We start from the raw sequence: 144,179 nt of genomic DNA on the forward strand, positions 1-144,179 counted from the left end.
CGGAAATGAACCAAACTCAGGTCTCAAGCTTGGAAGGCAGCTATTTAACCACTGAACTACCATCACTATTGGAGACGGAGTCTATCTCAACATGAATCTCGAGTGACGGTGCAAAAATCAGGATATCCAAGATGAAAAAAAAGATGTTCAGCATGTCTCTCAGAACATCATTAACTAATGCCTGAAAAACAGCTGGCGCACAGCCCACTGCAGAACCACCGTACTCAAAATGCCCTGTCCTGGGGTTCCCTTTTCCACCCCCCTTTTTCTGATGCTCATCTTCTTCTATGGTATGTGCTTTTTACCTTCTAGTGTGTGTTCTTTCTACCACTATCCAATTACTGATAGTTATATTCTACAGCATATTCTCACAATCTAGGTGTATATATTTCTTTTATCTATGTATTGTTGTTTACCGTTACCTAGTTATACTATGGTATGCATTTCTAGTAAATAATCCTCTGGAAACTTTATCTATAGCGTATGACTGTCGAGGACATCATATCACTTGCACAACTATAAGCTAGGAGGAAGGGGCCATACATCCCTAGTTAACCTCGGGGTGGTTTTAGACCGTGCGCAGTATCCTGATATTCCTCCGGCACTCCTGTCAAATCGCCAGGTTCCTCCTTTATTGAATAGGGATGCAGTTATCCTGTTCACATGAGAATTACCTTTCCTTCTCACCAAGACCAAGTTTTATATCCTCACCTGACATTACTACTTAGGGATGACTTTAAACAGGTATGTGAATGAAAAATAATGGCTAGTCCACTTGTACAAAACGAGTTAAAGTCTCAAATTTGATACTAACAACGATGACTATATCCCACCCTTAAAACATGGGCCTGTCTGTCTGATATTTTATTTATGAAATGGTCATTTCCTGACCCATGAAACACCCTCAAACCCAGAGTCATATTGGTCATCCCTCCAGCGTAATAAATTCTAAACATTTTTAGAACATCAAATCAATGATAACTTAAATCATTCCTCAATGAATAGGGCTCACTGACCAAAATGGTCCATCAAGACTGGGAAAGAGCAATGTTTGTGAGATTCCGTCACCTCTCTGTCGACCTTAGCTATATGGGCCTGTTCTTTGAAACCAGAGGAGGAGAGATGGTTGCGTGGGCCAGGTCTTTAATTTACCGGGATCAAGCTCTCTTCCCACGCACGGTTTTCGAAGATCTACCTAAGGCGACAGGGACAGATTTGGAAATCCGCAATCAAAAAGAAGGAAGGAAATTGTTGGATGAATTTAGACCTTATGTGTTCATTAACCAATTCAATTTAAATCAATCTAATAACCTATAATCGTAATGGTTAAGTTTATGGGTAGAATTATTTAATCATTTATGGATCGAAACCTTGATATAAATAGACAAAAGACACAAAAACTGAAGGTCAAAAATAAATCTTTTTTAAAGTTCTGGTAATTGTTAGAACAATGTAATCCTCCCAGATAGCTGTGCCCCAGTTATGTCAGTAAAGGACTGGTGAAATGTTACAGTATGTGTCACCCGCTCTTGGTCTTAGTATTTTGTGTTTTCTTTATTTATTGGTCAGGCCAGGGTGTGACATGGGTTTGCCCGGAGTAGGTGTGTTTTTGTATTGGGAGTTTAGTAGGTATCGGGATTGTGGTTGAGTAGGGTTGTCTAGCATAGACTCTGGAACTTCTCAATCAGAGTCAGGTCGATGGTTCTGATCGGGAACCAGGTTCTCCAATGGCGAGCAGCAGACAATTCCTGCTCGTGTCTGCCGGCATGCCTGGGTTTCACTGTGTGTTTGTGGGTGATTGTTCCTGTCTGTCATGCAGTGAATGTCACACGATAGGCTGTAAAACAAGTATTTAATCGTGTTTAAACTTTGTTGTTTTGTTTATTAGTTATTTAGACTGGAGACTTTTTCATTAAAGAACTGCAGGTTGCCACCACGCCGCATTTTCAGACTGACACTCTTTCACAGACGAACGCCGTTACAGAATCACCCAAAACCCTGACCAGCGGTGTGTCATCAGGCAGCGCAGGTAAAGCAGCGAAAGGAGGAATGGGACTCTGGGAAGACGAACAGGTGTGGGAAGACTAAATGATTAAGGGAATTGGAACACTTGGGAGGAGATACTGGCTAGGAAGAGATCGCCCCCATGGGAACAGGTGGAGAGCGCTGGAGAGGGAGGCAGCCGGAGAGAGGGATGAACGAGGGAACAGAACCTAATAAGACCAGCAGAGGGAAACGAATAGAATGGGAAGCACAGGGACAAGACAAGATAATAAATGACAAAACATGACAGGTTAACCTTAAAATCAGTCTCATCAATAATTTAATATATGTTGCATAGTGTGGGATACCTTATCTACAGTAATTTACAATCCCTAAGAACTGCAACTTATTTCTTTTCATAAATCATTTTAATGCTTATAAAATCTATATTTTTCTATCTCAATGTATTTTCCTGCACTATTGGCTTCAAATATTTCCTGTCTAAACCTCAATGTACCATATCTTCCCCTATTTATTATAGGGGAAGATATTATCGATGATAAATAGGATTTTTGTTCCTGTTGTAATACCAAATCAATAATAGCCAATTTGAAACCTTCAGTATTCACAACAGAATCCCTAAACCTCTTCCTCTTCCTCACTAGAGTTTATTCCCCCGCTCCCCATAATTTGTCCTGCCTCAATTCCACTTTCTCCTCTGCGGTTCAAACTATAATTATGTCCAAGAGCTACAAACTCCATCATAATTAATTTACCTTAAAACCAGTATCTCAAATGACCACAAATTCATTATCCAAATGGCCCTCCCCTGAGGCTGATCAGACCACAAGGGAAAGCCATGATAGAGGTCAAAGGTTATACCACCCTTTTACAGTCATGTTCCATACTATATTAGACATATTAAAGAACCCTTTATCTAAAGAATCCACGTGTTTAATTAGAACTCAGAAAATAAAACTTCTAATATTTCATATGCTGAGTGTACCCCTTTAAGATATCATGTCTCTGGGGAAATGGAAAGCTACTCCCTCTAATCATTAATTATAAATGTCCTCAATGTTTCATGTAACTCATTCAGTCTTTCTCCAAATAGTCTCCCCAAAATGCTTGATAGGAATACCCTGCCATTAGACACACACAACTGTGATAAACCTGCACTGTCCCCTTAAAATTAAAATAAACTCTGCCTGCAATCCCCTTGTTGGACCTGTATAATTCTATTGTTAGTATACTTTAACTTCCTGTTAAATTTCACTGGTGTTACCTAAACAATCAAACCAAAATCAATAACCGGGAACTATTACAAAACTTGTACGATACAACTATTCAGACCTCCCTCTCTTATAGCCAAATATACCCCAGTGAACGCCACCAATCAGTGATGGCCACCTAGCAATTTTGTTGCTAGGTTTAGCGTCTTTTCAGACTACCCTGACAATATTCAGCTACTTTTAAAAATATATTTGGAACTTTTAGCAACTTTTGAAAAGTGACTCAAAGCTATAATGCACGCATTTTCCCTCTAAATGACACAAACAAATTTCTCTGTCACCCTCAGTCACAACCTCATTACCTGGCTGCAAAAGTGCCCAGGCCGCAGCAACTTCAACGAATTGCAAATCATTGTTGGCTGACTGCAGCAGCAGTAGTACGGGTTCGATAAGCCAAACCCAATTAATCACAAATGTTTGATCTTGAATAGAACTTACCACATCAATCAATACATCAAAATTGTACTGCCAGAAGTACAGAAAAGAGTGTACCTGAACAACGGTCAAATCAATTTGAGTAACGTTATTGTGTATTCAACATAATGACGCAGTTTTACGTTATCACACAACAAATCAACCTGCCTCTAGCAACTTACCCTGAAAATTAGTAGCCAACACAGCAACTAACTCTCTTACTCCTGCCTCTAGGCAAAAATATACCCCCTACTCCAACTGAGTTCTGCTTTAATCCTATCGTAAGAGTAAAACCAAACTTTTCAACCTTCTCTACTCCAAAGTTTAAAAGTACCATGTACTTCGCTAAGTTTAGAACGTATGTTAAAATAACATTTCGATGGGCACAACTCTATAGTAGTTATCTCTTCGTTATTATCTAGAATTCATTAGATTTAGGTAGCTGTCTCATATGTGATTCAGCATTTTGAATACGACTCCATTCCCAATACGTTATTCCAGCGGGATATTTAGGCAAGACAGCGTATTCCAACGACATCGCCCCGCTATTATTTAGAATGGATTGGTCTTTCAATTTAACTTAAACAATCTATTAAGAAAGTTCTAATTATATCTTATACCAACACTAACAACCGTATCTTTCCAGGCAAAACATACAAATGGTTTAATTACAATGAAAGACTCAGATTCCAGTCAGAGCATTTACCGTGAACCAAACTCAGGTCTCAAGCTTGGAAGGCAGCTATTTAACCACTGAACTACCATCACTATTGGAATGACGGAGTCTCCCCACCACCAACCCTATTATTATAATTGTCTGTAGTTGCAAATTCCGGCACCGAGACAATTCCCAAAAAATAGCCCTAACTTAAAGTTCAAGGCATCTCTCCGGCGATGATTCTCCTTACTCTCTCTCTCTCTCTCGTTTTCTATCTACAGCCCACTGTAAAACCACCGCTGCCCCCTGTCCTGGGGTTCCCCTTTTCCTTTTACCGCCGCCCAATCCTTTTTCTGTCTCATCTTCTTCTATGTGTATGTGCTTTTTACCTTCTATGTGTGTGTTCTTTTCTACCACTATCCAATTACTATAGTTATATTCTACAGCATATTCTCACAATCTAGGTGTATATATTTCTATTATCTATGTATGTGTTGTTTACCGTTACCTAGTTACAATCTATGTGTATGAATTTCTATGTGTTTCTCCTTTCTGGAAACTTTATCTATAGCGTTGACTGTCGATCGGACATCATATCTCACTTGCACAACTATAAGCTATTACCCAGGGGCCATACATCCCTAGTTAACCTCGGGTGGTTTTAGAAAGTACCCCAGTATCCTCGTATCTCACTCCGCTACATTAGGTTTCCCTCTCCTCCTTTTTTGGATATTATTTCTTTCAGTATTGAATAGGTGCAGTTATCCTGTTCGCATAGAATTACCTTTCCTTCTCACCAAGCCTAGTTTTATATCCTCACCTGTTTTACTACTTAGGCTAGGACTTTATTTAGGTATGTCTTTTGAATTAATGGCTGTCCTATTTGTACAAAACGACCGTCCTATCTAACAACGCCTACTATATCCCACCCTTAATAACCCTCATGGCTTGCAAGGCCCGGATCTATTAAGATATTTTATTTATGGTAGCGCACCTTACCTCAGGTCATTTCGGACCTGCCACACACAAACCCTTGTATATTGGTCATACAGGTAACCCACAAAACCAGTTTGGAATAGCGAAGCTTCTATTATTGATAAATTCTAAACATTTTTAGAACATCAAATCAAAGATAACTTAAATCATTCCCCCCAAATTCGAGAATAGAGGCTAACTGACCTGGTCTTGAAGACTGGGAAAAGCAATGTTTGTGAGATTCCGTCACCGTCTCTGTCGACCTTAGCTATATACGGGCCTGTTCTTTGAACCCCAATTCGGGGCCAGGTCTTTAATTTACGGGTCAACGACCCGCTCGTGCACGGTTTTCGGCGTGCTACCTAAGGCCGACAGGGACAGATTTGGAAATCCGCTCGAAGGACCAAATTGTTGGATGAATTTAGTTCTTATGTGTTCATTAACCAATTCAATTTAAATCAATCTAATAACCTATAATCGTAATGGTTAAGTTTATGGGTAGAATTATTTAATCATTTATCTTAAACCTTGATAAAATATCTTAACAAAAGACACAACATATATTATAGTTGAACTCAAATTGATTTTTTTTTTAAATGTACGGTGTAATCTTGGTAAGTTATGTCATATAAAGGACTGGTGGAGTTACAGTATGTGTCACGCCTTGGTCTTAGTATTTTGTGTTTTCTTTATTTATTTGGTCAGGCCAGGGTGTGACATGGGTTTATTTTGGTGTGTTTTTGTATTGGGGTTTAGTAGGTATCGGGATTGTGGTTGAGTAGGGTTGTCTAGCATAGTCTATGGCTGCCTGAGGCGGTTCTCAATCAGAGTCAGGTGATTCTCGTTGTCTCTGATCGGGAACCATATTTAGGTAGCCTGGGTTTCACTGTGTGTTTGTGGGTGATTGTTCCTGTCTCTGTGTTTGTTGTCACACGATAGGCTGTATAGGTTTTCGTGTTTCGTTTGTTGTTTTGTTTATTAGTTATTTCATGTATCATTAATTTTTTCATTAAAGAACATGAGTAACCACCACGCCGCATTTTCGTCTGACTCTCTTTCAACAGACGAACGCCATTACAGAATCACCCACCACACCCTGACCAAGCGGCGTGTCAACAGGCAGCGACAGCAGAAGCAGCGAAAGGAGGAATGGACATGGGAAGACGTTTTGGAAGGCAAGGGTTGTTACACTTGGGAGGAGATACTGGCTGGAAGAGATCGCCTCCCATGGGAACAGGTGGAGGCGCTTAGGAGAGCAGAGGCAGCCGGAGAGACGAGCCGATGATACGAGGGAACACGGTTGGCAAGGAATCCCGAAAGTCAGCCCCAAAAATGTATTGGGGGGCTCAGGGAGAGTGTGGCAGAGTCAGGGTTCAGACCTGAGCCAACTCCCCCTGTTTATCGTGAGGAGCAGCGATCACAGGACTTCTGGACTTGGGAGGAGATATTGGACGGAAAAGGACCCTGGGCACAGCCTGGTGAATATCGACGCCCCAAAGAAGAACTGGAGGTGGTAAAAGCGGAGAGGCGCTGGTATGAAGAGGCGGCACGGTGACGCGGATGCAAGCCTGAGAGTCATCCCCAAAAATGTATTGGGAAGGGGGCTCACAGGGAGTATGGCTACGCCAGGTAGGAGACCTGCGCAAACTTCCTGTGCTTACCGGGGGGCTAAAGAGACCGGGCAGGCACCGTGTTCTGCTATGGAGCGCACAGTGTCTCCAGTGCGGGTGCATAGCCCGGTGCGGTACATACCAGCTCTTCGTATTGGCCGGGCTAGAGTGGGCATCGAGCCATGCAAGGTTGGGCAGGCTCGGGAAGAGCTCCAGTGCGCCTGCACGGTCCGGTCTATCCAGTGCCACCTCCACACACCAGTCCTCCGGTGGCAGCTCCCCGCACCAGGCTTCCTGTGCGTGTCCTCGGTCCAGTACCACCAGTTCCAGCACCACGCACCAGGCCTTCAGTGCGCCTCGCCTGTTCAGCGCAGCCAGAGCCTTTCTCCTCTCCAGTGCTGTCGGAGTCTCCCACCTGTTTAGCGCTGTCGGAGCCTCCCGCCTCTTCAGCGCAGCCAGCGCTTTCCTCCTCTCCTGCGCTGCCGGAGTCTCCCACCTGTTTAGCGCAGCCAGAGCTTTCCTCTTCTCCTGCACTGCCGGAGTCTCCCGCATGTTCAGCGCTGCCAGAGCTGCCAGCCTGCATGGAGCAGCCTGAGCTGCCAGCCTGCATGGAGCAGCCAGAGCTGCCAGCCTGCATGGAGCAGCCAGAGCTGCCAGCCTGCGTGGAGCAGCCAGAGCTGCCAGCCTGCGTGGAGCAGCCAGAGCTGCCAGCCTGCATGGAGCAGCCAGAGCTGCCAGCCTGCATGGAGCAGCCAGAGCTGTCAGTCTGCATGGAGCAGCCAGGGCTGCCAGTCTGCATGGAGCAGCCAGAGCTGTCAGTCTGCATGGAGCAGCCAGAGCTGTCAGTCTGCATGGAGCAGCCAGGGCTGCCAGTCTGCATGGAGCAGCCTGAGCTGCCAGTCTGCATGGAGCAGCCTGAGCTGCCAGCCTGCATGGAGCAGCCAGAGCTGCCAGCCTGCATGGAGCAGCCAGAGCTGCCAGCCTGCATGGAGCAGCCAGAGCTGCCAGCCTGCGTGGAGCAGCCAGATCTGCCAGCCTGCGTGGAGCAGCCAGAGCTGTCAGTCTGCGTGGAGCAGCCTGAGCTGCCAGCCTGCATGGAGCAGCCAGAGCTGTCAGTCTGCATGGAGCAGCCAGGGATGCCAGTCTGCATGGAGCAGCCAGAGCTGCCAGCCTGCATGGAGCAGCCAGAGCTGCCAGCCTGCATGGAGCAGCCAGAGCTGCCAGCCTGCATGGAGCAGCCAGAGCTGCCAGCCTGCATGGAGCAGCCAGAGCTGCCAGCCTGCATGGAGCAGCCAGAGCTGCCAGCCTGCGTGGAGCAGCCAGAGCTGTCAGTCTGCGGAGCAGCCTGAGCTGCCAGCCTGCATGGAGCAGCCAGAGCTGCCAGCCTGCGTGGAGCAGCCAGAGCTGCCAGCCTGCGTGGAGCAGCCAGAGCTGCCAGTCTGCATGGAGCAGCCAGGGCTGCCAGTCTGCATGGAGCAGCCAGAGCTGTCAGTCTACATGGAACAGCCAGATCTGCCAGTCAGCCAGACTCTTCCAGATCTGCCAGTCAGCCAGACTCTTCCAGATCTGCCAGTCAGCCATGATCTTCCAGATCTGCCAGTCAGCCATGATCTTCCAGATCTGCCAGTCAGCCAGACTCTTCCAGATCTGCCAGTCCGCCAGACTCTTCCAGATCTGCCAGTCAGCCAGACTCTTCCAGATCTGCCAGTCAGCCAGACTCTTCCAGATCTGCCAGTCAGCCATGATCTTCCAGATCTGCCAGTCAGCCATGATCTTCCAGATCTGCCAGTCAGCCATGATCTTCCAGATCTGCCAGTCAGCCAGACTCTTCCAGATCTGCCAGTCAGCCAGACTCTTCCAGATCTGCCAGTCAACCAGACTCTTCCAGATCTGCCAGTCAGCCAGACTCTTCTAGATCCGCCAGTCAGCCAGGATCTGCCGGATCCAACTACCTGCCTGAGCTTCCTCTCAGTACTGGGCTTCCTCTCAGTACTGGGCTTCCTCTCAGTACCGGGCTTCCCCTCAGTGCCGAGCTTCCCCTCAGTGCCGAGCTTCCCCTCAGTGCCGAGCTTCCCCTCAGTGCCGAGCTTCCCCTCAGTGCCGAGCTTCCCCTCAGTCCCGAGCTTCCCCTCAGTGCCGAGCTTCCCCTCAGTGCCGAGCTTCCCCTCAGTGCCGAGCTTCCCCTCAGTGCCGAGCTTCCCCTCAGTGCCGAACTTCCCCTCAGTCCCGAGATTCCCCTCAGTCCCGAGATTCCCCTCAGTCCCGAGCTTCCCCTCAGTCCCGAGCTTCCCCTCAGTCCCGAGCTTCCACCTCAGTCCCGAGCTGCCCCTCAGTCCAGTGGGGTCCTTGGTGAGGGGTATTAGGCCAAGGTCGGTGGCGAGGGTCGCCAATCAAAGGACGCGTTACAGGGGGACTAAGACTTGGTTGGAGTGGGGTCCACGTCCCGAGCCGGAGCCGCCACCGTGGACAGACGCCCAACCGGACCCTCCCCTATGGGTTTAGGTGTGCGGCCGGGAGTCCGCACCTTGGGGGAGGGGGGGTTCTGTCACACCTTGGTCTTAGTATTTTGTGTTTTCATTATTTATTTGGTCAGGCCAGGGTGTGACATGGGTTTATTTTGGTGTGTTTTTGTATTGGGGTTTAGTAGGTATTGGGATTGTGGTTGAGTAGGGTTGTCTAGCATAGTCTATGGCTGCCTGAGGCGGTTCTCAATCAGAGTCAGGTGATTCTCGTTGTCTCTGATCAGGAACCATATTTAGGTAGCCTGGGTTTCACTGTGTGTTTGTGGGTGATTGTTCCTGTCTCTGTGTTTGTTGTCACACGATAGGCTGTATAGGTTTTCACGTTTCGTTTGTTGTTTTGTTTATTAGTTATTTCATGTATCGTTCATTTTTTCATTAAAGAACATGAGTAACCACCACGCCGCATTTTGGTCCGACTCTCTTTCAACAGACGAACGATGTTACAGTATGTCACACATGCAAGCTAACAAAATATATGGAAATGTCTGCTCTATCCAAAATTACAACCAACTAATTGCAGTATTACCGCAAAAAAATGGAAAAAGCAAGTATAATGGGGAGAAAGTAAGAAACGTGTCTGTCGGCCCTGCATTAAATATCAACATTTTAAATATATATATTTAATATAATATATTTATTTTAAAAAATATGTGGGATTGGAAATTATTCAGAATATTACATTCATAGAAGAAGCAATATATTTGCAATGTTGAAGCTGATCCACCCCGTTAAAAAATATTTATTATTATTAAAAAATATTCAGTTGAATTCATTATAATTGCTTGCACGACAACCAGTGTAGTCTATTGTCTGTGATTGAACTCCCTCTCTCCCATCATCCAGCAAAGGGCTGAAGTGCCCTGTGTGTGTGTCTGGATTTTGAGGAGCAGGAGACAGTGCGGGAGATGCCCGGCAAACACCTCTTTCACTCTGGTTGTATCCTGCCCTGGTTAAGGAAGGTGAGGGCCACTGAATCGACACACACACACGGATCAATTCTGTCGGTTATGATGTGAATTTACTATTTACCTGAACAATATATAACCCTTGGAGAATCCTAACCTTTGCTGTGTATCTTTACAGGCCAATTCTTGTCTGCTATCCCGACTCTAGCTACCAACCGACAATCCAGAGTATGAGGAGTTTAAGAATGACAAGGTGTGTGTGGAACTCTGGCAATGGAAATCATAATCAAAGTGCTTGTCTCATTTAGAGTTGAGACTTTGTATGTGTCCCAAACGACACCCTCTTTTTTTATGGGCCCTGGTCACAACTGTACAGGGAATAGGGTGCCATTTGGCTGATTTGGGACACAGAAATGGTCAGCGTCAGCCTGTTACTAATCCGTGTATTTGTGTGTTAAAGGATAAGAGAAAACAGAGGGAACATAGACTGGAGTATCTACATGTTGCCATGTACACATAGCGGCTCAGAGCACACTTATTGCTTATTTCACATGTATTGCATTGGGTCGCAATAGAATTGAGAATTGACAAAAGCTGCAAAAAATATTGTTTAGCTATTATGTTTTATCCTGAACTCTCTCTACATTCCCTGCGTTAACATGTCATACCATGTCTCTTCCTTTTCTTTTCCCCCCAAGATGCAATATAATGACCAAAGCAGATTTTTAAATGGCATATGTTTTGATGGCCTCACATTTTTCAGATTTTAAAAACAATCTGTTTATAGTGTTGATTGCTTTGGCACCAGCAGTAACTCCCTACCCTGGTATAGGATATTGAAGAAAGTTCAATGAACACCACTCAGTGCACAGAAAAAAACCCAGTGAACATACAGTGTATTCATATCCCTTGACTTATTCCACATTTTGTTCTGTTACAGCTTGAATTCAAAATAGATTAAATATATAAATACATATACACACAATACCCCAGAATTTCAAAGTGCAAACATGTTTTTAGAAAATGTAGCAAATGTATTAAAAATGAAATACAGAAATATCTAATTTACATAAGCAAACAGCCCTGAGTCAATTCTTTGTAGTTGCACCTTTGGTTGTGATTACAGCTGTAAGTATTTTAGGGTCTCAAAGAGTCTCAAAAAGTCTCAAAGAACTTTAAATACTTGGATTGTACAATATTTTCCCATTATTCTTTTAGAAATTCTTCAAGATCTGTCAAGTTGATTTGTTGATCATTGCTAGACAGCCATTTTCAAGTCTTGCCATAGATTTTCAAACTGAATTATGTCCAAATTGTAACCATGCCACTCAAGAACATTGAATGTCATCTTGTTAAGCAACTCCAGTGTAGTTGTGGCCTTGTGTAATAGGTTATTTTCCTGCTTTAAAGATGAATTCATCTCCCAGTGTATGTTGGAAAGAAGAATGAAACAGGGTTTCCTCTAGAATTTGGCCTGTGCTTATAGCTGTATTCCGTTTCTTTTTATATAAAAAAACTCCCTAGTCCTTCCCAATGACAAGCATACCCATAACATGATGCAGCCACCACTATACTTGAAAATATGAAGAGTGGCACTCAGTGATGTGTTGGATTTGCCCTAAACATAACGCTTTGTATTTAGGACAAAAAGGTTTTAAAAATCCCACATTTTTTGCAGTATTATTTAAGTGCCTTGTAGCAATCAGGATACATGTTTTGGAATATTTTTATTCTGTACAGGCATCTTTTCACTTTATCCAATAGGGCAGCACACAATTGGCCCAGTGTCGTCCGGGATAGGGGAGGGTTTGGCCGGGGTAGGTCGTCATTGTAAAATTAAGAATTTGTTCTTAATGTTCTTAACTGACTTGCCTAGTAAAATTAAATATATATATAATTTAGTATTCTGGAGTAACTACAATGTTGTTGATCCATCCTCAGTTTTCTCATATCACAACCATTAAACTCTGTAACTGTTTTAAAATCACCATTGGCCTCATGGTAAAATCCCTGAGCATTTTCCTTCCTCCCCCCGGCAACTGTGTTAGGAAGGATGCCGGTATCTTTGTAGTGACTCTGTATTGATACACCATCCAAAGACTAATTAATAACGTCATCATGCTCTAAGGGATATTTTTTTACACCTATCAATAGGTGCCCTTCTTTGTGAGGCATTGAAAAACCTCCCTGGCCTTTGTGGTTTAATCTGTGCTTGAAATTCACTAGTTGATTGAGGGGCCTTATGTGTGAGGTACAGAGATGGTGTAATCATAAAAAATGTGTGTTAACCACTATTATTGAACACGAGTCCATGCGAAATATTATGTGATTTGTTTGGCACATTTTACTCCTGAACTTATATAGGCTTGCCATAACAAAGGGGTCCAATACTTATTCACTCAAGACATTTCAGCTTTACATTTTGTATTAATTTTTTATTTTTATTCTACAAACAAATTCCACTTTGACATTATGGGGTATTGTGTGTAGATCAGTGACATACAATCTTATTTTAAACTATTTTTAATTCAACAAAATTAGGAAAAAGTAAAGGGGTGTTAATAATTTCTAAAGGCATTGTAGATTAAGGACCAATCTCACAACTGTAGTTTTTCTCAGGTCCACTCAATCGCATTTCCTCAAATACTAAATAGTTTGTTGAATGACCCAGCATTGTTAACACACAGACCAAGTCCAATGGGTGGTTATAAAGCATGTATAGCATTCAGTTGTTGGACTGGCTGGCATAACTGGTTTGTGCTTCATGTCAATGAGTGTATCTCAGTAGGCATATGACATAATAACAAAGTCCTGTGAGTGAGTCCTTAAAATTAACAGTTGCTGTGAAATGCGGACAGTACTGAACAGACACTATTTCAAGGCAGTGATAATTGTTCTGCCATATTTCTCTCGGTCTACAACAAAGGGCTGTCTTGTATAGAGCACATGCTACGTTTAATTATAGTAAAGGCCTCATGAAACCTGAATAATCTTGCAATATCTCACATTGCAGTTAGTGTGGTTTCACAAGGCTAGAGCAGAGGAACGGAAGAGAGAGGTTGATGTTCTGGGCTCAAAGGTATGCCAAATGTTGATTTATGCAATATTGAGGAAATATCATTTTAGTGGGTAGGCTAATGTCTGCCAAGTCAATGTCTGCCAAGCCAGCCTACTCCCTTCTCTGAGGGGATACAGCTGAGACTCGTCCCAGATCAGTCATGTCGTAACAAACCTTCAGCTTGTGTAATCTAACATGATTTACCCATCTTCTGCCCACAAATAAACAATACGAAGAGCAAAGAATTTGCTTATAATTCATCAATTTTATTTCATATTTGAATATAAATCTCTGACAAAAGAAAAATAGCTAAATGATAGATACATCGCACATTTACAGAAGGGGGTAATCGACTTCCCTCCCATACCACCCGTTTTACATAGTTTTCAAAAATTATAAAATGACTATTACATCTTTGATGTGCATTGCTGTTATTTAGAATTCAAGACATCATTTTACATACAGGCTGTCTTCTGCTACTGGAATTGTTATTCTCTCACGTCTTGAAAGAGTGCATGAATCCATTTATTTATTTATTAACAAAAACAATCATGTATAGAAATTCCATTTTGTCATGTTTTGGCCATGTCCACTGTAAGAGAACACCAATGTTTACACAGAATAGTTCCAATCCCACGTAGGTACATTTTCATCACAGCTGCCTGTTGAAGTCTAACCTTGATACTAAATTACAGTGTGCTGAAATACATCAGAAAATAAGGTCATTTGAAATCAAATATTTGAAAAAACTTTTTGGCTGGTACGGGATAAGGGGGAAAATTCCAAAAGATCGAACATAGTGAACATACATACACAGGAGCTACAGAATTTTTGCATCAGAAACCACCAGTGTGCTTTCATTTTCTTGTCTTTTCTGTGTGGCCTGTTTTATAGCAACAGAGCCAACCCATCACATTCCAGTGTAGATTCTCATCTTTTCCAGCTATAGGAATAGGAAATACAATCTATGCATCTTCTCTGGAATAACATCAAGTCCACTCTCAATCACAGAGGTAGCTGACATGAAGAAAACTATAAAACACGGTTGAAAATAGTTTTGTTGGCTGAAAAACCATCCAGTGGCTGTACTGTACAGTTTAATATATACTCTTACCAGGAACACAATGACCCAATAGAGAATACCGTGGTAGTGATATCATAGATCACTAATGTTAAAAGTGCCAACCAGGGGCGGACTTAAATTGGCATTTTTTCCATGGAAAATGACCGTATATGATTATTATCCCACAATTGAAAATATTTATTTCACAGAATATATACGCCATATAAAGTTGTTAAATAACAGTCAGTGGGGTTCCCATGGGCAGCTGGGGACAGTTTCAATTAATTGAAACCCCTTCAACGTAGCAAAGTCCACCCCTGGGGCCTACTAAAGAAGTGCCAGAGAGAGAGGGAGAAAGCATAGCATACAAACTGCTGACTTGCATTTGATTTCTCCATGTGGAGACAATCATTGGCCTCAAGGTGGCGCTGGTTGGTTACAGAAACACATTTGTTTCCTGGTGACTCTCACCTGGGGTATATTTGGTTGGTTTTCAGTCACAACGTTGAGAGGTTTATTCTGTACCATTTCAGTTATAGATGTTTGGCAATGAGAAAGACAATTTAATAAGTCATTCATAAGTCACGGTCTACATATCATACACATCTATTTCAGTATAACAATTTTGCACACCATCGCCCACACAGTACATGCATGCAGCCTCTCAACTCTAAAATGACAAATGTCCTCATGTATTTCCACATCAGAGGCATGACAGAGAGGATCTCAACAATACAACCTGTTGACACACATCAGACACTCGTCATTATCAGGTCAATGGCACAAGGTCAATATAGGCATCCTCCTCTTTATTCCCTAATGTCAACACAACTGGGCCTATATTTATAAAGCATCTCAGAGTAGGAGTGCTGATCGAAGATCACTTCTATCATAATGAACAAGGTTACATGGACAGTGGGTGGACTAAAGGGGACTCCGACTCTGAGGCTTTATAAATACGAGCACTGTTCTCGACACAGTATCTGACTCAGAACATTAATGACAGGCTTTGACGAGACGTTTCTTACAGAGATTGTGTTGCCCACAGTCTCCAAATAAGGCTTCCAAGGAACCAGTCTGGAATCCAACCAGTAGATACCCCTGTATTTTTTTTCCAGATAAGACAGCTGTTGTTCAATTAGTCATATTTACATGGATCATAGCCTAGAGGGTTGACATATTTATGACCCTATATTTAATTACATGTACTTTGACATATAACAAAGAGCAATGTGTTCAAAACTCTCCAAAGCAAGGCTTTCAAAACATACTCTGTAGTGTACTTTACTTTGGCAGATGAAATGGCTATTAATTCACCAACAAAGATGGAAAACAATAAAGGTGACCTCATAAAAGCAACACAATAAGCCATGTTACCAGTGTGAGGGAAATTCAGTGGCAACATGGGAAATATAAAACAAATCAAGCAAGAGTGATTGAGACGCAGAGTTTTCCCCAGTAACAGAGGGGCAGAACAGACCAGCAGGTATGTGCGAGCATTCGATGCTCAGATCATGTCATCTAGATGTATAGCATGTCATACATCTATAAAATGTTTTCTAGGGAATAACTAAACATACAGAGATATCATTTTAAACCATATTTAAAAAATAAAGTTGTTCATATCACTTGCCCTCTTGAGACAGCTATTTGAGATATTGGGAAGATATTGTGCACAGAATGTGCAAATTGTCTTGTCAAATTATGTTTCTGAGTTCACAAATCGTTTTACAGTTCATTCATACTTGATTTGATAAATACAAAGACGTGTGCATACAACCTGTCATGCACATAACAGTATACTATCCATTGTTCCACTTCTCAAACATTCAATAGTTTTTACTATGACGCTCAAACATTGGCAGAGTATACACAAAATCAAAACTCAAACCAAGTCTGATCAATCCAACAACGTACTCTACTCTCACATTCACCAGGTAGAGGAAGTCTGTAAAATGTGCCACAAAAAACATCATTGTGTTGGCATATAAAAGAAACTGTTTGTGTCTGCCATCCCGACATGACAGGGATGAACACTGGCAAAGGCCTCAGTGACCGGTCAAACAACACTGATCTTTAAGAAAGAAAAAAGGTATCATTGGGTCAGTGTGCTGGGAGGCCCATGTGCCAGCTGTCATCTTGGAAACACTCAGAACATCATCATCCCTCATCATCCCATATATTTGTCCTTCCTGTAAGTCTTCCTTCCTGCATATGAAGCAAAGAAAATTAGACCGTAGTGGAGAAACGGACAGATTATTACAACACGAAAACCCAATACAGCAATACCGACCCGGTGTGTCAATCATATCTTGTGATTTTCAATGTCTTGTCTTTCCTCCTTCCCCTGGCGGCCAGTACTATCATTGAGCCCTAACTTCCGCTGCCTGTGTGGTGATTCCTCTCTGCAGCAGCATGGTGACCTCCAGTGATCCCCACTAAGCTACAACATGGCTATACTCTCAGGGGTGCAGTTGAGATGGGTGGATGTGCTACTTCCTCCAGGGGACTTGAGGCCCTTGGCTCCCATGCCCAGCGTCATGGCCCCGGCCGCGCCGCCCATCATGACCCCCGAGTGGTGGTGGGTCTGCTGCAGGCCGACCATCATGGTGTCATTGGTGACTGTGCCAAACTCATAGGTGAAGGTGCCATAAAAAATCAGGATGTCCACGGTGAAGACCCACTCACAGATGGCCGCCGCATGCTGGAGGACAAAGCTCTCGTGAATGAAGAAAATACCACCTGAGGAAAGACGGTTAAGGAGAAGCAACAGCCACATCGATGGAGGAGGAAGGGCAACATTAAGAAATCTAAGCTTACTTCCCAAATGACACTCTATTCCCTATATAGTGCACTACTTTAAATGGAATAGGATGGCCGCCATTTGGGACGCACAGTATGCTATGGTCAATAATGAGTGCACGGTTCACAGAGTGCAGTACTGTTGCTGTGGAAATATTTAGGCAGGGATATATCAATATGCTTCTTCATCCATCAATATGTTAATGAGAGCTTCAGAGTATGGCTGAGCCTGCCAGGCAGTCTTCACCCCTACTTAGTTCCAGCAGGAGGAAGATCAGCCTTGTCCCTGAGAACTCACAATTCTGAGGAGTCATCATGTTTTAAGAACCCTAGTTTGTGGTAATGGCTAGAAGGGATCCAGCTTTCAGATTTTACTTTTTGTAGAAGGTTAGGAGAATTAACATAAAATCAAACATTATTTGCCACATGCACTGAATACAACAAGTGTAGACTTTACCGTGAAATGCTTACTTACAAGCCCTTAATCAACAGTGCAGTTCAAGAAGAAGAAAATATTTATAAGGGCCTCCCGAGTGGCGCAGTGGTCTAGGGCACTGCATCGGCCACCAGAGACTCTGGGTTCGCACCCAGGGTCTGTCACAGCCGGCCGCGACCGGGAGGTCCCAGAGGGGCGACGCACAATTGGCCTAGCGTCGTCCGGGTTAGAGAGGGTTTGGCCAGTAGGGATATCCTTGTCTCATCACGCACCAGCGACTCCTGTGGTGGGCTAACCAAGGTCGCCAGGTGCACGGTGTTTCCTCCGGCACATTGGTGTGGCTGGCTTCTGGGTTGGATGCGCGCTGTGTTAAGAAGCAGTGCGGCTTGGTTGGGTTGTGTTTCGGAGGACGCATGGCTTTCGACCTTCGTCTCTCCTGAGCCCGTATGGGAGTTGTAGCGATGAGACATGATAGTAATTACTAACAATTGAGGCTATACAAGGCTATAGAAAGGGGACACCGGTACAGAGTCAATGTGCAGGCGTTGAGGTAGTCTGTACAGTTGAAGTCAGAGGTTTACATACAATTATGTGTCATTAAAACTCATTTTTCAACCACTAAACAAATTTCTTGTTAACAAACTATAGTTTTGGCAAGTCGGTTAGGACTAGAGGTCCCAACCGGGGCGGATTTCAAGTTTTCTTAACAAATCGGAAATCAGTATTTTTGGGTGCCGATTTTAAAAATGTGTAAATATATATATATGTGTGTGTGTGTGTGTGTGTGTGTGTGTGTGTGTGTGTATATATATATATATATATATATATATATATATACACACACCTTTAATTAATCTTTATTTAACTAGGCAAGTCCGTTAAGATCACATTCTTATTTTCAATGACGGCCTAGGAGGCCTAGGAGGTAGAACGTCAGACTTTTTACCTTGTCAGCTCGGGGGATCCAATCTTGCAACCTTACAGTTAACTAGTCCAATGCTCTAACACCTGATTACATTGCACTCCACGAAGAGCCTGCCTGTTAGCGAATGCAGTAAGCTAAGGTAAGTTGCTAGCTAGCATTAAAAAACAATCAATCAATGACTGTCATTGCTCCAATGTGTACTTAACCATAAACATCAATGCCTTTCTTAAAATCAATACACAAGTATATATTTTTATATTTTTAAAGAAATCCAGGTTAGCAGGCAATATTAACCAGGTGAAATTGTGTCATTTCTCTTGCGTTCATTGCCAGACCTAATTTGCCAGAATTTTACGTAATTATGACAACATTGAAGGTTGTGCAATGTAACAGGAATATTTAGACTCATGGATGCCACCAGTTAGATAAAATACGGAACGGAATAAACGTTTTGTTTGAGGTGATAGTTTCCGGATTAGTCAAAGGTATATATATGGTTTAGAGAGAAATAGTCGACACGTTATTAATTCCTGTAATAACTTGCAGCTGAACTTGAAAGGGGTTCCTTCGTTGTTTTACCGTTCATGTTTTCCATAGAGAATGTCTTGATCTACTTCAAATAAGGTCTGTGTTTCGTGCAGGCTTAAACCGCCTCGGTGTTTTGATACCCCTGTAAATCCCACTAGGATAAGGTAACGTTTGTCAACATATTTTCATAAATCCACTCTACAAAAGAAATGATCTTCGCTTATATTTGGCCAATATTGATCAGAGTTACCTTGTCCTATGGATATCTACAGTTATAAAATTGGCATGGTGGTGTAAGCCTACACGAAACACAGACGTTATTTTAAGAGATTCTAAAAATATCCTATGGAATAAATGAAGGAACCGCTATTCAGATTTTGCTAGGTGTCATGGGAATTATGACTCGCACTTTGGTTGTCAATTCTTACCATGCCCATTATTAAAATATGATTTCCTGCATATAGAAATTAAAGTTTTTGTTTTCAACATTCATCACAGGTAACTTAAACTCTATTTTTATTCAAACAGTTGAGGGTATTTGTCTCCTAAGCAGACTCTTCAGTATCATTGTCACTTCAGAGCTGTGTGTGTGTGTGTGTGTTTTTATGTATTATATTAAGTTAAAATAAGTGTTCATTGTTCATTCAGTATTGTTGCAATTGTCATTATTACAAAAATGTGTGTGAGTGTATGATATATATATATAAAACAATTTTTTCCTCTGATAAATCGGCCGATTAATCGGCATCGGCCTTTTTTTTGGTCCTCCAATAATCGGTATCGGCGTTGAAAAATCATAATCGGACGACCTCTAGTTAGGACATCTACTTTGTGCATGACACAAGTCATTTTTCCAACAATTATTTCCAACAACTGTATCACAATTCCAGTGGGTCAGAAGTGTATATACACACTATGTTGACTGTGCCTTTAAACAGTTTGGAAAATTCCAGAAAAATGTCACGGTTTTAGAAGCTTCTGATAGGCTAATTGACATAATTTGAGTCCATTGGAAGTGTACCTGTGCATGTATTTCAAGGCCTACCTTCCAAAAAAAATCTAAAGAAATCAGCAAAGACCTCAGAAAAGAAAATTGTAGACCTCCACAAGTCTTGTTCATCCTTGGGAGCAATTTCCAAATGCCTGAAGGTGCCACGTTCATCAGTACAGACAATAGTATGCAAGTATAAACACCATGGGACCACGCAGCCATCATACCGCTCAGGAAGGAGACGCGTTCTGTCTCCTAGAGATGAATGTACTTTGGTAAGAAAAGTGAAAATCAATCCCAGAACAACAGCAAAGGACCATGTGAAGGTGCTGGAGGCAACCGGTAAAACAAGTCCTATATTGACATAACCTGAAAGGTCGCTCAGCAAGGAAGAAGCCACTGCTCCAAAACTGCCATTAAAAGCCAGACTACGGTTTGCAACTGCACATGGGGACAAATATCATACTTTTTGGAGAAATGTCCTCTGGTATGATGAAACAAAAATAGAACTGTTTGGCCATAATGACCATTGTATGTTTGGAGGAAAAAGGGAGAGGCAAGCCGAAGAACACCATCCCAACCTTGAAGCACGGGGGTGGCAGCATCATGTTGTGGGGGGTGCTTTGCTTCAGGAGGGAATGGTGCACTTTGCAAAATAGATGGCATCATGAGGACAGAAAATTATGTGGATATATTGACGCAACATCTCAAGACATCAGTCAGGAAGTTAAAGATTGGTTGCAAATGGGTCTTCCAAATGGACAATGACCTCAAGCATACTCCCAAAGTTGTGGCAAAATGGCTTAAGAACAACAAAGTCAAGGTATTGGAGTGGCCATCATAAAAGCCCTGACCTCAACCCTATGTGGAAGGACCACCAGAGGGCAGGCTGGGCTCATGGATAGTAGCCCAACAAGGCATGGGAGACAAGGTAACCAGAGGCAATTAAGCACAGCTGACGGTACTAATGACATACTCTCCTTCCCCTATAAGAGAGAGAATGGAACCAGCAGAGAGAGAAGGGGAAAACTATCTCTGGAAGATGGCCACCGAGAGAGAGGAGCTATCCAGGAAGAACCACTAAGACGGTGACAATCCCGTGACTTTTTGTTGTAGTTTAAAGATAATCCTATTGTGTTCCTGTTTCATCTGGAGAAGATGTATGTTTTTCCTTGGAAGATTTTCATTGATTATGTTGGAGTGTTTGTGTTGACCAAATGCCCTCAATAGAGAACTGTGTTCAATCAAGAGAACCTAGTCCTGACTCGTTTATTCCACCTTCCCGCTTTAGAGTGACGCCCAATTACTTGGTCGGCTCACACCTATAAAACATTTGTGGGCAGAACTGAAAAAGCGTGTGCGTGCAAGGAGGCCTACAAACCTGACTCAGTTACACCAGCTCTGTCAGGAGGAATGGGCCAAAATTCACCCAACTTATTGTGGGAAGCTTGTGGAGGGCTACCCAAAATGTTTGACTTAAGTTAAACAATTTAAAGGCAATGCTACCAAATACTAATTGAGTGCATGTAAACTTCTGACCCACTGGGAATGTGATGAAAGAAATAAAAGCTGAAAGAAATAACTCTATTCTGACATTTCACATTTTTTAAATAAACTGACCTAAGACAGGGAATTATTACAAGGATTAAATGTCAGGAGTTGTGAAATACTAAGTTTAAGTGTATTTGGCTAAGGTGTATGTAAACTTCCGACTTCAACTGTAGGTTGTTCAGCAGTCTAATGTCTTTGGGGTAGAAGCTGTTGAGGAGCCTTTTGGTCCTAGACTTGGTGCTCCGGTACCGCTTGCCGTGCGGTAACAGAGAATACAGTCTATAACTTGGGTGACTGGAGTCTGACAATTTTATGGGCTTTCCTCTGACACCGCCTTTTATATAGGTCCTGGATGGCAAGAAGCTTGGCCGCAGTGATGTACTAGGCAGTTCGCACTCCCCTCTGTAGCACCTTACGGTCGATGCAACCGGTCAGGATGCTCTCGAGGGTGCAGCTGTAGAACCGTTTGAGGATCTGGGGAGCCATGCCAAATCTTTTCAGTATTCTGAGGGGGAAAAGGTTTTGTTGTGCCCTCTTCACGACTGTCTTGGTATGTTTGGACCATGATAGTTCGTTGGTGATGTAGACACCAAGGAACTTAACTCTTGACCCGCTCCACTACAGCCCTGTCGATATTAATGGGGCCCTGTTTGGCCCGCCTTTTCCTGTAGTCCACAAACAGCTCCTTTGTCTTGCTCACTTGAGGGAGAGGTTGATGTCCTGGCACTACACTGCCAGTTCTCTGACCTCCTCCCTATAGGCCGTCTCATCGTTGTCAGTGATCCGGCCTACCACCGTTGTGTCATCAGCAAACTTTATGAATGTGTCGTGTTTGGCCACAAAGTCCTGGGCAAACAGGGAATACAGGAGGGGACTATGTACACACCCCTGAGGGGCCCCAGTGTTAAGGATCAGCATGGCAGATGTATTGTTGCCTACTCTTACAACCCCTTACCAAAAAAGACACAGCCCCCTACCCCTCGTCTTACCAGAGGTAGCGTCTCTGTTCTGCCGGTGCATGGAAAATCCCACCTATATTGTCCGTTTCTTCGTTCAGCCACGTCTCAGTGAAACATAAGATGTTACAGTTTTTATGTCCCGTTGGTAGGATAATCTTAATAGTAGGTCATCAATTTTATTTTCTAACAATTGCACGTTAGCAAGATGAATGGAAGGCATTGGGAGTTTACTCGCTTGCCTACGGATTCTCAGAAGGATCCCCAATCTGTGTCCCCTTTTCCAGCGTCTTTTCTTCATGCAAAAGGTGTGGATCTGGGCCTGTTACAGTGAAAGTAGGATATCCTTCTCGTCGGACTCGTTAAAGGAAAATGTTTCTTCCAGTCCGTGTGAGTAATCGCTTTTCTGATGTCCAGAAGTTATTTTCAGTCATAAGAGACGGTGGAGCAACATGGTGTACACAATAACTAAAAAAAGAAGTTACACAAAATACAAAAAAATAATAATTCACAATTGGTTGAGAGAATGTAAAACGTCAGCCATGTTCTTCGGCGCCATCTCTTGCAGGTTAGGAGAATCTAGCCATGACCGTAGCTACCCATCTAGCCCAATAACTGGTCACACTCACAACCCTCCCCCAACAGCCTACCTGTACAGACACATATGTATTAGCTAGCCAACCACAGAACCCTAGCTACCTATCCAAACAACCGTCCCCCAACATCCTCCCTGGCCTCTACAGACACACACCCACATCCTCTTCAGACCCCCAGACCCTACTTTCCTACAGCCACTATAAATCTGCCTATTTATCACAGACCACTGAAAGGAATTAGACTTACTAAATATATATGAAGCACATGGGGCCCACTAGTTGTTTGGTGGTATCACAGACTAGCCATTGCAAGGTTTCATTACAGAAGAGAAATGACAATACTACATTCCACATTAACGCTGGAATCCTTCATGTTAATGTTGTCCGTTTGTGATACAACAACAAAGTTACTGCAAACAACAAACACTGTTAATTCCCCTCAGACAGCGTTGCGCGATGGAAGAGCACAATATATACTGCAATTTTACGCTCCTCTGCTCGTGGCACAGTTTCCCCCTACTGCGGCTTCCATCTTTAACTGTGACTGATTGAAATTAAATAACGCTAAGGATAAATTATCAGTCACCTTTTACTAACTGGTGGAGTCCATCAGGACCAATAACACGACCAGTCTAATGCCCGGCCCCCACCCCTTTCCCTCATCCCAGCCCCTTAACCAATCGCAGTGAGTCAAAAAGGATACTGAGGACCAGTGAGACGAGGGCTCCTGCGGCCAGCGCCACACGTACGTGTGCCATCCAGTAGTCAAGGGCAGTGACGGCCACCCGGTAGGTGAGCACACACTGCAGGCACACAAAGAGCAGACCGGCGGGGAACGTCACACCCGCGCCAACGTAGTGGAGAGACTTGGCATTGTCAACCTGCCCAAGGAGGGAACAATCTTATTTATCTATTAATGTATTTTTTTTTACTGTGATTGAAAACATACATTTAATGCACAAGTGAACCCACTCCGAATACCCAAATCCCATTGACGTCCCCCTGAACCCTCCCACTCCTATGCACATGGCCACCCACATCCGCCCATACCCCTTGTTTTTAACATATGGAGACATGTTAGAAAACACAGGCAATCGCCAAGTTGAGATAACAAATGAGGAAAATATAGACTATATAACCCACCACCACTTAGTAATTGTCGCTCGAGCCAAGAGTGAGAGATATGGAACCATTTTGGACACACCCATGGAATCAGCCTTTACGTAGAGTAATGAAGTGAGAAGAATCACCTGGAAGTTGCCCACCATGACCAGTCCTAGAGCGTTGGTGCAGCCAGACACCAGAGCGCTGGTGTTAATCCAGCAACGGTGGCTGTGCTCAATCACCTGGGCATAGCGCAGAAGGCACACCATCACCACTGGAGAGACAGAGAGAGCGAAAGAGAGATAGGAGCAGGAAGGAGTAGAGAAATAAGGGATGGTGAGAGAGGGAGAGGTAGGTGAAGAGGACCACAGGGAAAAGGGGTTAGAGTGAGTGGTGATAAATAAGACAGAAAAGGAAGTAATGGAGGAAGGTGATGGATGATGAGGGGGAGGAGTGGAGGAAAGGCCACATCCATTATTGATCGCAGAGCCTATTTGAAGCCCTTCTGCACGTGCTGCTAACTAATGGCTAACATACACATTAGTATATATGTGTGCCGTGCAAAAGTATTCACCCCCCTTGGCATTTTTCCTATATTGTTGCATTACAACCTGAAATTTAAATAGATTTTTATTTGGATTTCATGTAATGGACATACACAAAATAGTCAAAATTGGTGAAGTGAAATGGGAAAGAATTTCTAAATTATAAAAATCGGAAAAGTGGTGCATGCATATGTATTCGCCCCCTTTGCTATGAAGCCCCTAAATAAGATCCGGTGCCACCAATTATCTCTAGAAGTTACATAATTAGTTAAATAAAGTGCACCTGTGTGCAATCTAAGTGCCACATGATCTGTCACATGATCTCAGTATATTACACATCTGAAACGCCCCAGAGTCTGCAACACCACTAAGCAATGGGCACCACCAAGCAAGCGGTACCATGGAGACCAAGCTCTCCAACCAGGTCAGGGACAAAGTTGTGGAGAAGTACAGATCAGGGTTGGATTATAAAAAATATCAGAAACTTTGAACATCTCACTGAGCACCATTAAATCCATTATTTTAAAAATGGAAAGAATATGGCACCACAACAAACCTGCCAAGAGAGGGCCACCCACCAAAACTCACAGACCAGGCAAGGAGGGCATTAATCTGAGGCAACAAAGAGACCAAAGATAACCCTGAAGGGGCTGCAAAGCTCCACAGCGGAGATCGGAGTATCTGTCCATAGGACCACTTTAAGCCATAAAATCCACAGAGCTGGCTTTACAGAAGAGTGTCTAGAAAAAAGCCATTGGTTAAAGATCAAAATAAGCAAACACGGTTGGTGTTCGCCAAAAGGCATGTGGGAGACTCCCCAAACATATGGAAGAAGGGAACCTGGTTAGATGTGACTAAAATTGAGCTTTTTGGCCATCAAGGAAAACGCTATGTCTGACACAAACCCAACACCTCTCATCACCCTGAAAACATCATCCACACAGTGAAGCAGGGTGGTAGCAGCATCATGCTGTGGGTATGTTTTTCATCGGCAGGGACTGGGAAACTAGTCCGAATTGAAGGAATTATGGATGGTGCTAAATACAGGGAAATTCTTGAGGGAAACCTGTTTCAGTCTTCAAGAGATTTGAGACAGGGACGGAGGTTCACCTTCCAGCAGAACAATGACCCTAAGCATAACGCTAAAGCAACACTCGAGTGATTTAAGGGGAAACATTTAAATGTCTTGGAATGGCTTTGTCAAATCCCAGACCTCAATCCAATTGAGAATTGGTGGTATGATTAAAAAGATCATCTAACTTGAAGGAGCTGGAGGAGTTTTGCCTTAGAGAATGGGCAAAAATCCCAGTGGCTAGATGTGCCAAGCTTATAGAGACATACCCCAAGAGACTTGCAACTGTAATTGCTGCAAAAGGTGGCTCTACAAAGTATTAACTTTGGGGGGGGGTAGTTATACACGCTCAAGTTTTCTTGTTTGTTTCACAATAAAAAATATTTTGCATCTTCAAAGGGGTAGGCATGTTGTGTAAATCAAATGATTGCATACCCCCCAAAAAATATATTTTAATTCCAGGTTGTAAGGCAACAAAATAGGAAAAATGCCAGGGGGGGTAAATACTAGTGGTCGACCGATTATGATTTTTCAACGCCGATACCGATTATAGGAGTACCCCCCAAAAAAAGCCGATACCGATTAATCAGACAATTTTTATATATTATATTATATTTATATATATATTATATATATATATATAATAATAATGACAATTACAACAATACTGAATGAACACTTATTTTAACTCAATAAAATCAATTTAGTCTCAAATAAATAATGAAACATGTTCAATGTGGTTTAAATAATGCAAAAAAAGTGTTGGAGAAGAAAGTAAAAGTGCAATATGTGCCATGTAAAAAAGCTCAGAACATGAGAACATATGAAAGCTGGTGGTTCCTTTTAACATGAGTCTTCAATATTCCCAGGTAAGAAGTTTTAAGTTGTAGTTATTATAGGATTATTTATTATACCTTTAACCATTGTATGTTGTAATAGGTACTTTAGTATTGCCAGCCTAATCTCGAGAGTTGATAGGCTTGAAGCATTGCGAAGAGCTGCTGGCAAACACAGGAAAGTGCTGTTTGACTGAATTCTTACGAGCCTGCTGCTGCCTACCACCGCTCAGTCAGACTGGGCTATCAAATCATAGACTTAATTATAATATAATAACACATAGAAATACGGTTACGTATTTTATCTAACGGGTGGCATCCATAAGTCTAAATATTGCTGTTACATTGCACAAAACTTCAATGTTATGTCATAATTATGTAAAATTCTGGCAAATTAGCTCGCAACGAGCCGGGCGGCCCGAACTGCTGCATATATCCTGACTCTGCGTGCAATGAACGCAAGAGAAGTAACACAATTTTCCTAGTTAATATTGCCTGCTAACATTAATTTATTTTAACTAAATATACAGGTTTTAAAAAAATATACTTCTGTGTATTGATTCTAAGAAAGGCATTGATGTTTATGGTTAGATACAGTCGCCCAATGGTTGTGCTTTTTTCGCAAATGCACTTTTGTTAAATCATCCCCCGTTTGGCGAAGTTGGCTGTCTTTGTTAGGACACCGTTTGCAACGAGCCAGGCAGCCCAAACTGCTGCATGTACCCTGACTCTGTTGCACAGACCGCAAGAGAAGTGACACAATTTCTCTAGCTAAAAGAAATCCATGTTAGCAGGCAATATGAACTAAATATGCAGGTTTAAAAATATATACTTGCGTATTGATTTTAAGAAAGGCGTTGATGTTTATGGTTAAGTACCCATTGGAGCAATGACAGTCATTGATTGTGAATGCGCTTGTTAAATCACCCGTTTGGTGAAGTAGGCTGTGATTCAATGATAAATTAACAGCACCACTGTCCACCAAACGGATGTTGTTATTGTTTTAGTTTATGAAGCGGATGGGAGGAGCATCGGCCAATGTGGTAAGAAAATTCACTATCTGCTGCTCTATCGTGCATGCAATAATGTCAGATGGAGAGACATATTTTGTTATTGTTTACAGTAACTTCATTGTTGTTATAATATCGCAAGTGGACATGGCAGTTCCAACATTAAGGATTTCAGCTTTAAACACTAATGCAAAAAACACTTCACAAAATAAAAAAGGTGAGTAAACTGAGTTTGCTCTTCACTACATCAGTGATGAGTGAGACAAAGGACACAGCTTATTGTCAGTGTGAGTGAGTGGGCTGTGGCATGATGAGAGGAGAGGTCTGCGTTCCAAATGGCACCCTATTGTTCCCTACATAGTGCACTACTTTTAACCAGAGCCCTATGGATGCCATTTGGAATGGAGAAGAGGCCTTACTTACCCATGAAGGCTCCAACATTCCCGATCAGACTGAACAGGCAGCTCTCAGGGGGGAAGGAGCCACATTTACTGTACAAGGCACAAGATGGGGGAGGAAACAACATGTCACCCAAAACTAATTAGAAATCCACTCACTAGACTTAATTCATTGAAAGACATTGACTAGGCCTATATATGCCCATGATTCAAATGTTAGGAAAAGGCCTTCCTGTCACTGGTTTATTACAAGGTTGTTACTATTTCCCTTCTGGTCTGTAAATACCATTGTAAATACAACCCATATTTATGTTTATTTATTTAGCATTTCGTACTTTAACTATTTTCACAAAATATGACATTTGAAATGTCTTTATTCTTTTGGAACTTTTGTGCGTGTAATGTTTACTGTTAATTTTTTTTTTTTTAACTTTTACCCCACTTTTCTCTCCAATTTCATGGTATCCAATTGTTTTAGTAGCTACTTTCTTGTCTCATCGCTACAACTCCCGTACGGGCTCGGGAGAGACGAAGGTTGAAAGTCATGCGTCCTCTGATACACAACCCAACCAAGCCGCACTGCTTCCTAACACAGCGCGCATCCAACCCGGAAGCCAGCCGCACCAATGTGTCAGAGGAAACACCGTGCACCTGGCAACCTTGGTTAGCGAGCACTGCGCCCGGCCCACCACAGGAGTCGCTGGTGCGCGATGGGACAAGGATATCCCTACCGGCCAACCCCTCCCTAACCCGGACGACGCTAGGCCAATTGTGCATCTCCCCACGGACCTCCCGGTCTGTTTATTACATATTTCACTTTAGCAATGTAAACATATGTTCCCCATGCAAAAATAAACTGTAAATTGAAAGACAGAAGGCGCAGAGAGAGAGAGAGAGAGAGAGAGAGAGAGAGAGAGAGAGAGAGAGAGAGAGAGAGAGAGAGAGAGAGAGAGAATAAATTAATGTAACACCTGATGAGGGGGATGTCCTGTATGGTGCAGCATGTCTTTGGGAAGCCTGGCCTGGCTATCTCCTCTGTACATGTAACATTGTAGGACCTGCAGGTAAGACAGAAAAACAATTAAATGAGCTATTATTATTTTCAAGCAGGTGATATAATGCAGTATATCAAGTTAATGTAGGCTATAAATCCAAAGACAAAACTCGGTCTTCTTTACTACCACTGCTTTTAATGAAACTCTCAGTGAAGCACTCACCAGTTCTCCACCGGACAAACGTGATGGTTCATCACAGCCATGGCGTAGCTGTGGGGAAAAACGAACACAAATCAACAATGATTCAAACCCACAATCATGAATGTCTTATGAATATTTCTCTTTCAATCACTTTGTGATACATGCTTGGGCGCCAGGACTCACACTATCCATATCCCTGTGATGGAGAAGGCAGAGAGGCTGACAGGCAGGACGATCCAGGCAGTCATTGGGCTGGCAGTATGCCGGCTTTGTCCAAAGCATGAGGGAAAGGAGGGCGTTAGGCTGGAGAAGGTAGCGAGACAATGAGGGGACCAGATGGGGACACTAACAGGCAGGGAGGACATACATGGAGGGGGCCATGAGAGTAGGACAGGGGGACGGCACACTGCTTCTGTTGCACCGCTCGGTGCCTGCAACCAGCAGCTGTCTTTACCACGGAGCAGGAAGAAAGAGAGTTGAACAAAAAGGTCAAATGTGAGGTGGAGGGGAGCAGAGAGAGAGGGAGGAAAGAAAGAGACAAAGATTACCATTTAGTTTTATTTTTCAGTAGGGTGACTTGACTTTTTGAGATTCCTTCATTAAAATAAATAAAAATCAGGCACCTCAGGAATTCTAAAATAAGCATTTTTCACAAAGGTTGGCCTACCTACAGAAGACAAACGACCTGACAACAGGTAATTGGTCATATGAGTGTGTTGAATGAGGATAATTCAATGGCCAAAAGCAGAGGCCATCATAAAGTGGTGATTTTGCACAGTGTGCAGTTTAGAACTCGGACCTTTGCTCAGACTAGAATGAACTAAAAATGACCTTTTCAGAGGAAATCCCACTGTAATGCTCCAAATAAAACAAGCTCTTGTTTTCCACTACCACACTGAGAAATAACAACAGGTGAAGATGTATGCAATAGGTTTTCCTACCATGTTGGGGGCTGGGCAGTAAACACATCTCAAATGAGAGACAATTGTTTCCTTATACAATTACACAGGGAACAGATACAGGTTGATGATACTAAGCCAGTTTAGGCCTATTTCCTGTCTAGGCTTGATCAATTTCCCCATTTAACTGGATATCTCTTCTCAAGTCTCACAATGATCAGCCCCTCCACTGCAGCGTCTGACTTTGTAAGGCTAGGGCGGGGGTCTCTATCAAGCAAACTAGTGGTAGTTTATTTGAGGTCCACCTGCAGCAAGCAAAAAGGTTTGGGGTACCTACAATTGATGTATGTATGATGCATTGTTGAACAGTTGCTGGCATGGATTATCAACTCACCATCAGCAGATTGTCAGAACACCGGCTGTGTTAGCTAGCTAATTCCAGTTATATTCTAAAATTGTTTACATTTTAGTACACACTGCAAATGTGACAGGTAAACTGGCTAGCAAGCTCATGCATTTTATCCCAGTGCGTCTTTCCTCCTAGCTAACGACATCTCAAACTGATTGTGTATGGACTAACACACGCTAGCTAAGCTAACCAACGGCTAACTAGTTGTTAGCTAGCCAACATTCAGTGCTGCTAACAAGACACCGGTACACTTTAGAGCGGTAGTACATGTAAAATGTGTTCAGACAGCCAGATTGTTTCAGATGGCACAACGGTTAGGTGGCCATTTTTCTCAAATTTCCACACAGCAATTAGCTAGTTAGACCGCTAGCTGGCTACCGGCTGACAATCGAACAAAAGAGGGGCTATATTGCCTGGCTGGCTAGTTTTGACCCACCAAGCTATTTTATGCTAGTTAGCTTTTGAAAAGAACAGTACGTTTTTACACATGCTCGTTAAACGTGCACAACATTGTATCCGTAAAAAAAAAAAGATATCATGAAAATCACTATTTACATACCCCAGATCCTGCTACTCCCACCACGAACCTCAACAACCTTGGTTTCCCTTTAAAACTACAATATTTCAGGCCCCACGCCACCGTGCGTACCACTCAAGCATCGACACTGTAACTGTAGTTTTTTTTGCGAGACAATGGATGAAGGACAAAGCGTAATGGACTACATTAACCATCAACATCACTATCAATGGCCGGGCCTTGACCATAGATAGTGATGAGGAGTCACCATTCATTGGATGTATTCAGAGTCACTCAAATATCGTTTAAAACTTTATTTTACTATCGACGGTTACAGCTGACTTCAGGATTGTATGTCGATCTGCTGTCCTTAAACATACGTCATCTGATTTATTTGTTTCAGTCTATGAATTCTTTAATCAAACTTTTCGCCACCAGCTCCCAATATCAGGGCATTATAACTGTATCGTGAGCTCGTTTTCTCCGGTTTTCTATGGCTAAACCTAAAGTAGTTGGGTTGTCCTCAATTGCCAAATACTACACCCTCAACCTCAAAACTAATTTGCTAGTTATACAATCATTCGCTGGAATTAAGTTTAAAGTATGTATTGTTTTGTTGAATACTCATAGTTCGTCATGTCTGACATAAAACCACCGTGGCGAAGGATATAATTTGCCGCGTTCAAAACAACGGGGAACTCGAAAATATCCGACTTCCGTGCGTTCAATCCATTTGGGAACTCGAAAAAACGACATCCGACTGGGAAAATTGATTTTAACGGCCATCCAACTCTTGCCACTTTTACTGACGTCGTGATTTGATCTCGTATTTTCCGACTTTCCAGTTTTTTTGAACGCGGCATCAGCTCCACCGGCGTCATTGGCGTAGGGGTATATCGCGTTCATGTGCTAGTCGGAACTAAAGAAACTCGGACATTGTAGACTTGCTAACTGGTTGTGGTTATTCACGTGTCGCGTGAAACCAGTTAGCTGTTAGCAAATATCGTAGGTCCGACTAGCACATGAACGCTGCATTTACTGGACGTTTCTGACTGGTTTTGGAACTGTGACAACAGAAAATCTCCACGCTTGGTTCAATAGGATATGTAGGGATTTTGCCAACACAGGCTGATATGTACATTGTAATCACAGGAGGCTGCGGAGGGGAGAACTGCTCATAATAATGCCCGGAATGGAGCACATGGAATAGCATCAAACACCTGGAAAACATGTATTTGATGTCATTCCACTAATTCCACTCCAGTGATTAACACAAGCCAGTTCTCACCAATTAAGGTGCCACCAACCTCCTGTGACACTGTTGTACCATTAAAACATTTTCAACTGCCTATCATATGTTGATTAAATCAGGGTTTATTAATATAATGAGTAATCCAGGAATATTACGAGTTAATTGACACTATAACTCTATAAAATAACAATCTACAGATCGCAATGGCAACAATGAATGGCTAAATAACTTCAGGTCTGTGAAGCTCCTCCTCGCCACTCACTATTGTCCAGGACGACTGTGCATACACCTGACCAATGAAACATTTATTTCCCTAGAGATCACATGCTAAAAGAGAAAAATTGATATATGATAATACCCCAAATAAAATGTAATACCTTTAACACACACACACACACACAATATTTTACCTCATATACTGAACCCTGCATTGTTGAGGAAGAGCGTGTAAGTATAAATATAAAATATTCACTGTATGGTTTATACCTGTTGTATTATGTCATGTGACAAATAAACTTACATTTGATTTTGATTTGACTTGACACACCCATGCTTGGCTGCCGTTTGACAAATAAAAATAAACTCGCTTTTTTGTCCATAATGATCTCATCATATGCCATCTGCACTGTATCTGCAAGCTGTCGCCTAGAGCGCACGTGCCAATAAGAGAGTGGGCGCTCACTATATAATGCACCTTTTTTTGTGAGAACCATCAGAAGAGTTGAAAATGGGATGGAAAACCATTTGAGTTTTAAAAAATTGGTACATGGGAATTTTACCGCAAAAGGTCATTACACTTCTCTGGTGGGAAAATGCTCAAATCGTTTGTATGCGGATTTTAGAATATTATCATGACAATCTGTCGCCAATTGGATCGAAACCTAGCTACAGTCAGGGAAAATATATACATATGCTAAGCATTGTGTTAAAACTGAATACTTTATTTTAAAGTCTATGAATATATTGGGCCAATTAATCAACTCAAATGTTGCATGGAACTAACAGATATAACCATGTACAACTAGTTCTCAATCGCCTCCTATATAGAAGGTATGTTTTAGTGGCAGATTCAAGGGACAAACAATGACACTAGTATGATATGATTTCTATTTTCAGATATCATATGTACAGCTTTAAAGACTGAACAATTAGACATTCTACAAGTATGTGCTTGTGTTTCTCATGGAGATGAAATTGTCTGTCTCCATGATGTTCCCTTGCCCTCAGATATATTGATTATACCCATTATGCCCATTGAGTCCAATTGCATGACATCCCTTTTGTAGGTGTTGTACGAGAGCTTCAGTTTCATCGCAATTTCTCTCATGGAATAACCTTGATTTATCAGAACAAGAATAGACTGACGAGTTTCAGAAGAATGTCTTTGTTTATGGCCATTTTGAGCCTGTCATCGAACACACAAATGCTGATGCTCCAGATACTCAACTAGTCTAACGAATGCCAGTTTTATTGCTTCTTTCATCAGAACAACAGTTTTCAGCTGTGCTAACATAATTGCAAAAGGGTTTTCTAATGATCAATATTGGCCTTTTAAAATGATGAACTTGGATTAACTAACACAACGTGCCATTGGAACACAGGAGTGATGGTTGCTGATACTGGCCCTCTGTACGCCTATGTAGATATTCCATTAAAAAAATCTGCCGTTTCCAGCTACAATAGTCATTTCCAACATTAGCAAAGTCTACACTGTATTTCTGATCAATTGTATGTTATTTTAATGGACAGAAATGTGCTTTCAGTTGTTTATAATGTTTTATGCAAGTGTGGATGAATCTCGTTGACTTCCATTTTCTTCCACATGGGCCCATGTCTCTCTGTATGGCCACAGATGCTATTAGAACCATTGAGAACTTGCAGTTGTATCAGGCGACCAGACAGACTTGCAGGCCAATCACACAATGATGCAGAAAAGCCTCCAGGAGCTACAGAGCTGATTGACGATTCTGGGCAAGTGCGACAGTTCGAAAACATGAGGAGATTACATGTGCACATGTCTAGTAGTGACGCAGTATTGAAACAAGATGTCAATAGTGATTTTGAATAGGCAAACAGTTGTAAATGTTTCAGTTTCCAATAGTAATTCAAAGGGGTTTATGTATGAAATGGAAAAAGTGTCATGCAGGTGAAAGAGGACTCAAAAGCGACTTAACAGAAACAGAGTTTATTTAAGTCCAAACAGGGAATAACAGAAATCCTCTAGTCTGTAGAGGGGAATAACTGGAGAAGCGGCCACAGACTGCAGGTCGCTTCGGGTAGGCGCAGGCCGTAGTGGACCGAGACACCTGCTCACACGCAGCATCTGATGAAGGCAAAAAACACGACAGGACAGGGCGAAACACAATCACAGCATGGTGAATACAAAACAAGGAACCGACGGGACAGGAACGGAACACAAAGGAATAAATAGGGACTCTAATCAGGGGAAAGGATCGGGAACAGGTGTGGGAAGACTAAATGATGATTAGGGGAATAGGAACAGCTGGGAGCAGGAACGGAACGATAGAGAGAGGAGAGAGAGGGAGGGGAGAGAGAGGGATAGAAAAAGGGAACGAACCTAATAAGACCAGCAGGGGGAAACAACAGAAGGAAAAGCAAAATGACAAGATGATATAAGACAAAACATGACAGTACCCCCACTCACCGTCCTGGCGCTCTAGGAAACTGAACACTGGCGGCTATGAACGGAGGAAATCATAGATCAAACGGTCCAGCACGTCCCGAGAAAGAACCCAACTCCTCTCCTCAGGACCGTAACGAAAAACGTTAAAAAGGGAAACTAGGGTACTACTCTAAAAAAAAATGAGAACTAGGGACAGACTGAGACACAGCAAGGGCAGGAACAAGAACAGGAGAGATGCGATGGCAGGGAACAGACTGAGACCCAGCAAGACCAGGAGCAGAAGCAGAAAAAAATTACCAGACTTCTTCTGCGCGCAGTCTGAACACGCAGCCACGAAACGGCGCGTGTCACGCTCCTGAGTCGGCCACCAAAAGCGCTGGCGAATAGACGCAAGAGTGCCTCGAACACCGGGATGACCAGCTAACTTGGCAGATAGCCCACTGAAGAACAGCCAGACGAGTGGAAACAGGAACGAAAAGGAGGTTACTAGGACAAGCGCGCGGCACGCAGTGTGCGTGAGTGCTTGCTTAACCTGTCTTTCAATTCCCCAGACTGTCAACCCGACAACACGCCCATAAGGAAGAATCCCTCGAGATCAGTAGAAGCCACAGAAGAACTAAACAGACGGGATAAGGCATCAGGCTTGGTGTTCTTGCTACCCGGACGGTAAGAAATCACAAACTCGTGAAAAACAACGCCCAACGAGCTTGACGGGCATTAAGTCGTTTGGCAGAACGGATGTACTCAAGGTTCTTATGGTCTGTCCAAACGACAAAAGATCAACCACTGTCGCCATTCTAGGGCTAAGCGGATGGCCATGATGTTACCCACATCATAGTTGCGCTCAGATATCGACATAAGCGCAAGGATGAACCTTATAGACTGGAAGCGCTGGGATAGAATGGCTCCCATACCTCTGAGTCGACAATGAATTGTCTAGTGACGTCAGGAGTAACCGGACGTAAAACGTTCTTTTAGAAGATCAAAAGCTCCCTGGGCGGAACCGGACCACTTAAAACACGTCTTGACAGAAGTAAGAGCTGTGAGAGGGGCAGCAACTTGACCGAAATTACGAATGAAACGCCGATAGAAATTAGCGAAACCTAAAAAGCGCTGCAACTCGACACGTGACCTTGAACGGGCCAATCACTGACAGCTTGGACAGAATCCATCTGAATGCCTTCAGAAATAACGGAACCGAGAAAAGTAACGGAGGAGACATGAAAAGAGCACTTCTCAGCCTTTACGTAGAGACAATTCTCTAAAAGGCGCTGTAGAACACGTCTTTGTTTCTGAACATGAATCTCGAGCGGAGAAAAAATCAGGATATCGTCAAGATAGACAAAAACAAAAATGTTCAGCATGTCTCTCAGAACATCATTAACTAATGCCTGAAAAACAGCTGGCGCATTGGCGAGACCGAACGGCAGAACCCGGTACTCAAAATGCCCTAACGGAGTGTTAAACGCCGTTTTCCACTCGTCCCCCTCTCTGATGCGCACGAGATGGTAAGCGTTACGAAGGTCCAACTTAGTAAAGCACCTGGCTCCCTGCAGAATCTCGAAGGCTGATGACATAAGGGAAGCGGATAACGATTCTTAACCGTTATGTCATTCAGCCCTCGATAATCCACGCAGGGGCGCAGAGTACCGTCCTTCTTCTTAACAAAAAGAACCCCGCCCCGGCCGGAGAAGAAGAAGGCACTATGGTCATCAAGAACACAGACAAATAATCCTTCGCTGTTCGGGAGCCGACAGAGAGTGCTACCAGGAGGAGTAAGGAGATCAATACAAATCATACGTGAGGAGGAAGGGAGTTGGCTTCTGAAGACCGTGCGCAGATCATGATATTCCTCCGGCACTCCTGTCAAATTTCCTCCTGGGAAGTAGGGACAGAAGAAACGGGAGGGATGGCAGACATTAAACACTTCACATGACAAGAAACGTTCCAGGATAGGATAGAATTACTAGACCAATTAATAGAAGGATTATGACATACTAGCCAGGGATGACCCAAAACAACAGGTGTAAACGGTGAACGGAAAATCAAAAAAGAAATAGTCTCACTGTGGTTACCAGATACTGTGAGGGTTAAAGGTAGTGTCTCAAATCTGATACTGGGAAGATGACTACCATCTAAGGCAAACATGGGCGTAGGCTTGTTCTGAAAGGAATGTTATGTTTCATTAAACAACCCTCAGCCCCAGAGTCAATCAAGGCACTGCATGTTCCAGCGTAGATGGACCGACATAGTAGTCCAGAGTAGTAGCGCTCACCATTAGCCCTCCGCTTACTGATGGGCTCTGGCCTCTTACTGGACATGAATTAACAAAATGTCCAGCAACTCCGCAATAGAGGCACAGGCGGTTGGTGATCCTCCGTTCCCTCTCCTTAGTCGAGATGCGAATCCCTCCCAGCTGCATGGGCTCAGTCTCAAAGCCAGAGGAGGGAGATGGTTGCGATGCAGCAGGGAAACACCGTTGATGCGAGCTCTCTTCCACGAGCCCGGTGACGAAGATCTACCCGTCGTTCTATGCGGATGGCGAGAGCAATCAAAGAGTCCACATCTGAAGGAACCTCCCGGGAGAGAATCTCATCCTTAACCACTGCGTGGAGTCCCTCCAGAAAACGAGCGAGCAGCGCCGGCTTTCCACTCACTGAGGCAGCAAGAGTTTATAATGTTTGGACCGTTCATGGCATAAGGAAGATGAAGCCTCCCTACCAAAAACTGAACTTCAAAAACCCGATTTTCTTTAAAGTTCTGGAACTTGTTAGAGCAATGGGCCTCCCAGATAGCTGTGCCCCATTCTCGAGCCCGGCCAGTAAGGAGTAAATGACGAACCATTGAGAACCCGAGCTCTCTCTCTAGAGTATGTGTTGGGTTGGAGAGAGAACACAATCTCACACTGCGTGAGAAAGGAGCAACTCAGTGGGCTGCCCAATGGGTTATGCTGGAGAAGGAAGTAACAGGTGGCCAGGAGCTCTGGAACTGTCCAGAGCCTGATTCTCCACGATTCTGTGTCTGCAATGTCCTTGATCTCGAGTTCTGAAGTCGCTGGGTCCAAAACATGAGGTGAAAGAGGACCCAAAAGCACTTAACAGAAACAGAGTTTATTTAAGTCAAACATGAAATCCTCTAGTCTGTAGTAACTGGAGAAGCGGCCACAGACTGCAGGTCGCTGGCGCAGGCCGTAGTGGACCGAGACACCTGCTCACACGCAGCATCTGATGAAGGCAAAAACACGACAGGACAGGGCGAAACACAATCACAGCATGGTGAATACAAAACAAGGAACCGTAAATTCTAATCAGGGGAAAGGATCGGGAACAGGTGTGGGAAGAAAATGATGATTAGGGAATAGGAACAGCTGGGAGCAGGAGTAATTCAGAGAGGAGAGAGAGGGAGGGGGAGAGAGAGGGATAGAAAAAGGGAACGAACCTAATAAGACCAGCAGGGGGAAACGAACAGAAGGAAAAGCAAAATGACAAGATGATATAAGACAAAACATGACAAAAAGGATCAGGAGCAATTCAGTCGCGACAGAACACCACAGTAGTAATTCAATAGGGATTGAGTAGGCATACAGCAGTAATGGGTAAGCATTGTGTAGTTATTCAATCGTGAACATGTAAGAATTGTCTAGGTATGTAGGTTTTATGTGGTGTATATACCCAAAAGCTCAGTAGTTACACAGTAGTCATTTAAGGGAGAATTATGTAGGAATTTGAATCGTGAAACCTCCCAATTTATCACTTATTACTACTTAAATTACTACATAAATCACTACTGGTTTACTACACATCTCAATAGCAATCAAGTAGTAAAACCAACAGGTTTTGTGTTGTAGTGATGAGTAGCCTAGTAATTCAGTAGCACTTTTTCAAGAGTGTCACTTAAACAAACAAATACAATTATGATAGATGTATACAGAAGTCTGTGGGTAAACACGGTCTCCCTTGTCTTTCCCTATAGTGGCACACACATTCTTCCATCACTTATAAAATAATGACGTTGACATACATTTTGCGACATATCAACGATGTGGATTGACGTCTGTGTGCTCTCTGGCGTGCTCTGCAGGTGGGCAGTGGTGGTGACACAGCATGGTTATGCTGGTCATGGTGCTTCTGATGGTGGCTACTCACTCTCTGGGAATGCGATCTTCTACACTACCATTTACTCCACGTGCCCAGATGCTCAACTGGAACACACAGCAATTGGCCTGTTCAAAGCATAAGCGAAGTATAACTGATTTTAGAAAATCAGGGCGCGTATTTGTAAGTCGCTCTGGATAAGAGCGTCTGCTAAATGACTTAAATGTAATGTAAATGTATTCATAAAGCGCCAAAAAGCAGGAGAGCTGATCTTGGATTAAGTCCCACGTCCATGTAATCATATTCATTGTGATGTAAAATGAAAAACTGATCCTAGGTCAGCATTCCTAATATGAGATGCTTTAGGAATACGGGCCCTGTTCTGCATCTTCCCACAGGTTACATATCCTGTCCTCTTCTGACATGGCCCTGTATTTCATTACATCTCCTGACAGTATTGACGGATGCTGTTTTCTGACATAATTCCACAGTGCTGTGGTGGGGAACTTCGTGTTCTGCTGGCCCTTCATCAGCCTGGTTGTTTTATGGGGGGGAAGGCCCATACCCTGGGCTACCAGAGCTGGACCCATGTACAGATCTTTTGAGGTGAGTGATGGCGACTGGGAAATATCTGTGCATAGGGAATCTTTAGGTACTTGGCTATTGTAAAAACCTATTTACCCATAGGTAAAATAATAAATACACATCCCAACTAATTCATATGATTCTGTCCCCTGCTGTTGTTTCTATCACAGAAGAAGGATATTTTCAGCAGCCTCAACATCAGTCAAAACTTCAACAGCAGTTGAAGAGACCAGCTTTAATACCCACTAAATTCAGCCCAGCACCTCAACAATATACCAGTGACCTCTCCATTGCTGCTCTAAGAGCATCGGTACTTTTCTGTTTTACTGCCCCCACATTCCACAATGATGTTCCGTCACAATCACAAGGAGTCTCAGCCCTTTAAACTGGATTACAGCTTTTGTACACTGTTTCTGGGCTTACTCATGCATACCTCCCTGTCTGTGCTCTTTGTTTCAGTGGTTGTACGAGAAGAGTCATTGTTCCCTAGCATGCGCATGGAGCAGCAATTTGATCTGGAGGACTTCCTCAATGCTAGCAAAGGGTTGCTCAATTTGACATTGTCATATTTCATTTTGTTTCCTGTTAAAACAAATAAAATCCCCCTAATGCACTGTTACTACTGTAGCCTATCTTTGATTACAGTATATTGGCATTGAATGAACTATACTGCCTGTGACAGTTATTTATGTGCCTGTGTGCTTCTCTCATTTATTGTAGTCTTTGGATGGATTCAATCAGAGTGCTTGGAATTGGTCAGTTAAACTAAATGGCTTGAAATAATACCTGGCAATGGCAGGCGGGGCTTGCTGAACTTCAGCTACGATGGGCAATTACTGCTGGTATATAATGTATAGGAGCAGCAAATCTGTGTGTGTTATTTTGTATTTGTTTACCTTAATTTAACCAGGAAAATACCATTTGTGGTTAGAAACCTCTTTTGCGAGAGGGACCTGGCCAAGAGGTCTGCAGGAAGTAGTCAGCGTGTACAGTGTATATACAAAGAGCAAAATACAATTCAAAAACGTTTCTCTATCAGAGCTTTAAACTCAACAATTGATACCCTCTCCTCCAGTTTTAGTCTTTTGCAGCTCGTTCCCAGACCAAGGAGCGTTATAGGAAAATTATATTTTTCCTATTTCAGTTTTGGCCTTAGGAACCGTGAAAGCTAGTAGCAGCTTGAAAGGGTGACTATACAGTTGAAGTCGGAAGTTTACATACACTTAATTTGGAGTCACTAAAACTTGTTTTTCGACCACTCCACAAATGTCTTGTAAACAAACTATAGTTTTGGCAAGTCAGTTAGGACATCTACTTTGTGCATGACACAAGTAATTTTTCCAACAATTGTTAACAGATTATTTCACTTATAATTCACTGTCTCACAATTCCAGTGGGTTAGGTGTTTACATACACTAAGTTGACTGTACCTTTAAACAGCTTGGTGTCAACAGCCTGGCCTTAGTTATCTTTGTTTTCTTTATTATTTTGGTTAGGTCATTTTGGTTAGGTCAGGGTGCGACATGGGGGTTGTAATGTGTTTTTCTTGTCTAGGGTTTTTTTGTAAGTTTATGGGGCTGTGTCCTTTCTAGGTGTTTATGTAAGTTTATGGTTGCCTAGATTGGTTCTCAATTAGAGGCAGGTGTTTATCGTTGTCTCTGATTGGGAACCATTTTTAGGCAGACATATTCTTTGGGTATTTTGTGGGTGATTGTTTCCTGTGTCTGTGCCACATGGGACTGTTTCGTTGCCAGTTCACGGTGTTATTTTGTATACATGTTCAGTTTTTCACATTAAAAACCATGGACACTTACCACGCTGCGTATTGGTCCGATCCTTGTTACACCTCTTCAGAGCAAGAGGAGGAACTCTGCCGTGACACTTGGAACCAAAGCACAAGGAACAATATCCTGTGAGTTTCTATTGAAGAACCATAGCACAATAAACAATATAAAGTGTGTTTTTTTTTATTGAAGAACCGTAGGACAATGAACAATATACTGTACTTTTAAACGTTTTACATTTTTTATTTAACCTTTATTTTATCAGCGAGTTATTTATCTATTTGTTTTGTCACTTATTAAGCACCCTAAGTTTTAAATATTTTTATTGGTTCACTTAAAGGATTGCTGTAGATCCGTAAGGTATTTTTTTCTATTATTATTCACGCTAATTTTACTTCCTGACTTTTTTGAGTATTCAGCAAATATTTTTTGCAAAAGGGGCATTGAGTTTTCAATATTGGTCAGGTACAGTGCCTTCAGAAAGTATTCACACCCCTTAACTTTTTCCATATTTTGTTGTTACAGCCTGAATTTAAAATCGACTAAATTTTGATTTTGTGTCACTGATCTACACACAATACCCAGCATATTTCTCTCACACTATGTTAATGTAGACAAAACCCTGAAAAGTTTGAGCCAGACAAATCACACTCCACAACCAAATCCCTTACATTGTGGGAAACGTAAGACTAACCAATATTACATTATTTTCCTTTGTACTCTCACTGTTCTCTACTATGCACTTGATGGGGAACTACCTTACAATTAGGATGCATCCTGAATGGCACCCTATTTCCTTTACAGTCACAAATGTTGATAGGGCTTTAAAAGTAGTGCACGATATAGAATCTAAAATATATTTTGATTTGTTTAACACTTTTATTTGGTTACTACATGATTCCATATGTGTTATGTCATAGTTTTGATGTCTTCACTATTCTACAATGTAGGAAATAAAGGAAAAACCCTGGAATAGGTGCATCCAAACTTTTGACTGGTACTGTATTTCAGACCCGTTTATTGTTAATTACCCATATTGGATAAATAACTCTCCGACCATGTGATGGCAGGTGATGTAAAGCCATTATAAGTGAGTGTTTTCAATAACTAATGATGATCAATAACAGCAAGGCTACACTGAAACAGTACAGCTCCAGCTATCATCTTATTATCCATTATCTTAGCCAATCATTCGTTATCTGAGTCAGTGCAGTACAAGTTGAGTGCCCTTCCATATGCATGCTGAAAGTCAGTAGTTAACTCGTTCTTTAAAAAATAGCATTGCATTTGTTCAAACTTTATTATTTTACTAAGAGCAAACTGATTTGGCGTCTGTAAGAGCCAGCAAAGAGTGCTTTACTATTTTTAGGCAGTGGAATTACTTTAGCTTCCTTCCACGCCTGTGGACACACACACTCCTTTAGGCTTTGGTTAAAGACATGGTAAATAGGGGTGGCAATACAGTCCGCTACTATTCTCAATAGTTTCCCATCTAGGTTATCTAAACTTGGTGGCTTATCATTATGGATGGATAACAACCATATTTCCTCTTCCACACAAACTTTACGAACTTGTGATGGTGTTAACGTACAGGGCCTCAATATGATTATAAACACAACAAAAGTCGTACACAGGAAGTATTTCAGACACCATGTTGCTGCCTCTGAGTATTACATTCTGACACCATATACAATACAATATGAATATTGGTTAGTTGCTTCTGCATGCTCTTCCCTTTCTCTAATCTCAGCACCCAGAACCAAATCACTTAAGGCAGTCATAAGAGACAACTTTTATCTAAAGATAACCCCCTCCCAAAGCTTATCCAATAGTAAGGTGTAATGGACAGTTGTTCCAATGCCATGATTCTTAAGACAGAGGAATGTTCTTGATAATGTCATGCTGGTAGGGTGTCAATAGATGTGAGGATATCCCATTTGTTTGGTTTTAAAGAGGGTACATTGAGCAGGAAACATACTGCTCTGATGGATTGGTTAATTATCATCTCCATACAATAGCTGTCAATGTACATGTACAGTAGCCTACATACAGGACACAAAACATAAGCCTATATTATGTCACTTTTCTATGCACAGTACTTTCTATGGTGAACAATATAATTAAACTAGACCAACTTGATATTTGACGCTGACTGTACTTATAAGATTTATAGATCTTATACGAGGTCCTGGATTGCCATTGAATTGCTGTGTCTCTGGACAATGTGTATACAGCAGTCTATATCAATGTGATTGATCCACGAGTGAGAGATTTCCCTACTACTATATCCCAAACATACCACATGTCATCTGATCTCCCTCTCTCTCCCTGTCCCTTTTTCAATCTCTTGTCTAATCAATCTCAGCATGTAACTCACCTCTTTCACTCTCTCTCTCTCTCTGTCTGTACTTGTCTTAATCTCTAGGTTTTTGTCTCTCTCTGCATGAAGAATGCATTCTGTGTAAGGGGTGTGTAACTGATGGCAGGGAGGTCAAACACAGGAGAGCAGAACTTGGTAAATAGCCGGAGTCGTTTAACATGCATAACTACCAGCATACAAAAACAACAAACACAGGGGCACAAAACCTGTAGCGCACCAGTCACACATAGCACACGTACTTACAATAAACAATTCCTGACAAGGACATGGGTGAAACACAGGGAACATATACAATATGTAATTAGGGAATTGAAACCAGGTGTGTGTGAAAACGAGACAAAACAAATGGAACATGAAAAATGGATTGGCGATGGCTAGAAGATTGGTGATGTTGACGAACACCGGCCAAAGAAGAAGAGGAACCGACTTCGAGAGAAGTCGTGACAGTACCCCCCCCCCCCCTCTTCGATGCACGGCTCCAGCAGCGCGCGAACACCGGGGCCTCACTGCGATGCCGGGCTGTGCTAACTTTCTGGCGCAGCACGGCACGCTGGAACCAGTCATCCACCGCAGGATCTTCGGTCTAATGCCAAGGAGCCAGAACCGGCTGATACCCCAACACACACTGGAAAGGAGAGAGGTTAGTGGAGTGGCAGAGCGAGTTCTGGGCCATCTCTGCCCAGGGCACGAACGCTGCCCACTCTCCCGGCCGGTCCTGGCAATAAGACCTCAGAAACCTACCCACATCCTGGTTAACTCTCTCCACCTGCCCGTTACTCTTGGGGTGAAAACCTGAGGTAAGGCTGACCGAGAACCCCAGATGTTCCATGAACGCCCTCCAGACCCTCGACGTGAACTGGGGACCCCGATCAGACACTATATCCTCAGGCACCCCATAGTGCCGGAAGACGTGAGTAAACAGGGCCTCCGCAGTCTGTAGGGAGACCGGGCAAAGGGAGGAGACGACAGAAAAACGATCCACAATGACCAGGATCGTTGTGGGCGCAAACCGAGCAGGAGGAAACAAATCCTCACATCCTTAGCCAATGTGGGCCACCAGTACTTCCCACTAAGACAGCGCACTGTCCGACCGATCCCAGGATGACCAGAGGAGGGTGACTGGTGGGCCCAATAGATCAGCCGGTCGCGGACAGCAGACGGAACGTACATACGCTCAGCTGGACACCGAGGGGGAGGGGGCTCTGCACTTAACCCCCGCTCAATGTCCACTTCCAGCTCCCACACTACCGGCGCCACCAAGCAAGAGGCGTGGGAGTGGGATCCATTGACAACTCCTCTGTGTCATACATGCTGAGACAGTGCATCTGCCTTAACGTTCTGGTAACCTGGTCTGTACGAAAGGGTGAAAACAAAACAGGTGAAAAACAATGGCCACCTTGCCTGGCGAGGGTTCAGTCTCCTCGCTTCCCAGATGTACTCCAGATTGCGGTGGTCAGTCCAGATGAGAAAAGGGTGTTTAGCCCCCTCAAGCCAATGTTTCCACGCCTTCAAGGCCTTGACTACAGTCAACAGCTCCCGGTCCCCCACGTCATAGTTTTGCTCCGCCGGGCTGAGCTTCTTCGAGAAGAAGGTACAAGGGCGCAGCTTCGGTGGCGTACCCGAGCGCTGAGAGAGCACGGCTCCTATCCCAGCCTCGGACGTGTCCACCTCCACTACGAACGCCAAAGAGGGATCCGGATGGGCCAGCACGGGTGCCGAGGTAAACAGAGCCCTTAGTTGTCCAAAAGCCCTGTCCGCCTCAACTGACCAGTGCAGACGTACAGGACCCCCCCTTCAGCAGTGAGGTAATGGGAGCAGCCACCTGACCAAAACCCTGGATAATTCTCCGGTAGTAGTTGGCAAACCCTAAAAATCGCTGCACCTCCTTTATCGTGGTGGGAGTTGGCCAATTACGCACGGCTGCAATGCGGTCACTCTCCATCTCCACTCCTGACGTGGAAATCCGATGCCCTAGGAAGGAAACGGACTGTTGGAAGAACAAGCGTTTCTCAGCCTTAACGTACAGGTCATGTGCCAACAAGCGACCAAGCACTTTGTGCTCGGCGCCTGTAGCGGAGTACATCAGAATGTCATCGATATACACCCTGCCAGTGCATGTCTCAGAAAATTTTGTCTACAAATGATTGGAAGACCGATGGAGCATTCATCAACCCATACGGCATGACGAGGTACTCATAATGCCCTGAGGTGGTACTAAATGCCGTCTTCCACTCGTCTTCCTTCTGAATACGCACCAGATTGTACGCACTCCTGAGATCCAGTTTAGGGAAAAAGCACGCCCCATGCATTGACTCAATCGCTGTAGCGATAAGAGATAAGCGGGTAAATATACCTCACCGTGATTTTATTGAGACCTCGATAATCAATGCACGGGCACAAACCTCCATCAGTCTTCACAAAAAAGAAACTCGAGGAGATGGGTGAAATGGAGGGCTGAATGTACCCCTGATGCAGGGACTCTGAGACATTTGTCTCCATAGCCACCGTTTGCGACAGGGAATACACGTGACTCCTGGGAAGTGCAGCGTCTACCAGGATATCTATCGTACAATCCCCCCGTCGATGGGGTGGTAATTGAGTCGTCTTCTTTTTACAGAAGGCGAGGGCCAAATCGGCATATTCTGGGGGAATGAACACGGAAGAGACCTGGTCTGGACTTTCCACTGTAGTAGCACCAATTGAAACCCCTAAACACCTACCTGAGCACTCTCGCGACCACCCCGTGAGAGCCCTATGTGGCTAAGAAACAGTGGGGTTATGGTAAGCTAACCAGTGTAGGCCCAGCACCATGGAATGAGAATACGCAGGAGAATCAATAAGAAAAAGACTGATCTTTTCCCTGTGACCCCCCCGCGTTACCATATTCAAAGGAGCAGTGGCCTCCCTGATAAACCCTGACCCTAATGGTTGACTATCTAAGGCATGAACAGGGAAAGGCATATCCACAGGAACAATGGGGATCCCTAAACTATGAGCTAAATTCATTAATGAAATTCCCAGCCGCGCCTGAATCTACTAGCGCCTTATGCTGGGAATGCAGGGAAAATTCAGGAAAAGTAACAGACAAACATATGTTCAACAGAGGGCTCTGAATGAGAATGTTGCCTACTCACCTGGGGTGACGCCAGAGTGCCCTGCCTGCTACCTCGATTCCCAGAGGAACCAAACCGGCACCGACCAGCAGTGTGACCTCTGCGGCTACATATGGTGCACGAGCGGGAACCCCCTCCGGTCTCCCTGCGCACCGCACCTCCCAGCTCCATGGGTATCGGAGAGGGTATGCGTGAGGATGGAACAACCAGACCCCGAACTGGACATCCGCGAGTAGGCAGCAGGTTGTCCAGCCGAATGGACAGGTCCACCAGCTGGTCGAAAGTGAGGGTGGTGTCTTTGCAGGCCAGCTCCCAACGGACGTCCTCATGTAGACTACAGTGGCAATGGTCTATCAGGGCCCTGTTGCTCCATCCAGTGCCGGCAACCAGGGTCCTAAACTCCAGCGCAAACTCCTGGGCGCTCCTCGTCTCCTGCCTCAGATGGTAGAGGCACTCACCCGCCAATCTGCCCTCGGGTGGGTGGTCGAATACTGTCCGGAAACGGCAGGTGAACTCCTCAAAATCGTCCAACGGCCGCATCTCCCCCTTCACACACAGCGCTGGCCCACTCCAGGGCGAAACTCTTCTCACGGTCTGATGGAGCTGGGTGGACCGTGTCCAGGTACAGGCTTAGTTTGAGGAGGAAACCCTGGCAGCCGGAAGCATCACCGTCGTATCCCTGTGGTATGGATATATTGATCCTGCTAGGTTCAGGTGGAAAAGGGGCGTTCAGGGGAGACCCCAGTTGTGCTGGTAGAGACACTGGAAAAACTCAGTGTCTCCCAGCGGTCCATATTGTGGACAATGAGATCCATGGCGATGCTCAGTTTGGAAATCATCGCCGTATGTTCCGTGATGTGCTCCTCTACCTCCATAGCCGGGGTACCTTCCCCTGCTGACTTCATGTTGGGTCAGAGTTTCTGTCACAGTCGTGTGTGTGTATAGGTGGCAGAGAAGTCAAGCGCAGGAGAATCAAAACTTGGTGGAATGGAGTAGTTTAATAATTTAAAACCCATAACTCCAAAACCATAAAAATACAATGAAACAAAAGTGGGTACGAGGACTCATCGCGCACCAGATACAAAACACGAATACTGAACATAAAACAATCCCTGACAAAGACATGAGGGGAAACAGAGGGTTAAATACACAACAGGTAATGAATGGGATTGAAACCAGGTGTAGGAAGATGAGACAAAACCAATTAGAAAATGGATCAATGATGGCTAGAAGACCGGTGACGTCGAGCACCGCCCGAACAAGGAGAGGCTTAGACTTCGGCAGAAGTCATGACAGATCTCCCCATATGCATCAGTCACATCATTCTCTGGTATTTTACAGATTGTTTCTAGCATTGAGGGGGGACCAAAAACACTATTATAAATCACTTTATATAATCGGATGAGTTTTATTTTCTTCAACATCCTAAGCTAAGGCCTGTGCTTTTTGCCATTTTCTTTTAATAAAAGTTAGGCCTAAGGCATACCCTCTCATACACCCTCAATTAGAGTTTTGGTTTTAACTTAAGAGCCCTTCACTGACACGGAGATGGCCTGTAAAGAGTGCATGGTGCGTGGAGGAATTGACAGACAAATTTATAGATATACAGTACACTAGCACCCTATAGACTAATTGTATCTGTCAAACAGGTAGGTCTACCTCTTATTTCTTAAATAAGAAGAAATAGGCTCCAAAAACAAAGCCATATTATTGTTAATAAAGTCTCATTTAAAATGAATACATTCAAATGAATTATGCCTACTCCAATTTGCCTACTGTCAGCACCATGAGCTGTCCATTTCTGATTGATTGTGCCGAGGCTTCTGCTTTTCAGCACCACTGTGTAAATTACTAAAAGTCTTATTGTCAATCACAAATAGCAAGTATTGCAAAATTATGTTCGGAAGAAGGCCCTGACTCTCCTCTTGAAACAGCCACAGTAGGCCAACACAGCACAGCCATTGGTTCGGCATCACAAAAAAAAGTTTTGGAATTGCAAGAGCAGAGCATGCCCGGAGTTGGAATATCCATTGTAGTGTGTAATGCAGCCTAGTTTAATTTACAACATCCCAACAGCTATCTTACAAATATAACTTTGCTCTGTGCTTCTCCAAGCATGCACTTCATAGCCTATTGCCTAAAGTTGAATATTGGTTTCATCAGACCAGAGAATCTTTCTCATGGTCTGAGAGTCTTTAGGTGCCTTTAGGTGGGTCTTACCTTCTTTAGGTGCCAAGCAGGCTGTCATGTGCCTTTTACTGAGGAGTGGCTTCCGTATGGCCTGATTGGTGGAGTGCTGCAGAGATGGTTGTCCATCTGGAAGGTTCTCTCATCTCCACAGAGAAACTCTAGAGCTCGTTGTCAGAGTGACCATCAAGTTCTTTGTCAACCTCCTGACCAAGGCCCTTCTCCCCCGACTGCTCAGTTTGGCCAGGCGTCCAGCTTTAGGAAGAGTCTTGCTGGTTCCAAACTTCTTCCAATTAGAATGATGGGAGGCCACTGTGTTCTTGGGAACCTTCAATGCTGCAGAAATGTTTTGGTACCCCAGATCTGTGCCTGGACACAATCCTGTCTCGGAGCTCTACAGACAATTCCTACGACCTTATGGCTTGGCTTTTGCTCTGACATGCACTGTCAGCTGTGAGACCTAATATAGACAGGTGTGTGCCTTTCCAAATCATGTCCAGTCATTTGAAGTTATCACAGGTGGACTCTAATCAAGTTGTAGAAATAAGGATGATCAATGGAAACAGGATTTACCTGAGCTCAATTTCTAGTCTCATAGCAAGTGGTCTGAAAACGTATGTAAATAAGGTATTTCTGTTTAGATTTTTAATACCGCTGCAAAAATGTCTAAACTGTTTTTGGCTTGTCATTATGGGGTATTGTGTGTTTTAAATATATATATATTTTTAAATGTCATCTTTTATTTAACCAGATAAGCTAGTTGAGAACAAGTTCTCCTTTACAACTGCGACCTGGCCAAGATAAAGCAAAGCAGTGCGACACAAACAACAACACAGAGTTACACATGAAATAAAACAAACGTACAGTCAATAACACAATACAAAAAATGAAAGTCTATATATACAGTGTGTGCAAATGGCGTGAGGTAAGGCAATAAATAGGCCATAGTAGAGAAATAATTACAATTTAGCAAATTAACACTGGAGTGATAAATGAGTAGATGGTGATGTGCAAGAAGAAATACTAGTGTGCAAAAGAGCATAAAAACAATATGGGGATGAGGTAGGTAGATTGGGTGGGCTATTTACAGATGGACTATGTACAGCTGCAGCGGTCGGTTAGCTGCTCAGGTAGCTGATGTTTAAAGTTAGTGAGGGAAATATAAGTAGAATGCTGAGGATAAAAAAAAATCTATTTTAGAATAAGGCTGTAACGTAACAAAATGTGGAAAAAGTCAAGGGGTCTGAATAGTTTCCAAAGGCACTGTATAATCTATTAAGGAGTGGTGTAAAGTACTTAAGTACAACTACTTTAAAGTACTACTTAAGTCATTTTTTTGGATATCTGTCACACCCTGATCTGTTTCTCCTGTCTTTGTGATTGTCTCCACCCTCCTCCAGGTGTCGCCCATTTTCCCCATTTATCACCTGTGTATTTATACCTGTATTCTCTTTTTGTCGCCAGCTCATTTTGTTCCTCTAACCTACCAGCGTCCCCCCCCCTGTCTATATTCCTGTTTTCTAGTTTTCCCGGTTTTGTCCTTTCTAACCTGCCTTGACCCTGAGCCTGCATGTCGTCCTGTACCTTTGCCCTCTACTCTGGATTACCGACTTCTGCCTGCCCTGACCCTGAGCCTGCCTGTCGTCCTGTACCTTTGCCCTCTACTCTGGATTACCGACCTCTGCCTGCCCTGACCCTGAGCCTGCCTGTCGTCCTGTACCTTTGCCCTCTACTCTGGATTACCGACTTCTGCCTGCCCTGACCCTGAGCCTGCCTGTCGTCCTGTACCTTTGCCCTCTACTCTGGATTACTGACCTCTGCCTGACCTGACCCTGAGCCTACCTACCGTCCTGTACTTTTGCCTGCCCAAATTAATAAACTTTTGTTACTTCGACATTGTCTGCACCTGGGTCTTACCTTCAAACATGATAGTACAAACTGACCATGACTGACCCAGCAGACTCGGACCAGCTGCACAATGCCATCACCTCCCAAGGAGTCATTGGAAGGCAAGAGGAGTTGCTTCGTTGACTGATGGAAGGGTTCCAGGCTGTGGCCGAACGTTATAACCAAGCATTGGATACATTGCGGGAGCAAGTCTGTGGGTTGTCTATTAGGCAGCCTTACACAACGGTAAAGTCCCAGCCCCTCTGTAACCTAGCTGGTAGCAGCACCGTCACCCCGGTTTCCTGGGAACCCTGCTTACCTCCCTCGGAGCGCTTCGATGGAGAGTCGGGCTCCCGTTGAAAGTTTCTCGCTCAGTGTTCCCTCTTCATGGAGCTGCAGCCTTCCTCTTTTCCCTCGGACCGCTCTAAGATAACGTACCTTATCGTGCTGATGTCTGGGAGGGCCCTCACTTTGGCTACAGCCATTTTGGGAAAAACAGTCGGCGTATGCTTCAGTCTGGAGGGATTCGTGGCGGAAGTGAAAAAGTTTGAGGCTCCGTGGTCCGGGAGGGAGGCTGCCCGGAAGTTACTCCAGCTTCGCAGGACTCCTTCAGTGTGGAGTTACGCACACTACGAGCGGAGGGTATCTGGAACCCGGAAGCGCTGTTTGACACGTTCCTGCATGGATTATCGGAGGAGCTAACGGATGAGCTTGCAGCCCGTTAACTATCGACGGATCTCAACTCACTCGTCGGTTTAACAATCTGAATCGATGGATGGCTACGGGAACGTAGGAGGAAGAAGAGGTCCGATTGTGGTTCCAATCACTCACTCAAGGATCCCACCTTGCATCTGATGAACTCTGGAAGACCCAGGCGTCTACCCGAGCTTACCAGAGTCCCTCCAAGAGCCTCCAGAGACTGCCGATGCAGCTCGGCAGGGCTAGGTTGTCTCCGAAAGTGTCTGCAGACTTGAGACCCAGAGTTGTCTGTATTGCGGTACTGTCGGTCATTGTGTCTACATGTCCCTTCAATAGACCTAGCTCATTTGTTGGAGTGAGTACTCTTGTGGGTCTTAAAGATAATTTTTTGTTTCCCCTTGCTTGCCCCCCTCTCCGTGCCATCCTGCGGTGGGGCAACCAGTCCAAGTCTCTCTAGGTATTTATCGACTCTGGGGCCGATGTGAGTCTTATTGACATTACTTTGGCATCCGAGCTGGGCATCCCCACAACCTTTCTCCATTCCCATTGGTGTTAAAGCACTGTACAGGCGTTCTATAGGCCGGGTCACCCACCAGATCAACCTACGAGTGTCGGGGAACCACAGCGAGACGATCCAATTCCCGCTGGTTGAGTCTCCACAGGTTCCTGCGGTATTGGGATTCTCTTGGCTCCGGTGACACAATCCCTCCATTGACTGGTCTACTGGTGCCATTGTGGGCTAGAGTCCGTTCTGCCACACTCATTGCCTGAAGTTAGCTCTGCCTGCCTCGGGACGTCTTCCTGGGGGCTTGGAAATTGCCCCGGACCTCTCCGCCAATCCCTCGAAGTACCAGGACCTCTGGGAGGGGTTCAGTAAGTCTCTTCGACGGCCAACCGGCGTACATGGTAAGGCGTCTCCTGAAGGTTCGACCCCGGGGCAGGGGATTCCAGTACCTGGTTGACTGGGAGGGTTATGGCCCAGAGGAGAGGTGCTGGGTCTCCGCCAGGGACATCTGTCACGCCCTGTTTCACCTGTCTTTGTGATTGTCTCCACCCTCTTCCAGGTATCGCCCATTATCCCCTGTAAATATATATTTGTCCTTTCTGCCTGCCTGCCGTCCAGTACCTTTACCCTCTACTCTGAATTACCGACCTCTGCCTGACGGTACCTTTTCCCCATTACTCTGGATTACTGACCTCTGCCTGACCTTTGCCTGTCCGTGTTCTAATTAATAAACTTGTTACTTCGACATTGTCTGCACCTGGGTCTTTCCTTCAAACTTGATAGCAGCTGTACTTTATTTTACTATTTTATATTTTTGACAACTTCTACTTCACTACATTCCTAAGGAAAATAATTTACTTTTTACTCTATACATTTTCCATGACACCCAAAAGTATTCTTACATTTTTTTTAATGCTTAACAGGACAGGAGAATTGTCCAATCTATTTTTTATTTAACCTTTATTTAACTAGACAAGTCAGTTAAGAAGAAATTCTTATCTACAATGACAGCCTACCCTGGCCAAACCTGAATGAAGCCTGACCAATTGTGCCCTGTCCTATTGGACTCTCAATCACAGCCAGATGTGATATAGCCTGGATCAAGAGAATTTCCATGGTCATCTATACTGCCTCTGATCTGGTGGAGTCACTAAACACAACTGCTTCGTTTGTAAACTAATTCTCAATGTTGGAGTCTGCCCCTGGCTATCCGTAAATAAATAAAATGGTGCCGTCTGGTTAATTCGTATAAGGAATTTGAAATAATTGACACTTTTCATACTTAATTATATTTTAGCAATTACATTTACCTGAGATACTTAAGTATATTTAAAACCAAATACCTTTAGACTTTAACCCAAGTAGTATTTTACTGGGTGACTTTCACTTTTAATTGAGTCATTTTCTATTAAGATATCTTTAATTTTACTCAAGTATGACAATTACGTACTTTTTTCCACCACTGCTAATAAGCAACTCATTCTAACACTGAGAAATATTGAAATGGCATCAATAATAAATGACATGACCCCCCCCCCCCCGACTAGATTGACTGAAATTGAAATAGCAAGACCCTCCAGGTAACCATTCTGTACATTTTTACATGGGGTAGGCCTATTTAATGTTATGCATAGGTATATTCCTTCGTGTTTTTTCTAAAAATGTTTTCCAAAGAATAAAAGCTAATATGCAACAAACGCATATGTAATCATTTGAATTATGAAATCATGTATCTCATCACTATCATCCTTCGATTTCCAACTTAAAACATCTGCGCCGCTGGTGTAATGGTATCATGGAAGATTCCCATTCTTTCGACCCGGGTTCGATTCCCGGGCGGCGCAAGTTTTTTTTTCTCTCGCCAAACTCCTTATCAAAATCATTTTGAAAAAGGTATAGATTGAGTAATTTGTCCACCGTTACCAATGTGTTTGTTTTTATTCCGCTCGAAAGCAAAGCAAACATTTCCAAAGGTCCGAGCTAAACGTTGCCAAATTGTGATCAGTCACGTGGGTTTCCCAGACGTGTGTTCTTTTTGTTCATTAAAAAGTCGTCATTATTCTAAAACTAAAGATTAATCGCAGAGATTGTTTTAAAATATGATTAGTATTCGTGGTTTACTGACGCCTGCTGCTGCTGAAATGCGAAACAAATGATTTAAGTATGGTCCATTCATTGCGCATGCGACGGTGGTGGACATCCCCTGATTTTCCGCCATCTTCCTCTTCGGTTGTTCAACCATTGTTCATACAAGCTAAGTGTTGGTTTGCGGTCAGCGACTGGGTTGATTTCTGCGCCTTTTTATAACAACTTCTTTAAGTCTACATGAGCATTATCCAAAAGGTCACATATTTAGAAAGTGTGTGTGCATTACTCAAAATACCATAGCTCCACGGATTACTCACTCAGGGCACGACCTACAAAAACATGATGATGATGATGGACGACGAACAGCCCAAAACCCTGTAAGTAGCTAACACGGGCTAGTTAGCCATATATCAATGCAGTAACGTTAGCTAGCTACTTCAAATGGGGTATACTCCAACATTTAAAAACGTCCATGTACTCATGTCTTGTCGACTGTCACGGTGTGACCATTAACGAAAAGAAAGTTGATGGTGCAAATCAATCATGTCAGTCCATGTCTCGAGCCTTCTCAGAACACATAGCTAGGTAACGTTAGCTACTAGCTCGCTAGCTAACGTTACGTTGTCTCACCAAATACATTGGTAAGCTAGATATCGTTTTAACTAGTTAGTCCATTACTTGATCATAAAAATAACGTGGTAGTGAGTTAAGTGTAGCCATGGTTCACTTGTCAATTACAGAAATTCTAGCTAGCTACAAACTGTACTGTGTTACTAGTTACATGTACCGGTTTGGCAGAGAAGCAAGCATTTACCGTATGTTATGGACCTGATTATTAGTTTAATATGATGGCTAGCTAGGTGGCCTAACTAGAGAAGTGTTTCCCCTATATGCATTTAGCAGTGGTGTACTGCTGTTGCTAAATCGTGGCCGCCACTGTTATTTAAAAAAAAAAAAAAAAAAATGCATGCCTTTCTACCAGTCTCTGGGGACGAAGATGGCCACGTCAACGACAGTCAAGATAAGTTGCTTTCAGTTTAGTGGGAAGGCCAGAACTTGAAAAACCATGCTTCAAACACAAGTGTTAGAGAAGGTTAACTTATATAACTCAGTGTAACTGTCTAGCTAGTAGTGCAGCCATACCACCAGACAAAGTACCCAATTGTCATACTTGAGTAACTTTCTATTAAGGTATTTATACTTTTACTCAAGTAAAAGTCACACGGTAAAATAGTATTTCAGTAAAATTCAAAGTATTTGGTTCTAAATACACTTAAGTGTTAATCATTTCAAGTTCCTTATATTAAGCAACCCAGACGGCACAATTTAATTTTTTTAAATTTACGCATAGTCAGATATAATTTAGAAATGAAGCATTTGTGTTTAGTGACTCTGCCAGATCAGAGGCAGTAGGGATAACCAGGGATGTTGTCTTGTTAAGTGAGTGAATTAGACAATTTTCGTATCCTGCTAAGCATGCAAAATGTAACAAGTACTTTTGGGTGTCAGAGAATGTAAGGAGTAAAAAGTAAAATTTTTCTTTAGGAATGTTATGGAGTAAAAGTTGTCAAAAATGGTAAAGTGCAGATTCCTAAAGCTACTTAAGTAGTACTTTTACTTAAGTACTGTACACCACTGCATATCACCCTGAACTTTTGCTTCCCTGGACAAAGTAAACTTCCTGGAAGTTGTAACTTTCTGGTCACAAGTGCTTGTCTTTTCCCCTCTACTCCAGGTATGTAGGGAACTTGTCCAGGGATGTCACTGAGCCCCTCATCCTACAGGTTTTCACACAGATCGGCCCCTGCAAGAGCTGTAAAATGATTGTTGATGTGAGTATCCCTGGGTCCTGGACCCAAGTGAGATATTGCGATTTGTATGATTTTGATATTAGGGATGTGACACATGTAAATGTTTAAACTGCCATTTTTTTTCTCCATTAAAATGATATGAGAAATTTATTAAATTCCATGTGAATTAACTTGACGCTACCAATCCCTGTAGCGGGATAATTTTCGTCTGCAGCCGCTGAATAGCATAGCGCAACAGTCAAATAATATTACTAGAAAATATTCATATTCATGAAATCACAAGTGCAATATTTTGAAACTCAGCTTAGCCCTGTCTCAGATTTTGAAATTATGCTTTGCAGCGAAAGCAATCCAAGCGTTTGTAAGTTTATCGATAGCCTAGCATAGCATTATGTACACTTAGCATCAGGAAGCTTGGTCACGAAAATCAGAAAAGCAGTCAAATTAACTGTTTACCTTTGATCTTCGGATGTTTTCACTCACGAGACTCCCAGCTACACAGCAAATGTTCCTTTTGTTCCATAAAGATTATTTTTATACCGAAAATACTGACGTTTGTTTGTCGTGTTATGTTCAGAAATCCACAGGAAAGAGCGGTCACGACAACGCAGACAAATTCCTAATAGTCTTCATAGTGTCCACAGAAATAATATATAATAATAATATATGCCATTTAGCAGACGCTTTTATCCAAAGCGACTTACAGTCATGTGTGCATACATTCTATGTATGGGTGGTCCCGGGAATCGAACCCACTACCCTAGCGTTACAAGCGCCATGCTCTACCAACTGAGCTACAGAAGGACACATGTCAAATGTTTTTTATAATCATTTCTCAGGTAGTTTTTAAAATATATATTCGATAACATATCAACCGAGTGTGTAGCTTTTTCCATAACAGTGGGAGGAACAATGGCCGGTTTACTCAATTGCGCACCAACTCACTCAGAGCCCCCACCTCTCCACTTACGCAATGTGATCCTTCACGCTCAGACTGACACTTTAGGGAAGCCACAGAAAAAGAATTCTGGTTGATATCCCTTTAAATGGAGGACAGGCACGCATAGGAACACAGAGGTTTCAAAATGAGGCTCTTCCCTCAGGCTTTCGCCTGCAATATCAGTTCTGTTATACCCACAGACAATGTTTTTACAGTTTTGGAAACTTTAGAGGGTTTTAACCTGTTAAGACTCTAGGGGCAGTATTTCATTTTTGGATAAAAAGACATGCCCGTTTTAAGCGCAATATTTTGTCACGAAAAGATGCTCGACTATGCTTGGAATTGATAGTTTTGGAAAGAAGACACTCTGACGTTTCCAGAACTGTAAAGATTTTCACTGTGAGTGCCATAGAACAGAATCTACAGGCAAAACCAAGATGTTTGAGTGACCAGGAAATCAACAGGATTTCTGGAGGCACGTTTTCCATGATCTCCTTATATGGCTGTGAATGCGACAGGAATGAACGGACACTTCCTATCGTTTCCCCCAGGTGTCTGCAGCATTGTGACGTATTTGTAGGCATATCATTGGAAGATTGACCATAAGAGCCTACAATTACCAAGTGTCCCGCACGGTGTCTGCGTGGAAATTGGTGCGCAAAAGTCAGGTACCAGTGTTTTTCCATCCGAATCAGAGAAGAATGCACGCTTCCAGGGAAGGGATTTCAATGAAGAGATATATGACAAAACACCTTGAGGATTGATTCAAACAACGTTTTCCATGTTTCAGTCGATATTATGGAGTTAATTCGGAAAAAAGTTTGACGTTTAGGTGACTGAATTTTCGGTTAGTTTCGGTAGCCAAATGCATAGTAACAAAACGGAACGTTGTGTCCTACACAAGCATCTTTCAGGAAAAACTGGACATCTGCTATGTAACTGAGAGTCTCCTCATTGAAACATCTGAAGTTCTTCAAAGGTAAATTATTTTATTTGATCCCTTTGCTGGTTTTTGTGAATGTTGCGTGCTAAATGCTAACGCTAAATGCTAAGCTAGCTATCACCACTCTTACACAAATTATTGATTTTCTCTGGTTCTAAAGCATATTTTGAAAATCTGAGACGACAGGATTGTTAAGAAAAGGATAAGCTTGAGGATAGGCATATTTATTTCATTTAATTTGCAATTTTCAGAAATCGCTAATTTTGCGTTATGGTAATGAGCTTGAGGTTGTAGTCACGATCCTGGATCCGGGATGGGGCGGACTAAGAGGTTAAATCCTTCTCTGTCAATTATATGCATATTCTAGCATCTGGTCATGAGAAATGGGAGTTTCCTTTGGAACGTTATTTTTCCAAACTTAAAATAATGCCCCCTAGCTTCAAGAGGTTAACAATGCAAGATATGGTCAGATTCCGTACCATTCCATATGACCTCTATGGAGGCAATGAAGTTATATCTACTTGACAATGGCGCTCCCCTTACTGCTGTCCCCCACCCACTCAGTAGCGATCGTAGTTACCCCTTTGATGTGTATGAACACACAGGTGTGATCATTCTACAGTTGTCCCTGCAGCATATACTCAAACCAGTGTAATTAGAACACTTCATTAGGTAGTTAGTTACGATTGACTTAGCAGTTAGTGTTCGAGCGGGCCATAATGTTTTTCTCACCGAAATATTTAGCACAAACAGCAGTCTTTACAACATTATGTCCTCAATGTGAGCAGATTATTTTTGGGTGCAATGTTCAGACATTCACAGAAGTAGAAGCCGCATAACACAATTCTCATCCAAATCTGGAAATGTAGCCCTATCTCTGAGTAGTGAGCTAACACAAGCGGTCATATTTAGCAGCTTTCAGCTGATAGAAACCAGTTACTATTTTACAATTCATCACATCACGGGTGAGCTCACCAGTGATTGAAATAATTGAGTAAAACACTTTCTAAACGTCAAAAGTAATCTGCCGGCGGGTAGATTGTGTGTGCCACAGTTTTTTTTTTTCTGCGTCAACCAAATTTGAGGTGATGAGTTGGGTCTGTTTTCAGTATGCATATTGAAGTGGCTACCATCAGTTACTTCCATTACCGTAGCATCGTTTTGGTCTGACAGATGTTTGTGACACCCCGAATGGATTGAATGATGTAAACAAACATTGTTCCACACATAGCCAGCAAATAGTTTAGCATTAGCTAATGATAATCAGTTCAACCTTCCCAGAAATATTAGGTAGGTACACCACCCCGTTCACGAAAACGGATCGCTCCTGCAGACAGTCACATGGCCATGGCTTGCCTAAAGCGGGCAGAGAGCCATTCAGTTACTGTTCAATTGAATGTTAGAATGGGGAAAAACAAGTGCCCTACGTGTGGTTTGATCGTCTGTACCAGACGCGCTGGATTCAGTATCTCAGAAATGTATGCCCTCTACTGGGCTTTTCACGAATGTCAGTGTCGATAGTTTAATGAGAATGGTGTGACGAGCAAAGCATGTGGGTCCTGTGGGTGAAAACAACTTGTTGATGATTGGTCGCAGGAGAATGGCAAGAATCATATGAGCTAACAGGTGGGCCACGAACAGACAAGGAACGGTGCAGAAAAAGCATCTCGGAACGTACAAATCGTCGATCCTTGTCACTGATAGGCTATTGCAGCAGACTACCAAATGGGGGTCTGACCCCTTACTAATGGGTGTACCTAATAAACTGACTGTCATTGCATTCCAATTCTTGCATAGTCTATGATTTGTCACCAGTACTTCAAAATGTGAATAAAACAGTAAATAATTAAAATAGTGCCACACAAACCATTTTCTGATAGTGATTTATTGATTCAAATGGTCTGTGCCTGTATTATGATAGTGGTGACTTGTTGCCACAGATGGTTTGTTTACGGCTAGATAGAAGTTTGTCCCCCTAACTACTAGTGGTTGCGTCGGGGGCAACAATTGTTGATGACTGTAACTAAGCCTAACTCTTTCCTTAACCTTGTTCTCTTAACTTCCTACATTCATTCTCCTAACCTGCTGTGTTAGTTCTAACTTGCCATATGAATAATTTTAACCATATAATGTAAACTATCAATCTGTGGAAATAAGTAATCAGTTTCATCACACTGGCAACCAATCACATCACCCCCGACACTCAACGTGGCACCATTCAGTGTTATGTAAGTACCTAGTGGGCTAAGCTGTAGCATTAGCAATGCCTTTCAAATGGAGACAACTCACAAATGTGGAAATTCAGGAGATTTTTGTCAATTCTGACAGTTATTCTGAGGTATCAGATCCTGACAGTGAGGAGCTGCCCCCAACCTTGTGGCCACTGAGAACCCAGACCACTGACAAAGTCCCAGGTCCCTCTTAAGATGCTGGTAGTGAAGCCATTTCACCCCTCCTGGCCCTGCTGTTGGCGTTGAGTCCCAGTCTGGAGTGCAAAGCCCCTTGCCATCTCCCTCTGAGGCAGAGTGCTTCAAGCTGTTTCTGACAGGGACATAGTGGAGGACACCAATCGCTAGGCCTTGGCGCTACAGGGGAAGAGGGAGCCACAGGGAAGGTGGACCACCTGATGGGAGAGCGGAAGATCAAATCAGACAATGTGCTTGACTATAATTGCAAAATGGGGGCACTGCATAAAGGTGGATATGATAAACAGCTTTGTGGCATGCGCTCTTAAAAACCACCAATTGGTATGAGAATTTCCATCTGATAGCAGTGTCAATCTTCAATGGCCACAGTTGACCACCAGCTAACAAGTGAGATAATTATTGAACATGTTTTTTTCAAATCAAATAGATTTATATAGCCCTTCTTACATCAGCTGATATGTAAAAATGCTGTACAGAAACTCAGCCAAAAACCCCAAACAGCAAGCAATGCAGGTATAGAAGCACAGTGGCTAGGAAAAACTCCCTAGAAAGGCCAAAACCTAGAATGAAACCTAGAGAGCAACCAGGCTATGAGGGTTGGCCAGTCTTCTTCTGGCTGTGCCAGGTGGAGGTTTATAACAGAACATGGCCAAGATGTTCAAATGTTCATAAATTACCAGCATGGTCAAATAATGTGGTCATTCTGTAGCTCAGTTGGTAGAGCATGGTGCTTGTAACGCCAGGGTAGTGGGTTCGATCCCCGGGACCACCCATACGTAGAATGTATGCACACATGACTGTAAGTCGCTTTGGATAAAAGCGTCTGCTAAATGGCATATAATATTATATTATAATAATTATCATAGTAGTTGTCGAGGGTGCAACAGGTCAGCACCCCAGGAGTAAATATCAGTTTGCTTTTCATAGTGGATCATTAAGAGTATCTCTACCGCTCCTGCTGTCTCTAGAGAGTTGAAAACAGCAGGTCTGGGGCAGGTAGCACATCCGGTGAACAGGATTTCATAGCCGCAGGCAGAACAGTTGAAACTGGAGCAGCAGCACGGCCAGGTAACACGGGGGACATGCAGTTCACAAATGAATTAAATGCTGTTCTGCAATTATATTTAAAATATCTCACCTACCGCTCTACTCCTCATCCTCTTTACTCTCTCTCCAAACAATATGTTGCTAGAATACAAAAGATGTCCTCATTCTTCAGGCAAGACAGATGTCAAGTTATGATGTTTGCAAATTATGTTCAATACTGTGTGTGGCTTCTGAAACTACAGAATAAAGAGGAATTATTAGGATACAATATCAGGATATAACAACCATTTTAAGTAGTGTAACTGCTATAAAACAATGAGTTTCATTGACAATCACAATTATGAATAATATAACCTTAAAAAACTAACCGAAGAGCTCCACAAGGGGGCACGGCCGAAAATCCATGCCATGGTCATAAGGCCAGGGCAGCTTCAAAGGATACAACACAAACTTCATACTTCTCTGATGCCATTAGCATTGTTTTACAGAGTTTATAGAATGATGCTAGCTACATGAGCTCAATTAAGAATAACACCATATAGGTTATGAAATTAGTACCTTATGTGTACGTGGTTATAAAGAAATGCATACAGAATACATTATGCTCGATACATACAGTGTGCTACAGAAGAAACAACAACACGATATACATACATTTATGATCGCATAATTAGGCACTTAGCTAGGAACGCAATCATGTCAATTTATTAGTAGGGAAAACAACAATGAAAGCAATGCAGGCACTAATCGGAAAATGCGCCAGGCGGAAAAAGTTTTGTGCTTGTTCTGACTGGAGGTGTGCAAATGTCTGCATACTTGACCTGGGGAAACACTGGGGAAGTGCTTGGGCTCTCATCGAAGAGAGAAGTTTGTCTGAGACATTACTATGAGCCGAATTTAAATTGTCCACCACAGTGAAGTGGGCTACTTCTATGTGAAGCGGAGGTTAACTGTCCCGTTGCATAACAACGTAATGATGATCATTTCGGCTCCAACCCCTGCAAAGTAGTCAACTGGGTGGGGTTTCCAATGGGCTATAGCCTCAATGGCACTGCCCATTGTTTTACAAATGCTATAATGGCACAGATGAGTCCTTAATCTCTATGGCTGTGTGTTTCTCAATGTTCTCAATGGTCAGTACAAGAGGCTTCATGTCCCACTTCTCATCAATGTAATAATGACTCATTGCAATGATGTATGACAGCATGTTCAGATGTCCAACAATCTCTTCTTAACGCCACCTATGGGGTTTAAGAGCTCACGCTTTGTTCTTGCAGAGCAATCGTGATATGATTTCTTTACCCAGGCCATCATGGTTTTTCCACATTCCATGTTGTAGTCTTGTTCTAGATATGCCATCGGGTATTGAAGCCAACACCCTCAACCATTGACAATGGCTGCATTTGAACTGCAATCATTTATGTAGTCAGAGCTGTGGTATTCTCACACCGTCCCTTATCGCATTTATTTTGTGCGAAGCTGTCTTGTCTGTTGGGGGCCTGTGTTGCTGCCAGCAACGGTTTGGCTTCCACCCTTTTCAGATGGTTAAATATTGCATCTGTACTAGCATTACTGTGCCTCTGTTCCACGTCAAAGTTTACATTTCACCACCTAAATGTATTGCCGTACAGGGCATTTTTCCAACTTAACATTGGATGTGCAGAGTGCTTTATATTTGTGAGAAATAATTTGAAAGATGTATATCTAACATTACAGCATTTGTTTTTGGCTAGGGATTTTTTGTTAACTATCCCAATTTAGTTAAAATGTTCACTCTTAATCGGAAGATGTTTGGTGATGGTAACTGTCTGATAAGTACATGTGGTTGACAGACAATGCTTTGGACTCTTTGTAGCTTAACTCTTGTTGTCCTCTTACAGACTGCAGGCAATGACCCATACTGTTTTGTGGAGTTCTATGAGCACAGGCATGCTGCCGCATCACTGGCTGCCATGAATGGACGTAAAATTATGGGTAAGGTAAGCTATCGTATCTAAAGGGTGAGTTGGGATGGGTGGGTTGTTGTCGCAGAAGTTTGACCAACCAGTAGGCCTAAATTATGAGAGCATTATCTGAGTCGGGCAGCGACTATCTCACCGAAGTTGAAATGACTCATTTCTGAATTGCTTTGTAAAGTGACGATGGCTTATTTCGATTTCCCGTCCAGCAGTAAGTACATCCCCAGAATAAACGAGACTAATAGATGTGTGATCTGATTTAAAATAATGACTTAACCTACATAGTTGTTTCCAATGCTGATTACCTGACATGTCCATGTGTAATGTCTGATTCCATTTCTTCAGATATGGAGTGCGCTAGGTCTGTTGTATGGACATCAAGTGCATTCTCTCTTAGTGGTTGATTTGACTATAGCTTAGAGATTTCAAATATGTTCTTGACCGATCAGTTTTATTTTGGAAACCACTATCTTTTCAAGGGAAATGGGCCCTTTCCTTATCCAAAGGAATCCACAGTAACTGTGTATTACATTGTCCTTGGCAATAGCCAACTAAAACAATTTCTGTACCTTTTCTAGACTCACAGCTTCACAACAAATATCGGTCCTAACCTCAGCAGAAATATATTCAGTGCAAATTATGTTATCCTCAACAGGTAATGAAGGACCATTTGAAGAGTAATACAAGTTGATAATGTCACTGGTTTGTAAGTCCTTTGTTACTTGGACCTTTTATTCCGTTGTTTATGTTCCAGTTTGAGTGCTCAGGTGTTCTGTGTTCTGTTCTTTGCTCATCACTGCACTCAGAGATTCACACTGTGTTTGGTCATGGCTGGCTCATTTCTTTCACACAGCACCACACTGAGGTAGTAATACTGTATCTAAATGACATAAATGTACCCTACCTGGCTTGTTTTCTCTCTTCCCTTCTCTCTTTAGGAGGTTAAAGTCAACTGGGCCACAACACCAAGCAGTCAGAAAAAAGACACAAGCAGTAAGTGCCTAGCTACCTTTTCAGTCAGTTCCATAGGAAACCTTAGTGAGGGTTCCTCTGGGAATGTGGTCATTTTAAATTGACATTTTAGTCAATTAGCAGATGCTGTTATCCGGAGACTTCCATATCTCTATGGTGTGGAAGACCATAGAGCTGTGGTAGCCCCCCCCCCCCCCCCCGAAAAAAACAAAAACAAGCCAATTCTTGATTTCTTCAGAAAGTGCTGTGTTCAGCAAGGAGTCACAGTAGTTGTTTCTCCTGTCCTTCAACAGATCATTTCCATGTCTTTGTTGGAGACCTCAGCCCAGAAATCACCACAGATGATGTAAAAGTGGCCTTTGGTCCATTTGGGAGGATATCGTAAGTACTTCAATGTTTGAGCTCTGTCGATCTCACAAGATTAGTAAGTCACTCATGAGTTAATAATAATACATTGGATGGCTTGATATCACACATGACTCTTTAGGACATATCAGACAGTAGTTTGTTTGTATGATCACCTTACTCCTTCGTATTGAGTAAAGTGTGTTTCTCCTCAGGGATGCTCGTGTGGTCAAAGATGTGGCAACGGGAAAGTCTAAAGGCTATGGCTTTGTCTCTTTCTTCAACAAGTGGGTAAGCGTTATAGCTGGATGAAATCACTTACATAGAGGATTTAGTCATAACTGAAGGGGTTCCTGTATATGTAGTCGTAACATTATCCTTTGGTATTGGGTGTGTCGATGGGTCATGTGATTTACTGTAATTTCTGGACTAATTAAGCGCACCTAAATATAAGCCGCACCCACTGAATTATTAAAAAAATATGTATTTTGTACATAAATAAGCCGCACATGTCTATAAGCCGCAGGTGCCTACCGGTATATTGAAACAAATGAACTTTACACAGCCTTTAAACGAAACACGGCTTGTAACAAAAAATGAATAGGCTTTAACGAAACACTGCTTGTAACAAAAATATTTAAAAAATAGCAGCCTACCAAGAAAGTCATTGGTCACTATCTTCCTCCTCCTGTGCACTGAAACCACTGAAGTCATCTCCTTCGGTGTCGGAGTTGAATTGCTTCATCTGATGTTGGGTCGTTTTCATTGTCGCTCTCGTCACTTTCATCCGGAGGCAAATTCCCCACTGAGCTCATGCTGCCCTCTTCAACACGCAGCAGTCCAGCCTTTCGAAACCCGTTGATGATAGTGGATTTTTTGACAATGCTCCACGCTGTCAGGGCCCACTGGCAGACTTGACCATAAGTTGCTCTTCGCATGCGGCCCGTTTTAGTGAAGGATTTCTCCCCACTTGTCATCCAAGCCTCCCACTGAACACGGAGCGCCACCTTAAATGCACGATTTACACTGATGTCGAGTGGCTGCAAATACTTTGCACCATCTGCTTTTCTTCCCTCTGAAAGCTTTTGTCTTTTTGCACTGAGTCAGTTCCTCACGCTGCTGTTTCCAACGTCTTATCATCGACTCATTAAGGCCAAGCTCCCGTGCAGCAGCTCTATTTCCTTTTCCAACAGCCAGATCGATCGACTTCAACTTGAAAGCTGCATCATATGCATTTCTCTGTGTCTTTGCCATGATGAGAGTGACAAAATGACTACCGTAATCAGAATGATGGGAAGTTTGAGCGCGCTCGATTTACGCCACATTATGTGACGGTGCTCAGTTTTTTGGCGGCATGAATCTTGTGAAAGTGGGAAAAATCCATAAATGATCCGCGTCATTTGAATAAAATGCACACACAACTGCGTGGGAATAAAGTAGCGGCTTATAGTCCGGAAATTATGGTAATGTCTGTTGCTACCAACAGGATGCAGAGAACGCCATTCAGCAGATGGGTGGTCAATGGCTAGGCGGCAGACAGATCAGGACCAACTGGGCCACTAGAAAGCCCCCAGCTCCTAAAACCACCTATGAAAGTGAGTCCAGACAAGATAGGCTTTCCAGCCAACTTACCATTGAGCAGAAATGGTTGGTTTTATCTTACCACAATTTTTTTTTACATCTGTTTTGTCATCTAAAACTGGTTAAGTACAGATAAAAATTGTATACATTTTATTATATTTTATGTCCCTCTGATCCTCTTTTGTTGAATGGCAATGCATTTATTCACTCTAAATGCCTACACACTACCCTGTTTCCAAAAGCAAACACGAAGCACCTGTCCTTTGATGAGGTTGTGAACCAGTCCAGCCCCAGTAACTGCACTGTGTACTGTGGAGGAGTCGGCACCGGTCTAACAGGTCAGTAGTCTGTTATTGAAGTGGTCACTTCCAGTGTGTGTGAGAGAAACAAACACAGGTCTTTGACATGTCTCCCTCCTGTTTTCTAGAACAATTGATGAGACAGACCTTCTCCCCCTTTGGACAAATCATGGAAATCCGTGTGTTCCCAGACAAAGGATACTCTTTTGTGCGGTATGTCATGATCAAATCACTAAACAGACCTCTGACAAACATTTATTATCCTTGAAATACACTGCTCAAAATACAACACTAAAATAACACATCCTAGATCTGAATGAATGAAATATTCTAAGAAATACTTTTTTCTTTACATAGTTGAATGTGCTGGCAACAAAATCGCACAAAAATGATCAATGGAAATCAAATTTATCAACCCATGGAGGTCTGGATTTGGAGTCGCACTCAAAATTAAAGTGGAAAACCACACTACAGGCTGATCCAACTTTGATAAAATGTCCTTAAAACGAGTCAAAATGAGTCTCAGTGGTGTGTGTGGCCTCCACGTGCCTGTATGACCTCCCTACAACGCCTGGGCATGCTCCTGATGAGGTGGCGGATGGTCTCCTGAGGGATCTCCTCCCAGACCTGGACTAAAGCATCCGCCAACTCCTGGACAGTCTGTGGTGCAATGTGGCGTTGGTGGATGGAGTGAAACATGATGTCCCAGATGTGCTCAATTGGATTCAGGTCTGGGGAACCGGCGGGCCAGTCCATAGCATCAATGCCTTCCTCTTGCAGGAACTGCTGACACACTCCAGCCACATGAGATCTAGCATTGTCTTGCATTAGGAGGAACCCAGGGCCAACCGCACCAGCATATGGTCTCACAAGAGGTCTGAGGATCTCATCTTGGTACCTAATGGTAGTCAGGCGAGCACATCGAGGGCTGTGCGGCCCCCCAAAGAAATGCCACCCCACACCATGACTGACTCACCGCCAAACCGGTCATGCTGGAGGATGTTGCAGGTTGCAGAATGTTCTCCACGGCGTCTCCAGACTCTGTCACGTCTGTCACACGTGCTCAGTGTGAACCTGCTTTCATCTGTGAAGAGCACAGGGCGCCAGTGGCGAATTTGCCAATCTTGGTGTTCTCTGGCAAATGCCAAACGTCCTGCACGGTGTTGGGCTATAAGCACAGCCCCCACCTGTGGACGTCGGGCCCTCATACCACCCTCATGGAGTCTGTTTCTCACCGTTTGAGCAGACACATGCACATTTGTGGCCTGCTGGAGTACATTTAGCAGGGCTCTGGTAGTGCTCCTTCTGCTCCTCCTTGCACAAAGGCAGAGGTAGCGGGCCTGCTGCTGGGTTGTTGCCCTCCTACGGCCTCCTCCACATCTCCTGATGTACTGGTCTGTCTACTGGTAGCGCCTCCATGCTCTGGACACTACGCTGACAGACACAGCAAACCTTCTTGCCACAGCTCGCATTGATGTGCCATCCTGGATGAGCTGCACTAGCTGAGCAACTTGTGTGGGTTGTCTCATGCTACCACTAGAGTGAAAGCACCACCACCATTCAAAAGTGACCGAAACATCAACCAGGAAGCATAAGAACTGAGAAGTGGTCTGTGGTCACCACCTGCAGAACCACTCCTTTATTGGGGGTGTCTTGCTAATTGCCTATAATTTCCACCTGTTGTCTATTCCGTTTGCACAACAGCATGTGAAATGTATTGTCAATCAGTGTTGCTTCCTAATTGGACAGTTTGATTTCACAGAAGTGTGATTGACTTGGAGTTACATTGTGTTGTTTAAGTGTTCCCTTTGTTTTTTTGAGCAGTGTATAATTTCCGCATATGTTTCTCAGTACCTTGCAATCACTATTTTTTACGTCTCTCCTTTGTGCAGGTTTACCTCTCATGAGGGAGCAGCCCATGCCATTGTGTCTGTGAATGGGACTTCGATAGAGGGCCATATGGTGAAGTGTTATTGGGGTAAAGAGACCACAGACATGATGAGTCCTATGCAGCAGGTGCAACAAGTTCCCCAGGTATGAAACTACAGCCAGAGGCTTCCCCCTCATCGACACCACTTAAACACACACTCTTACATTGTTGTCATCTCTCCCCTACGACAGAACAAAGTGGGCTTTGCGGCCCAGCCCTACGGCCAGTATGCCCAGTGGTATGGCAATGCCCAGCAGATTGGCCAGTACGTCCCCAACGGGTGGCAGGTACCCACCTATGGGGTTTACGGCCAGGCCCAGGCCTGGAACCAGCAGGGTTTTAAGTAAGTACATAAGGACATCAGCAGGGCTCCCTTCTCTTCCAGCAACAAGGGCTGCAGCTGAGTGTTTTGAGTTTCCTTGGGCTTCCCAAGGGCAGCTAGGCTCTAGCTCAGTTGCCTGCAGCTTTGGCCAGGAGAAGAAGCCATAATGTCCTTCAACCTCCCCTCTCCACTGTATCCAGCTTACAAGGACAATGACAAAACACATAAAAAATATATAGATAACATCATTTTCATCCATTTTTAATTATTATTATTTTTTAAATAAAATGAGCACGAATGAATGCCCTTTTTGGCCTTTGAAATTGGCCCCAGTTCTGGGTCGAATTGGACTAGTCCCTGATATGAGTGTCTACTCAATGAACTAAATAGTCCCAGACAGTGAGTAAAGTGGGATTGTTGAAACACAAACGGGACCTCCTGCCCTCTGAAGCGTCTCCCAGTGCAGAGGGATACATAATTTTATTGTGCACGTGTTACATCCACTTTATTCATTTTTTTTGTTGTGCCATGTCATCTTTTGTTACTTCATGCATATTTTTTGTTTTGTTGCTGTATGAACTTTCATTTGCCATCCAAATTTGAATATAATTTTTTCTCCTGAAGAGTTTAAGTACATTGCTACTTGAAATGGGGTGTTGTATAAATTTGTTTAGATTATAGCTACATTTGAAATATCACGAGTCATTTTCTTGTCTCAAATTGATAATGAGGTTTGAGTGCTGCATAAGACAATAAATCCTGTTTTAACTGCTTGTATAGCAACAGAAACCGAGTATATAACATGATTGTTTTGTTCACTTGTTTAAAAAAAATCTAATCTAATGAACCAAAGAATGCAGTAACTTGGAATCATTTGTTAAAAGTTTTAGTTTTGGAAATAGATGTCCTTGTATAGAAATTGCAAGTATATATTGCCTTCATGAAGTATTCATATCCCTTGACTTATTCCACGTTGTGTTACAGCCTGAATTCAAAATGGAATCCGCTTTTTCTCTCAACCATCTACACACAATACCCCATAATGTTTGTGCTCATTTAAAAATTTTAAAAATAAAGCTAATTCATTGAAATACAGAAATCTAATTTACATAAGTGTTCACACCCCTGAGTCTATACTTTGTAGAAACGCCTTTGCCATCAATTACAGCTGAGTTGACTTGTGCAAAGGTGAAAAACATACCCATCTGGATTTGGGACATTTTTTTTCCCATTCCTTGCAGATTTTCTCAAGCGCTTCAGTTAGATGGGGAGCTTCGGTGAACAGCAATCTTCAAGTCATTCAACAGATTTTCAATGGGATTCAAGTCTGAGCTTTTGCTGGGCAACTCAATAACATTGTTGTTCTGAAGCAATTCCAGAGTTGCTTTGGCTATATGCTTAGGGTCATTGTCCTGTTGGAACATACATTTTCGCCACAGTTAAAAGTTGTTTGCACTCTGAAGCAGGTTCTCATTGACGATTTGTCTGTATTTGGCTCCATTAATTGTTCCCTCTATCCTTTCCAGTTGATGTTCCCTCCCCCAGAACTGATGCACAGAAAAAACATCTGCCTGCGCAAAAAAGCGCCAGATTAAACTTCACTCAACTTTATGGAGTTTTCCCTGTTAACACTCAACATTTCCCTTTACTGTGGGAATTGTGATCGAATCAACGCTATTAGCCACTTTCAATGCAACATCCTGTTGTTTGCCGAAAGCAATGGAGTAGGATTCTATTGCATTGACAGGCACAACTCAGGCCTGTAATCTACACAGATCGCTGTGCCATAACCAATCAGCTGCAGTAGGGCTATATGAAAATAGATCATTGCCATATATGGATCTGTGCCTTTCTATTGGAACTGAACTGTTAATAGAATGAGCGGTCGTGAGTAAATGCCCTTTTTTGAGATCAAAGCGAGAGCTACATGTAGACGGCCAACTCTAGCCAGAGTCTGTTTTTTTTCCCATTTCCCAATAATGGAGACCACTTTGCTCTTGGAAACTTTCAACACTGTAGAAATTGCTTTATACCCTTCCCCAGATATATGCCTCATCACAATTATATATATATGGAGTGCCATAGCAAAGGGGTGTGAATACTTATGTAAATGCAATATTTTCTATACATTTGCAAAAAATTCTAAAAACATGTTTTCAATTTGTCATTGTTGTGTGTAGATGGGTAAAAAAGTTATCAATTTAATCAATTTTTACTTCGGGTTGTAACACCGTGAAATAAATCAAGGGATGTGAATATTTTACAAAGGCACTGTACTTACATTTTAAATGTATGTAAATGTCTGATTTGTTTGAGAGCCCATGAAAATATTGATGATATAGTAGACTACCTAGAACAATAGTTGAAGTTTAATCCTAAAATAAATCTCAGCCTGAGCTACATGTTCTCCTACTTGTTACTATATTGAGCTTATCTGTGACTGTTTTCAATACACAATGTACTGTCTGACCAAATGTTAACTTTTCCATTAAGGTATTTGTTGCATAATGGATGTTGCTAAAGATTTGACTAAGAATAACAAAGTCATGAATGGGGTTTAGGCATGAAATGATAAACATGTTCCCCTTTGTAGTGGTACAGGATTCGGGGAAACAGTGTGAAATTGAACTCCACGGCCAAATTTAAATGCAGCTGGTCCTGCTTCAGCCGCACTCTGCAACATTGACTAATTTCAGCAGCTTTGTTTGATGCGAGGAGTCAAAAGATATATTTATTTTAAGTAAATCTCCACCGCAGTGGATTGTGACTAATTTTATACACTGAGCCTGTGCTCTGTCTGCATACCCACTCCCACAAGTACCATATCTTTGCCCTGTTACCATTTTCAATTCCTACCATATTCTCTGCTATCTTAGATTTTGGTTTATCCTCCGACACACCCTGACCTTTGTTCTCTCATCCTCTCCTCAGCTGGCTCTTGCTCAGTTTGGTGTGTTCTCTGGTTGTGTCCCAAATGGCACCATATCCCCTATATAAGTCCACTACATTTGACCTGGTCCCTGGACAAAAGTTATACACTATAAAGGGAATAGGGTACCATTTGAGACGAAGCCTCTGTCTTGCCCCTGTCGCCTTCTCTTTTCTAACCTGCTGGCATTTTCTCTCTTTCCCGTTTTGCAGTCACTTACCGGCCAGTGCTGGGTGGACAGGTGTGAGTGCCCTCAGTAACGGCGGGGTTATGGAAGCTACACAGGGATTGAATGGGAGTATGTTAGCAAACCAGACCGGTATGGGAGCCACTGGATACCCCACACACTGATAGGGGGATAGTCAACTCTTTACTGGCTACTGGAGCATCACCGGGATCTGTGTTATATCCCATCCACTTGAGGCAGACTAAGACTTGTTGGTACATGGAATTTGAAGTGGAAGTTGACCTCTACTAAAGCCAATGAAACTGATTTCATGGGAGGTTAAGGGGAGCCATGGAGAACTGGAATAAACTACACAGGTATTATACTACCCTTGTGTTAGACAGACTACATGGGCAGGATGGTACCATTTTAAGTGAACTGTAAATGTAATAATTGTTCAGGAGACACTTGGATTTGTGCATTTGTTGATTTGTTTAGTATCTCGAACTGCTACCATTTTCATAAGGACTCTTGAACAGTCAACATGTGGTTGTGATTTTTATTTTTTAAGATGAATAATCCATTTTGAGTTTGATGCAATGAATCATGTAAAAAGTAATGGAAGTAATCAAAATGTATTTTTTTTTTCTTATTTTGATTTCAATTAAACCAATTGCAGGGATAGATGCCACTGCTTTTTTTCCTGTAAGGGCAGACACATTGCACAGTATTCTATTTTTTATTATTCCAAGAGGATTTCTTTTTGCATTCAATTTTTCCCCTGTATTTTGTTTGGGAGGCCTCTACTTGCTTCATGTGTAAATAACCATACATATATTTCAAACTGTATAAAGGAAAATGAAAATGTTCACAATGGGAGTTTGGTGCTTTTTGTTTTGATAACTGAAGAAATTCAACATTGTTAGTAGCAACACTATCAAGTGCATACCCATGGTAACTGGCACAGTGATGCATGGACTTCTGGGAAGGGAAAGGGGCATTGCTATGCAGTGCACAAATTCACTCAATTTTGACTTTGAATACTAATTCTGTACATAAATGGAGTTTTCTGCCATTTTCTATGAAGTAAGATTAGTATTTTTTATGGAAAAACCTGAACCAGAAATGCTCATCAGAAATGTGAACTTAGACATGTTTTAATACCAGGCCCATTGTGTTGCCTTAGAATTGAACGGACACAATATCATTCAGATTAGGCAGTGTCTACAGACAATTTCTGACCTTTTTAGTTTTGAAAAGTGTTCTCTGGGGGTTTGGTAATGTTTCTGCTACTATATTTGTTCTTGCTTTGTCCAATTAAAATGCTGATGTGCATAATAAACCATTTTCTGTGTCCATTGGGATTCATTGATGATTGGAAAATATTTATACACTTTATCTTCATAAAATGTGATTTTAAACCGAACCTTAGCCGCTGCTAACCTTATGACTAACCGAAGCCTAAATGAAGACAAAACGGCTCATTTTTGTTTAAATACATTTTTAGGATATAGCGACACTTTGTAAATGGCTTTGTAAATTACTGATGAATATACAAACACCGACACACGCGACACCTATCGAATATAACCAGTGTCAGTAAAAGTCGGCAAATAAAATGTTATTAAACTGTTGCCAACAGCAAAGTTACATGGTTAATAGCCTAACCAGCTCTGCTATGGCGAGCAAAATAGTGAGCTCTCTCATCCGATCAACCATACTCCTTGGCCAGAGCGTCCAGTGTGCGCTCCGAGAGCGAAACGCCCCGAATGTACGAACTGACAATCTGACCAATTCTGAATTTACGAACGCCCAGAGCGCAATCCAGAGTGAATTTACGAACACACCCTTTGTGGCCATGGTAAGTAGTGAAACCAAGATGGTGCGCGAGAGATTTTGGTCGACATTGTGCTAATGTTCTCTTATCTCAATACAGTTTTCACTTACCCAAAACTAAGATATGTTATGTGAAATAACTCGTCGTTCTTGCTCTCCTAAACTTTGGCAGAGTGGACTACATTTTGTAGACTTTACCCTGTCAAAGGTTTGGAGCGCAAGAACGAGTTATTTCACACACGCACTTCACAATGTAAGTGTATGCTAGAACACGCCAATAGGTTCTCACTAGCTCCTGCTTGGCTCTGCCCACCACGTTACTTGTTCTGCCCGCTATGATTAAATTTTGGTTGTACTGTCCACCAATCATCATCCGGAACCCTTGTTTTATGAACCACGCCCACCGATCCTCGCGCGCTGATTTGATGAAGACGAGCCTTGCCTTTCAGGTAGCTAGCTATCTGATGATAATCACAAATGGAATTACAATTATTGTCAATGTAGGGTTATCAGAGTTTGTAGCTAAATACTTCATATCTTGTAGTGATGTGGGACCTTAAAATGAGTCTTTTAGCCACATAATCTTATTCGAGCTAGCTAAATGAGCTATTTCTGTATAATAGCCAGCTAACTATCGTTAGCTAACTAGCTAACGTTTTTAGCCTACAGTAACGTTAGTTAGCCATTATGTCGTTCACAAAAACATACAAATTGGCATCTGCTGATTTAGGGAGTTTACTGACACTTGTATGTAATGTAATGGTTTATTTTCTTTACCAATGATATGCCATCATAGGGATACCACAATGTAACTGACAGCTAGCTAGTAGATGGAACAACCATTAAATCCACTAAAACACAGGCCAAGTTAGACTAACACATTTTTCTTGGCCTCAAAAGGAAATGTAAAACTGATGGTGACTGCCTCCAATTACACCTACACAACCCCGCCCACCTTTGCTCCACACATTTATTGGCACATCCCCATGGCCATGAAGATCCCCCACACTTACCCTCCCATTTCCCACACCCACTGCCTCTACCGGGGGCACAGGCTGTGGTGGGCCTTCCTCCTCTCCTCCCTCTCTGTCTTCCTGGCGGGGCTGCTGGCCCTGCTGCTCTGGAAGGTTGCTCACAGAGGGTTCAATAGCATTGGGATTTTCAGACCCCGACGACAGCGCTGGGCACACAGACAGGTGAGGGGAGAAGGTAGAAAGATAAGATGGAGAGAGAGTAGGGGGTGACAAAGGGAGAGTTATGTAAGCCTACACCTACAGTGTGACCACATGTCAATCTGGTGTGTACTGTGCCGGCCTATGAACAGGTAGAGTCTTGTTATTGTGATGTTGCAGAGCATTAGTGTGCAGACAGATTTCAATCTGAGGAATGCCTTGAAGGAATGGGCGTTCTCTGTGATATCGGCTCAACATCTGCCTGGCAAAGTCCTAGTAAGTTACAAGACATGCAGGAAGAGTACTCTTATGTTTTTCTTCTTCAGTCCCGCTATTGTATTTCTCACACTTTCCTTCCTCAACAGATGGTGCTGATCTTCTGTTTCAACATTGGCTCCATCGTGACCTATATCACCCTCTCTACTGAGTGAGTTGCATCATGATACCATGGTGATGGGATCAAAACAAAGTTTTGTTTGTTCACAAGAAAGGTCCAAGACAAAGAGCCAGAGGGAAACTAAAATGTCTTCTCCCGCTCCTCTCAGCCCAGTAGAGTCCTGCATGAAAGAATACAGCATAGCTTTCCTCATTGATTTGAGCTTCAACATCTGCCACCTTCTGTATTTTGGGCTCAGGGTGAGGCAGTTAGCTAATAGGACACATACAAAATAATGTCACACATTTTGGGTTTAGACAAAGCACTGTGCATTACTCTGTCTTTCCTGTGTGTCATTGCTCACCAGTTTTTGGCGGCCCAGGATAAGCTGATGGTTTGGGTTGACTTGAGATCCCTGGTGGATTTTTTCACCATTGCTCCTTCCTTTGTTACCCTGTTTTCCCGTCGATCCTGGCTGGGTAAGACACTCATACATGGGTCATTCCACAAAGAGTGCCTTTTGCACCTCTGATATTTTAACTATAAATTGTATTTAACCAATATTGCATTTTGAAAGCCTGTTACTGTACATTAAATGAAGTTCCCTTTAAAATAGACCACATGGAGAATTCAATTCATCCGATTGTTTTATATGAATAAAGACCAGAGGAGGCTGGTGGGATGAGCTATATGAGGACAGGCTCATTGTAATGGCTGGAAAGGAATAATTGAATAGAATCAAACATATTGTTTCTCTATGTTTGATACATTTCCATTATTCCATTCCAGCCATCACCATTAGCTTTTCCTCCTATAGCTCCTCCCACCAGCCTCCTCTGACATTCTTGCTAAAGTGCCAAAATTCAGCATTTTGACCATTCCCGCTGTGCACCCTCTGTCACTTCTAGGAAGATTCTAACCCACTTAACCCCAACATTTCTCCCAAGTTTCACCGCCGTAAAGCCCTAGTTATTTTGTTTGCTTTGACAAAGTCATTTCTGAAGATTATTATTTATTTAATGTCATTAGTGATTCATTTACATTGGCCCCTCATTTTAAGGTCAACCCTGTTACGTGAACTGAACTCTCATTTTAATTTGGTGAAATAATTCCTTTTACAATATTTTTATCAAAAGAAACATTGAACATATAATAGTCAAAACATTGTGTAATAGCAGGTGCGCTGGTTCTACTCTTTTTGGCCAATTTGTGGTAAAATAATGAGTTGGTCGAGGATAACATGTCGATCCAGTTACCCATAGGCTAGATTTATTTAAAAAAATTATATATATTTTTTTTTGTGAAGCTTGCATTCAATTTCCACTCCCTGTTGCACACAACAAGCTTCCATTCGCCCTGTCACAATGGGATTTATGGCTGATTAAAGATGACATCGTCAACCGGTTACAGTCAACCCTGTAACTTTATTTGGCACTTACTATACTATTTAAATTTAACCTCTTGAGATGGGAAAACTTGTTGAATATAGGCATTATGACAAAATGTTCAAATTAGGTGAAATCAAAAGTACATTTTTTTTTTTACCAAGTTACACTTCTCTAAAGGCACCGAATTGGTGGAACGACCCACATACAGTTGGCCTACACACTTATACGCCATCAAAATTATGGGTAATTTAAAGCAACATGGGATGGGATGTTCAAAATCTCTCCCAATACTGGTTTTAATAACCATTATAAGTTTTTCATTATTATTATTATTATTATTGTATTTTTTCTTCTTCAAACTGAGTGATGCAATATTTTGGTAACTTTCCTAAAAGTTAGTGTTGCTTAGTGTTGCAAGATTTTGGTAACTTTCCTACAATTCCCAGGTTTTCAAGAAACACCAATTGGAAGATTTACAGTAATTTACTGGAATTTTGCAACCCTGTAAGCTAATGCCTTATTTTGTATATCTGGCCCAGGTCTGAGGTTCATCAGAGCTCTGCACATACTGGAGTTACCAGTCGTTCTGCAGATTCTCAACGTCTTCAACAGCAACAGGTAACACAGCAACACATACGGTACATCTACATGAAGTTTCAAGTTTAAATGTCACATGCACATGTCTTTCTTGCAAGCTCTAACCCCAACAATGCAGTAATCAATAACGATGTAATACTAAAAATAAGATGTAACAAAAACACACACAATCTATAAATAAGAAGAAAATGATAAAGTAAGTAAGAGTACTATATACAGGGTCCGTTCCAGTAGCATATTTACAATGTGCAATTTCCATTAAATGTGCATCAAATAGAGGCCGGAACAGGGATGAAAAGTAGGATGAGGATTCCATTGACTTTCACATTTTCAGCATGTATGAGATACAAGCAATGTGACTTGTTTTAAATGCATGTCTGCCTGTTAATACAATTGAACTTTCTCACTCTCTCACACGTTCTCTCACTCACATTCTCTCAGTCCCATTCACATTTTCTGTCACTCTGTATTCCCAGCACCACTCTGAAACTCTCCCGCCTGGTTGCCATCCTAACAGGCACACTGCTGACCTCAGCTGGTTTCATCCACCTGGTGTGTTTGTGTCATTTCCATTCATGTCTTGGTTCGCTCCACACTCTTTACATTCATAGAGAAATAAGGAAACCATTTTGATAGACAGTTGAGGCACTATTGCACTAATGTTGTAAATGTGTTTTAATGAGTAATTCAACTAATACTAAAATGACTAATTCTGCTAACTTTATAAAGCTGGAATCCGTAGCGGTGAAACTGCAATGTCTGTTTGCGATATTATAACAACAAAGACAATACTTCAACAACAAAAATGATGTTGGACATCATTGAACGCGCGATAGAATAGTAGAGTGTGTAATCAGATTATTATTTTTTTACCACAATGCTGGATGCTCATCTCCTCTGTTTCATAAACAAAACAATAACAAAAGGCCTGGGGCGACCAGTGGCACTGTTTCACCTTATGCAGATCTCAACTTTAACCACTCTCTCTCATGAGACCTGGTCTTGCTGCAGCTGGAGAACTCAGGTGACCCCTGGCTGGACTTCTCCAACCCCCAACCTCTCCACTACTTTGAGTGTGTATACTTCCTGGTTGTTACCATGTCAACGGTGGGCTATGGTGACGTGGAGTTGAGGACGACCCTGGGACGCCTCTTCGTCATCATCTTCATCTTTATTGGACTGGTACATCTCATAAGACAGTATTGACTCCCCCCATACAATGTAAAGAGTATTTCAGCATAGGAAAGTGCTATGGAAATCCAATCCATGAAAGCTTCTGTCTGCTTCCCGAATGGCACCCAATCCCCCCTATATCAGGGATGCGGCCCGTGGCCCCCCATTTTGTAGGCCTGTGGATACATTTCCGAAAATAAACAAATTAGCCCATGTTAGCTAACATTTTTGGGATTTTGCTTAGGGCACCCAAAAGGCTAGGACTGGCTCTGACTGCATATCTGGGTATGGATGTGGGTATGCAGACCCGCAAACTACAGATTTCTTTCAAAGTTGCCCATCCCTGCCTTATATAGTGCACTACTTTTGAACAGGGCCCATAGGGTTCTGGTCAAAAGTAGTGCACTTCATAGGGAATATGGTGCCATTTGGGATGCAGTCACTGTCAGTGGTCCATTATGGATGTGATTTAGATACACATCATGTCTCTCTCTTTCTCTCTCAGGGTCTGTTTGCCAACTTTGTCCCAGAGGTGGTTCAGATCATCATCAACAGGAAGAGGTTTGATGGAAGCTTCACGGGTGTCTCAGGCAAGACGTGAGTCATCTTACTACAGTTTATCGGAGATGACCAAAATAAAACAGTTGGTGTAGTAGCAGCTACAAGGTACATTCTTATGTCACACAACATGATAATATACACTGGACCTAAACAAAAACGACTAAATCCTCAGTATATCTGATATAATGCTTCTTAGAACGAGAGAAAGACTATAACATTCTATCTCCACCCAACCATGTTAATGTTCCTCTGTGTGTGTGTGTGTGTGTGTGTGTGTGTGTGTGTGTGTGTGTGTGTGTGTGTGTGTGTGTGTGTGTGTGTGTGTGTGTGTGTGTGTGTGTGTGTGTGTGTGTGTGTGTGTGTGTGTGTGTGTGTGTGTGCGCGCGTACGTGCGTGTGTGCATGCGCTAGCCATGTGGTGGTGTGTGGTCACATCACTCTGAGCAGCGCCTCTGCCTTCATGAAAGATTTTCTACACGAGGACAGGGGAGAGGTCGACGTCAAGGTGCTCTTCCTGGGAAAGTGAGTCACAGCGTTACCTTTGAGCCCAACCTGGGCCCTCGTCAAATGTTGTGCACTACATAGAGATTAGGGTCCCGTTTCAGACACTGCTATCTCTGCCTTTGCCAGCTTCCGTCCTAACCAGGAGCTGGAGGCTTTCTTCCTGAGGTGGTTCCTGAAGGTCACCTTCTACCAGGGCTCAGTGATGCAGAGGAGAGACATGGAGAGAGTTAAGGTACTGGAGCCAAGTACACACTCAGTTTGGATAACGGACATACAACACATTTGACACAACTGTTTTGCTACAAGTTAGTCTGCACACAAATATTATAACACACACCAATTGTGGGGGCACCACACAATGGTTTTGTAATCATTTTTGTCCAGACAAACTCTTTGACTTGACTGAGCGTGCTACTGAACATACTACCATCTAGCAGTCGGATGCTAACATTAGCATTTGTACTCCGAGCCAACTGTACACAGTTGTGGAATCAAGAGCAAGAAGCTAGCTTGTTCCTCCTGGAGCTACTGTCGGCTCTTAGATCTCCGGAAGGTAACACGTCACCACAGTGGCTAGAAGTTACTGGCTAGCCTCTGCTTACCACGTACAACTAGGCCGCCAACACAGAGGTGGAGACACGTACACTGGGAAGGGTACAGGAGGGACACAGGGATGCAGAGTAATGATGGTTTAGTGACTGTGGTACATGGTAACACTGGGTTGATGCTATCCTCTGTGTGTAGATGCATAAAGCAGGAGCTTGCCTGATCATCTGTGACAGGTTCACCTCAGACCAGCATAAGGAGGATGCTGCCAATCTCATGAGGTAGGGAGGGCTCAGGTGCATGCACACATAGCTAGACAGGCACACGCGCCCGCGCACACACACGTTCACCTGCTCTCTACCTTGTTATACTTTCTGACACACAGCTAAAGATAAATAATAAGATAAAACAACATGTTTTAAGAGTGTGTTTGTCCTCTGTCAGGGTGATCTCCATCAAACAGTATTGTCCCAACACCAGGATTATAGTTCAGATGTTGAAGCACAACAGTAAGGTAGGCTGCCTGTCCCCGATGCCTATATACATCTTACAAACAAGTATGGCTACTGTTGCTAGATGATGTGTCATGTGTGTGTGTGTGTTGTGTGTGTGTGTGTTTGTGTGTGTGTGCTCCCAAGGCGTTCCTGCAGAACGTGCCTAACTGGGACTGGAGTCGAGGTGATGCAGTAATCTGCCTGGCAGAGCTCAAACTGGGTTTCATGTCTCAGAGCTGCCTGGTGCCTGGCCTCTCCACGCTGTTGACCAACCTGTTCACCATGCAGAGTGAGATCGAGGTATGTCAACAATAAAGTGCACTATTCGGATCCCTTACTAAGTATTTGAATGTATTTATGAAAGCAGGGTGGGAGAGCAGAGAGGGAGATGGGGGCACAGTCAGGCTTACCCGAGAGACATGGCTCCAACCCTGTCGCCAGGGTGTACAGTATGTGGTCCAAAGTCAGGAGCTTTAACTATATTTAACTATTATACTAGACTCCATCACAGCGCTGTACTTTTTTTTATCAGGTATCTCTGTTGCTACTGAATCTCTGTTGCCATTTTGTTTCACAGCAGGACGGAGACACCTGGCAGAACCTGTACAGAGAGGGCCTCTACAATGAGATCTACACAGAGCACCTGTCCCCCTCCTTCATAGGGATGTCCTTCGCTCAGGCCAGCAAGTCAGTTTGTCAGTCTGCTACAGAGAGACATATCAGTGTTCTATTACTACAAACAAACATGATCTCTCTCTCTCTGTCTGCCTGCCTGTGTGCATGTCTGCCTGCCTGTCTGCCTGTGTGCCTGCCTGTCTGCTTGTGTGCCTGTCTGTGTGTCAGGCTATGTTTCCTGAAGCTGAGGTTGCTGTTGATTGGGATTGAGTATCAGAGCGGAGACCAAGATTTCAAGTAAGTAACTAGTAGCAGTAGTAGTATTTGTATTAATGAAGGATCCCCACACTTCCTGTAGTACTGGCAGTAGTATTTGTATTTATTAAGGATCTCCACTCTTCCTGTAATAGTAGTAGTAGTAGTACTAGTAGTATAATACAAATACTACTACTACTAATACAGGAAGAGTGGGGATCCTTAATTATTAAGGATAGTAGTAGTAGCAGCAGTAGTAACAGTAGTAGTAGCAGCAGCAGTAGTATTTGTATTTATTAAGGATCTCCACTCTTCCTGTAGTAGTAGTAGTAGCAGCAGTAGTAACAGTAGTAGTAGTAGTAGTTGTAGCAGCAGCAGTAGTATTTGTATTTATTAAGGATCCCACTCTTCCTGTAGTAGTAGAAGCAGTAGTAGTCGTAGCATAGTAGTAGTAGTATTATTTGCATTTATTAAGGATCCCCACTCTTCCTGTAGTAGCAGGAGCAGTAGAAGTAGTAGCAGTGTCAGTAGCAGCGGTAGTATTTGTATTTATTAAGGATCCCCACTCTTCCTGTAGTAGTAGCAGTAGTATTTGTATTTATTAAGGATCTCCACTCTTACTGTAGTAGTAGTAGCAGCAGTAGAAGTAGTAGCAGTGTCAGTAGCAGTAGTAGTAGTAGTAGTAGTAGTCGTAGCAGCAGCAGTAGTATTTGTATTTATTAAGGATCCCCACTCTTCCTGTTGTAGTAGTAGTAGCAGCAGCAGTCGTAGCATAGTAGTAGTAGTAGTGTTTGTAATTATTAAGGATCTCCACTCTTCCTGTAGTAGCAGAAGCAGTAGAAGTAGTAGTAGTAGTAGTAGCAGTATTATTTGTATTTATTACGGATCTCCACTCTTCCTGTAATAGTAGTAGTAGTAGTAGCAGCAGTCGTAACAGTAGTAGTAGTAGTAGTCGTAGCAGCAGCAGTAGTAGTAGCAGCAATAGTATTTGTAGTAGTTATTTGTATTTATTAAGGATCCCACTCTTCCTTCCTGTAGTAGTAGTAGCAGCAAGTATTTGTATGTATTAAGGATCCCCATCGTAGTAGTAGTAGTATTTGTATTTATTAAGGATCCCCACTCTTCCTGTAGTAGCAGGAGCAGTAGAAGTAGTAGTAGTATCAGTAGCAGCAGTAGTATTTGTATGTATTAAGGATCCCCACTCTTCCTGTAGTAGTAGCAGTAGTATTTGTATTTATTAAGGATCTCCACTCTTCCTGTAGTAGTAGTAGTAGCAGCAGTAGTAACAGTAGTAGTAGCAGCAGTAGTATTTGTATTTATTAAGGATCTCCACTCTTCCCGTAACAGTAGTAGTAGTAGTAGCAGCAGTAGTAACAGTAGTAGTAGCAGCAGTAGTAACAGTAGCAGTAGTAGTAGTCGTAGCAGCAGCAGTAGTATTTGTATTTATTAAGGATCCCACTCTTCCTGTAGTAGGAGTAGCAGCAGTAGTCATAACATAGTAGTCGTAGTAGTATTTGTATTTATTAAGGATCCCCACTCTTCCTGTAGTAGTAGTAGTAGTAACAGTAGTAGTAGCAGTCGTAACAGTAGTAGTAGTAGTAGTCGTAGCAGCAGCAGTAGTATTTGTATTTATTAAGGATCCCACTCTTCCTGTAGTAGTAGTAGCAGCAATAGTCATAGCATCGTAGTTGTAGTAGTATTTGTATTTATTAAGGATCCCCACTCTTCCTGTAGTAGCAGGAGCAGTAGAAGTAGTAGTAGTATCAGTAGCAGCAGTAGTATTTGTATTTATTAAGGATCCCCACTCTTCCTGTAGTAGTAGCAGTAGTATTTGTATTTATTAAGGATCTCCACTCTTCCTGCAGTAGTAGTAGTAGTAGTAGCAGCAGTAGTAACAGTAGTAGTAGCAGCAGTAGTATTTGTATTTATTAAGGATCTCCACTCTTCCTGTAATAGTAGTAGCAGCAGTAGTATTTGTATTTATTAAGGATCTCCACTTTTCCTGTAGTAGTAGTAGTAGTAGCAGTAGTAACAGTAGTAGTATTTGTATTTATTAAGGATCTCCACTCTTCCTGTAGTAGTAGTAGTAGTAGTAGTAGTAGTAGCAGTAGTAACAGTAGCAGTAGTAGTAACAGTAGTAGTAGCAGCAGTAGTATTTGTATTTATTAAGGATCTCCACTCTTCCTGTAATAGTAGTAGTAGTAGTTGCAGAAGTAGTAACAGTAACAGTAGTAGTCAGCAGCAGTAGTATTTGTATTTATTAAGGATCCCCACTCTTCCTGTAGTAGCAGGAGCAGCAGAAGTAGTAGTAGTAGCAGCAGTAGTAGTAGTAGTAGTAGTAGCAGCAGCAGTAGTATTTGTATTTATTAAGGATCCCCACTCTTCCTGTAGTAGTAGTAGTAACAGTAGTAGTAGCAGCAGTAGTAACAGTAGTAGTAGTAGTAGCAGTATTATTTGTATTTATTAAGGATCCCCACTCTTCCTGTAGTAGCAGGAGCAGTAGTAGTAGTAGTAGTAGTAGTAGCAGCAGCAAAGATTTTTTAGAACTAAACCAAGATCGACCACAGCCAGTTATTTCCAATGGGAGCAAATGAGCCATAGTGGGCAGAACATGCATGGAGGGGGTAGAGCCAAGCACGAGCTAGAGAGATCCTATTGGCGCATTCTAGCATTATCTGCATATTTTCGTTAGGGAACGCCTACTTAGTGAAGTGTGCGTGTGCAATAACTCAATTTTCCTTTGCAGTCCTTCTAAACAACGCGATTTTAAAAAAAATTTGTAAAGCGTAAAGTCTACAAATCTTAGTCCACTCTGTTCAAAACAGATTCTAGTTTTGGGAATAGAAAACTGTATTGAAATCAAATGTTTAATCAATGAGAAAACTTGCAAAATGTCTGTTAAAATCCATCTCGTTCCGTCTTCTCCCACTGCCCGCCAGTGGGCTTCCTCTCACTACCATATTTGGTAGTGAGTGGAAATGACAAGCAGATGCTTCACATTTATACAGTAAAATATCTGTTTCATTGTTCTATCTGTGGTCGTTGTAGCAGTGGTAGAGGCGGCAGTAGTAGTAGTAGTAGACAGTCATTTTTATAATGCTTACAGGTATTTGATTATTTTACACATTAACTGTCGTTTTGTGGATGGGCTGCTTCCTGCCTGTTAAAGTTGTTTTGTTGTTTCTCAGTGTGTTGGTGAATCCTCCCAGTCACATCAAAATAAAGCTGTGGACTCTGGGTTTCCTCATAGCCAGCAATGCCAGTGATGCCAGAAGGTACTGTGCCACTCTAATATTAGTTCATAAACTAGAGCCTTGACTCAAATACTTCTGTATGTAGGGAGTGGGAGTATTCATGTTAGTCATTTTTGCGTACCTGTGTGTTTGTCAGGGCGAGTATGTACTGCTCTGTGTGTCACAGAGACATCAAGGATTTGCCCAGGATGAGACCCTGCAAGTGCACTGAGCAGAAAGATGGTAATGCAACAATGCAATGACCAAGACAAGACCTTTTTAGTACTAACCTCAGTTTCACAAGAAGCAAAGCAACTGAGGCGGCATGTTGAGAGGTGCAGAGATGGTGCAGTCTCTAACTCCTCCACTAGGGGGAATCCTCATCCCACTTTTCTCCACTGGGCTGAAAAATCAGGCTTTTCTTTAGGACCTATATCAGTAGAAAGCACCAAGCGCCTCTGTCTGTCCTGTTCGTCTCATTACACATTTTCACACAGAGCAGAGACTCAGAATGGCTGTCTGTCACCCTTCTATGTCTCTTATGTGCCTGTCTGTCACCTATGGGTGTGTCTGACCCGCAAGACTGTCTCTCACCCGTGTGTTTCTCATCTGTGTGTGTGTGTGTGTGTGTCCCATCAGTCTCATCTAACACCTCCGCCATGAGTCTAGGCTTCAGACGTCCATCACTGGGAGTTCTGCCCTTCAGGTGAGAAATCACAGCCTTCTACACAGGAATATGTTTGTTTTGAACATGCTGAGACAAATACTTAATTTAAAACTCACCATGATATATCGCACTGTCATTAGTGGAGGCTGCCTGGTGCGGGCGGGCGGGCAGGCTATGTCCTGGACAGCTGAGCACAGTGGAATAGCAGGCTGGGATTGACAGGCTGATTAATGGGCCGGCTCCCCAGCCGCCTCACTCAACCCATTCTGGGCATTAATATTGGGAGATCCTGTCAGAGGACAGAGAGGGAGGACAGAGAGGGAGGAGGAGAGAGGGGGGAGAAGAGAGCACGGTCAGAAGGTAAGTTAGTGAGCAGAATACAGATTAAATAAATTGTAGTTCCCTGCTCTCTCTCTCTTTCTATCTCCGTGTCTCTCTTTCCTCTCTCTCTTCCCCCCCATCCCTCTCACTCCTGTCTCCCTCTCTTTCTTTATCTCTCTCCGTCTCTCCGGTCTCGTCACCACCCTTTTTTATCTGTGATTCCACTACCCAAGTGGATACCTTTCATTTTCCCTTTTGTGCTCTTGACATCCAGAGTGGTTGGACAGTGTATATGTAATATGTCTGCATGCATGAGTCTGTGTGCCTCTCCTGTCTTCTCTCCCTCCACCCTTTCTTCCTTCCCTACACTCTCTGAGGCTTGTGTTTGTGTGTGTGTCCTCTGCTATAGCCCAGAGGGAGAGACTCTTCGAGAAAGGGAGTGTGTGTGGGAGCAGCAGCAGCAGGAGGAGCAGCAGGAGGTGGGGCTGGACTCTACAGGACTGTTCCACTGGTGCCCACCTGTTCCCCTGAAGGACATCTCACTGGTAAGACTGGGACATGGACAGATAGGCAATTAGGCACTAATGGTGAGCGATTAACATGTATTTTTTATTCCGGTTATTAAACAACTAATTAACCGACGTCGGTTCAATTACTTGAATTCCATCTAGTTTATTTTTTGTGTGAGCCCAACGTGTCGTTTCTCTAGAGAGAAATCAAATAATTCACGAGAGAAATCAAGTCAAGAACTATGTGCGACTCTGGGCTGAAGGGAGTTGTAGTTTTCATTAAGCAAATATTCAACCTAGTTCAGCGCAGAAACGCCTTATTTAACTACAATGACCATAATCCATTGCGCCTGTTATTTCTGTCTCGGACACTTTTATGCTTGCTATGTTTGGTAAGATACACACAGACCGTCTAGACTGCATGAGAGAGGAACGTACACAACACAACAAGAAGAGAGAGAGGGATAGAAACAGTGCTTCTACATCTGCATTGCTTGCGGTTTGGAGTTTTAGACTGGGTTTCTGTATAGGACTTTGACATTGGCTGATGTAAAAAGGGTTGGTCCTTCTGTAGCTCAGTTGGTAGAGCATGGCGCTTGTAACGCCAGGTTAGTGGGTTCAATCCCCGGGACCACCCATACGTAGAATGTATGCACACATGACTGTAAGTGGCTTTGGATAAAAGCGTCTGCTAAATGGCATATATTATTATTATATTATTTATAAATACATTTGATTTGATTGATTCCTGAAAGTGTGTGTTATCTACTTTGAAGAACTAGCTAAATGATTTCATCAGACAGCTCTGCAACACATTTAGGCAGTTTTAGATGCACTATTGTAAAGTGACTGTTCCACTGGATGTCATAAGGTGAATGCACCAATTTGTAAGTCGCTCTGGATAAGAGCGTCTGCTAAATGACTTAAATGTAATGTAATGTAAATGTAAATAGGAGGACTAAAGACAGTACAGTTTGGGGTGCACAGAGATAATGTTGTCTGGCTGGCTGAATGGCTGCTACTGACTGTACAGAAATGATCACTTTAAAAATAATAAAGTCATTAAATAAAATAGTAATTTAAATAAAATAATGTAATATTTTTCTGTTGATGTCTACCCAATGTGGACCTGACGGAGACAATGGAATATTTTCAATGTTTTGGCAATTGAATGTTCACTATATTTGGCTTTGGAATGTACATTTTTCAAAATGACTTATTTTTTTTAAGCTGAAATCAAAAACCGTGATCATTTTCTAAGAATCGAACCGAAACTGAACCGTCCTCAAAAAGTACTAATTTCTCAGCACTATTAGGAACACACTCACTGTCTCACACTGGCACTAGCTTACTTGTACCTAGCCAGCTAGAGTACATGCATGTAATAATAACATAATAAACATCTCCAGTCATGCATTTGTGTGTGTCTGTGTGTATCCTCCTCAGACCAGACAGAGTGCCAGTACCCTGGCACTGCAGGACCACGTGGTGGTGTGTGTCTTTGGGGACGGGGGCTCCAGCCTGCTGGGCCTGGGGGACTTCATGATGCCGCTGAGGGCCAGCAGCCTGACGGCCCCAGAGCTGAGGACGGTCGTCTTCCTGGGAGACCCACACTACTTCAGCAGGGAGTGGCCCAACATACAATACTTTCCCCACATCTATTTCCTGCCTGTGAGTCTCTGGACATGTGGGAATACTCTATAATAGATCTGAAATCTATCCATTATTCTATTCTATTCATTATTCCTCTAGCCTTGCCTCCCACCAGCCTCCACTGTCCCCTCAGAATGACCCCTATCCCTATTCCTCATTCCTGACACCCTCCCCTCACCCCATCCCTATTCTCATTCCGTCTCCCCCTCCCCACTCTCTCCCCCAGGGCTCTCCTCTGTGTGGGGCAGACCTGCGTGCGTTGAGTGTGGAGCGCTGTGCCATGGTGGTGGTCCTCAGCTCTCTGTCCAGCTCCAGCGACATTGAGCCCTCCATGCAGGATAAGGAGACCATCCACTTCTGTGTCAACCTCTACCACATCCGCTTCAGCCCCGAACCAGGCCCACACTGCACCCTCAGTCACACTCAAAGTCACGGCCACGGACAGGGGCTGGAGCTTGGTCATGGGTTTGGTGGTCATAACCATGGTCCGGGCCACGGTCAGTGAGAGGGACCAGAGAGGTTCATGGAGAATGTTCAGGGGGCTGGGAGAATATTACTGTTAAATGTTTGTTGGCTGCTTTAATATTCGATTAGTTGGCTTGGCTCAAGGCTGGACTCTCAGTGTGAGAGGAGAGATTGTGTGTGTGTGTGTTTATATTGTTTGTGAAGAGTGTGTGTGTCATGTCCGTGGTATGAGCGCCATACAGATTGTGGTCAGACAGACAGACAGACAGGGGCTGAGGGAAAGTCCTGAAGGCTGAGCAGAAATGTTCCGGGAATTGTGTGAGCGAATGTGTGTGTGTATGTATGTGTGTATGTGTGTGTGTGAACCTCAGTGTTTCTGTGTGTTGGTGTGTGTGTGTGTGTGTGTGTGTGTGTGTGTGTGTGTGTGTGTGTGTGTGTGTGTGTGTGTGTGTGTGTGTGTGTGTGTGTGTGTGTGTGTGTGTGTGTGTGTGTGTGTACGCGACAGCCTGCCACAGAAGCTGACAGAAAATAAACATGTTCCAGTAATTAACCTTGACAGGCTCAATGTGTCGCCAACAGCAGAATGTGCTAATGACACAATTAATCCATAATTAAGGCATGCTGTCTCACTGGAGCCATACAGTGGCTGGACCGACCCGCCTGGGCTGCCAATCAATGACTGTTTGTCTGTACTACAGGAGTTTGTGTGTGTGTGTGTTGAAGTCGGGTTATTGTTTTGTAGGGGACATTGGTGCATAATGTCCTAGTAATACACACTAATACCGGAAATGTTCACGTGTTTTGTGACAAAATAATCACTGTTTTACCAATCATGTTATGCAAATGCTTTTGGGAATCCCATTCGTTTGAAGGTTTTACCTTAGTTGATTACACTGACTGACTATAAGAGCGTCTGCTAAAATGACCAAAATGTAAAGTCAAAATGGTATAGATGTGTATCACTGATTTATACTTCTGTAGTTGTTGTGTTTAGTGTGTGCCATTGTAACATGTGTTGTGTTGTGCAGACACACTAGACTTTTCCCACATCCCTACGATACCCGAGAAGGCTGAGGTCACCCCTGCTCACAGCGCCGGCACCACTGTCCCTCTGCTGGTAGAGCTGGGTATTGTGCCTATTTCACTCCCTAGTGCTTTGCTACACCTGACGTTCCTGGTCTGGTCATGTCACATGGTCAGAGAAAACCAGTAAATACCATGTAGTTATAGATGAATGGTGACAATTGATTCTAAAAATAAAAAATTTTTTTAAAAGTACAGTATTATTATTCACAGTGATCCCTGTTTAAATGAAAACTTTTAGACCAATCAGAAACATTCACTGACCTCTATAATGACTGTACTGTAATTAGGCTACTAACCAGTCCCTTTCTCCCCCAGTGAACAGCTCTAACGTGTGCTTTGTGAACGAGGCGGACAGCCAAGAGGACTCCTCCAGCCTGACCCTGAGCCAGGCCTTCTCTGTAGGCTCCGTCTTCTCTGTCGACCTACTGGACTCTCTCATGGCAGCCGTGAGTAGACAGAACAGGACACAATGGCTGAGTACTAAGTTGCACCCTATTTCCTATATAGGTCACTATTTTTGACCAGCTATCCATAGGCATAGCCATAGCCATTTGGAAAGCATTCAATCCATAGCAATAGTAATTCATCAATAGTTGTACTACTTAGTTGCTTATAATAGTGCTATAATTCATGGCTTGAAAGTATTATTACCATTGGGATGCATGATACCACTTATGTTTTACTTTTCTCAATGCTATAAGTGTTACGGTTTTCTTCCGCCAAAGAGAGTCGGACCAAAATGCAGCGTGGTTAGTTCGATACATCTTTAATGAAGAAAAAAAACACGAACAATACAAAAACAACAAACGGAATGTGAAAACCTATACAGCCTATCTGGTGACAACTAACACAGAGACAGGAACAATCACCCACGAAACACTCAAAGAATATGGCTGCCTAAATATGGTTCCCAATCAGAGACAACGAGAATCACCTGCCTCTGTTTGAGAACCGCCTCAGGCAACCATAGACTTTGCTAGAACACCCCACTAAGCCACAATCCCAAAACCTACGAAAAACCCCAATACACAAACAAACCACAAAATAAACCCATGTCACATCCTGGCCTGACCAAATAAATAAAGAAAACACAAAATACCAAGACCAGGGCGTGACAATAAGATCATGCATTTGGAGCACCAAATATGGTGGACGATTGATAGCCTCTCCAAGATAGCTAGCTAACCAGTCAACTAACCTGAAAAACTGCCTGTATATTTTAACAGGGTGGGGGAACTCTATTTCTAGTTATTGGCCTTGGGTAGAACACACAGTGTCACTGTGAGCTGAGGGTTAGCTAAAAGAACCAATAGCTAACTTGATCTAACCTTGTGATCTGTGGTGTGTAGACGTACTTCAACGCCAACGTGCCTGGTCTGATCTGTACGCTGGTGACGGGTGGCGACACCCCCTTACTGGAGGCCCAGCTGGCAGAGGACAACCAGCTGCGGGGAGGGGAGATGTCCGTGAAGATGTGGGCGCTGCGCCAACGCTCCAAACTGGCACAGCTGGCACTGCAGGATGAGCCTCTCTGTAGCCTCGCTGTGAGTTTCTACTACTAACACACACAGACATACACTATGTATACAAAAGTATGTGGACACTTCAAATTAGTGTATTTGGTGATTTCAACTGCACCCATTGCTGACAGGTGTATAAAATCGAGCACACAGCCATGCAATATCCATAGCCAAACATTGGAAGTAGAATGGCCCATACTGAAGAAGTCAATTAACTTTCAACGTGCCACCTGCCCTGCCGTGGTCAACTGTAAGTACTGTTATTGTGAAGTGGAAATGTTTAGGAGCAACAACAGCTCAGGAACGAAGTGGTAGGTCAGACAAGCTCACACGAGAACGGGACTGCTTCGGTTCATGGTTTGGCTAGGCCTGTCATCCCCCTGATCTGTTTCATCTGTCTTGTGCTTGTCTCCACCCCCCACCAGGTACCCTCCATTTTTCCCCATTGTCTCCAGTGTATTTATACCTGCATTTTCTGTTTGTCTGTTGGCAGTTCGTCTTGTCTTGTCAGGTCATACCAGCGTGTTTCCTGTTTTTCCTGTTCTCAAGTTTTAGTTTTTTAGTCTTCCCGGTTCTGACCTTCTGCCTGTCCTGACCCTGTGCCTGCCTGCCGTCCTGTACCTGCCTGACTCTGACCTGGTTTACAAACCTCTGCCTGCCAACGACCTGCCTTTTGCCGGCCAACTTTGTTATAATAAATATTCTGAGAATCGTACTATCCACATCTGGGTCTTATCCTGAGTCGTGATGAGGCCCCTTAGTTCCAGTGAAGGAAAATCTTAACGCTTCAGCATACAATGACATTCTAGACGAATCTGTGCTTCCAACATTGTGGCAACAGTTTAGGGAAGGCCCTTTACTGTTTCAGCATGACAATAGCCCTGTGCACAAAGCAAGGTCCATACAGAAATGGTTTGTCGAGATTGGTTTGGAAGAACTTGACTGGCCTGCACAGAGCCCTGACCTCAACCCCATCGAACACCTTTGGGATGAATTGGAACACCGACTGTGAGCCAAGCCTAATCGCCCAACATTAGTGCCCGACCTCACTAATGTTCTTGTGGCTGAATGGAAGCAAGTCCCCGCAGCAATGTTCCAACATCTAGTGGAAAGCCTTCCTAGAAGAGTGGAGGCTGTTATAGCGGCAAAGGGGGGACCAACTCCATATTAATGCTCATGACTTTGGAATGAGATGTTCAACGAGCAGGCGTCCACATACTTTTGGTCATGCAGTATACACCTATATGGACACACATCTACACTGAGTGTACAAAACATTAGGAAGACTTGCTCTTTCTCTGACATAGATTGACCAGGTAAATCCAGGTGAAAGCTATGATTCCTTATTGATGTCACTTAAATCCACTTCAATCAGTGTCGATTAAGGAGTGGAGACAGGTTAGAGTAGTATTTTGTAAGCCTTGAGACAATGGAGACATGGATTTTGCATGTGGGCCACTCAGAGGGGGAATGACTTGCCTAGTTAAATAAATATTTTAAAATGGCTAAGACAAAAGAGTGCCTTTGAACTGGGGTTTAGTAGTAGAGGGCTCAACCGTTTCCCGTGTGGATCAAGAATGGTGCACCACCCAAAAGGACATCCAGCCAACCTTGACACAACTGTGGGAAGCATTGGAGTCGACATGGGCCAGTATCCCTGTGGAACGCTTTCGACACCTCGTAGAGTCCATGCCCCGACGAATTGAAGCTGTTCTGAGGGAAAGTGGGGGGGGCAACTCAAAATTAGGAAGGTGTTCCTAATGCTTTGTACACTCAGTGTATATAGACACACGCACACTAACCCACAGTGCATCGGTTCTAGAAACAGGCCCACCTACACACACGTCCTAGTGATTCCCTTATCATCCATATCCTCTGCAGTGTGAGGACTTCAAGGAGTTGTTCTGCCAGGCTCTGGACTCGTTGGAGATCCTGTGTTTTGGGCTGTATCGCCTGCTGGACCCACCTAACCCCTCCATGAAAAGGTACACTACCTATCCTGCTGCTCTTCCCTCTGCTGTTGGCACACACTTACTGTACCACTGTCTCTGCAGGTTTGTAATCACCAACCCGTCAGCAGAGCTCCCGTTGTTGCCTTCAGACAGAGTCTTCTGCTCTGTACCCTTCCACCAGAGTCACCTGCTCACCCTGAGGAGAGCCAAGACCATCAGTCACCGCCTATGAACCTCCCCTACACCCCCGCCCTCTGCTTGGACACCACAAGATGAATGACTCCAAACGGAACACTATCAATTTGATTTACGTAAATCTCTTTAGAAAGTCTTTATACATCTTTGAATGGAAATTCTTCTTTTTGCTGACACAGTACCCAACCACAGCAAAGCACGACACACTGGGAGGGCCTTGCTCAAGGGCACAATGGTGGTAGTTTAGGAGAGAGATGATTTACAACCTGTGTTGTGAGTGTTTCTTCTATACTGTACTGGTTATGAATATCAATGCCGTACAGTAGGAGACATGACAGTGTTTGACATTGGCTATTATTGTTTGCATAGGGTTAGAGACATGTTTTTATAATGTAGCTTTAGGTTGACATGTATGGTTTATTATTCCTATACCGTTATTTTTAATAAAAAATGTATTTTTTTTCCTTTATTTAACTAGGCATGTCAGTTAAGAACAAATTATTATTTTCAATGACGGCCTAGGAACAGTGGGTTAACTGCCTTATTCAGGGGCAGAACGACAGATTTTTACCTTGTCAGCTCGGGGATTCGATCTTGCAACCTTTCGGTTACTAGTCCAACGCTCTAACCACTAGGCTACCTGCCGCCCCAATGGTTTGTCTGTTTATGGTTTGTTTAAGTCAACATGCAAAAATAGAACTATATTTAAACTTCGGTGAACTGCGGCAAGTTTTTCTACACACACACTGTGCTGTACTTGAGTTGGTTCAAGGGCTGTGTGTGTCTCTGAGTTTGCGTGTGTGTTTGTCTCGTGGCATCCCAGTCAGTGTGTGTGTGTGTGTGTGTGTGTGTGTGTGTGTGTGTGTGTTTGTGGTGGTGGCGTTCCTGTCAGTGTCTGTCAGTGCGGGGAGACTAAGCACTGACAGGTGTGTGTCACCTCATCAGTCACCTGTCAGCACTGCCTGCCTGCCTGCCCAGGAGGAGGAGAAAAGGAGACGCTGAAGGACACCAGTCGTCTGTCGCTCCGCTCAGGCTGACCCACTTCCTGTCTGGGCTCACACACACACACAAAAACACACACACACCTGTCTGTCTGTCTGCAAAAACACACACACTGTCTTCAGAGAACTTTACGTGTATGTAGGACAAAAGCTGCCTCTGGCTAACCCCAAATTATCATAGACTGTATAGCATTGCAAATGAAAATCCCTCCATCTGACTTGACTCATCGTTCATCACCACCAGAAGAGATTGTGGACCCTGTAGATCAAACAGTAATGTTCAAATCCCTACTCCTCCACCCGACTAAACCAGAGTAGTGAGGATCACTTGCCAAGCCAGGCCCAGCTCCTCCAAGTATGTTTATATACTTTGTCACTCAGAAAAATGAGATGTGCAAATCCATGCCAGAAAGGGGATATTTCTGACAGTGCTTCATGCTTGAGTTTTTCCTCACTCTGCTCTAGATGAGCTGTTGACAGTTTTATGGCTGTACTGTGCTGTACAGAGAGACTGAGATATATATATATAGAGAGAGAGCTGGACAGTGATGAAAGGGAAAGAGAAAAGAGTGTGAGAGAGTGGCCGATGACAACACAGATGCTGTTCCCAGAACACACACTCGTCAGAAAGATACCTTGACACACACTGCTCAGCCATGCAGCAACAGAACAGTCCCTGCTATGTTATGGTTCCATGTAGCAAGGTCCATGCAGCAACAGAACAGTCCCAGCTATGTTACGGTTCCATGTAGCAAGGTCCATGCAGCAACAGAACAGTCCCAGCTATGTTACGTTCCATGTAGCAAGGTCCATGCAGCAACAGAACAGTCCCAGCTATGTTACGGTTCCATGTAGCAAGGTCCATGCAGCAACAGAACAGTCCCAGCTATGTTACGGTTCCATGTAGCAAGGTCCATGCAGCAACAGAACAGTCCCAGCTATGTTACGGTTCCATGTAGCAAGGTCCATGCAGCAACAGAACAGTCCCAGCTATGTTACGGTTCCATGTAGCAAGGTCCATGCAGCATCAGAACAGTCCCAGCTATGTTACGGTTCCATGTAGCAAGGTCCATGCAGCAACAGAACAGTCCCAGCTATGTTACGTTCCATGTAGCAAGGTCCATGCAGCAACAGAACAGTCCCAGCTATGTTACGGTTCCATGTAGCAAGGTCCATGCAGCAACAGAACAGTCCCAGCTATGTTACGGTTCCATGTAGCAAGGTCCATGCAGCAACAGAACAGTCCCAGCTATGTTACGGTTCCATGTAGCAAGGTCCATGCAGCAACAGAACAGTCCCAGCTATGTTACGGTTCCATGTAGCAAGGTCCATGCAGCAACAGAACAGTCCCAGCTATGTTACGGTTCCATGTAGCAAGGTCCATGCAGCATCAGAACAGTCCCAGCTATGTTACGGTTCACACATGACTGTAAGTCGCTTTGGATAAAAGCGTCTGCTAAATGGCATATATTATTATTATTATATTATGCAGCAACAGAACAGTCCCAGCTATGTTACGGTTCCATGTAGCAAGGTCCATGCAGCAACAGAACAGTCCCAGCTATGTTACGGTTCCATGTAGCAAGGTCCATGCAGCATCAGAACAGTCCCAGCTATGTTACGGTTCACACATGACTGTAAGTCGCTTTGGATAAAAGCGTCTGCTAAATGGCATATATTATTATTATTATATTATGTAGCAACAGAACAGTCCCAGCTATGTTACGGTTCCATGTAGCAAGGTCCATGCAGCAACAGAACAGTCCCAGCTATGTTACGGTTCCATGTAGCAAGGTCCATGCAGCAACAGAACAGTCCCAGCTATGTTACGGTTCCATGTAGCAAGGTCCATGCAGCAACAGAACAGTCCCAGCTATGTTACGGTTCAATGTAGCAAGGTCCATGCAGCAACAGAACAGTCCCAGCTATGCTACGGTTCCATGTAGCAAGGTCCATGCAGCATCAGAACAGTCCCAGCTATGTTACGGTTCCATGTAGCAAGGTCCATGCAGCAACAGAACAGTCCCAGCTATGTTACGGTTCCATGTAGCAAGGTCCATGCAGCAACAGAACAGTCCCAGCTATGTTACGGTTCCATGTAGCAAGGTCCATGCAGCAACAGAACAGTCCCAGCTATGTTACGGTTCCATGTAGCAACAGAACAGTCCCAGCTATGTTACGGTTCCATGTAGCAAGGTCCATGCAGCAACAGAACAGTCCCAGCTATGTTACGGTTCCATGTAGCAAGGTCCATGCAGCAACAGAACAGTCCCAGCTATGTTACGGTTCCATGTAGCAAGGTCCATGCAGCAACAGAACAGTCCCAGCTATGTTACGGTTCCATGTAGCAAGGTCCATGCAGCAACAGAACAGTCCCAGCTATGTTACGGTTCCATGTAGCAAGGTCCATGCAGCAACAGAACAGTCCCAGCTATGTTACGGGTCCATGTAGCATGCAAGTGTGTACCTGCGGGAGAGTGCCGTGAAAGTGAGTTTGTGTGAGCAGTGGGTTTTCAGTTGTGAGTGTGCCTATGCATTTTTTTTAGTTCATTTGTATTTGCAGTGTGTCTAGGAGTGTGTGTATGTTGAATATAAAAACAGGGTGGTGTGGGTGTGAATGTATTGGTGGTGTGTGTCATGTATAGCAGATACTCTTAGAAAAATGATTCCAAAAACGTTCTTTGGCTTTCCCCATAGGAAAACCCTTTTGGGTTCCAAGTAGAACCCTCTGTAGAAATTGTTCTACATGGAACCCAAAAGGGTTCTACCTGGAACCAAAACTTCTCTTATGGGGACAGCTGAAGAACCCTTTAAGGTTATGGATAGCACCTTTTTTTCCTAAGAGTGTATATCCCAGTGAAACGATAGTATAGAATGGTGTCTCTGTGTGTGTGTGTGTGTGTGTGTGTGTGTGTGTGTGTGTGTGTGTGTGTGTGTGTGTGTGTGTGTGTGTGTGTGTGTGTGTGTGTGTGTGTGTGTGTGTGTGTGTGTCTGTGTCTGTGTGTGCGTGCCTGCCTGTCGCTGGACTTCAGTAGCACTGCCACTCAGGGTGACATACACAGGGCTGACAGCGCCCGCTTACACGTGTCACTCGACATTACCCACACACACACAGTTGTGAGAGGGGGATGGAGTTGGTCAGGGGGACTAGAGAGGAGCTTGAGTCCTGCTGCTGCCTCCCCCCTCCTTTCCCCTGCACACATTCTTTCCACCTTCAGTTATAACACTACTGGAGCAGTCGGAAGGACATGGCCTCTCTGCCTCACAGAAAACCACACTGGCTTATGAAGTACTGCTCTTGAGTATTCTGTGTTCTCTAGGCAATATACTTAATGTTAGCATTCCATTAATGTGCTCTGTTCTCTGGAGCCTCTAGTAGACTTTAGTTAAAGTGAATGTTCTTTTGGATGTTGTCTAGGTGTTCTATATGGATATTCTCTGCCTGGATGTTTTCAGTGTGTTTTGTGTTTGGACACGGTGACGTGAAGACCTTGGTTTTGTCTGCGTGTGTGTGTGTAAGTGGAGCAGTCAGAGCTCAGATCTCCAGGTGGATTATGGGAATGAAGCACACATGTTGCTACCTGCCCAGTCAGTCTGCCAGGGGCGCCACATCACCTCCCCTACCCCCCTCGTCCTGTCCTGTCAGTCGCCCCCTATCAGGGGACGGGATCAGTCCTCTCAGCTCCATTTCCTACTGCCGCAGTGAGTGACACAACAAAAAACAGTCACACAGTGTACATAGGCACGTCACACACATACACACACGCAGTGTGTGGCAGAGAGTGACGGCTGGCTGGACACGGAGAGATATAGAGAGATGAGGAGACGTGTCTCTGCCTGTGGTCTGTGGAAGCGTCACAAATGGCGCCCTATTCATTATCTGGTATACTACTATTGACCAGGGCCCAGAAGTAGTCACTATTTAGGGAATAGGGTTCCATTTGGGATATATGCCTCCTAAGTCTGTCAGCGTAGAGGGCATGAGTCCCAGGCAGCCAGGACAGGAGTACACTGAGTCAAGCATTCTGTCAACGGGGAAATGAATATACACATCTAGACTACGTCTGTACTCACTTAACAATCCCTGACTGACTGACTGACACACACACACACACACACACACACACACACACACACACACACACACACACACACACACACACACACACACACACACACACACACACACACACACACACACACACACACACACACACACACACACACACACAGAGAGAGGGGAACAGACAGGGAAGGAAAGTGTACTGTTTGTGTGTCTGTTAATGAAGATGTATGAAGAATTACTGTATATTCGTTCAACCCTGTCATAACTCAGAATAGAGGGAACACAGAGCGAGGGGGGGGGGGTTAACGGGGAGAACGGGGAGAAAGAGAGGACGGATGGATAATTGAGCATGAGGACAGATAAGGTATCACCCACAGAGCTCATCCACACATCTCACTCTGTTTCACACACACACACACACACACACACACACACACACACACACACACACACACACACACACACACACACACACACACACACACACACACACACACACACACACACACACACACACACACACACACACACACACACACAGAGGCCAGGAGGGAGAGTGGGAAGGGCACATGAGCGAGAGCTGCACCAAGGACAATAGCTCTACGAACGAAGGCACTGTGTCATTCATTCTCTCTGTGTCTCTTTGTCTGTCAAGTTCTCTCTCAAGTTTAACCTTGTTTCCAGCCCCTGGTCAAAACAAAACACTACAGACAGACTTCACCAGACACAAAGATCTCTGGGTTTTGGAGAGGAGGTGTTTTGCATATAAACTGTAGCCGAGGCTCGACAGGCTTGCTTTGCTGCAGTTGAATACACAGAGTTTAGTATTCTAGTTTTCAGAGCCCTTCCTTGTCCTGGGTTGTGGTTCAGGGTTTTGATTGATTATCAAGGCGTTGATCGTCCCTTGTACAGACAGAGTTACTGCTGAGTCTGACAGAAGTGCTTTAGGAGTGTGAGTGATGAGAACGTGTGTGATGTGAACTTCTACTAGCGAGGCCTATTTGTATTTCTGTGGCAGTCCTTAAGACTGAATCAGCAGGAAAAAGAAACAACTTTCAGAGGCTATTTCATCTGCTAGTTGTCATGGACTGTCTGGGAGAGAGGAGGATGAGAGGAGAAGAGGATAGACGGAGATAGAGATTGATGGACAGCATATTAAGTGGCTATTTTACTCCAGTGTGACGGTATCTTGGCGGAAGGATTATTATTTGACATGCAGTTGCCTGATAGTCCAGCTCCAGTGATTGACACATGTCGGTGGTGTTTGTAAAGGCTTTACTAACGTGGCTCAGATAAATCAATCTTACAGAATGAGACTATAATGTGTGCCTGACATAGTCAAAGTGAGATGAGGAGCAGTGGTGCATCTTGTATGACCCTTCCCCAGTAATACATGAGATACTGTGATCATTATTGACATATTCACCCAAAATCCCATGTGTTCCGTATGCAAGATGCAATCAGGCACTAGGGACCGGTTTGTCAGGCTGAGATTAGGCCTATAGTCCTAGACTAAAAAGCATGCTTAACGGGGAGCTCCATTGACAGTTCTATAGCCTGGCTTCATTTGGCTCCAGGAAACTGACCCTAGAAGTTATCTTCCATGAAAAATAGCATACAGATGTAGGATTTTAATTTGATCACTCTATTGTTGCCCAGAATTTCCCTGCAAAAGGAGTTGTAAAAAGGTTTCAAAAGTTTGCACTTCGAAATTTCAGTCTTGATTTGCCCTAATTAAAAAATCGATCAACCCCTACAAAAATGTCCATTCATTTTAATCTACATAATATTTAAAATATTCTGTTGCTGCAGGACTATTTTCTTTCTGTAGCAAACCGGCTCAAATTAAGATTTTAGCCATACTAACCTTCAAGCTTTCTGTCATGCCTATGAGTTCTGTTAAATACTCACTCTGATATGTATTTGCTGTTGTCATGTCTTTTTTAAACTGTCACAAACCAATTTCTTTCTTATAGTGTCAGGATTTGGCCAGGGTTGTTCCGGTTTTTGGTCACTAGATGCCCCCATTGTGCCTTTTGACCTTTTGTTTTCCCTTGATCCCCATTATTATTTGCACCTGTGCCTCGTTTCCCCTGATTGTATTTAAACCCTTTGTTTTCCTCTGTTCTTTGTTCTGTGTTTGTATGTTAGCACCCAGCCCTAGTACTCTGAGAACTCTTGTTGATCCCGGTGGACTCTCTTGTGGAATTCTGTTTTTTGTTCTTGTTTGTTTGTTTTTTGAGTATCTTTTGAGGCTTTTTGTGCTTTACCTTCCACCTTGTGGATTTACCTTTTTTGTCTTGGAGGATTACCTTTGTTCTTGTAGGATTCCTTTTGAGGTTGTGGAGTTACATGTTTTCCTGAAGAACTTCACCGTCTCAAGTACTGCTGTGTCTGCCTCATCTTCTGGGTTCTGCCGACTATTCGTGGCTCAGTTGGTTAAGTGACGGTTTCCCACTCCGGAGACCCGGGTTCGTAACCGGGTCCTGACAAAACACAGAGCCAAAAATGAACCCAGAGGCAGCCAGTTCCCAGGACCTTGTTGCCATGCTGTCCCACCACCAGGAGACTGTCCAACGCCACGAAGCCGCCCTGGTTCAGCAAGAGGCCTTAATGGCTAGACATCTGTCGGAGATGCTGACTTCCATAAAGCAGATATCTGATCGACTTACCCCGGCAACAGTTCCCGTCCCAGTACGTCAGATTCATGTACCCATGGCAGTTAACCCTCTGGCTGAACCTCGTCTTCCACCTCCCCAACGGTTCTCAGGTGATCCAAGTGCTTGTAAAGGGTTTCTCACCCAATGTTCTCTCTCCTTCGAGCTGCAACCCTCATCGTTCCCTACCGACCGGTCTAAGATTGCATATATCATCAACCTGCTGTCGGAAAAAGCCCTGGCCTGGGCTACTGCTGTGTGGGATGCCCATAGTTCCTGCTGTGCCAGCTACTCTGCCTTTGCTGAGGAATTCAAACGAGTGTTTCAAGGCCCAAGCAGTGGTCCTGACTCAGCCAAACAGCTCCTGACTCTCCACCAAGGTCGGCGCAGCGTGACGGACTATGCCATCCAGTTCCGCACGGTGGCAGCAGCGAGTGGCTGGAACAATGAGGCGCTCACGGTGTGCTTTCTGAAAGTCCTTTCCGACACTATCCAAGATGAACTGGCCACTCGGGAACCACCGGACAATCTCGAGTCCCTGATCAAGTTGGCCTCACGCATTGACCAGCGTCTGAGAGAGAGAGAGAACTCAACCGTAGACCTCTAGCCCCTATCAGTCCCAGCTCCGAGTCCCCACCTTTATCCTCGCTGGCTCCACCGGAACCCATGCAGATTGGACGCATCTCCCAGGCTGAGAGAGACCGCTGGATGAGGGAGCGACGCTGTCTATATTGCGGCAAACCGGGCCATTTCCGTTCCACGTGTCCCGGGCTCCAGGGAAACGCTCTGTCCCGTACAGACCGGGGGGAACTGTAACGGGAAACATAACCTCCTCCCATCTGTCCAACTCCCGTCTGCTCATTCCAGTCACCCTTTCCTGGGACAACCACAAGCTTCACCTTCAAGCCTTGGTAGACTCTGGAGCCGCAGGTAACTTCATGGATGGTGTCTGGGCGAAGGAGAATGGCGTTCCCTCTGAACCTCTAAGTGACCCCATGAGGGTTACTACATTGGATGGAAGCCCTTTGGGATCTGGACTTGTCACTCATGTCACTACCTCCTTGCGACTTTCAGTTTCACAACACCAGGAATTGATGAACTTTCATTTGATCTCCTGTTCCGAGTTCCCTCTCGTCCTTGGATACCCCTGGCTTCACAGCCATAACCCTCACATCGACTGGTCTGTGGGCACTATCAAGCAGTGGGGTCCTACGTGCCAAGCTACTTGTATTTTCCCGAATTCCCCGAGTTCTACTCCCGAGTCTTTAGAATCCATCGACCTGACCCGAGTTCCCGAGTGTTACCATGACCTCAAACTGGTATTTAGAAAACAGAGGGCCACCATGCTACCACCCCATAGACCTTATGATTGCCCCATCGAACTGTTTCCGGGCACTTGCCCTCCCAGGGGTCGGATCTTGTCCCTATCTCCACCCGAACGAGCAGCTATGGATACCTACATCAAGGACGCTCTGGAAGCAGGCCTCGTGTCCATCCACCTCCCCGGCGGGAGCAAGGTTTTTCTTTGTGGCCAAGAAAGATGGTGGATTACGTCCTTGCATCGACTACCGGGGACTCAATGCCATAACCGTCCGTAACCGTTACCCGCTACCCCTTATGGCCACAGCCTTTGAGCTGCTCCAGGAAGCAGTTGTTTTCACTAAGCTTGACCTGCGGAACGCATACCATCTTGTGCGGATCAGACCTGGTGACGAGTGGAAGACCGCTTTCAACACGCCTACTGGTCACTATGAATACTTGGTGATGCCCTTCGGCCTGACCAACGCCCCAGCGGTGTTCCAAGCGCTCATAAACGATGTGCTTAGGGATATGCTTAACATATTTGTGTTCGTTTACTTGGATGACATCCTCATCTTTTCGAGCTCTCTTCAAGAACACACAAAGCATGTCAGACAAGTACTCAAACGCCTCCTAGACAGCCATCTGTACGTTAAGCCGGAAAAATGTGAATTCCATTCATCCCAAGTACAATTCCTGGGATTTGTAGTGGAACCCGGTCGAGTCCAAATGGACCCCAGGAAGGTAGGGGCGGTAGAGGATTGGCCCACCCCCAAATCCGTTAAGGAAGTTCAGCGTTTCCTGGGCTTCACTAACTTTTACCGCAAGTTCATCAAGAACTTCAGCTTGGTGGCAGCCCCTCTCTCAGCTTTAACCAAGGGTGGCAATGCAAGGTTTTTGTGGGGAAGAGAAGCTGAGACGGCCTTCCAAGGACTCAAGCAGCGCGTCCTCTCTGCTCCCATCCTGATACTACCGACTACGGATGAACCGTTTGTGGTGGAGGTAGACGCCTCAGAGGTTGGTGTTGGAGCTGTCCTGTCTCAGAGGGGTGAAGACAAGAAGCTTCATCCGTGCGCTTTCTTCTCACACCGGCTTACCCCGGCTGAGAGGAACTACGATGTGGGGGATCGTGAACTCCTAGCGGTTAAGATGGCATTGAAGGAATGGAGACACTGGCTCGAGGGGGCTTCTCACCCGTTTCAAGTGCTTACGGACCACAAAAATCTGGAGTATATCCAGCAGGTGAAGCGGTTGAACTCGAGACAAGCTAGATGGTCTCTTTTCTTCAATCGATTCCAGTTTATCCTCACCTATCGGCCCGGGTCGAAGAATCTCAAACCGGATGCCCTGTCCCGAGTCTACGCTCCTGCCATTCGAGATGACACGGACATGCCTGTCCTTCCTGCTGCTAAGATCATGGCTCCGATCTCGTGGCAAGTTGAGGATACCGTGAGACGAGCTCAAGTTATTGAACCGGACCCGAAAGGAGGTCCTGCCAATCGGTTGTTTGTCCCCAAGGCAGTGTATATACTGTTGTTATTTTACTGCTGCTCTTTAATTACTTGTTTCTTTTATTTCTTATTCTTATTCGTACTTTTCTTTTTCTTTTAAACTGCATTGTTGGTTAGGGGCACGTAAGTAAGCATTTCACTGTAAGGTCAACACCTGATGGTTTCAGTGCTTGTGACTAATACAATTTTGATTTGACAGTATATTACAAATCAGTCTGACAGCACTTCACGTATGCTTTGAAGTGACTGAAATGCATCAGAAAGCTTTTGGGAAGTTCCGAAGATCAGCAGGCAATAATGTTGCATGATCGTCTGTGTAGAAAAGAACATCATCATTGATAATGTTCTTTCCTACCCCCAGTCTGATTTTGTGCCTTGTCCACTCTGTTCTAATGAGGCTTGTGGACATTGTAGAGGGAAACAGATGGGGTTATAATAATCAGGGGTCAGTGATGGGTTCATTGCATTTTGTATCTTGAACGGTTCAAAAGATAGAGCCACATTAGTTGGTTCGTTAGATGCGGTTGAAATAAACAGAGAGGTTTCTGTATACAGAAACCTCTCTGTTTATTTCAACCGCATCTAGCGGTTACCGGAGGTTACTGACGTAACCCAGGTTCTATAAACCAAGCGAGTTTCTCTCGCAACCCCATTTCCAAACCAGGCGCAACCCTTAGTTTGGGAAAGCTGCTGGCCTAGCTGTAAGTCGTGTTGCTCCGGGCTGTGTGTTGACTGGTGTGTAGGTCCGAGTGGAGGGCTCAGAGAGGTTGTTATCTGTGCTGTTGTGATGTCGTCCTGATCCCTGGCATGCTGTGTTTGGGTGTTTGACACAGTCGGGTGTGTGATCTCATCTGACCCAGACATGAAATACTGGGACCCAGTCAGACACACAGAGAGAGAACCCTGTCTGTCTACACTGGACACCAGACAAGATCAGATTAGATCAGACCACACACACACATATTCCCTCCGCCACAGGCTGGCAGTGTTATCTGACAAGCCACCCTGTCTACATGGTCTTGTGTGGTCCTTATGTGATTTATGTGATCAGGGTTACGGTAAATTCAGTTATAAATTCAATCAATTCAGTAAGTGAATTGGAAAATTCTCAGAAAATTAAACAAGGGTAGTTTTCAATTAACTTCCTGTATGTGTGGTCTATGTATGTGTGTTATGTGTGGTCTATGTATCAAATCAAATGTTGTTGGTTGTGTACACATATTTTGCAGATGTTATCGCAGATGCAGCGAAATGCTTATGTTTCTACTTCCAACAGTGCAGTATTATCTAACAATACAAAACAATACACACAAATCCCGCCAGAATAAAAAAAAATGATTAAGAAATATCAGAACGGGAAATGTCAAGAGTCCAGAATGTAAATATACTGAACAAAAATATAAACATCCCAGAAATGTTCCATATGCACAAAAAGCTTATTTCTTTCAAATGTTGTGCACAAATGTGTTTACATCCCTGTTAGTGAGCATTTCTCCTTTGTCAAGATAATCCACCTACCTGACAGGTGTGGCATATCAAGAAGCTGATTAAAATTGACTGCAGTTCGGCGTCATAACCGACTTCAGTGGGCAAATGCTCACCTCTGATTGCCTCTTGCATGCTGGAGAAGTGTGCTCTTCACGGATGAATTTCGGTTTCAACTGTACCGAGCAGATGGCAGACAGCGTGTATGGCATCTAATGGGTGAGAGATTTGCTGATGTCAACGTTGTGAACAGAGTGCCCCATGGTGGCGTTGAGGTTATGGTATGGGTAGTGTGGCAAAGAAGGGGGTCGAGTGATAAGTGGCAGATATGTGAGAGCAGAACTAATAAACGGGCTCTGCCCGATCACTAAAATGGCCACCCCTGTCAGAACTACAGATCACAAAATGGCCGACCGCCAAAACTACAAGTCCCAGAAGCAAGGGGAACCCTCAGAAGGTGGAGTCGACTCACAGATAAAGGGTCAAGAAAAACCAGGAAGAGAGAGAGAGGGTGCTGGAAGGATCTATGAACAATAGAGAAAGAGACTATAGAGATTGGCTGGATTTACCGTGTATGGATTGTTTTGGATTTACCTGTTGGCGTTTGGACCTGGACCTACCGAGAACCCGATTCGTGTACCAAACCCTGCTATCCTTGACCTCGCCTACGGCCTGGGTGGACCAGGACGGAGAAACAAACACACAGGTACTGTCCTGTTCGAAAGAACTCTCATACTTGGGTGATTTGGTGACAGTTTACCACTTAGTTTGTGACAAACGCTCCTAACCTTGAAGAGGTTTGCCACAGTAGGCTCTAGACAATCCTTGAGATGTTTCTACAACTTGATTGGAGTCCATCTGTGGTAAATTCAATTGATTGGGCATGATTTGGAAAGGTACACACCTGTTTATATAAGGTCCCACAGCTGACAGTGAATGTTAAAGAAAAAACCAAGCCATGAGGTCAAAGGTATCAGTAGAACTCTGAGACAGGATTGTGTCGAGGCACAGATCTGGGGAAGGGTACCACAAAATGTCTGCAGCATTGAAGATCCCCAAGAGCACAGTGGATTCCATCATTCTTAAATGGAAGAAGTTTGGAACCACCAAGACTCTTCCTAGAGCTGGCCGCCCGGGCCAAACTGAGCAATCGGGGGAGAAGGGCCTTGGTCAGGGAGGTGACCAAGGCAACTGTGCAACTGTTCAGGGACGACAGGAAACAATACACGCAGTCAGTCAGGAAAGCAAAGGCTAGCTTTTTCAAGCAGAAATTCACATCCTGTAGCTCTAACTCCAAAATGTTTTGGGACACTAAAGTCCACGGAGAACAAGAGCACCTCCTCCCAGTTGCCCACTGCACTGAGGCTAGGTAACACGGCCACCACTGATAAATCCATGGTAATCGAAAATGTCAATAAGCATTTCTCAACGGCTGGCCATGCCTTCCTCCTGGCTACTCCAACAGCCCCCCCCACCCCCACAGCTACTCGCCCAAGCCTCCCCAGCTTCTCCTTCACCCATATCCAGACAGCAGATGTTCTGAAAGAGCTGCAATACCTGGACCAGTACAAATCAGCTGGGCTAGACAATCTGGACCCTCTCTTTCCAAAACTATCCGCCGCCATTGTTGCAACCCCTATTTACCAGCTTTTTCAACCTCTCTTTCGTATCGTCCGAGATCCCTAAAGATTGGAAAGCTGTCGCGGTCATCCCCCTCTTCTAAGGGGGTGACACCCTAGACCCAAACTGTTACAGACCTATATCCATCCTGCCCTGCCTATCTAAAGTCTTAGAAAGCCAAGTTAATAAACATATCACTGACCATTTCGAATCCCACCATACCTACTGATCATTTCACATCCCACCATACCTACTCCACTGTGCAATCCGGCTTCCGAGCAGGTGATGGGTGCACCTCACCCACGCTCAAGGTACTAAACGATATCATAACCGCCATCGATAAAGACAGTACTGTGTATCCGTCTTCATCGACCTGGCCAAGGCTTTCGACTCTGTCAATCACCGTATTCTTTACCCCTTTTTCTCACCAATTTCGTGGTATCCAATTGTTTATTAGCTACTATCTTGTCTCATCACTACAACTCCCGTACGGGCTTGGGAGAGACGAAGGTTGAAAGTCATGCGTCCTCCGATACTCAACCAAGCCGCACTGCTTCTTAACACAGCGCGCATCCAACCCGGATGCCAGCCGCACAAATGTGTCGGAGGAAACACCGTGCACCTGGCAACCTTGGTTAGCGCGCACTGCGCCCGGCCCGCCACAGGAGTTGCTGGTGCGCGATGAGACAAGGATATCCCTACCGGCCAAACCCTCCCTAACCCGGCCGACGCTAGGCCAATTGTGTGTCGCCCCACGGACCTCCCGGTCGCGGCCGGCTACGACAGAGCCTGGGCACGAACCCAGACTCTCTGGAGGCACAGCTGGCGCTGCAGTACAGTGCCCTTAACCCGGGAGGCCCAATCACCGTATTCTTATCGGCAGACTCAATAGCCTTGGTTTTTCTGATGACTGTCATGCCTGTTTCACCAACTACTTTGCAGACAGAGTTCAGTGTGTCAAATCGGGGGGCCTGTTGTCCGGACCTCTGGCAGTCTCTATGGGGGAACCACAGGGCTCAAATCTCGGGCCGACTCTTTTCTCTGTATATATCAATGATGTCGCTCTTGCTGCGTATCGGCTTTCTATTTCACAACAAAGCTTACTTCACTCACGCCGCCAAACTTACCCTCGTAAAACTGACTATCCTACCGATCCTCGACTTCGGCGATGTCATCTACAAAATAGCTTCCAACACTACTCAGCAAACTGGATGCAGTCTATCACAGTGCCATCCATTTTGTTACCAAATCACCTTATACCACCCACCACTGCGACCTGTATGCTCTAGTCGGCTGGCCCTCGCTACATATTCATCGCAGACCCACTGGCTCCAGGTCATCTATAAGTCTATGCTAGGTAAAGCTCCGCCTTATCTCAGTTCACTGGTCACGATAACAACACCCACCCGCAGCACACGTTCCAGCAGGTATATCTCACTGATCATCCCCAAAGTCAACACCTCATTTGGCCGCCTTTATTTCCAGTTCTCTGCTGCCAGTGACTTGAACGAATTGCAAAAATCGCTGAAGTTGGAGACTTTTATTTCCCTCACCAATTTTAAATATCAACTATATTGAGCAGCTGACCGATCACTGCAGCTGTACATAGTCCACCTGTAAATAGCCCACCCAATCTACCTACCTCGTCCCCGTACTGTTTTTATTTGAGTTACTTTTCTGCTCTTTTGCACACCAGTATCTCTACTTGCACATCATCATCTGCTCATTTATCAATCCAGTGTTAATCTGCTCAATTGTAATTATTTGCTCCTCTGGCCTATTTATTGCCTACCTCCTTATGCCTTTTGCACACACTGTATATATACTTTGTTTTATCTACTGTGTTATTGACTTGTTTTTTTATTGGCTTGTTTATTGTTTTACTCCATGTGTAACTGTGTTGTTGTCTTTGTCGCACTGCTTTGCTTTATCTTGGCCAGGTCGCAGTCGCAAATGAGAACTTGTTCTCAACTAGCCTACTTGGTTAAATAAAGTTGAAATAAATAAAAACATTAAAAAAGGATCAAGGGAAAGATGAACGGAGCAAAGTACAGAGAGATCCTTGGTTAAAACCTGCTCCAGAACGCTCAATATCTCTGACTGGGGCAAAGGTTCACCTTCAAACAGGACAACGTCCCTAAGCAAACAGCCAAGACAATTCAGGAGTGGCTTCAGGACAAGTCTCTGAATGCGGGAGTGGCCCAGCCAGAGCCCAGACGTGAACCCGGGTCAAACATCTCTGGAGAGAACTGAAAATAGCTGTGCAGCGACGCACCCCAGCTAACCTGACAGAGCTTGAGAGGATCTGCAGTGAAGAATGGGAGAAACTCCCCAAATACAGGTGTGCCAAGCTTGTAGCGTCATACCCAAGAAGACTTGAGGCTGTAGTTGATGCCAAAGATATTTCAGTTTCTAATTTTGTATATATTTGCAAAAGAAATCAAAAAACCTGTTTTTGCTCTGTCATTATAGGGTATAGTGTCTAGATTGATTAGGGGGAAAAACTATTTAATACATTTTAGAATAAGGCTAAAACGTAACAAAATGTGGAAGATTCAAAGGGTCCGAATACTTTCCGAAATGCACTGTATGTATATAATGGTGTGTACAGACAGCATATAATGGTGTGTACAGACAGCAGTAGTTATATAGGATGAGCCTTGACTAGAATACAAATGCATATGAAGTGGGTAAAACAGTATGGAAGCATTATTAAACTGACCAGTGTTCAATGACTATGTACTGTACATGGGGCAGCAGTCTCTAAGGTGCAGGATAGAGTACCGGGTGATAGCCGGCTAGTAACAGTGACTAAGTTTCAGTTTCAGTGCAGGGTATTGGACTGATAACAGTCTGATGGCCTGTTGGTTGAAGCTGTGTTTCAGTCTCTCGGTCCCAGCTTTGATGCACCTCTACTGTCTCTGGCTTCTAGATGGTAGCGGGGTGAACAGTTTGTGGCTTGGGTGATACAGACTGACAGGATGCTCTCAATACTCTCAACTTTGGGGCGGCAGGTAGCCTAGTGGTTAGAGCGTTGGGCCAGTAACCGGAAGGTTTCTGGATAGAATCCCTGATCTGACAAGGAAAGAAATCTGTCATTCTGCCCCTGAACAAGGCAGTTAACCTACTGTTCCCCGGTAGGCTGTCATTGTAAATAATAATTTGTTCTTAACTGACATGCCTAGTTAAGGTTAAATATATAAATAAATACTTTTAAAAAATGGTGCATCTGTAGAAGTATGTGAGGGTCTTAGGGGACAAGCTGAATGTATTTAGTCTCTTGAGATTGGAGCTGTTGCACCTGTGAACCACACTGTCTGTTTGAATAGACAATTTTAGGTTGTCAGTGATGGGCATGTCGAGAAACATATAGCTTTTCACCCTCTCCACTGCAGCCCAGTCTGTCGATGGGGGTGTGCTGTCTCTGCTGTCTTCTGAAGTCCACGATTAGTTCCTTCGTTTTTGTTGACTTTGAGGGAGAGGTTATTTTACTGGCACCACATTGCCAGGGCTCTCACCCCCTCCCTGTAGAATGTCTCATTGCTGTTGGTAATCAGGCCTACCACTGTTGTGTTGTCAGCTAACTTGATGATTGAGTTGGTGACGTGTTTGGCCATGCAGTTATGGGTGAACAGGGAGTACAGGAGGGGGCTGAGCACAGACCCTTGTGGGGCCCCTGTGTTGACGATCAGCGTGGCGAGGTGTTGCTGCCTACCTTTGCCACCTGAGGTCGGCTCTTCAGAAAGTCCAAGACCCAGTTTCACAGGCGGGGTTCAAACCCATTGCCCCGAGCTTACTGATGAGCTTGGAGGACACTTTGGTGTTGAAGGCTGAGCTGTAGTCGATGAACAACATTCTTACATAGGTATTCCTCTTGTCCAGATGGGATAGGGCAGTGTGCAGTGCAATGGCGATTGCATCATCCGTGGATCTGTTTGGGCGGTATGCAAATTGTAGTGGGTGATTGTAGGTGATACGATCCTTAACTAGCCTCTCAAACCACTTTATGATGACAGAAGTGAGTGCTACACGGCAATAGTCATTTAGTTCAGTTACCTTCGCTTTCTTTGATACAGGAACAATGGTGGACATCTTAAGAAAGTGGAGACAATAGACTGGGATATGGAGAGATTGAATTAGAATTTGGCGGTATACCGTATACCAGGGTATTTGGAAATAGCCACAGGATGGTTTTTCAATACCTTTAATATCGTTGAAACTTTTAAAAGTTTTTCCCAATATATTTTAATATTTGTAGCTATTTATTAAGTAAATACCAGCTGTAGCGCTCCGGGTGTCGTGGGTGTGGAGTCAGACACAGGAGACAGAGAGTGCAATGCTGTGCTCTTTAATGCACAAACGCACCACAGGGTGCTCACAACAATAACGGCCCCAAACACGGGGGACGAAAAATGTACAACTGAAATACACGACCAGGAAACAAACACGTTCCTCTACATACAGAACCGAAGGTCACAATAATTAATCCCGCACAACAAACAGGCGGTCCGGCTGTCTAATAAAGCCCAACTAATCATTCACAAACAGGTGCTACCATTAAACATACAAGGAGGGGGAGGAAAGACAATCAGTGGCAGCTAATAGGCCGGTGACGACGACCGCCGAGCGCCACCCAACCGGGAAGGGAAGCCACCCTCGGTCGGACTCGTGACAGTACCCCCCCCCCCCACCGACGCGCGGCTCCCGCAGCACGCCGACACCGGCCTCGAGGTCGCCCCGGAGGACGAGGTGCAGGGCAATCCGGATGGAGGCGATGGAAATCCCTCAACATGGATTGATCCAAGATGTCCCCCACCGGTACCCAGCACCTCTCCTCTGGACCATACCCCTCCCAGTCCACGAGGTACTGCAGGCCCCTCACCTGGCGTCTTGAGTCCAGAATGGCACGTATCGTATACGCCGGGGACCCCTCGATGTCCAGAGGGGGGGGGACCTCCGGTATCTCACTGTCCTGCAGGGGACCAGCTACCACCGGCCTGAAGAGAGACACATGAAACGAGGGGTTAATACAATAATAGGAAGGGAGTTGTAATCGATAACACACCTCGTTTATTCTCCTCAGGACTTTAAAGGGACCTACACACTGCGGAACCAGCTTCAGGCAGGGTAAACGGAGGGGTAGAGCCAGACCCTGTCCCCCGGTACAAACACGGGGGCCTCACTGCGGTGGCGGTCAGCACTCCTCTTCTGCCGTCCACTCGCTTGTTTGTAGAGATTCTTGGACGGCCCTCCAGGTCTCCTTGGAGCGCTGTACCCATCCCTCCACCGCAGTTGCTTCGTTCTGGGTCGGATGCCATGGTGCCAGGACCGGCTGGTACCCCAACACACACTGAAAAGGGGACACGTTAGTAGAGGAGTGGCGCAGTGAGTTCTGGGCCATTTCAGCCCAGGGAATGTATCATGCCCACTCCCCTTGCCGATCCTGGCAATACGACCGCAGAAACCTACCCACCTCCTGGTTCACTCTCTCCACCTGCCCATTACTCTCGGGATGATAACCGGAGGTCAGGCTGACAGAGACCCCCAAACGTTCCATGAAGGCCCTCCATACGGCAGAAGAGGAGTGCTGACCGCCACCGCAGTGAGGCTCCCGTGTTTGTACCGGGGGACAGGGTCTGGCTCTACCCCTCCGTTTACCCTGCCTGAAGCTGGTTCCGCAGTGTGTAGGTCCCTTTAAAGTCCTGAGGAGAATAAACGAGGTGTGTTATCGATTACAACTCCCTTCCTATTATTGTATTAACCCCTCGTTTCATGTGTCTCTCTTCAGGCCGGTGGTAGCTGGTCCCCTGCAGGACGTGAATTGGGGGTCCTGATCAGAAACGATGTCCTCCGGCACCCCGTAGTGCCGAAAGACATGGGTGAATAATGCCTCTGCAGTCTGTAGGGCTGTAGGGTTACCGGGCAACGGGAGGAGACGGCAGGACTTAGAGAACTGATCCACAATCACTAGAACCGTGGTGTTCACCTGAGACGGCGGAAGATCGGTCAGGAAATCTACGGATAGATGTGACCATGGCCGTTGTGGAACGGGGAGGGGTTGTAACTTCCCTCTAGGAAGGTGCCTAGGAGCCTTACTCTGGGCGCACACGGAACAGGAGGAGTTACAACCCATCCCCGTTCCACAACGGCCATGGTCACATCTATCCGTAGATTTCCTGACCGATCTTCCGCTTAGTTGGGCTTTATTAGACAGCCGGCCCGGCCCGCCTGTTTGTTAAAGCCCAACTAATCATTCACAAACTGGTGCTACCAATAAACATACAAGGAGGGGGAGGAAAGACAATCAGTGGCAGCTAATAGGCCGGTGACGACGACCGCCGAGCGCCACCCGACCGGGAAGGGAAGCCACCCTCGTTCGGACTCGTGACACCAGCAGTCAACTTGTGCAATGCATTAGGAGATAAAGCAGATCACCTTTCTTATTTCACCTGTCACATTATTTTACATTATGAAGCTTAATTAGTTCCCTAGCCAGTCACATATTCGTTTGTAAATACACCACATGACCAAAAGTATGTGGAAACCTGCTTGTCGAACATCTCATTCCAAAATCATGGCCATTAATATGGAGTTTGTTCCCCCCTTTGCTGCTATAACAGCCTCCACTTGTCAGGACCCGGTTACGAACCCGGGTCTCCGGAGTGAGAAACAGTCACTAAATCAACTGAGCCACGAATAGTCAGCAGAACCCAGAAGATGAGGCAGACACAGCAGTACTTGAGACGGTGTATTTAATGAAGTAAAAAGTGAAGTTCTTCAGGAAAACATGTAACTCCACAACCTCAAAAGGAATTCCAAAAGAACAAAGGTAATCCTCCAAGACAAAAAGGTAAATCCACAAGGTGGAAGGTATAGCACAAAAAGCCTCAAAAGATACTCAAAAAAACAAACAAACAAGAACAAAAAAACAGAATTCCTCAAGAGAGTCCACCGGGATCAACAAGAGTACACAGAGTACTAGGGCTGGGTGCTAACATACAAACACAGAGCACAGAATTGAGGAAAACAAAGGGTTTAAATACAATCAGGGGAAACGAGGCACAGGTGCAAATAATAATGGGGATCAAGGGAAAACAAAAGGTCAAAAGGCACAATGGGGGCATCTAGTGACCAAAAACCGGAACAACCCTGGCCAAATCCTGACACCACTCTTCTCTGTTGCCACGAAACTGGAAGCAAAGAATTGTCTATAATGTCAGTGTATGCTGTAGCATTAAGATTTCCCTTCACTGGAACTAAAGGGCCTTGCCGGAACCATGAAAAAACACTGCCCCAGACCATTATTCCTCCTTCACCAAACTTTACAGTTGTCACTATGCATTGGGGCAGGTAGCGTTTTCCTGGTATCCGCCAAACTCAGATTCGTCCATCAGACTGCCAGATGGTAAAGTGCGATCCATCACTCCAGAAAATGCATTTCCACTGCTCCAGTTTGTCCAATGGCGGTGAGCTTTACACCACTCCAGCCGACACTTGGCATTGTGCATGGTGATCTTAGGCTTGTGTTCGGCTGCTCGGCCATATAAACCCATTTCATGAAGCTCCTGATGAACAGTTCTTGTGGTGACGTTGCTTCCAGAGGTAGATTGGAACTCTGTAATGAGTTTTGCAACTGTGGACAGACGATTTTTACGCACTACGTGCTTCAGCACTCGGCTGTCCCGTACTGTGAGCTTGTGTGGCCTACCACTTCCTGGCTGAGCCGTTGTGTCTCCTAGATTTGTCCATTTCACAATAACAGCACTTACAGTTGACTGGGGCAGCTCTAGCATGGCAGAATTAGACGGACTGGCTTGTTGGAAAGGTGGCATCCTATGGCAGTTCCATACTGAGCTCTGTTATGCAGGTGAATGAGGACCCAAAAGCGACTTGGCGAAAACAGAGTCTTTATTACAGCAAAGGAAATATGCAATACTCCTAGACAAAACGGAGCGGTAAACAAAGCATAAAAAACTAATTCCACTCGTAGTGACGAGGACAGACTGGAGACTCGACCATAAACTGTAGGTTGCCTCGGGAAGGCACCGACCGTAGCAGACTCAGACACCTGCTCACACGCAGCATCTGAGGGAAACACGACACGACAGGGCGAGACAAAGACACAGCACGGTGAACAATATACAAGGATCCGACAGGACAGAAACGGAAGACAAGGGGAGAAATAGGGACTCTAATCAGAGGGCAAGATACGGAACAGGTGTGAAAAGATTCGATGATTGATTAGGGGAATAGGAAGAGCTGGGAGCAGGAACGGAACGATAGAGAGAAGAGAGAGAGGGAGGGAGAGAGAAAAAAGGAACGAACCTAAAAGACCAGCAGGGGAAAACGAACAGAAGGGAAAGCAAAATGACAAGACAATATAAGACAAAACATGACAGTACCCCCCCACTCACCGAGCGCCTCCTGGCGCACTCGAGGAGGAATCCTGGCGGCAACGGAGGAAATCATCAATCAGCGAACGGTCCAGCACGTCCCGAGACGGAACCCAACTCCTCTCCTCAGGACCGTAACCCTCCCAAGCCACTAAGTATTGGTGACCCCGTCCCCGAGAACGCATGTCCATGATCCTACGTACCTTGTAAATAGGTGCGCTCTCGACAAGGACGGGGGGGGGGGACGAACGGGGGTGCGAAGAAAGGGCTTGACACAGGAGACATGGAAGACAGGATGGACGCGACGAAGATGTCGCGGAAGAAGCAGTCGCACAGCGACAGGATTGACGACCTGGGAGACACGGAACGGACCAATGAACCGCGGAGTCAACTTACGAGAAGCTGTCGTAAGGGAAGGTTGCGAGTGGAAAGCCACACTCTCTGGCCGCAACAATACCTAGGACTCTTAATCCTACGTTTATTGGCGGCTCTCACAGTCTGTGCCCTGTAACGGCAAAGTGCAGACCTCACCCTCCTCCAGGTGCGCTCACAACGTTGGACAAACGCTTGAGCGGAGGGAACGCTGGACTCGGCAAGCTGGGATGAGAACAGAGGAGGCTGGTAACCCAGACTACTCTGAAACGGAGATAACCCGGTAGCAGACGAAGGAAGCGAGTTGTGAGCGTATTCTGCCCAGGGAGCTGTTCTGCCCAAGACGCAGGGTTTCTAAAAGAAAGGCTGCGTAGTATGCGACCAATCGTCTGATTGGCCCTTTCTGCTTGACCGTTAGACTGGGGATGAAACCCGGAAGAGAGACTGACGGACGCACCAATCAAACGACAGAACTCCTTCCAAAACTGTGACGTGAATTGCGGACCTCTGTCTGAAACGGCGTCTAACGGGAGGCCATGAATTCTGAACACATTCTCGATGATGATTTGTGCCGTCTCCTTAGCGGAAGGAAGCTTAGCGAGGGAATGAAATGTGCCGCCTTAGAGAACCTATCGACAACCGTAAGAATCACAGTCTTCCCCGCAGACAAAGGCAGACCGGTAATGAAGTCTAAGGCGATGTGAGACCATGGTCGAGAAGGAATGGGAAGCGGTCTGAGACGACCGGCAGGAGGAGAGTTACCCGACTTAGTCTGCGCGCAGTCCGAACAAGCAGCCACGAAACGGCGCGTGTCACGCTCCTGAGTAGGCCACCAAAAGCGCTGGCGAATAGAAGCAAGAGTACCTCGAACGCCGGGATGACCAGCTAACTTGGCAGAGTGAGCCCACTGAAGAACAGCCAGACGAGTAGAAACAGGAACGAAAAGAAGGTTACTAGGACAAGCGCGCGGCGACGCAGTGTGCGTGAGTGCTTGCTTAACCTGTCTTTCAATTCCCCAGACTGTCAACCCGACAACACGCCCATAAGGAAGAATCCCTCGGGATCAGTAGAAGCCACAGAAGAACTAAAGAGGCGGGATAAGGCATCAGGCTTGGTGTTCTTACTACCCGGACGGTAAGAAATCACAAACTCGAAACGAGCGAAAAACAACGCCCAACGAGCTTGACGTGCATTAAGTCGTTTGGCAGAACGGATGTACTCAAGGTTCTTATGGTCTGTCCAAACGACAAAAGGAACGGTCGCCCCCTCCAACCACTGTCGCCATTCGCCTAGGGCTAAGCGGATGGCGAGCAGTTCGCGGTTACCCACATCATAGTTGCGTTCCGATGGCGACAGGCGATGAGAAAAATAAGCGCAAGGATGAACCTTCTCGTCAGACTGGAAGCGCTGGGATAGAATGGCTCCCACGCCTACCTCTGAAGCGTCAACCTCGACAATGAATTGTCTAGTGACGTCAGGAGTAACGAGGATAGGAGCGGACGTAAAACGTTCTTTGAGAAGATCAAAAGCTCCCTGGGTGGAACCGGACCACTTAAAACACGTCTTGACAGAAGTAAGAGCTGTGAGAGGGGCAGCAACTTGACCGAAATTACGAATGAAACGCCGATAGAAATTAGCGAAACCTAGAAAGCGCTGCAACTCGACACGTGACCTAGGAACGGGCCACTCACTGACAGCTTGGACCTTAGCGGGATCCATCTGAATGCCTTCAGCGGAAATAACAGAACCGAGAAAAGTAACGGAGGAGACATGAAAAGAGCACTTCTCAGCCTTCACGTAGAGACAATTCTCTAAAAGGCGCTGGAGTACACGTCGAACGTGCTGAACATGAATCTCGAGTGACGGTGAAAAAATCAGGATATCGTCAAGGTAGACAAAAACAAAGATGTTCAGCATGTCTCTCAGAACATCATTAACTAATGCCTGAAAAACAGCTGGCGCATTGGCGAGACCAAACGGCAGAACCCGGTACTCAAAATGCCCTAACGGAGTGTTAAACGCCGTTTTCCACTCGTCCCCCTCTCTGATGCGCACGAGATGGTAAGCGTTACGAAGGTCCAACTTAGTAAAGCACCTGGCTCCCTGCAGAATCTCGAAGGCTGATGACATAAGGGGAAGCGGATAACGATTCTTAACCGTTATGTCATTCAGCCCTCGATAATCCACGCAGGGGCGCAGAGTACCGTCCTTCTTCTTAACAAAAAAACCCCGCCCCGGCCGGAGAGGAAGAAGGCACTACGGTACCGGCGTCAAGAGACACAGACAAATAATCCTCGAGAGCCTTACGTTCGGGAGCCGACAGAGAGTATAGTCTACCCCGAGGAGGAGTGGTCCCCGGAAGGAGATCAATACTACAATCATACGACCGGTGAGGAGGAAGGGAGTTGGCTCGGGACCGACTGAAGACCGTGCGCAGATCATGATATTCCTCCGGCACTCCTGTCAAATCGCCAGGTTCCTCCTGAGAAGTGGGGACAGAAGAAACGGGAGGGATAGCAGACATTAAACACTTCACATGACAAGAAACGTTCCAGGATAGGATAGAATTACTAGACCAATTAATAGAAGGATTATGACATACTAGCCAGGGATGACCCAAAACAACAGGTGTAAACGGTGAATGGAAAATCAAAAAAGAAATAGTCTCACTGTGGTTACCAGATACTGTGAGAGTTAAAGGTAGTGTCTCAAATTTGATACTGGGAAGATGACTACCATCTAAGGCAAACATGGGCGTAGGCCTGTCTAACGGTCTGAAAGGAATGTTATGTTTCCGAACCCATGCTTCGTCCATGAAACAACCCTCAGCCCCAGAGTCAATCAAAGCACTGCATGTAGCACCCGAACCGGTCCAGCGTAGATGGACCGACATAGTAGTACAAGATCTAGAAGAAGGGACCTGAGTAGTAGCGCTCACCAGTAGCCCTCCGCTTACTGATGGACTCTGGCCTCTTACTGGACATGAATTAACAAAATGTCCAGCAACTCCGCAATAGAGGCACAGGCGGTTGGTGATCCTCCGTTCCCTCTCCTTATTCGAGATGCGAATCCCTCCCAGCTGCATGGGCTCAGTCTCAAAGCCAGAGGAGGGAGATGGTTGCGATGCGGAGCAGGGAAACACCGTTGATGCGAGCTCTCTTCCACGAGCCCGGTGACGAAGATCTACCCGTCGTTCTATGCGGATGGCGAGAGCAATCAAAGAATCCACATCTGATGGAACCTCCCGGGAGAGAATCTCATCCTTAACCACTGCGTGAGTCCCTCCAGAAAACGAGCGAGCAGCGCCGGCTCGTTCCACTCACTAGAGGCAGCAAGAGTGCGAAACTCAATGGAATAATCCGTTATGGACCGTTCACCTTGGCATAAGGAAGCCAGGGCCCTAGAAGCCTCCCCACCAAAAACTGAACGGTCAAAAACCCGAATCATCTCCTCTTTAAAGTTCTGGAATCTGTTAGAGCAATCAGCCCTTGCCTCCCAGATAGCTGTGCCCCATTCTCGAGCCCGGCCAGTAAGGAGTGAAATGACGTAAGCAACCCGAGCTCTCTCTCTAGAGTATGTGTGGGGTTGGAGAGAGAACACAATCTCACACTGCGTGAGAAAGGAGCGGCACTCAGTGGGCTGCCCGGAGTAGCAAGGTGGGTTATTAACCCTGGGTTCTGGAGGCTCGGCAGGCCAGGGAGTAACAGGTGGCACGAGACGTAGACTCTGGAACTGTCCAGAGAGGTCGGAAACCTGAGCGGCCAGGTTCTCCACGGCATGGCGAGCAGCAGACAATTCCTGCTCGTGTCTGCCGAGCATGGCTCCTTGGATCTCGACGGCAGTGTAACGAGCGTCTGAAGTCGCTGGGTCCATTCCTTGGTCGGTTCCTTCTGTCATGCAGGTGAAAGAGGACCCAAACGCGACTTAACAGAAACAGAGTTTATTAATGTTCAAACGGAATAACAGAAATCCTCTAGATTGTAGAGGGGAAAACAACTGGAGAAGCGGCCACAGACTGCAGGTCGCTTGTCGGGTAGGCGCAGGCCGTAGTCGACTGAGACACCTGCTCACACGCAGCGTCTGATGAAGGCACAAAACACGACAGGACAGGGTGATACACAATCACGGCAAAAACACGACAGGACAGGGCGAAACGCAATCACAGCATGGTGAATACAATACAAGGAACCGACGGAACAGGGACGGATCACAAAGGAATAAATAGGGACTCTAATCAGGGGAAAGGATCGGGAACAGGTGTGGGAAGACTAAATGATGATTAGGGGAATAGGAACAGCTGGGAGCAGGAACGGAACGACAGAGAGAAGAGAGAGCGAGAGAGTGAGAGAGGGAGGGGGAGAGAGAGGGATAGAACCAAACAAGACCAGCAGAGGGAAACGAATAGCATGGGGAGCACAGGGACAAGACATGACAATAAATGACAAACATGACACCCTCAGCCCCAGAGTCTATCAAGGCACTGCATGTAGCACCCGAACCGGTCCAGCGTAGATGGACCGACATAGAGTACAGGATCTTGATGGAGAGACCTGAGTAGTAGCGCTCACCAGTAGCCCTCCGATAATGAAATGACAAACATGACAAAGCCAGGGGAAACACCGTTAACGCGAGCTCCCCACGAGCTTGGTAGAAGCCTCCCTTTACCAAAAACTGAACGGGCCCTAGAAGCAAAAACCCGAATCATCTCCTCTTTAAAGTTCTGGTAATTGTTAGAACAATCAGCCCTTGCCTCCCAGATAGCTGTGCCCCACTCTCGAGCCCGGCCAGTAAGGAGTGATATGACGTAAGCAACCCGAGCTCTCTCTCTAGAGTATGTGTTGGGTTGGAGAGAGAACACAATATCACACTGGGTGAGAAAGGAGCGGCACTCCGTGGGCTGCCCGGAGTAACAAGGTGGGTTATTAACCCTAGGTTCCGGAGGCTCGGCAGTCCAGGAAGTAACAGGTGGCACGAGAGAGTATGTGTTGGGTTGAGAGAGAACGGGTGAAGACTCTGGAACTGTCCAGAGAGGTCGGAAACCTGAGCGGCCAGGTTCTCCACGGCATGACGAGCAGCAGACAATTCCTGCTCGTGTCTGCCGAGCATGGCTCCTTGGATCTCGACGGCAGTGTTACGAGCGTCTGTAGTCGCTGGGTCCATTCTTTGGTCGGATCCTTCTGTTATGCAGGTGAATGAGGACCCAAAAGCGACTTGGCGAAAACAGAGTCTTTATTCCAGCAAAGGAAATATGCAATACTCCTAGACAAAACGGAGCGGTAAACAAAGCATAAAAAACTAATTCCACTCGTAGTGACGAGGACAGACTGGAGACTCGACCATAAACTGTAGGTTGCCTCGGGAAGGCACCGACCGTAGCAGACTCAGACACCTGCTCACACGCAGCATCTGAGGGAAACACGACACGACAGGGCGAGACAAAGACACAGCACAGTGAACAATATACAAGGATCCGACAGGACAGAAACGGAAGACAAGGGGAGAAATAGGGACTCTAATCAGAGGGCAAGATACGGAACAGGTGTGAAAAGATTAGATGATTGATTAGGGGAATAGGAACAGCTGGGAGCAGGAACGGAACGATAGAGAGAAGAGAGAGAGGGAGGGAGAGAGAAAAAAGGGAACGAACCTAAAAAGACCAGCAGGGGGAAAACGAACAGAAGGGAAAGCAAAATGACAAGACAATATAAGACAAAACATGACATCTTCAGTAAGGGCATTCTACAGCCAGTGTTTGTCTATGGATATTGCATGGCTGTATGCTCAATTTTATTGTCAGCAATGGGTGGCAGCAACAGGTGTGGCTGAAATAGCCAAATTCAATAATGTGAAGGGGTGTCCATGTGTATAGTGCAGCTTAAATGGTCTTAGACAGGGCTTAGACTGTAGAGGGTTAACGTTAGGGATTGCACACCAACGGTTGTTGTCAAAGAGACACACCTCCCCTCTGCTTATCGGACAGAGCTGTCCTGTCCTGCCGATGTATAGAAAAACCAGCTAGATTTATATTTTCAATGTTCTTGTTCAGCCACAACTCTGAAACATAGGATATTAGAGTTCTTCAGATCACGTTGATAGGATAGTCTCGATCGGAGCTCGTCCAGTGATTGCACGTTCACCAATAGAACAGAGGGTAATGGTAACTTATCCACTCGCTGTTGCATTCTCGGTTAGATATCCCTATAGCGCCGGCTTCTCCGAGTGACCGGGATTTGGGCCTGGTCTGGGATGAGCAGTATGTCCCTCGCCTCCGATTCATCCAAATTGAGGTTAGTAATTACTCTTTTGAAGTCCAGAAGCTCTTTTCGGTCATATGAAACAATGGCCGAAACATTATGTAAAAAAAAAAAAAAAAGTTAGGATCAGTGCAAAAAACCTCACACAAAATAGCACAATTGGTCAGGAGACTGAAATGTCTGCCATCCTCTCTGGCGCCATTAAAGCAATTTCGTCATGCGTGTGCCATGCTTACAAGTGCCATGCTCTACCAACTGAGCTTCCAACTTTTACCAGACTCCATCCCTCTCTCTATTTTTTTATGTCCCTACCACTCACTTTCTCTTTTCACCCTACTTTTACTCTCCTCACCATCCCTCCCTCCCTCCCTCCCTCGCTCTCTCCCTCCCTGCCCTCCCTCTCTCTGTGGTGTTAATGTGGGAGTGATTGAGGAGGGCTGTGTGTGCGGGTTAACAGTGCTCCTCTCTACCTCTGATGCATGGTCTCTCTCTCTCTCGGACCTCCCAGCAGCCCCATTACTTGCTGATTAATTGGCCCTGTTTAAGTCAATAATGAATCTGTTAAAAAACAAAAGCTCCGGCAGGGAGGCGAGCAGGGGAGAAAGAGAGAGAAAAACTGGAGAAAGAGACAGAGAGAATAAAGGTGGAGTGGAGAGATGGAGAGAGAAACATTTCATTTGGAGGAAGGAAAATAGATGGGGATGATATAGGGTATTTCCATGTAAAATGACCCACGAGCACCAATGTGAAGTTCATAAGAGCATGTCAAATTGGGTGTCAAATGAAAGCTAAGAGTAAATTCTTCTGAGAAATGAAGCCATTTAAATATTTTCTACTATTTTCAATCCTGAAAAATGTTCAATATGCAAGGCTTTGATTTCTGGTCAGATGGAAAAGAGGTCTTAGATGTTGTGTAAGGTGTGGCAGGTAGCCTAGTGGTTAGAGCGCTGGGCCAGTAACCGAAAGGTTGGTTGATAGATCGAATCCCCAAGCTGACTAGGTGAAAATCTGTGGTTCTGCCCCTGAACAAGGCAGTTAACCCACTGTTCCTAGGCCATCATTGTAAATAAGAATTTGTTCTTAACTGACTTGCCTAGTTAAATAAAGGTTAAATCAAAAAGTCTTAAGTCTTAGTCTTATTGGAAATACACCAATACACGGATGCACTACTGGCTGTAAGCAAACTAGAGAAATGCGTTTGGAGCAATACTGGCGTATCCAAGGCTCAGCCAATCATTCCCATAACAACAGAATGCAGCATGCGACTGAAGAGACAACCAATATGCTAGTTACAGCATCAGCGAGTGCGCTGGACAGTAGAGAGTGGACAGGCAGTTTGCCAGTTACAGCAGTGTGTCCCCTGAAGGATAATGAAGAGGTAGGTGAGAGCCTGACCTCTGAGGCCCCTGACCTCTGAGGCAGGGTGAGAAGGTGATGAAGGTACTTCATGAGCTGTAACTGAAAAACAACTGGCATTTGGAAAGTTTGAGGTGCCTGAAAGAGATCAATTATGCCAACAAAGGGTGTCATGCTTTGCTGGCACATTGTAGAAGAGATGTCCACAGGCAGAAAGTGTACAATGTAATACTGTGCAGTGTAGCTGTGCAGTGTAGCTGCACATTATTACTTTTGTTGTGTTGAACTTGACAGTAACACTTGTGTGTGTGAGTGAGGGGCGATTATTTAATATTTTATATTATATATATATTTGATATATTTATATATATATATTTTGCACACATGTAGCCTTGTGCGCTTGATCGATGTCTACTATAGTGGCCACTATAATAGAGCAAAAATAGAATGCCTGTTTGTTTCATTCATTTCTACTTTAAGATGTTGTTTTCCCAAGTGCAATATGTAGATGAGTGTGGTCACAAGCGTTCTATTATAAAGGCTGTCATGGCTAACTGCAATATTAGTGTATTGTTTTCTTTCAAGACTTGAGTGTCATTTGCAGTAAAGTCTAGGCAACAAATAACATTGGATTGCTTTTTTTACGTTTTTAGCTGTGAGTTAGGTTCACATGAACCACTTTTTTATTTTACACACTGAGACTGATCATATAGATCATATTCTTTGTTGTTTAATTAGTTAACCTGCATTTCCCCCTAGCAGGGATTTTTTGCATGTTTCAGTGCAAAAAAAAAAAAAACGGTCACCCTTTTAGGCCCTCAGCAGTTTGCATTCCTGACCAATAATGGTGAAGACTCCTGCCAACTAATATCAACACATATTTAGTTTTGGAGAAATGCATTCTGTAAGTTTAAGAAGCATTGCCTTGTGCCTTGTAATTCCGGGTAACACTTTACTTGACACCCAGTGTCAACACTTATGACAGAGTCATAACCATGTCATAACAGCTGACACAACTTTTCAAAACCTGTCGTAATATGGTCATAACACTGTCATGAACCTGTTGTGACATAATTTATATTGCATTATTTTATGGCTGGTTATGATACCTACATACAGTAAGAGTTTGAAAACCCACAAAAGCTACCATGGTAGTTATTTTATGGGTGGTTATGACACCTACACAAGAGTGTCAAAACCCACAAAACCTACCACACAAGGCCAAACATTCCATTACACCATAGACTACTTGTCACAGTATGTTTATGTTATGTACATTTTATTTTTTAAATTGACTATATTAAATTATCATTGTAATTATGCACAAATTGATGTCAGACATGCACCTACCCCAATGCTCTGTAGCTGATAACTGGGATGAATGTGGGAGCAGATTTCAGGAGCAGGACCAGACACCCTCTTTTTGACTGATGACTGACAAGGGCATGTACGTGATTGGCTTTTCTGGTTTATATGATTATGATGGTCGTAATGCTTCTTGACAGTTTCAGAAAGTGTGTTTTCTGCAAGTTATTTAAAATATGATGGGAAAAAAACACGACTGTAAAAGACTGAATTACAACAACAACAAGGGACTGAAGACACAAACTTTAAAACGAAGGAAACTTCTTGGCAAGGAAAAAATAATACATGTGATTTTTAACACTCCTATGTAGGTGTCATAACCTGCCATAAAATAAAGCAATATATGTCACAACAGGTGTAAATATATGGGATGTGACAGTGTTATGACCATATTATGACAGGTTATGACACGTTATGTCAGCTGTTATGTTGAGTTGAGTTTATTTTATTTTTTACATGGACACATTAATCTTTGCTCAAATGCATGTAATGCCTGACAAAGTGAGGCCAAAGTGGGTTCTTGAATGACTTTTTTACTCATTGATCCATGGAGATAATTTATTTGACCACCAAGCCAAAACTTCTGGATTGACTGACATATCTTCAAGTAATGACATGTCTTAAAGTAATGATGGACCGTCGTTTCTCTTTGCTTATTTGAGCTGCTCTTGCCATCGTATGGACTTGATATTTGACCAAATAGGGCTATCTTCTGTATACCACCCCTACCTTGTCACAACACAACTGATTGGTTCAAACACATTAATAAGGAAAGAAATTCCACAAATTAACTTTTATCAAGGCACACCTGTTAATTGAAGTGCATTCCAGGTGACTACCTCATGAAGCTGATTGAGAGAATTCCAAGAGTGTGCAAAGCTGTCATCAAGGCAAAGGGTGGCTACTTTGAAGAATCAAAAATCCAAAATATATTTTGATTTGTTTAAAACTTTTTTGGTTACTACATGATTCCATATGTGTTATTTCATAGTTTTAATATCTTCACTATTATTCTACAATGTAAAAAATAAAGTAGGTGTGTCCAAACTTTTGCCTGGTACTCTATATATTTTTACTATAGTAAGTGGCTCTCTTCAGCTTAATTAAATAATGTCAAAAATCGAGATCGGGAGAGTGGGCATTAAGCTGTTTTTATGAATTGTATTTTTGATTTTATCAATTTAAACAAAAACTATCAATCGAATAACGCTCCACAATATGTCAAAGTGTAGGTCTAGGTCTTGTGCTTCCAATGACCCACTGGGCACAGACTTCAATTCAATGTATTCCACGTTGTTTCGATGTCATTTCGTTGAAATAATGTGGAAACAGTGTTTATTCAACCTGTGTGTGTGCCCAGTGAGGAGTGTTATTACATGGCCCTGCAGTGGATGGTTAGCGGTTTTATGGTGCATTCACATTTTATGGTACATCCACATCGTGAAAAATCCACTTGAATGGCCCTCCAACTGGTAATTACTCGTTAAATCAGCCATTAATCTCCCCTGAGACAGGGAGAATGGAAGCTTGCTGTGTGCAACAGGGAGGGGCAATTGAATGCAATGGTTCAGTTGTTAAAACATTTCTAGCCTTTCTATTTATAACATGTCAACAGGGTTGACGTGTTCTGCTCGGCGCGCTTAGTTTTTCACCACAAAACACCAGAAAATGACCAAAAAGAGTAAAACCAGCTCACCTGCTTTTACACTGTTTTGATTATTAGATGTCCAATGTTTCTTTTGAAAGAAGTATTTTTAAAGGATTAGGATCACCAGAACAAGAGGTCCGTTCACGTGACAGAGTTGACCTTAAAATGAGGGACCAAAGTAAATTAATCACTAATCCTGAAATAACTAATCATCTCCATAAATAACTTTGTCAAAGCAACAAAATAACTAGGGCTTTACAATGATGGTGAACACTTTGAATATTTTTTGAGGTTAGTGGGTTAACATCTTCCTAGAAGTCACAGAGGTTGCCGAATTTCAGCACTTTAGCAAGTCTTTATTCATATTGAATTGTCATGTTGTGGTTTGTATGTGTATGTTTTGTATTGTAAAAGTTTAGTTAAGTTTTGCTGTGGTAGCTGAAGTTTACAGTGTTGAGTCATCAACATACATAGACAGGCTTTACTCAGTGTCAGTGGCAGGTCATTAGTAAAGATTTTAAAAAAGCAAGGAGCCTAGACCGCTGCCGTGGGGAATGCCTGACTCTACCTGGATTATGCTAGAGATGCTTTCTGTTCTGTTAGACAGGTAACTCTTGATCCACAATATAGCAGGGGATGTAAACACATTCATTTTCGAGCAGCAGATTATGAGACGGATTGCCATGCCAGTTAATTTATTATGTTGTGTTCTGTCATGAAAGGTTAAGCTTGTACACTGCCATTTCTTCAGTCTTAATGAGACTAACATAAGTGCATGTGAGAATTAAAAACAGGTTCAGCCCCTCTTCCGACTCTTACTGACACCTACTATGATACCTACCAGCTACCCTCTTACTGTAAATTGCATCCTCACCAACTGAGCACCGACCAACATCGGACGTCCATGGACATTGAAATGTTGATGAAATTTGGTTAGTCCGCCCTGGCCGGACCAAATCTGAACCAATCATAGACATCTTTGTTTCACAAGTTTGGACATTACAGTACAGTAGAGAACAGTAGAGAAAATTACAGTAAAGACAAGTAGAGTACAGTACAGTGGAGCAGGGATTTTCAAACTTTTTTTGCCCAGGGACCCCTGTCCTGGCAAACTTGCGACCCAGACTTAAGTGTCTTTGAACGGGGTATGGTAGTAGGTGCCTGTCACGTTCTGACCGTTATTTCCTGTGTTTTGTATTTAGTTAGTATGGTCAGGGCGTGAGTTGGGTGGGCAGTCTATGTTTGTTTTTCTAGGTTTTGGGTATTTCTATGTTTCGGCCTAGTATGGTTCTCAATCAGAGGCAGGTGTCATTAGTTGTCTCTGATTGAGAATCATACTTAGGTAGCCTGGGTTTCACTGTGTGTTTGTGGGTGATTGTTCCTGTTTCTGTGTTTGCACCAGTTAGGACTGTTTTGAGTTTTCACATTTCTTGTTTTTTGTAGTCAGTTGTTTATGTGTACCTTAACGTATTAAAAAGAACCATGGACACTTACCACGCCGCATATTGGTCCTCTGATCCGTTTCGCCTCTCCTCTTCGGAAGAAGAGGAGGAAATTCATTACAGTGCCAGGCACACCGGTTTGTGTAAAGTACTGCAATGATGCTGTGTTTTTCACTCAACAGTTTCCCATGTGTATCAAGAATGGTCCAATACCCAAAGGACATGCAGCCAACTTGACAAAACTATGGGAAGGATTCAACATGAGCCAGCATCCCTGTGAAACGTTTTTGACGCCTTGTAGAGTCCATGCCTCGACAAATTGAAGCTGTTCTGAGGGGAAAAAGGGGAATGTGTTCCTAATGTTTTGTGCACTCAGTGTATATAAAATATTCCTTATTAAAGGGATAGTTTGAGATTTTGGCAATGAAGCCATTTATCTACTTCCCCAGAGTCGGATTAGTAGGAACAGCTAGAATGCTAACTGTTCCTGTAGACCTCCAGTCATTGTGCTAACCATTGGCTCATGAAACTACCTCTAACTTCCTTCATACTTGACGCAGACACATGAAAATGGTTTCCACAATGGTATTCTGTTGTTGCTAGGGTTGCACATTTTGGGGAATATTCAGAGGTGGAAACCTTCCATGGGAATTAAACAGGAATTCTGGGAATATATGGGAATTAACGGAAATATATGCAAATGAATATTAATAACATTTAAATGTAGATGTTTTTTGCATTGGATATATTTACCATATCATATGGAGACAGAGACATAAACATTCTACCTTATCATAAGTAGACATAATTGCAAATGATTAAATCATTCTAATAGAAATTTTAAAAACAATTTAGTTACGAATTGAACCTTAATTAAACGAGTTGACTCGTCACATCCCAAAAACGTTTTCAACATACATTTGTAAAATGATAGTCTAGAAACTAAAGCTTTGGTTGTCTTCCTCTCAGGCTTCCATGTCTTCTCCCTGGACCTCCTCAATGTCCACCTCTTGAACGTCAGACTCTGAGGACTCATCTTCACTGTCACTTTCCAACCTTGTTGAATATGGCTCATTGTCAGGTTCAAAATGCCTCAAATTTACCCGTATGGCCACCAATTTTTCAACCCTTGTATTGGTCAGCTTGTTGTTTGCTTTGGTGTGTGTGTTCCCAAACAAGGACCAGTTGCGCTTTGAGGCGGCTGATGTTGGTGGCATTTGGAGGATGATGGAGGAAACGGGAAAGAGCCTCAGATCCACAGTCCCTTCCAGCAGGTGGTGGCAGGTAGCCTAGTGGTTATAGTGTTGAACTAGTAACTGAAAGGTTACAAGATCGAACCCCTGAGATGACAAGGTAAACATTTGTCGTTCTACCCATGAACAAGGCAGTTAACCCACTGTTTCTAGGCTGTCATTGACAATAAGAATTTGTTCTTAACTGACTTGCCTAGTTAAATAAAATTAAAAGATGGCTGATGAGATATGTTGGCATGACTGCCATATTCCATCTCCATCCCAAAGCCCTTGCTTGGAAGTGTACTTTGCCAGACTGTGAATAACCTTGCCCTCATCTAGGCCAAGGTAGTGATGACCCCATAGGCCTTGTTGATCTCTGCACCAGACAGGATGCTCTTCCATACTTGGGGCCCAACATGTACAGTATGTTGTGACATGTATGGGCTTCAGGCAGAAGTCTTCATGCTTTTTGATGTATTTCAAAACTGCAGTTTCCTCTGCTTGGAGTAACAGTGAAGTGGGCAGGGCAGTAGGGATTTCTTCTCTTACATCTGCAAGCAGAGTCTGAACATCAGGCAGGATGGCATTGTCTCCCTCAATCCGTGCGATGGCTACTGCTATAGGTTTCAGGAGTTTCAGGCTGCTTACTACTCTCTCCCAAAATACATCATCCAGAAGGATCCTCTTGATGGGGCTGTCCATATCGGCAGACAGTGATATGATCATTTCTTGGAGAGACTCTTTCCCCTCCTTCCCCTCCAGTGTTGTCATCAAACATGATGACACCACCCCCCCCCCCCCCCAACGGGCGTTGCTGGGCAGCTTCAATGTGGTGCTCTTATTCTTTTCACTTTGACCCTTCACATTCCTAACCATTTCCTTGGCTCTCTTTTAGAATGTATCCATTGTTTTCAGTGCCATGATGTCCTTGAGGAGCAGAGTCAATGAATGAGCAGCACAGCCAATAGGTGTGATGTGAGGGTAGGACCACTTTAGACCAAGCAGCCTTCATGTTCGCAGCGTTGTCTGTCACCAGTGCAAATACCTTCTGTGGTCCAAGGTCATTGATGATTGCCTTCAGCTCATCTGCAATGTAGAGACCAGTGTATCTGTTGTCCCTTGTGTCTGTGCTCTTGTATAATACTGGTTGAGGGATGGAGATTATGTAGTTAATTATTCCTTGCCCACAAACATTCGACCACCCATCAGAGATGATTTCAATACAGTCTGCTTTCTCTATAATTTGCTTGACCTTCACTTGAACTCTGTTGAACTCTGCATCCAGCAAATTAGTAGTTAAAGCATGTCTGGTTGGAGGCGTGTATGCTGTGTGAAGAATATTCAGAAATCTCTTCCAATACACATTGCCTGTGAGCAACAGAGGTGAACCAATTGCATATACATCTTGAGTAAGACATTCATCAGCATTTCTCTGGCTACGTTCCTCCATTGAGTCCCAAAAAAATCGGATTTCAGGAGGACCATGAGCTGTTGCTATCGATAAGGTGTCTGAGTCATCATTTTCACCTCAAATAGAATTAGAGGGACTTTTGTCAGAGGTTGCTTGTTGTGAGCATTGAGGGAACTTTATGCACTTGGCCAGATGATTCTGCATCTTTGTTGCATTCTTCACATATGATTTTGCACGGTATTTGCAAATGTACACAGCTTTTCCTTACATATTAGCTGCAGTGAAATGTCTCCACATATCAGATATTGCCCGTATCTTTATCCTGTAAATATTAGAAAAAAATGAGCAAAAAAAAACAATACAATTCCATGTACAGATAAATAGTTAAGCAGTTAGATTAAACAACTCCTTTGTAAGATAAATGTTTTAAAATGAAACATGTATGGAAACGGGTGAATAAACACTCCTCAGTTAGCAAGCTCAAGCAAGCTAAAACCGACATAAAAAGCAAAATTAACTAGCAGAAATTGTTAACAAGTTAAAAATGATTTAAACTCACTTTGCTGTAAGCTACTATTTAAGGGTTAACAAAAAATAATGTACAGTGGGGAGAACAAGTATTTGATACACTGCCGATTTGGCAGGTTTTCCTACTTACAAAGCATGTAGAGGTCTGTAATTTTTATCATAGGTACACTTCAACTGTGAGAGACGGAATCTAAAAAAAAAAAAATCCAGAAAATCACACTGTATGATTTTTAAGTAATTAATTAGCATTTTATTGTATGACATAGGTATTTGATCACCTTCCAACCAGTAAGAATTCCGGCTCTCACAGACCTGTTAGTTTTTCTTTAAGAAGCCCTTCTGTTCTCCACTCATTACCTGTATTAATTGCACCTGTTTGAACTCGTTACCTGTATAAAAGACACCTGTCCACACACTCAATCAAACAGACTGACTCCAACCAGGACTAGAGAGCTGTGTAAGGACATCAGGGATAAAATTGTAGACCTGCACAAGGCTGGGATGGGCTACGGGACAATAGGCAAGCAGCTATGTGAGAAGGCAACAACTGTTGGCGCAATTATTAGAAAATGGAAGAAGTTCAAGATGACGGTCAATCACCGTCGGTCTGGGGCTCCATGCAAGATCTTACCTCATGGGGCATCAATGAGCATGAGGAAGGTGAGGGATCAGCCCAGAACTACACGGCAGGACCTGGTCAATGACCTGAAGAGAGTTGGGACCGCAGACTCAAAGAAAACCATTAGTAACACACTACGCCGTCATGGATTAAAATCCTGCGGCGCACACAAGGTCCCCCTGCTCAAGCCAGCGCATGTCCAGGCCCATCTGAAGTTTGCCTATGACCATCTGGATGATCCAGAGGAGGAATGGGAGAAGGTCATGTGGTCTGATGAGACAAACATTGAGCTTTTTGGTCTAAACTCCACTTGCCGTGTTTGGAGGAAGAAGAAGGATGAGTACAACCCCAAGAACACCATCCCAACCGTGAAGCATGGAGGTGGAAACATCATTCTTTGGGGATGCTTTTCTGCAAAGGGGACAGGACGACTGCACCGTATTGAGGGGAGGATGGATGGGGCCATGTATCGCGAGATCTTGGCCAACAACCTCCTTCCCTCAGTAAGAGCATTGAAGATGGGTCGTGGCTGGGTCTTCCAGTATGACAACGACCCGAAACACACAGCCAGGGCAACTATAAGGAGTGGCTCCGTAAGAGGCATCACGAGGTCCTGGAGTGGCCTAGCCAGTCTCCAGACCTGAACCCAATAGAAAATCTTTGGAGGGTGCTGAAAGTCCGTATTGCCCAGCGACAGCCCCGGAACCTGAAGGATCTGGCGAAGGTCTGTATGGAGGAGTGGGCCAAAATCCCTGCTGCAGTGTGTGCAAACCTGGTCAAGAACTACAGGAAACGTATGATCTCTGTAATTGCAAACAAAGGTTTCTGTACCAAATATTAAGTTCTGCTTTTCTGATATATCAAATACTTATGTCATGCAATAAAATGCAAATTAATTACTTAAAAATCATACAATGTGACTTTCTGGATTTTTGTTTTAGATTCCGTCTCTCACAGTTGCAGTGTACCTATGGTAAAAATTACAGACCTCTACATGCTTTGTAAGTAGAAAAAACGGCAAAATCGGCAGTGTATCAAATACTTGTTCTCCCCACTGTATGTCATATGAAATATATTCACCCCACCCTGTATTATAATCAAAACTTACCAGAAAGCATGTAGTCCTTGGCTCAGACGGTGTAGTGGTGTGGGCTCAATAGCATCTCATTAGTGTGCAAGATCTTGAGAATCAGCTGTACATGTGATGGAAGAGTGCACTGCACATGTGATGGAAGAATGTACTGTGCATGCAAAGGGTTGCAATTCCATTGAATTGGGGATAGTTTAACCAAAATATGCCACAAGACCTAGAATTGCCTTATGTGTATCCCACAAAAAAGGTTCACTGTTATAAGCTAACTTTTTGGATGAATTTAAGCAAAATTCCCCAAATTCCCGGGCTTAACTTAAATTCTGGAAATTTGCCGGAAATTCTCCAACCCTTTGCAACCCTAGTTGTAGCTATCGATTTTCACTTTGAAAAAATCCCCCAAAATATCCCCTCCCTTAGTACCTTTGCAAACCCCTGCAATAGAGCACACTAGAGTACAGTATAATGTTATGTACTGAACATATCTACTGTACTGAACTCTACTCTAGATTAGATTAGATTTGTATTTAGTCATATGCACATTGTCACATTGAAAATCCTGTGTAAATTATTCAAACTAGTCCTTGTGCGTTGAGTTGTACGGTTAGTTAAACTTTGGAGTCAATGGCTTTTGTTTTGCACACATTTGACCATGGATATACCCTATAGTGTATTCTCTCTGCAGGGACTGTGCTTTGAATATTTGTCCCTTTGTTTTGGCACCTGATAAATGCAATGGCTTAGGACTGTCATGAAAGCATACAGATATCCAGTACAATACAAAAGTTATGTATTTGACTTGTGAACTGCAATAATACAAGGATCTAGTAAGACTGGTGAACTACAAGGCCCTTACACAGAGTTAACCAGGCAGCCTTAGGGACTAGTAGTTCTGCCAGACAGTGCTTGAATCCCCTCGGCTTTTCTCTCATTATCTCTGTGCCCTGCCCTCTACCCCTCTACCCCCCAGCTCTAGACCATGATAGAGCCACGGACTCTATAAAGCCAGATTACAATGTAATTGGCAGAGACGTGCAGATCACTGTGCCAATCAAATAATGCCTCAGCTGCAATGTCAACACACACTTGGGCCGGGCTATGAAAGCAGCCCTTTATCTTTGTTATGGTTTGGGGCTGACATGTTTGACAGAGGCACATGTAAGTAGCAGTGTTATGACATATCTGAGCAAGTGCACGATGCAATGGGCCACCCTCAGCTGTGTTCTCATAGTCAGAGTTGACCTCAGAATGAATGAGGTATATGGTACATAGACATGGAGTACATTACTGTATACTGAAGAATTTACGTTCAACACCATTTTCAGATTTGCTAGTGTGTGTGTTGGGTCTAAGTGTGTATGACAGCAGTGTATGTGAGAAGGGTTGTATCTGTGTAAAGAGGTTGGTCCAATCAGCTTCACCTCCTGATATGGAGCTCCATTAGATAACATAGAGAGCACTGGCTCCTTCCGCCTAGCCAGATATGCCCACGTGCATGCACACACACACACACACACACACACACACACACACACACACACACACACACACACACACACACACACACACACACACACACACACACACACACACACACACACACACACACACACACACACACACACACACACACACACACACACACACACACACACACACACACACACACACACACACACACACACACACACACACGTAGGCCTGCAAACAAGCATTCACACATGCACACACATATGCGCCAACACACACAGACACACCAGCGACTGCTGGGTCGATGGGTATTTTTTCTCCAGAGAGAGGTTAATTTTCTAATTGGTTGAAACTGTCACCGTGCTTTTTAGATTGAAAGTGACAGCCTGTGCCTGAAGATAACACAGTGGACATTCAACTCACAGCAAGGTTCTCTTTTTTTGTTCTGGCATACACACACAGTCAACAGAAAGCTCCATACTGCTTGCAAAAACGAAGAAAAAACACACACATGCACGCAGGAACACACACACACATACACACACTATCCCTCTCCCTCAGCCTGTGCCAGAGTGGAGCTGTCACCACACACGAGTTGTACGCTTTGGCCTGAGGAAACATGAGGCAATTATAGTCATAAATAATAATGGGATTGGCTACATGACATGATGAGTGATGGGCCCTCTTAAAACTCATTTACATGACTTTGTGTAGAAATCATCTATCCTCTAATGTAATGCTAAGCAAATGAGCCTTTTTCAATATTGTTAAATTTATCGCAAGTCAACTGGCACCGGGCTGCAGTCTATAAATCATGTTAAAACACATGCCCCCAATGACAGCTAAATCAACATGAAGTAATTGCTTGGAAATGTGGAGGGCCTGAGCTGGCTGGACAAGAGGGGGAGGAGGGAGGGAAGGACAGCTTAGAGGGAGGAGAGGAGCTGTTTTTACCCAATTTGAACAGGTCTCTGGCAGTATATAATTTGACAAACAGACAGATATGCAGTGAGTGAACAGCAGAGGGGGTAAGAGGTGACTGGGCAGTGCTGCGGCCTCTACAGAGAGTATAACACACGCACGCACACACACAGGGCAGGTTCAGGACCGTTCATTGAATGGGTCCTTTTAAGTCTGTCAGCCGCTGTGAATGAGTAACTGAATGAGTATGTGTGTGGGTTTGAAGCTGTCAGCAGCGAGAGGTGCCAGTGTGTGTGTGTGTGTGTGCGTGTGCGCATGTGTGTGTGTGTGTGCGTGTGCGCATGTGTGTGTGTGTGTGTGTGCGTGTGCTTGTGTGTGTGTGTGTGTGCGTGTGCGTGTGCATGTGTGTGTGTGTAGTGGGCAAACACTGACCCGTCCATCAGTGTCTATTATCCTGACAGGGAGTGAGATTAATGACCACAGGGTCAGAGAGAGGCACACAGCCCCGCCCACATACCCCCCCTGAAGAAAGACATGTCAGAGTAGAGATGTAACAGAGATGGCAGATTTGTGTTGTCTTCACTCCAGCTTTTCCCCCACATATTAGATTTCTCTCAACATCACTAGCTACTTATGAACGTAGGACGAGTACAACAATAGAAGACGAGATGAGAAGGGGACTTAAGATTGTACAATTGTATTATAGTTAGCAAACATACTTTTGTACATCGTGCTGTAACGTACAATTTCCCTTATTTTAGTGCCCAAAAAACATAATACTTTCCATTTCTCTACTTTCTGGCAAAATCAATGACGAGACCTTCATGCTGCCCGTCTTTGCATGACTGAAGAAGGCAATGAGTTCCGTCGGGTCTTTTTAAAAATGACTTTTGGGGAAGAGAAACCTACTGCGCGATAGGGAAAGGGGGAGATAAGCCATGTGGGGAAATGGCTTTTTTTCACCCAATCGGTCCAACTTATCACCTCTAAAATGTAAATAAGAACTATAAAGAGTTTATATAATGTGTCATTACACACCTATTTGAAGGTTTGTGTCGAATTTGATTCGGAGTTTTAGGGCGGCGCTAAAGTAATCTTCAGACATTAACAGCGGCTGTCGCGGATTTTGAGAGTCATGTTGGCTTGCAGCGATAACGCAAAAAAATAATGAATGCATTCAGTTGTACAATTGACTAGGTATCCTCCCCTTACCTTCTCCCTGTTCCGTTCTTATTTTTAATCTGGCAGAGAAGCGCTACACCTGGTGGAGAGAGGCTGTACGACACAGAAAGTGTTGCATTATGCCTGCTGTACGTTACGTCATGACACGTCACAATTTAACGTACAGCTTAAACTTTTCTCCAATAATATCGGGCCAACATCGTGTCAATCAACGCTTGAATAGAAACGTAGTTCACACCCCAGATTTTGATGCACAGTCCGTTACAGTTCCATTAGTTTTCATTGCAGCCTCGTTTGAATGCAGCGGTTGCACAAATTTGTACGGAATGGGGTTAGACAACAGTAGCTGGATTATATCGCAGAAGACATAGATTGTACAAATGTATTAGTTAGATTGTATCTCAGAAGACATAGCTTGTACAATGATGTCGTACAAAAGTATGTAGCATGTCTAAACACTTCAGAGGACGAGTGGCCATAAGAGGGGGTAGGATTTCAGATGAGGGAACCTCATTTTCTTTCTCGCTCATTTGAACACTTGACGGGAACTTAGCTGGAAGCCAGTTGCTAACATCTCTGTTATTAATTACAAAGCTGCACGCCAATCTTTATTGCATTTGCATAACGACTGTGACTGCTGATAAGCAACGTATCAAGGCTAATACAGTACATTTAATTAAAATACCTCATTCAGACGAGTGGCTTCATTACTGCAACAGATGGGGAACATTAGAACCACCGCTTGTCATTCAACCACTTAAACGTCATACTGAAGTCTAATTTTTTTCTCCTAATAATAAAGGTGCCTCCCAAATGGTACCCTATTCCCTTTTATAGTGCACTACTTTCACCCCATCGGGCTTGGATCAGAAGTAGTGCACTATATAGAGAACTAGGTGCCATTTGGGACGTACGGTAGGTCAAGGGTGGGGGTCTTATTCAATTCCCTTCATCTACATGTTTAGATGGTTTCCAGGGATTAGTCCCCCAGCAGCGTGGTTGGTTGGTATTGATTAAATCGGAATGCAAAGCACACTTTGTTTTGGCCTGAAATGAAGAGCCTGAATTGGAGACACATATGTTTTGAGAAAACATCTCTCCTAGATGGGGGCCTCAGGTGGACTTACTGACTGACTGGATAATGTTCAAAGGGATGGACAGACAGATAGATGACTGGCTGACTGGATAAGGTTCAAACGGACGGCAAGACTGACCAACTGACTGACTGGATAATGTTCAAATGGACGGACAGACAGATAGATGACTGGCTGACTGGATAATGTTCAAATGAACAGACAGACAGATTGACTGACTGACTGACTGGATAATGTTCAAATGGACGGACAGACTGATAGATGGCTGGCTGACTGGATAATGTTCAAATGGACGGACAGACAGATAGATGACTGGCTGACTGGATAAGGTTCAAACGGACGGACAGACTGACCAACTGACGACTGACTGGATAATGTTCAAATGAACAGACAGACAGATTGACTGACTGACTGGATAATGTTCAAATGGACGGACAGACAGATAGATGGCTGGCTGACTGGATAAGGTTCAAATGGACGGACAGACTGACCAACTGACGACTGACTGGATAATGTTCAAATGAACAGACAGACAGATTGACTGACTGACTGGATAATGTTCAAATGGACAGACCGACAGACAGATAGACAGACTGATTGACTGACTGGATAATGTTCAAATGGAAGGATAGACAGTCAGACAGACATACTGACTGACAGAATGGGCAGGCTAGATCTGACTCTGACTATTATTCATCATAGCTCATTAAGTACGTAAACTGAGGTTGGCTTTACACTGAAACCCATCCACCCAGAGTAAATCACAGTATGGACAGACATGACAAGAAAACCTACTACAAGACAGACTGAGTCTTCACTGTAGACAACACACAGTCTGCAGAAACAGTGTGCAGACCGGCTGTACACATACGTCATGTACACATAGACATCGTACAGTTGCACACAGTTCCAGTTTTGGGTAGGCTGAGGGCCCATCCAGACCTACACTCTTAGAAAATATGGTTCCAAATGGATTCTTGGGCTGTCCCCATGGGAGAACCCTCTTTGGTTCCAGGTACCACCTTTAAAAAAAAGTAAAAGTGTAGGGGCAGGGCCATCTGCCCAGTGACTGCAGGTCTGAGTACTGCAGGTCTGAGTACACATCCTCCGTTCGCCCAGCTTCAGGCCCCAGGCCCCGTCCCCCTCAGCTGCACACAGAGAGATGTCACCAGGCGGTAGGGCATGGAGAGAGAGAGAGAGTGTGGGACATAATTATCTTCTGAGCGTCATGTCGTCATTCACCCGCACCCACCCGCAATTGCTAATAACCCGACTATAGTATGTGATGAAGAGAAAATCTGAGACCCGCACCCGACCTTAACCCGCAGATATAGAAAATGCGCTCTATAGTCAAATCTATAGCTCTATAGCGAATCTATTTTTTTTGATAGGCCTTTGTTTCAGCTTTTATGATGCTGATAAAGAAAGCACCATCACCATTACCTACGATGCCTAACCGTGCATTCATTCTCTCAAAGAAAGAAAGAATACTTCTCCCCTCCTGTTCCCGAGTCTAAATGTACATTTGGTGTATAATTGTACTGCAACAAATGCTTCATTCTGCAGGAGGTCTTGTTATGCTAGGCCACAACCAGTGTCCAGGTTTCAGTTCGGCTGCTGTTCCATGTAACCCATCTGAACAGTACAGTTCCCTTGACGTGCCGTTTTGAAGTCTTGTGACTGTCCAGTGTAGTGCCTCACAATATTCACATTTAAGACAGCCGGAGCTGCTATCACCCTCTTTTAACACTTCACCAAATCCTTCCCAAACATTAGACTACTTCAACTTCAACTCGCAGTGTTTAACAGCTTTTCTCTTAGGCTTCGGTTACACACTAACGGCAGATACAAACAATGAAAGAAAAGACCTCAATGTAGCCTATATGGTAGATATGAATTGTACAAGAATTTAACATTTATGGATTTTTTTGCATTGTTTCTCTTTATTCAACCCACCCGCCCTTCATCCACACAGTATTTCATGACCCTAAACCCGCCCCGCCCTGAGGATAGAACCTCGGGGACTGCGGTTATGAGTCAAACCATGCATCACTAACACACACTCAGACAGACGGCCACACGCACAGTTTTATACACATTGGGATGGGATGTGCGCACGTCGCAACACACACACACACACACACAAACACACACAAACTCCCCTCCTCCCCACACACACACACACGGTCAGAGCAAGCAGGCAGGAATTGAGGAGAGTGAGAGTGGACATGGCTCCCCTGGAGCCTGGCAGTGCTCTGGTCTCCTCTCCTCTCTAACTAGCGCTGAGGATGATGGGGCCCAATTAGCCATGCCCGGGTGCCGCCCGCCCGGCACTGTCACCACTAATCGGGCCACCGTCACCTCCCGTTGCTGCCGACAGGGTTGTCACGGCGACTCAGGAAAGGTCAGCGTTGCGCAATTAAAGCTCCCCCCGTCGGCTAGGGAAAGATAGAGAGGGAACGAGAGAGAGAGAGAGAGGACATGGCACAAGCTGTGACACACCGCCCTAATGTAATGGCTGCTACAGTGTTAACCAGGCTCATGATCAGAAGCCTGATAACCAACCCCCAACACACACACACACACACACACACACACACACACACACACACACACACACACACACACACACACACACACACACACACACACACACACACACACACACACACACACACACACACACACACACACACACACACACACACACACACACACACACACACACACCAAATCACTCTCCTGTCCTGTGACAAATCACTTGGACACAACGTAACAGCACTGAGTATGAAACAATCAAGGGGTTGTCTAGTGCTACAGTATAGAATCAGCTGCTGTGTACTACAATCACTGTGGAGTCTCAAATCTGACCTACATTGTCTGGATGACAAAGGAATGACAAAAGTCTGGAATGTAGAGCTTCAAAACAAACTTCCTTTCCTCTTATTTCTCACTGAACTCATTCTACGAACCCTCTCTGTATTCCTCTCCTTACAACCTATTCTGTTCTACAAAGCTTGCATGACTGCCAAAAACACCCCTATGTCCTTGTGCTCCCACCCACCCCATCCATCCTCACCCCACCTCACTCGACCTTGTCAGGCTCTCACCCCTTCACTCCCCTCCTTGCCCGGTCGGTCCTGCCCAGTCCCAGCCAGACTAATCTGTGCCATCAGCCCCTCCTCCCCCATCCATCAGCCTACTCACATTGTTTTGACGTCTAGTTAATTCTGGCCTGATGATTTATCAAACTCTTATTACGGCCCGCTGAAAGCCTCATTTATTTTCCTGATGTATGGTAATGATGGCTCCCTCTGCCGCCGTGCGGCCCTGAATCTTAACTCCTCTCTGGTTCTCTCTCTCTCTCTCTACCTCTTTTATCTTCTCCTCCATATCTTTTTACGGTCGCTCTGTTTCACTCAGTTGTGTTTCTTGCTTCATTTTGTGTTCTTTTTTTTTTTACACCCATCGCTCGCTCCATGATACTGTATGATATGAGGGGTGAATCTGTCATCCCACATTCTCTCAGGTTACTCATATCTGTCAGGTTATGGATGAGGCCTGCGACACCAGGACAATGTTGGAACGTGTCCAGCCACTAAGCAGTAATATCACTGTCCTTCGCCGTGTCCCAAATGACACCCTATTCCCTATTTAGTGCACTACCTTTGACCAGGACCTATAAGGATCTGGTCAAAAGTAGTGCACTGTAGGGAATACAGTGCCATTTGGGACGCAAGCCTGCTGACTTCTCGCAAACTTGATATTGACTTACCACATTAGCATATCAGCGTCACAAATCTCAAATGACTTTCCAGCTGACACAAAACAAAACAGTGTGTTTAATAATTCACAGTGTAGCAGGATCTGGGGGCATTAGCCGTCACTGAGATGCAATAAAAGCTTGTGAGAAATCAATAGCACCAGACAAATATCCATCCTTCTCCTCCAACTCCTCTAGTCTACATTCTTAATGCGTTTGGACTCATTAAAGTAAAAAAACGCACCCTTCTTGCGCAGAGGGTTGATGTCTTTATTTATTTATTTTATTTCACCTTGATTTAACCAGGTAGGCAAGTTGAGAACAAGTTCTCATTTACAATTGCGACCTGGCCAAGATAAAGCAAAGCAGTTTGACACATGTTCGACACATGGGGCGGCAGGGTAGCCTAGTGGTTAGAGTGTTGGACTAGTAACCGGAAGGTTGCAAGTTCGAATCCCCGAGCTGACAAGGTACAAATCTGTTGTTCTGCCCCTGAACAGGCAGTTAACCCACTGTTCCTAGGCCGTCATTGAAAATAAGAATTTGTTCTTAACTGACTTGCCTGGTTAAATAAAGGTAAAATAAAATAAAAAATAAATAACATACAACAACACAGTTACACATGGAGTAAAACAAACATACAGTAGAAAAATAAGTCTATATACAATGTGAGCAAATGAGGTGAGATAAGGGAGGTAAAGGCAAAAAAAAAGGCCATGCTGGCGAAGTAAATACAATCTAGCAATTAAAACACTAGAATGGTAGATTTGACAGTAGATGGGTGTGCAAAGTAGAAATACTGGGGTGCAAAGGAGCAAAATAAATAAATAAATACAGTAGTTTATGAGGGGGCTTGTGTTGTTTAGGCCTACTGTGTCATGATGTGTTGTGTAGGCCTACTGTGTTGTGTTGTGTAGGCCTACTTTGTCGTGTTGTTGTGTAGACCTACCATGTCGAGTTCTGTAGGCCTACCGTGTGGTGTTGGGTAGGACCTACTGTGTTCTGTTGAATAGAGCCCTAAGAGAAAGCAGACATGAATATATAACAGAGGGAGGGGAGGTCTGTATTGTGCCACCTCTCTCCCCCAGCCTCCCCTGTCTTCTCCCCCCCAGCCTCCCCTGTCCTCTCCCACCCAGCCTCCACTGCCCCCCCCTCCCCAGCCTCCCCTGTCCTCTCCCCTCCCTGCAGTCCCCTGCACTGCCAGCCCCAGGGGTCTTTAAATTGTTAAGGCCTATTGTGTCATGTTGTTAAGGCCTATTGTGTCGTGTTGTTAAGGCCTACTGTGTCATGTTGTTAAGGCCTACTGTGTCGTGTTGTTAAGGCCTACTGTGTCATGTTGTTAAGGCCTACTGTGTCGTGTTGTTAAGGCCTACTGTGTCATGTTGTTAAGGCCTACTGTGTCATGTTGTTAAGGCCTACTGTGTCGTGTTGTTAAGGTCTACTGTGTCGTGTTGTTAAGGCCTACTGTGTCGTGTTGTTAAGGCCTATTGTGCCTATATAACAGAGGGAGGGGAGGTCTGTATTGTGCCACCTCTCCCCCCAGCCTCCCATGTCCTCTCTCCCCCCAGCATTCCCCTGTCCTCTCCCCTCCCTGCAGTCCCCTGCACGACCAGCCCCAGGGGTCTTTAAATACTTTATTGGCCTGTAACATTACCTTAATGTCTCTGAGCATTTCATTCAGAAGGAACCTAATGTAGAGTGAAGGAAGCCATGTATTGCGGCTGCAGCAATATGAAACACATGTGGGTCACTCGCTGTGTGCGCAGGTGTGTGTGTGTGTGAGACTCTTTTTTGAGAGTATGTTTTGCATGTGCATATGTCTGTTTGTTCTATGCATCGTGTGTATGTATGTACAGTATGCCTGTTGGTGCGATACTAGTTGTGTGTGTGTTTGTGAGTCCATCATGTTTAGAATCTGTGGTGATGCAAAAGGGGAACTGAGATCCTATTGGCAGACTTTTAGATGTGCCAACAACGCAGCAATACACATTTTAGTTGCACTGCTTCTACTCTAAGGGGAAAATACAAGGCAAAAATGGTTAATACCCATAGGGGCTGTGTAAAGCTCTCATGAATAAAAGTCACTCTCTCTCTCTCTCTCTCTCTCTCTCTCTCTCTCTCTCTCTCTCTCTCTCTCTCTCTCTCTCTCTCTCTCTCTCTCTCTCTCTCTCTCTCTCTCTCTCTCTCTCTCTCTCTCTCTATCCCCCCACTCTCTATATCCCTGTCCCCCTCTATGTCTCCCCCTAACTCCCTCTCCCTCCTCTCTCACTGTCTCTCTCCAGGTGAAGGGCATGTGCAGAGTTAAGGAGGTCAGACATTAGTGCTGTTATCTGATGAGTGCCACTGTGGAGTTGCGTTGTGTGTGTTTGTGTGTGCTGGGACAGGCCATCCATCAGCGGCTGTCTGCCTCGTCCCCTCCATTAGTCCTCCGTAACTGAGTGATGGCTGTGCCCGGCCGCCTTGCCATGCACCCATACATCACACACACACACACACACACACACACACACACACACACACACACACACACACACACACACACACACACACACACACACACACACACACACACACACACACACACACACACACACACACACACACACACACACACACACACACACACACACACACACACACACACAAACTCCATCTGTAAGGCCTACCCAGACACCTCACCATTGCAGAGGCCAGATCAATGCTGCCTGGGCATTGCATCATGTGTCACCACCACACCCTCTCTGTAATGATACTGTCTGTCCTCTGCTCATACACACGCGCGCACACACCACACACTCTGACATATTCACTCTGTACACATCTCTTATTAAATTATACCTGCTGCTCCACATGATAAAACTGGAGAGACAGAGTGAGGGGTAGAACACTCTCTTAATTGAATTAAGTAGGACATGTAAAATGGCCTCTCTTTGAATGAGTCCTGTGAGGACATATTCTTTTTTATACAACGGGTGGGTCTAATCCTGGATGCTGATTGGTTAAAATCACATTCCAGCCGGTGTCTATTCCACAGGTTACCACTGGCTAAAGCTATGACGTTGATCCTCTGCGCATCTCATCAGCCCAGCCAGGAAATGTATGACGTTGTTCTCCACTTTAAAAAGCATCTAGTCATTATCTC

General features: G+C 44.2%; 3 protein-coding genes and 1 non-coding gene across 10 annotated transcripts; 3 read left to right on the top strand and 1 right to left on the bottom strand.

Moving 5' to 3' along the window:
* Window positions 1-13,662: 13,662 nt before the first annotated feature.
* LOC124034154 (transmembrane protein 150A-like) lies at window positions 13,663-31,442 on the bottom strand. Of its 4 annotated transcripts, XR_006838527.1 has the most exons (9): window positions 31,294-31,442; window positions 29,610-29,874; window positions 29,448-29,495; window positions 29,202-29,288; window positions 28,256-28,323; window positions 24,516-24,643; window positions 23,969-24,146; window positions 16,774-17,222; window positions 13,663-16,688 (listed from the first exon to the last, which is right to left on the bottom strand). XR_006838527.1 is itself a non-coding variant. In XM_046346937.1 (8 exons), the coding sequence occupies exons 2-8, from the start codon at window positions 29,789-29,791 to the stop codon at window positions 16,924-16,926; spliced, it is 912 nt and encodes a 303-aa protein (XP_046202893.1). In that variant the 5' UTR covers window positions 29,792-29,874; window positions 31,294-31,442; the 3' UTR covers window positions 13,663-16,923. The 4 variants fall into 4 exon arrangements, 3 of the variants coding, with proteins under 3 accessions (XP_046202893.1, XP_046202891.1, XP_046202892.1); XM_046346937.1 differs by having other exon boundaries at window positions 13,663-17,222; window positions 23,969-24,068; XM_046346935.1 differs by having other exon boundaries at window positions 13,663-17,222.
* A 22,712-nt stretch (window positions 31,443-54,154) lies between these two features.
* On the top strand, window positions 54,155-54,225 carry trnag-ccc. Its single transcript has one exon. It is a non-coding gene; the product is annotated as a tRNA-Gly (tRNA).
* Window positions 54,226-54,430: 205 nt separating this feature from the next.
* On the top strand, window positions 54,431-73,494 carry LOC124034156 (nucleolysin TIA-1-like). The gene is made up of 12 exons (XM_046346938.1): window positions 54,431-54,846; window positions 56,205-56,301; window positions 63,517-63,615; window positions 64,533-64,587; window positions 64,860-64,947; window positions 65,127-65,202; window positions 66,398-66,506; window positions 66,735-66,830; window positions 66,920-67,004; window positions 68,684-68,825; window positions 68,913-69,064; window positions 72,185-73,494. The coding sequence occupies exons 1-12, from the start codon at window positions 54,809-54,811 to the stop codon at window positions 72,321-72,323; spliced, it is 1,176 nt and encodes a 391-aa protein (XP_046202894.1). The 5' UTR covers window positions 54,431-54,808; the 3' UTR covers window positions 72,324-73,494.
* Window positions 73,495-74,859: 1,365 nt separating this feature from the next.
* On the top strand, window positions 74,860-93,724 carry LOC124034157 (calcium-activated potassium channel subunit alpha-1-like). 4 transcript variants are annotated; one of them, XM_046346941.1, is made up of 27 exons: window positions 74,861-75,170; window positions 75,327-75,422; window positions 75,512-75,573; window positions 75,692-75,782; window positions 75,890-76,001; window positions 77,450-77,528; window positions 77,984-78,059; window positions 78,519-78,689; window positions 79,186-79,277; window positions 79,652-79,762; window positions 79,871-79,976; window positions 80,489-80,571; window positions 80,735-80,804; window positions 80,929-81,084; window positions 81,362-81,471; window positions 81,628-81,696; window positions 84,843-84,929; window positions 85,045-85,130; window positions 85,527-85,593; window positions 86,285-86,420; window positions 87,831-88,055; window positions 88,264-88,534; window positions 89,531-89,629; window positions 89,904-90,034; window positions 90,938-91,132; window positions 92,990-93,093; window positions 93,163-93,724. In XM_046346941.1, the coding sequence occupies exons 1-27, from the start codon at window positions 74,889-74,891 to the stop codon at window positions 93,290-93,292; spliced, it is 3,297 nt and encodes a 1,098-aa protein (XP_046202897.1). In that variant the 5' UTR covers window positions 74,861-74,888; the 3' UTR covers window positions 93,293-93,724. The 4 variants fall into 4 exon arrangements, with proteins under 4 accessions (XP_046202896.1, XP_046202897.1, XP_046202895.1 ...); XM_046346939.1 differs by having other exon boundaries at window positions 81,362-81,696; XM_046346940.1 differs by lacking the exon at window positions 92,990-93,093 and having other exon boundaries at window positions 74,860-75,170; window positions 81,362-81,696.
* Window positions 93,725-144,179: the final 50,455 nt, after the last annotated feature.

This window comes from Oncorhynchus gorbuscha, linkage group LG04 (assembly GCF_021184085.1).
Source record: "Oncorhynchus gorbuscha isolate QuinsamMale2020 ecotype Even-year linkage group LG04, OgorEven_v1.0, whole genome shotgun sequence".
Taxonomy (NCBI): domain Eukaryota; kingdom Metazoa; phylum Chordata; class Actinopteri; order Salmoniformes; family Salmonidae; genus Oncorhynchus; species Oncorhynchus gorbuscha.

What these genes read in the sequence shown, in the direction of transcription:
- LOC124034154 (XM_046346935.1), bottom strand. Translation starts at nt 29,791, where the DNA reads ATGTCCTCCCTGCCTGTTAGTGTCCCCATCTGGTCCCCTCATTGTCTC. An exon ending in CAGGACATCCCCCTCATCAG is followed by an intron (nt 28,324 to 29,201) that starts GTGTTACATTAA and finishes TGCCTTGTACAG; the next exon opens with TAAATGTGGCTCCTTCCCCC. An exon ending in CCTCGTCTCACTGGTCCTCA is followed by an intron (nt 17,223 to 23,968) that starts GTATCCTTTTTG and finishes GTCTTTCCTCAG; the next exon opens with GTGGTATTTTCTTCATTCAC.
- LOC124034156 (XM_046346938.1), top strand. Translation starts at nt 54,809, where the DNA reads ATGATGATGATGATGGACGACGAACAGCCCAAAACCCT. An exon ending in GGTCCATTTGGGAGGATATC is followed by an intron (nt 64,948 to 65,126) that starts GTAAGTACTTCA and finishes GTTTCTCCTCAG; the next exon opens with GGATGCTCGTGTGGTCAAAG. An exon ending in AGTCGGCACCGGTCTAACAG is followed by an intron (nt 66,831 to 66,919) that starts GTCAGTAGTCTG and finishes CCTGTTTTCTAG; the next exon opens with AACAATTGATGAGACAGACC.
- LOC124034157 (XM_046346939.1), top strand. Translation starts at nt 74,889, where the DNA reads ATGGTGACTGCCTCCAATTACACCTACACAACCCCGCCCACCTTTGCT. An exon ending in GATGCTGCCAATCTCATGAG is followed by an intron (nt 80,572 to 80,734) that starts GTAGGGAGGGCT and finishes GTCCTCTGTCAG; the next exon opens with GGTGATCTCCATCAAACAGT. An exon ending in CCTAACCCCTCCATGAAAAG is followed by an intron (nt 93,094 to 93,162) that starts GTACACTACCTA and finishes CTGTCTCTGCAG; the next exon opens with GTTTGTAATCACCAACCCGT.